Source organism: Hevea brasiliensis, chromosome 15, assembly GCF_030052815.1.
Source record: "Hevea brasiliensis isolate MT/VB/25A 57/8 chromosome 15, ASM3005281v1, whole genome shotgun sequence".
Classification (NCBI taxonomy): Eukaryota; Viridiplantae; Streptophyta; class Magnoliopsida; order Malpighiales; family Euphorbiaceae; genus Hevea; species Hevea brasiliensis.
Window position 1 is genome coordinate 72,073,423 of NC_079507.1, and position 126,652 is coordinate 72,200,074.

General features: G+C 34.7%; 11 protein-coding genes and 2 pseudogenes across 24 annotated transcripts; 3 read left to right on the forward strand and 10 right to left on the reverse strand.

Annotated features, from left to right (window-relative positions):
• Window positions 1-457: 457 nt before the first annotated feature.
• LOC110635428 (protein transport protein SEC23 G) lies at window positions 458-5,028 on the reverse strand. 3 transcript variants are annotated; one of them, XR_002491148.2, is made up of 4 exons: window positions 4,059-5,028; window positions 1,713-3,504; window positions 1,051-1,428; window positions 458-853 (listed from the first exon to the last, which is right to left on the reverse strand). XR_002491148.2 is itself a non-coding variant. In XM_021784751.2 (2 exons), exons 1-2 carry the CDS (start codon window positions 4,770-4,772, stop codon window positions 1,846-1,848), a joined length of 2,373 nt encoding a protein of 790 aa, XP_021640443.2. In that variant the 5' UTR covers window positions 4,773-5,028; the 3' UTR covers window positions 1,568-1,845. The 3 variants fall into 3 exon arrangements, 1 of the variants encoding a protein (XP_021640443.2); XR_002491149.2 differs by having other exon boundaries at window positions 1,051-1,491; XM_021784751.2 differs by lacking the exons at window positions 458-853; window positions 1,051-1,428 and having other exon boundaries at window positions 1,568-3,504.
• Window positions 5,029-20,256: 15,228 nt separating this feature from the next.
• LOC110635443 (receptor-like protein EIX2) lies at window positions 20,257-23,199 on the reverse strand (annotated as a pseudogene).
• Window positions 23,200-27,099: 3,900 nt separating this feature from the next.
• On the reverse strand, window positions 27,100-29,295 carry LOC110635451 (auxin-responsive protein IAA14). Its single transcript, XM_021784784.2, has 5 exons — window positions 28,840-29,295; window positions 28,523-28,746; window positions 27,906-28,041; window positions 27,546-27,607; window positions 27,100-27,416 (listed from the first exon to the last, which is right to left on the reverse strand). The coding sequence occupies exons 1-5, from the start codon at window positions 29,106-29,108 to the stop codon at window positions 27,379-27,381; spliced, it is 729 nt and encodes a 242-aa protein (XP_021640476.1). The 5' UTR covers window positions 29,109-29,295; the 3' UTR covers window positions 27,100-27,378.
• An 8,641-nt stretch (window positions 29,296-37,936) lies between these two features.
• LOC110635413 (auxin-induced protein 22B) lies at window positions 37,937-39,750 on the forward strand. The gene is made up of 4 exons (XM_021784726.2): window positions 37,937-38,384; window positions 38,489-38,694; window positions 39,065-39,164; window positions 39,253-39,750. The coding sequence occupies exons 1-4, from the start codon at window positions 38,173-38,175 to the stop codon at window positions 39,326-39,328; spliced, it is 594 nt and encodes a 197-aa protein (XP_021640418.2). The 5' UTR covers window positions 37,937-38,172; the 3' UTR covers window positions 39,329-39,750.
• An 8,623-nt stretch (window positions 39,751-48,373) lies between these two features.
• LOC110635409 (pentatricopeptide repeat-containing protein At2g45350, chloroplastic) lies at window positions 48,374-50,655 on the reverse strand. The gene has a single exon (XM_021784724.2). The coding sequence runs from the start codon at window positions 50,579-50,581 to the stop codon at window positions 48,617-48,619; it is 1,965 nt and encodes a 654-aa protein (XP_021640416.2). The 5' UTR covers window positions 50,582-50,655; the 3' UTR covers window positions 48,374-48,616.
• Window positions 50,656-50,939: 284 nt separating this feature from the next.
• LOC110635425 (alpha-mannosidase I MNS4-like) lies at window positions 50,940-64,867 on the reverse strand (annotated as a pseudogene).
• Window positions 64,868-65,015: 148 nt separating this feature from the next.
• Window positions 65,016-69,287, reverse strand: LOC110635424 (rRNA-processing protein EFG1). The gene is made up of 8 exons (XM_021784747.2): window positions 68,901-69,287; window positions 68,188-68,317; window positions 67,936-68,063; window positions 67,479-67,617; window positions 66,425-66,539; window positions 66,123-66,186; window positions 65,727-66,014; window positions 65,016-65,428 (listed from the first exon to the last, which is right to left on the reverse strand). The coding sequence occupies exons 1-8, from the start codon at window positions 69,051-69,053 to the stop codon at window positions 65,423-65,425; spliced, it is 1,023 nt and encodes a 340-aa protein (XP_021640439.2). The 5' UTR covers window positions 69,054-69,287; the 3' UTR covers window positions 65,016-65,422.
• Window positions 69,288-79,198: 9,911 nt separating this feature from the next.
• LOC110644619 (putative ion channel POLLUX-like 2) lies at window positions 79,199-91,393 on the reverse strand. Of its 6 annotated transcripts, none has more exons than XM_058136230.1 (24): window positions 91,089-91,393; window positions 90,435-90,511; window positions 89,171-89,289; window positions 88,578-88,840; window positions 87,805-87,876; window positions 87,356-87,431; window positions 87,140-87,238; window positions 86,911-87,065; window positions 86,713-86,817; window positions 85,854-85,943; window positions 84,823-84,907; window positions 84,581-84,728; window positions 83,724-83,800; window positions 83,496-83,576; window positions 82,799-82,984; window positions 82,537-82,650; window positions 81,285-81,359; window positions 81,025-81,151; window positions 80,855-80,931; window positions 80,647-80,694; window positions 80,477-80,546; window positions 80,318-80,391; window positions 79,587-79,697; window positions 79,199-79,513 (listed from the first exon to the last, which is right to left on the reverse strand). In XM_058136230.1, the coding sequence occupies exons 1-24, from the start codon at window positions 91,169-91,171 to the stop codon at window positions 79,406-79,408; spliced, it is 2,520 nt and encodes an 839-aa protein (XP_057992213.1). In that variant the 5' UTR covers window positions 91,172-91,393; the 3' UTR covers window positions 79,199-79,405. The 6 variants fall into 6 exon arrangements, with proteins under 6 accessions (XP_057992213.1, XP_057992212.1, XP_057992216.1 ...); XM_058136229.1 differs by having other exon boundaries at window positions 81,267-81,359; XM_058136233.1 differs by lacking the exon at window positions 91,089-91,393 and adding an exon at window positions 90,920-90,943 and having other exon boundaries at window positions 81,267-81,359.
• A 4,271-nt stretch (window positions 91,394-95,664) lies between these two features.
• On the reverse strand, window positions 95,665-99,123 carry LOC110644626 (serine/threonine receptor-like kinase NFP). The gene is made up of 2 exons (XM_021797503.2): window positions 97,909-99,123; window positions 95,665-96,710 (listed from the first exon to the last, which is right to left on the reverse strand). The coding sequence occupies exons 1-2, from the start codon at window positions 99,031-99,033 to the stop codon at window positions 95,976-95,978; spliced, it is 1,860 nt and encodes a 619-aa protein (XP_021653195.2). The 5' UTR covers window positions 99,034-99,123; the 3' UTR covers window positions 95,665-95,975.
• Window positions 99,124-102,561: 3,438 nt separating this feature from the next.
• On the reverse strand, window positions 102,562-103,918 carry LOC110644613 (photosynthetic NDH subunit of subcomplex B 5, chloroplastic). Its single transcript, XM_021797482.2, has 5 exons — window positions 103,640-103,918; window positions 103,485-103,545; window positions 103,251-103,313; window positions 103,088-103,146; window positions 102,562-102,980 (listed from the first exon to the last, which is right to left on the reverse strand). Exons 1-5 carry the CDS (start codon window positions 103,868-103,870, stop codon window positions 102,750-102,752), a joined length of 645 nt encoding a protein of 214 aa, XP_021653174.2. The 5' UTR covers window positions 103,871-103,918; the 3' UTR covers window positions 102,562-102,749.
• A 1,269-nt stretch (window positions 103,919-105,187) lies between these two features.
• On the forward strand, window positions 105,188-119,041 carry LOC110644620 (acylamino-acid-releasing enzyme). 7 transcript variants are annotated; one of them, XM_021797497.2, is made up of 18 exons: window positions 105,188-105,282; window positions 106,257-106,409; window positions 106,490-106,811; window positions 107,049-107,273; window positions 107,380-107,598; window positions 107,723-107,797; window positions 108,150-108,288; window positions 109,655-109,806; window positions 109,915-109,997; window positions 110,093-110,214; window positions 110,305-110,383; window positions 115,878-116,052; window positions 116,923-116,983; window positions 117,343-117,465; window positions 117,600-117,797; window positions 118,325-118,393; window positions 118,585-118,661; window positions 118,761-119,041. In XM_021797497.2, exons 1-18 carry the CDS (start codon window positions 105,273-105,275, stop codon window positions 118,822-118,824), a joined length of 2,346 nt encoding a protein of 781 aa, XP_021653189.2. In that variant the 5' UTR covers window positions 105,188-105,272; the 3' UTR covers window positions 118,825-119,041. The 7 variants fall into 7 exon arrangements, with proteins under 7 accessions (XP_021653189.2, XP_021653184.2, XP_021653185.2 ...); XM_021797492.2 differs by lacking the exon at window positions 105,188-105,282 and adding an exon at window positions 105,293-105,436; XM_021797493.2 differs by lacking the exon at window positions 105,188-105,282 and adding an exon at window positions 105,293-105,436 and having other exon boundaries at window positions 106,502-106,811.
• A 1,345-nt stretch (window positions 119,042-120,386) lies between these two features.
• On the forward strand, window positions 120,387-123,309 carry LOC110644614 (pentatricopeptide repeat-containing protein At3g23020). Its single transcript, XM_021797483.2, has one exon. The coding sequence runs from the start codon at window positions 120,543-120,545 to the stop codon at window positions 123,096-123,098; it is 2,556 nt and encodes an 851-aa protein (XP_021653175.2). The 5' UTR covers window positions 120,387-120,542; the 3' UTR covers window positions 123,099-123,309.
• A 76-nt stretch (window positions 123,310-123,385) lies between these two features.
• On the reverse strand, window positions 123,386-125,020 carry LOC110644615 (CBL-interacting serine/threonine-protein kinase 4). The gene has a single exon (XM_058135913.1). The coding sequence runs from the start codon at window positions 124,903-124,905 to the stop codon at window positions 123,604-123,606; it is 1,302 nt and encodes a 433-aa protein (XP_057991896.1). The 5' UTR covers window positions 124,906-125,020; the 3' UTR covers window positions 123,386-123,603.
• Between the last annotated feature and the right edge of the window lie 1,632 nt (window positions 125,021-126,652).

Genomic DNA, 126,652 nt, shown 5'->3' on the forward strand with positions numbered 1-126,652 from the left:
ACTCTCGCCGCTTAAATTCTTGAATTTGAGCCCAAATAGACCTTAGAGTTGGGTTGAGGAATAATTAAGTTTACTACGAACCTCGAGGGCTTTAGATTGGCTCAGGTCCTAATGCCGATCTGACCCATAACTTGAGTCGTGACAGTAATTTTTTATTATAAGAAATTAAGTATATAATTTTTTAATTTTTTTAATTATGATAAACAATAACAAGGTAGGTTTATTTTATATAATTTATAACTATGACTATTAATTTTTTTAATATTAATTAAATTATAACTATTATCATAATTTTTATTATTATTAATATGACTCTTAGTTTTTCTATTATTAATCAAATTATAATTAATATCATAAATTTTTATTATTATTAAATGTCTTATAGTCTATCATTAATTAATGTTGTAAATTTGTTAAGAACAATAAGGGCAAAATGTATAAATATGAAAAAAAAAAATTTAATGGAATGCCATTTGTCATTAAAGTTTATTTTCAGATCAGATTTATTATATTTATTTATATAGATATAAATATAGATATTTATTGTTCCAGAAACTTGGAGCTCTTTACGGATAATTCTGTAGAAATGCTGAGCAGAGAGTTGACGAAGCCTGGATGAGTACTTGTCATAGCCTGTATTATCATTGCCATAGCAAATTTCAGATGACCTCTTTCTAGCTTATTTTTACCCATAGAAGTGATTGAAGGCAGAGAGCTTCTACTTGTCAACCCAGCTTCTACTTGTCAACCCATACTGCGGGGAAACTCATATTCGGGTGTCCATTGTCGCCACTAATTCAGAAATTTAAACATTCAACAGGTGCTAGATACTGTAGTTGGTAAAGATCACTTGCTGTGAAAGGAAAACCAGAGTTAGTAACTATGGTCTGTGGTAATGAAAGCAAACATATAAACACTCATTGAGGAGAAATTGCTCAAAACGCAATGTAAAACTATGATGGACTCGGTTCATACTTCATAAAAAGGAAAAAACACTCATAACGTTCATTAGAAATCATCTAGTATTGGACCAAAGAATATAAAACTAACCCATTTTGGCATCGGTGGATACATAAATGATTGCAAGATAAAAGGTCCAGTTATTTGTTGAAACGACTTGAGACTCGTAATACTCTCCATTAGAATATCATTGTTCAAATCAAGAGATGAGGAAGCAGTCTTTATGTGTTTCCTTGATCTTTTGCCAGGATGATGATCATTTGAGTACATAATGCGCTTCATCTTCGCCGCCACTGCCCCTTGCGGAAGTCGGACTCCATGAGGGTACAGAGCATCGACAAAGGTTGAATTGGGGAAATAAGATCTGTTTCGATGAGTTCTGTCATTGAGTGAGAATGAAATTTTATTCCCTTTTGGAGTTGATAAACACACGGGTCGATCTTTCCGCGCCAAAAAATTGAGCCCAACCTGTTGTCGAAGGCGAAATCCATTTGAGTTTTGTCTGTTCTTTAGCTAGAAAATAAAGCAAAACTATTGACTGCCCAAGTGAGTTTGATCCGTTTCACACCAGAACGCCAGATCAATGAACACACTGTACTAAGATATATGTAGAAAATAAAAGATGCTCATTTCATAATATCATGATCACTTTGATGCTGTCAACTCAAACAAGATGGACAAAGAAAGCCGATTAAGGAAAGAGGGGAAAGTCAAACTAACTCTAGTTACAAAAATAAAAGAAAACAATATACCTCACACCCAACATGTATGTATGCACCTGTTCTTGGTACAACAACCAGACGCCTTAAGCAATATACAGAGACCAAGCGAAGGAAAAGCCAAAAGAACTAGAACGGGAGAAAATCTGTACAACTCTCCTATTCATTAAGCCTTCACTGCCAGGGTTTGCAGGTGATCTATAAAATCTTGCAAGCTCAAATCATCAGTGAGTATGATTTCTGATCCTTCTGTGTATGTTGAGTTCTGAGTAACAGATGGATTCAACTTAGCAAGAAGAAACCTAGCCTGACTACTGTGTTGGTCACATTTTATCAATTTAGGCGCAGGAACTCGTTCTGCCACCAATTGCTCTGCATCAATTTCAGGAGCTTCCAACAGCTTTCTCAAATTCTCATGGTTTGGATCTTTGTGATAGCCAAGTTTCCTCCACTGAACAATTTTGGACCCATAATGAATCACTACATGGAAGTAAGAATCAAACAGTAAAATAACATCAGGTAAGATGGATTGAACATCTAGGAGGACTGGAATTGGGGGACCATTGAAAGAATACTGAAAAAGTGTAGGTTGTATCATGACAAGAGAACCCACAACTCCTTCACGGTTCAACATCAGGTGGAAAAATGCAGTTTCATCAGGAGTACTATTGAAAACATCTATAAATTGGGACCTCCTCAAATAATACATGAACTGGGGGTAAAGAGAGAAGTTTGTTGACAAGCGGAAGGTAGATGGATCTTCCTCGATATAATCTCCAAACTTGGAAGCAAAACAGATAAGGTTGTCATCCAGCCATCTGACAACATCTCGAGCATAGCATGTTTCTGTCCGGTGAATTGCAAGTCTGGCCATGACTGAAGCTGCTGCTTCCTGATCAAAACCGGAAGTGATTTCTGCAGACTTGTTTCCAACCCATCTTCTTGCAGCTGTGGTAACCCTTTTCCGGATTCCCATGTTTCCATGTCGGTAACGCGTTATAAACTGTATAAAGAAGGCAGACCCCGGATGTGCCTTCTGTTCATCACCCACTTCAAAGAAGAAAGTTATGCATGTTTTATTAGTTAGTGTGCCCAACTTCCACGCAAAAGTGCCACCCTCCCCAGTCTCACGGTCGCTCACTAAACCATTTTTTTTCCGAAGAGAAACACAAGGCCCAAGTGCTCCACAGATTTTTACATCTTTTGTGGTGATCACCTCAATAGTAGCATCAAAATACATCTTCAAACTCCCCTCTTCATCACGACCAAAAATATGCCGCAAGCACTTTCTGAATTGATCTGACTCAAATAAATCTCCTAACATCATGAATCCACCAGACCTCTCAACAGGAGCTTTTAGCTCTGCTGCTCCTACTTGATCAAGGGAACAAGCAAATAAATCAAGAACAACAGATGCATCAGATAATCTTTGAGACAACCGACTATAGAAGCTGCAAGATTTTCTATGGTAAGAAGTATGACCATTGATGAGGTCTCTATGAGTTCTGATGGCATTACTAAGGTCTGAGTCCACAATCATCCCTGGGCCCAAAGTTGCAGGTCCAGAAGTGAAGACCATAATCCGGGAGCCTGTATGCACTGAACATCCTTCAAGAAGTCCAAGTGCAACTGATATTGCTGCTCCAGTGCACCTTTGAGGGCGATGACCTGGCATGATTACTGCTAAGGAACAAATTTCTTCAATTTCTTTAGTGATATTGAATTCACATTCAGATATAGGCAGCAAAAATCCCTGATTCTGAACAAATGGGTTTTTTCCAAGTTGCAGCAATTTGGTGCAATGTATACCCATAAATTGTTGTATCTGAGGGATAAAAAGAAGAGCAAAAGGCAAATACCATCATTTTGTTTTCCAGATAGATAACAGACGTTAAAGCTTTGGCTACATCCAAGCACACTTTGCAGATATCATCATATAACAGACATTTTTGTGATATGAATGTAATACACAGGACATGCTCTTATTTGACATTCTGATGTCTATGAAAGAAAAGCAGAAATGTGATGGAAGTGAAGTAACCCAAAAAATCATAGGTGACAGCTGACACAAAAAGATGAACGCCTTGTTAATTTTCTATCTGTGCAATGAGGTGCAGATCATGAAAGCACCAAAGAAGTGAAATTTAGACAACCAGTTGATGAGCGAAGTGTCAGTCATTTCACCACAAAATTCAATACCATAACAAATTTATTCCTCATAAAATTCCGGTACCATGTCAAGCATCGCAATATTTTGCAGGACATCGCTAAAAACATAACCTTAAATAGAATAGAAGAATCACTGCAACAAGGAAATAGATAAGTAATCTAAAGTTCAGAATTGTTTCCTAACTAGAATTTAAAGATATAGCTATCTACCTGGTCTGAAGAAACTTCACGTTCACCATGAAAAACCACCACCCTCGAGCACTCTGAGAATCCCAGTTCATAAACCCTAACCATTGAATCAAACGAAACCAAGCCCACCAGCGCATTTTCTGGCAACTGCTCAATGACCAACAAGAGCTCATTTTTAACCGCCCTCAGCTCCTCCTCCTCCGTACAAGCATCCACCACAAACACAAACGCAGGTCCAATCCCCTTCAACTCCCCACCAGCGCCTACACCAGCTGACATTCTCGGAGTCCCCAATGATGCCATTGACGACAAAGACGTATTAGATGAAGACATCCCGTTTGCCCAACTATAACCCAAATGCGAACTGGAAGCAAATTTGACATCGATCTTATCGATTTTGTATTCTACGGTGCTATAAGTAGGGAAAAGCTCAGCTGGAAGATTAGCTTCGCCAATACCCGAATAAGATATTGGAAAAGAATTTTTCTGGTAACAGAAGGGACAGCCCCAAATGCGAGACTGGTAATCCACGCGAGCGTAAGGGTTTAAGACAGCACCGCACCGAGTACAGGTAAGGGGTTCGTAGGGGAGAATTGGGAGCTCCGAAGATTGCATCAGTGGCGTGCACATGATGCTAAGTGGAATTATGAGGGACGTTACTTCTTTTCTTGTCGTGGGCCATGCGTTCCAGGACCAACGCAGTCCCTCGATCGCCTCCAGCTCCACGAAATCCATAGTGGGTTCGGATTTGATCTGGGTGCGTTAGTTCTTTTAGGGAGGTTTCATGGTGCTTTTTCTTTCAATGGAAAGGGGTTTATATGGTCGAAGAGGCGACTGGCGTGTGAGTGTATAGAAAGGAAGGGAATCTTTAGGTGCTGTGAAAATAAAGTAACCTGACCTGAAAGAGATGATCAAGTTGTTTGGTTGCGGGGAAAGTGAGGCAAAAACTAGCCCCCGCGGAATTGTGGGTTTTAGGGTCTATTTGGAAATGTGTGAGAGTGGGGTATACAAAGATGAGCGGTAAGTAATTATTTTATTTTTATTTTAAAAGAGATAAATTAATGAAAGATGAAAATAAGGATGAGTAAATTTTTTTTTATATTTTAAATTTTAAATTTTTTTATATTTTAAATTGAGGTGTAAAGAAAAATAAAAATTATGAATATTTTTATTTATTTATTCTCTTAAATTTTTTTCTCTCTTCACTTCTTTCTAGATATAAAAAATATATGTTATCTATCTTTAATTTTTTATTAATTCACCCCTTTTTAAATATGAGATCTTTTTTATTATGACTCTCTTTATTCTTCTCTTTTCTTACCTTTTCTATCCTTTCATTACTTACACTTCTGTTACAACTCAAAATTTTTAAATTATAAATAAAATAAAAAAGAAATATTATGTTATTAATATTACAGGATTTATTTGAATTGATTTTAAAATAAAGAAAGATAATAATAATAAATAAATTAATAATAAATAATTTAATTAAAATTAATTTATTAAATGAGAATAAAATAATTAAATTTTTCTATATTATATTTATTTTATCATTACTAGAATTTTATTAAAATTTAACATAATAAAATAATTTTGGACCTAATTGTAAACCTCTAAGAAGTTGAAGGACTAATAGTAAAATTAGAAGTTAAAAAAAAAATAGAAACTCAAAACGCAGTGCACGGGCCCCCCCTCCCCATCTTTCTTTCTCTCTCCCCGATTCCATCGTTCTCCCTCCCTTCTCCTTTGCTTCCGGCCACCACCCACGCCAACCATCGCTGGCCAGCGTTTCCAACCACCACTCCCAACACCAGTGACCTTCGGCGATGCCCCGATGGCGAGTTCCGACCGTAAAAACGCGAGAAAGGATGAGAGAGAGAAGTCGCGCGCCATTGGAGCTTTGGGCCTCGATTCCCAGCGTTTCCGACACTAAATGGTTGTAGTCCCACCGGCGTTCACCTCCTCATGACTTGGTGCACTTTTCCCGACTGGTGGTGCTTCAAACCGTCCAGCAACAGTAGTCCAATGAGAGAAAAAGAAGAGAGAGAAAGTTTTGGGTAGTGGGCTTTCTGGCAAGTTTTCGGTCGATCCGACCATCAGATTGGAAATCCGAGACCACCGATGGACTCAGGACGACGAGATCTTTGAGATAGGACCAGTCCCGCTCCGATCGAACATCGTTTGAAAAAGGCGATAATCGGACGGTCTAGATCGCTTGGTGAGATTTTCGTACTTTTTGGATTTCAACAATTTAAAAATAATTTTATGATAATTATTAACACAATTTGGACTTAACTTAGGTGCAATCGAATCGAGAATAGCTCACTGGCGTCGGGAGTGCATTTCGGCCAGATCCGGCTGTCTGGCTGCTAATCTCATAATGTGATCAATATTATAGTCAATCCTAACATTTTCAGACGTTCTGGACACGTTTCAGGTGTCAGATTTGGCATAGGTAAATCCAAACTCTATATTGCTCAATTTTTGCCTTGTACTGGGTTAGAATAAAATTCATAAAATATTCATGGGTGATTAGAAAATTGTAATTCCTTTTGCGTTACCTCTATAATATTGCTAAGGACCGCGGGGCAAAATTTTAGAATTTTTAGAGCTTGTTGGAGTGAATTTTTATGAAATGTCAATTATAGAGACTAAAACGTAATTTTTCAAGTTTATGACTATTGTCTGATTTGGAGGGCCCAGGAGGGGACATATGATATTGATGAGATGTGATTGTGGAAATTGAGAATTAAGAAGTATTATTTGAATCTTTGTGCAGATTGGGTAGGTCCTAGGTATAGAGAAAACTCTGCCAGATTTCCAGCATGAATTAGGTTGTCTGTTATCTGTTTAGAGTTTTATTTTGACTTAGTACTAATAAATTTATAATATAATTATTTAGGTGATCGAGGTTAATTATTTTCCTCCATCCAGCAGCCACAATAGTCCTTGGTGTATTGTGAGTAAAATATTAATTTTAATTATAATTTCAATATTATTATATGTTCAGGTATGCCTATGCATCACTTATAAGTATGTATCTATGTAGTTAAACACTAGGCACATTTTATATTGCATTCTTAATTGATAAATTGCCATGGATGTTGTTTGTGTTAATTTGGAGTGTGCGTGTGTTGGCGTGCATGTGATATGGTATTGGATATGGATAGGACGGGTAGACACGGCTTGAGAGACAGTCGCTGGGACCCGGTCCTTTATGGATAAATCGGGATAGACACGATGTGACACCCTTTACCATTCTATAGTGTAACAGAGCAAGATATGCCACACAGTGTGCCGAAGCACTATATCTTATTCCATTACAATTTACCCTTCATAATTCATTTATTTATTAGTCATTAAGTGTAAAGTTTTACCAATTATACCATTTATTTACAATTTTGATTAATGTGAATTTTCCGCAAATTTTATAGAAAATCCGACAGAGTGCTGGCTGTAAATTGAAAAAATAGTTCTTCTGAAACTGTTAAAGAAAAATACTTCCAATATGATTTTCAGATCCAGCACTCCAATATACATATATATCAACTCAATCTCCAAATCTCAACACAATTTTCAAAAATTTGTTCATATCACAATTCGAATCAATTTCATGAATAACTCCCCAACATTTTATTTTTCAACAAAATATACTGATAATTATAGTAACATGTAATTTCATATATTTACATTATCATATGATTTCCTGAGTTTGTAATTACAATAACGAACTAGTACAAAATGCAAAATACAAAATACAATCCGAAATCCTAATATCCTGCCAAGTGCACTGCAGATAAGAGGTGAGTCTGGACTCTGCACAGATCTGGTTAATCACCCGGTCTGAGGTCTGCTGGGCTCCCCAGCTATGTCTCCAGTATCTGTGTGTGGCAAAAGCGATGCGTTAAGCAATACTGCTTAGTGGTGCTAATATAAAATAAAATAGCTAAAATAAAATAGATGTGCAGAATGTATGCTGACATTTTATGTAAACTAATTTTCTATCAATTATTGTAGTATTATTTGATTAAAATTTGGTAAGATTTATTTTGATTACCCAAGTAACCTATACTAGTCGACTGGATTGGATAAACGGGTAAACTGGCACTAGGTACCAAGTACCTCGGGCCATCACACCATTGGTCACATTGTGTCTTCCGGTGTGCAACAGAACAACTAATAAGCTGTAATATTTATTAGGCATGAAATCCAAGTATAGTAAACTCAATCAAAATAGCCAAAGACTATTATATCACAGAATGGCACGTAAGGCCATAAAACACAAAATGGCATAAAGTCATATGCAGTACTGCTAATAGAACCCTATTGGCATACCAACCTATCCAAACAAATCATTCTAGTCATACTAGGGCATTTTACACAGTTAATGATTTAATTATTTATTTTTGTAATGTAGAGGTCACTATTCACTTGACTATTTCCACTCAAAGGTTGACTTTTTAATTTATAATAGATTTGTTGAACCTAAGTTCACCAAGATACCATATTTTGGTTCACAAAAATGTTGGCATTACTTGTCAATCAATACTTAAAACCAATAAGAAATAAATCAAAAATTTCAGTTTTGGGTGTTAGAGTTCACTGTTCCATTAGGCAATTCTAAAATGAGAATTTTGCCGAATATTCTTAATCAAAGTTGTTACTTTATGTTTCTTCTTTAATTCTCTTTTTGAATCACTCAATTTAGAGTTTTCTAGCTCAAGTTATGCTACTTTCCTTAGGACTGGCCAGATTGGCATCTATCCAGAATTTCTGGACAGAAATGGTTCTGGCAGTTTTGATACCCTGACTTTGGTTAGCAATTCAAATGGGTTATGGTTAGAATTTAGTTTGGTGTTCTTCATGAAAGTTGTTCTAAATTGTCTAAGCTTTTCATTGATATAAATTTTAGGTCAATTGGACTTTTCTAAACAAACACTGTTCATTTGGTCATTTTCCAGGGACAACATTTTTATCAGCGGGATTAGGGTAGTTTTTAGATCAACTTGGGTTAGTTTTATGGGCAGGGTTTATTCATCAAAGTTGTGTCATTATGTGTCTAGTTTCATGTACAATTAGCTCTGCACCAATTGAACCTACACATCTCCAGTTATAGCTATCCAAATCTGCTGGACTCACACCCAGTCTTTCAGGTCACCAAGGGTAGCATACCTAACTTCAATTCCCATGAAACAAATCACTTCATTTCCTAATCACACATAGCCAAATGGTCACTAATTGACTATTAAAACTTCTTTTCACCAATACATAAACAAAATCTCAAATTTGTGCCCAAACCCTAACTCTACCATTTCAATTCATGCATTAAATTATATTTCATTATCCTAATCATGAGATTAGTGTTAAGGGTAGCTATGATGCCATTTTAATTCAAAGAAATCTTTAAAACCCTACCAAGTCCAAGGCTGCCAAAATATGGGGGGAGGTATACACATGATTTTTATTCAATTTTCTTGTAAATTTTCACTCAATTCCACTCCCTCAACATGGATTTAAAGAGAAAGGAAGAGTTTAATCACTAACCTTAATTGAGAGATTTTTTCCCACTTCAATTCCTTCACTTTCTTCAAATTTCTTGGCAGCTAAACACTTTAGCTAGAGTCTAGGGCAATTTTTAATATTGCAAGTTAGGGGAAATATGGTGAGGAGAGTGAGAGAATTAAGGTAGATAAAGAGAATTTGAGGGAGTGCTTTAATGGAAGCAATTCAGCCAGCTAAACAAAATGAAGAATACAACAGAAATTTGGGTCAATTTTGTCTCTTTTTAATAGTTTAATAAGTGTTTATCTAAATATAATTGGTGGGTGACTTTAAATGACATCATTATGATGTCCAAATTCTCATTAATTTTCATTTCACTTTGTTTTCTTATTTTCATTTCTTATTTTTAATTAAACTTCTAATAATATTTATTCATATTTCATGTCATATATCTCACTTACTTGAATGGACAAGTTGATCAAAAATCATCTCTGGAGGCGAAATGACCAAAATGCTCTCCATTTAGCTTAACGAGCTAAAACTGTGTGTACCGATTGATTTAATTTTCCTTGGCTTTTCTTAGTAATTTATTGTCATCGAACCCTCAATAACCCTTTACTGGAGTCCTAAAAATTATTTCACAGAATTCCCCTAGGGTTTAGGGTTGCTATCTATCTTCATAGCAATTTCCCATTAGGGTCATTTATTGCTGGGGCTACAGCTCATTTAACCTTAGTGCATTTCATTTCTAAAAATTTTCCTTAATTTTTCTTGTCATTATTTGATTTATTTATAACTCATCACTCTAGTCTAATTATAATTCCAGATATTCTAGCTGCCCAGACTAACATTGGTCACCAGAACAATAGAACGTACAGACTAGCTAAAGTAAGGATGTTACACACGGTTTGAGAGACACTCGCTGGGACCACACTCGCTGGCAGAGGTTGGATTAAGAGGGCTGTATAGGGAATCAGCTCCCATATATGTATTGCTTGACATTGTTGGGTGTGTGAGTGCTCTAAATTGCCTTTTTGCTGTTATGATGTGATGTATATGAAAATTTTGATTGTGTTGCATTCCACTCTTTAGGATGCATTAGTTTTAGATAGATATAAAAATTACACTTAAAATTGGTATTTTACTCTCTGAGTCGAACGCTCACTCTTGTTCATCATATTTTTCCAGGCTACAAGAGGAGACCTTTTTCAGAATAACCTGTTCCTTTCCTCGCAGGTTATGAAAAAAATTACTTAACTGTATTATTATTATATAAATTTGTAATGCAGAACTCCGCATGTACTAATAGTAGCATTAATCCTGTCAGGGACTGCATGAATTTAAGTTTTGGTATTAACAAATGAAAAATTTTTATGAGTTTTAAATAGTTTGTAAATGATGTAACAGGGTTGAACTAAGCTTTCCTAATTTTAGTTTTTGATAATTACTGGGTTAAGTTGGCCCGAAATAAAATTATAACAGTTTAATTTAAATTATTTTATATGCATATTGGGCCTAAATTATGGGCCTGGTCATGGGTTTGAGAATAATAAGACTTACTACGGGCCTCAGGGGCTTTATGCCGGCTCAGGTCCTAGTGTCAGTTCGGCCCATAGGTTGGGTCGTGACAAGAGTGGTATCAGAGCTTAGGCTCTAGATTTATGGGAAATAATATACTTAGGAGTGTAAAAGGAGTCTTGCTAGGATGTTACATGCAGAGTATATGATTCTGTTTCATCTTTTTCTGTAATTCTTTGTTTTTAGATTCTGCATTATACCTCGAGTAATATAAGAGTGCCTCAGTTGGTGTCTTGATTTTCGTGAAGTACAAAAAAATGTGAAATAAAGTTAGCAGACATGTTGAGGCCTGCCATGATGATATGTACTCCAAGAAATGTTATGTTTTTGGTCAGTATGGGTTTAAGTGGTGTGCCTATCTAGTGCAAGGCACGAGTACATAAAGGTGAGTTATAAGGGTGAGGATACCACTACTGGCAGTCGTCAGTGGGTGACCCAGTCAGAGTAAGTTTATGATAATAGTAGATTCGAGAGAGATAAGAAATTAGGAGACCTAGTCTGTCAGGACGTATCGTAGTAACTATGCAATGTTTTCGATGTCTGCTCTGTAAGCTGCATATTACAGTTCTGACATGAGATTATTGTGTAGAGCTGCGTGCATCCCTGTGGTGCTTCATAATGAGGGTGTTTGTGGATGGCCTCTGTTTTTGTACAGTTATGCCAGAACAGATTTCTATATCTGTAGAGGAGTTGGGAACTCCTGGTTAGGGATCTAGAGCTAGAGTTACATCAAGAGTTGCCATCAGACCAGAGGTTGCGGATTAGTTGCAAAGTAAAGGTGGCATCTATAGAGTGAGACCATCTGGTCTTCGATATGGAATTTTGGATGGTTTTTGCAGTACAACAGACGTTTTGCTTAGAGCTTAGTGAGAATAGTATACCTTGTGTGTATCAGCAAGGTGTAAAGTACAACTCTATTACCTAGAGAAGGTCGAAACTGTGAATTGATGATTTACAAAGCTATGATATGACAAGAGAGTCATTAATTTGACATGGTTTTAGCAAGGTGGTAAATGTAGTACCTTTATTGCAGTAAGTTAGGGTGTAGTCCTATCTTTTCAGAAGGGATCAAAGGTTATTACTGATAATGATGACTTATGGAATAGTGTCCCAGATGAGACTGTTGCGTGAGATAGAGAGTTGTTAGCTCAGGTGTTCTGGGGAGGGTACAAGTTTCATGTAGGAATATAAGATGTAAGATCAAGATGTATGTAAGCCTTTAAATTAAATGACGGGTTTGGATACCTAGTATTTTAAGTTTCAGCTAATTAAATGGATATGAGAAATTAGAGTTGCTACAGATCCCTTCCCTAAGGTAGTAGGGGGTAGTATGTAGTCCAAAAGGGTAAGAACAGAGATCATGCAGGAGAAGTATGACTGCTATTCCCTAAGTTCATCCTTAGCTTCTTAATGCTTAAGACAAAAGTATACTCCAAAAAAACGTAAAAGAAAAATGACAAAAGTTAGCATCGATAAATCGTAGAATATGTGTATATATATATAGTACGGTTCAAATGCAGTAGGAGAGATAGCCTGAATGCTAGTAGAAGTTTAGCTAGGGTAGTTAGAGGATCAATTCTGAGTAACATTGAGGTATAGATGACGTGGTAGAGATAGTGTAAAGGTATAAGTTTCTGACATGACAATCAAGTTCAAAAAGAAAATAGAGCTAAAGAATGGAAGAGTGAAAGTTTAGATTTGGGTAAGATAAAAAAAAAAAAAAAATTGGCTAAAGAATAAACTGGAAAAACATATTAGGATAAGATTAGGAAGAATAGAGCCAAGATACCGAGGAGGTGAATGCGGTTCTAGGAAGGGTAAACGAGATAAACAAAAAAGTAAGGATAGATAGCGTAGAAAATGATGGCATTAGGAAGGACATTGTCAAGTTATGGAACCCATAAGTACAGGACTTAGAGTAGGTCATAATTGATGTAGTGTTAGGAGCCTGAACCTAGAGCTTAGAGTTACAGGATCTGGATTAGACCTTATCTGTTTTCTACCCCCAAGGTAGGATAATGGGGCAATGACATAAGAACCCTTTTAGTTGTTAACAATATAATGGAAATTAGGTGAGGTATGCAACCAAAGTAGGTGGTAGCTGTTGAGCGTGCTATGGTAACTTGAATTGTATTGTCAGATAAAGAAGCAAGATTAGTAGGAGTAAGTTGGACAAAAGTCAACATAAGGGATATAAATATGCAAGAAGAGGGATAATGTCACAGAGGCTTGATGTTAAAATTTAGAGTGACGAGACCTAGAGTAAAAAATTGGAGTTAGACAGATATTTTCAGTGTGATCGATAGGAAAAAAAGAGTAATAATAAATAAATAAATAAATAAATAATAGTATAATAATATGTAGCAGAATGCTAGTAAAGGTCAGAATAGGACAAGATAGGTATAGGTGTAATTATAAAATATTTAGAAGTACATGGATTATATGAGTGATTATTGGTAAGATTGGAGTAGATCTGAAAGAATTTGTGAGTGCTTTTATTTTCTAGAATATAAGCAAGTGTAAGGAGTATTAGACAAATAATTATAAATATGGAAGATAAATGGAGAGTAAAAAGGAAATAGCAAATTCTAAGATGATATGTCAGGTAGGACAACAGTATAACAAATGGTAGATACAACTGATATCTTGTAATAAAACACAATAATTACAAAGAAATAATGAAACTAAAAAGGGAGACTGAGGGGTATGAGCTAAATCTTGTTCATCAAACAATGGTATATCATAAATGGTGGGAGAACATTTCTCCTTCTTTTCAAATTAGCTCATGTTTTGATTCTAGTAGATTATGTTAAGAAGAGAGGTCATGTCAAAGTGACCTAATTAATTGAAAATTTGATGGGCGTTAGCACACATCCAATCTTTTGAGGCGAAAATGACGATAATGGTGTACCGAATGTTAAATACAAAAGAATGATCACAGATGTGACAGGAGTTAAATCAAGCTAGTTACTAGGGCTTACAACCCTTGTGAACTATAAGTGGGAGGAAGTACTATTTGCTAATGAGTTACAGTAAATTGAATTGTTGCTAATGGGAAAAGTTGAGGCTGAAGTTTGGAAAGCTATGGGCAGTATATGTGATTATATTAAGGAGAATGAACACGTGAAGTATCTTGTTTGGAATTAAGGCATGGCACACATTTTCCACAGCCATGTTAGTTCAAATGGAACTTATAGTTTATGGGGTTCCTATCCATCCAGGATGAGCAATTTCCTACTAAGGCTGGTAGGGAATAATAATGTTCTAATAGTTAAGTTGGAAAAGGGGATACAAAAATAATTTTCTATGGTTAATTACAAGTGTTACATAAGGTGAAGAATGTGCTGGTAGTAGTAAATCGTAAGATTGGAATTCCGAAAGTAATGAAACTAGTAATCAAGATAAGACTAAGAAATAAAATGAAAGTTAAAGTTGATGATGGGATGGACATCCTTGAAGGAAAAGGTGTAAGGGTGAAATAGGACTAAGATTAAGGAATAAGTACAGCAGGTTGAAAAGATATCAACAATAACAGAAATAGGAAAAGGAAATGGATAAGATCCAAAGGACAACAAAAAAAGCTTAGTAAAGCTAGTTATAATGATGAGGATAAGAAGTAATATGTATGCTAGGAACACACTAAGAGATGTTTAAAACAAGTTATTTTGAGATGATAGATTAAAGGAGCAGTGGAGCCTTGATCTAAGTGCAATGTATCAGAAGTAGGCCACATAATAAGAAGCTTTATGAAGAAGTCAGGATATTCTCATTCTAGAGGAGGAGTGAGAATCGATAAAGTCACATGGACTGGGTAGTCAGGGAATATGAACACTTTTGTCATATAAGAGAAGAGACCCAGTTTGCTTTCCAATGTTGATAAATGGTACACTTAGCCCTTGGAGGGAACTCTACCTAACTAGTTACATAAGATGGACAGAGGTTGGTCTAAGTACCTTAGTAATGACACAAATAGATTGGAAATTTGAAGTATCATGAAAGTGAGAAGATGTACAGATGCCAACCATTGAGGTCAAAGGACAAGTAAAGATTTAAAATAAGATGCCTATGATAGGTGTTACAGAAAACATCTTATAAAACATTATAGGATGAAGAACATAAGTCCTGTCCTTAGAAAGCAGAAAGTTAAGGGGTAAGCGCCAAGGTTAATTGAAGTTATGAGACATCAAGTCGAGTACAGAGAGGTATAGTGAATACTTGAGATGTCAGAAAAATAGTCAATGAATAGCCAAGAGATAAGAGCATCTCTAAGAAGAGACGATGACAGTTAGGACACTATAGTAGAATAAGAAAGCAGTAGAATGTCATCTATAATATATGAAGAGCTTGAAGAATAAATGTTTTACCAATCTCTGGATAGCTGGAGGAGTAATGATTATACTTGTTCTAATAATCTTCTTTTCCTTATTTATTGTTTATTCAAAAATTCGAGGACGAATTTTTCTTAAGGGGAGAAGAATTTAATAACCCAAAATTTTTAAATTATAAATAAAATAGAAAGGAAATATTATGTTATTAATATTATAGGATTTATTTAAATTGATTTTAAAATAAAGGAAGATAATAATAATAAATAAATTAATAATAAATAATTTAATTAAAGTTAATTTATTAAATGAGAATAAAATAATTAAATTTTCCTATATTATATTTATTTTATCATTACTGTAATTTTATTAAATTTAACATAATAAAATAATGTTGGACCTAATTTTAAACCTCTAAGAAGTTGAGGGACTAATAGTATAATTAGAAGTTAAAAAAAAAAAAAAAAATCCCAAAACGCAGTGCATAGGCCCCCCCTCCCCACCTTTCTTTCTCTCTCCCCGATTCCATCGTTCTCCCTCCCTTCTCCTTTGCTTCCGGCCACCAACCCCGCCACCCATCGCCGGCTAGTGTTTCCAACCACCACCCCCGACACCAATGACCTCCAGCGATGCCCCGATGGCTAGCTCCGGCCTTAAAAACGCGAGGAAGGATGAGAGAGAGAAGTCGCGCACCGTAGGAGCTTTGGGCCTCGATTCCCAGCGTTTCCGACACTGGATGGCTGTAGTCCCACCGGCGTTCACCTCTTCATGGCTTGGTGCACTTTTCCCGACTGGTGGTGCTTCAAACCGTTGCCGGCAGCCATAGTTCCAAGGAGAGAGAAAGAAGAGAGAGAAAGTTTTGGGCAGTGGGCTTTCCGGCAAGTTTCCGCTCTACCCGACCTTCGGATTGAAAATCCGAGACCACCGATGGACTCGGGACGACGAAATCTTCGAAATAGGACCGGTCCCGCTCTGATCAAACATCGTTTAAAAAATGCGATAATCAAATGGTCTAGATCGCTTGGTGATATTTTCGCACTTTTTCGATTTCCAAAATTTAAAAATATTTTTATAATAATGATTAAAAAAATTTGGACTTAATTTAGGTGCAATCGGATTGAGGATAGCTTTTCGGAGTCGGGATTGCATTTCAACCAGATCCAGCTGCTCGGCCGCCTATCTCAGAATGTGATAGATATTATAGTCAATCCTAGCATTTTCAGACGTTTTGGACACGTTTCAGGTATCAGATTTGGCATAGGTAAACCTGAACTCTACATTGCTCAATTTTTGCCTTGTATTGGGTTAGAATAAAATTTATAAAATATTCATTGGTGATTGGAAAATTGTAATTTCTTTTGCGTTAGCTCTATAATATTGCTAAGGACCGCAGGGCAAAATTTTAGAATTTTTAGAGCTTGTCGAAGTGAATTTTTATGAAATGTCAATTATAGGGACTAAAACGTAATTTTTCAATTTTATGACTATTGTCTGATTTGGAGGGCCCAGGAGGGGCCATATGATGTTGATGAGATGTGATTGTGAAAATTGAGAATTTATAAGTGTTATTTGAATCTTTGTGCAGATTAGATAAGTCCTAGGTATGGAGGAAACTCTGCTGGATTTCTGGCATGAATTAGGTTGTTTATTGTCTCTTTAGAGTTTTATTTTGACTTAGTACTAATCAATGTATAATATAATTATTTAGGTGATCAAGGTCAACTATTTTCTCTATCCAGCAGCCACAATAGTCCTAGGTGTACTGTGAGTAAAATATTAATTTTAATTATAATTTTAATATTATTATATATTCAAGTATGCCCATACATCACTTATAAGTATGTATCTATGTAGTTAAACACTAGGCACGTTTTATATTGCATTCTTAATTGATGAATTGCCATGGATGTTTGTGGTAATTTGGAGCAGTGTGCGTGCGTTGGTTTGTGTGTGATATGGTATTGGATATGGACAGGATGGGTAGACACGGCTTGAGAGACACTCACTGGGACTCGATTCTTTATGGATAAGTCAGGGTAGACATGGCTTGAGAGACACTCGCTGGGACCCTGCATTTAGTTTATTAAGTGAAAGTCCGGCTTGAGAGACACTCGCTGGCAGAGGTTGGATTAAGAGGGCTGTATAGGGGATCAGCTCCCATATATGTATTGCTTGACATTGTTGGGTGTGTGAGTGCTCCAAATTACCTTTTTGTTGTTATGATGTGATGCGTATGAAAATTTTGATAGTGTTGCATTCCACTCTTTAGGATGCATTAGCTTTAGATAGATATATAAATTATACTTAAAATTTGTATTTTACTCTCTGAGTCGAACGCTCACTCCTGTTCACCATATTTTTTTAGGTTACAGGAGGAGACCTTTTTCAGAATAACCTGTTCCTTTCCTTGCAGGTCATGAAAAAAATTACTTAACTGTATTATTATTATCTAAATTTGTAATTTAAAACTCTGCATGTATTAGTAGTAGCATTAATCCTGTCAGGGATTGCATGAATTTATGTTTTTGCATTAATAAATGAAAATTTTTTATGAATTTTAAATAGTTTATAAATGATATAACAGGGTTGAGTTGGGCTCCCCTAATTTTAGTTTCTGATAATTATTGGGTTAAGTTGGCCCGAAATAAAATTAAAACAATTTAATTTAAATTATTTTATATGCATATTGAGCCTAAATTGTGGGCCTGGTCATGAAGTTGAGAACAGTAAGGTTTACTACGGGTCTTGGGGGCTTTATACCGGCCCAAGTCCTAGTGCCGGTCTGGCTCATAGGTTGGGTCGTGACAACTTCTCTCACCCCCGAAGACGGTAGCTAGTTGATTGATTTGATCCGAAGATCGGAGATGGCTGGGCGATTTACAAAATTGTTCACTTTGATTTGTAGTAATTTTTGCTTAATGATAAAGAGAAGGAAAAAAAATTATTTTTCTCTTTTATTTTATAGTGAAATAAGCAAAAAAATATATTTCAACAAGCACAAATATATTTTATTATAATTTTTTTTTAACTGCAGTAAATACGCTTAGTTTTACACACCAATACTGGTTGGGGTGTGGTGTATGCCCTTGAGTTAAAAACTAACAAATTGTACATGTAATAAACTAGATTTTATTTGAAAAGACAACCTTTGCGAATTTTCAAGCTGTCCTACAGTTTTTATAGGGAGAGGTGAGCCAAGGTCACTTTGGCTGAGAAGTCCCCTTCAATTGTCCTAGTGCCCAAAAGAGAGAAATAAACTCCAAATTGAGAAGATGGAGCTGGAGATCAAGGGCTGAAGTCACGGAGTTGGACAATGCCAAGGAAAAGAAGCAAAAGTTGAGAGTTTAATTAGCTATTGAACAAGAACATTGCCAATGGACCCATCTCTTCTACTATATATCGATACACGGCTGAGAAATCTCATTGCACGTTTCATTTTATAATTGGCAGAGGAGGATTCCCAGAAGCAAGGAGAGAAGATGTTCATGCAATAGCATTGTTAAAAGCTTGCCGTGAAATGAACTAGCTAGCAAACCAAACTTCTGATATAGATATAAACTTGTGAATTTGACAATTTAACAATTTATTTCATTGATAAGATTGGAGCATTCCGTATAATAATGCCTATGGGGCTTTAGAATGAATTTCTGATTACATTGTCACTTGATTTTGGCACCTTTTGCCTCTTTCACTGGGGAAATTTTCTGCTTGTTCCGTGTAGTGACTTTCAGAATTCCTATCTCCATTGAAGGGCATTGATTAGTTTACTAATACTATCTCCATGGAAATGTACGATATGATAAATCATGTGATAACACAAAAGGAATTTGGCCTTTCCTCGCTTTTCATATGTTTTCATATTAGAGAGAGAGAGTTGCTTTCGATTGTCTAAATTCATTTGATTTTTCAGAAATCAATTGTTTTAAGGGTTAATAATTTTGTAAAAGGGGACCCTTGAAAATCTGCTGAATCCAGGAGCACATTAAAATTGATGAAATTTATCTTCTGTTGCTACATTATTGTAATACTAACTTGCAAAGCTCAGAAGAGAGAGAGAGAGAGATTCTCAAATTTGCTCTCAGAAATTTTCTCCATGGAACTTCCTCAGCAATTCATTTGCGCTTACTGCAACTATTACCCAAAGCTTATTATAAATCCTGTCAACTGATTGAAAGTAGGCATACTAATTAAGTATTTATATAAATAAGTTCGGGTAACGGATACTCAACATGTAAATCCAAATCTACTCCAAACCTATCATATGTACTATTTTTTAAATTTAAACTGATTATATATTATCTAAACTCGTCCTATTAAGGTTCGATCGAATCAAGTAAGGGTAAAAAATTCAACTCATTGCCATATCTATATTTATTCACTTTTATTTGTCATTTAATGTTTTTTATAATAATTAAAAAAATATTTAAATCACTTAAATCAATATAAAATATTTCTTAATTTAACTAAATTACCTTTTATCTTAATTGATTAAGAGATTATATTTAATAAAAAAAAATAAAATAAAAAATAATTAATATTTTTTGATTTTTTTAAAATAATAAGATAAAATAATTTCTATAAAATGACTAATAAAAATATACAAAAGCAAGAAGTATTATTAGGATAAAATTAAAGCATGTATTACAAAAAATTATATAATTAATTTAATTTAGAGGTTTTTATATAAAATTAAAAAAATAATTAAATAGCATCATTTTTATAAAAAAAATTTAATAATTGATTATATTGTAAGAATATAAAAAAGTATTAAGAATAGGTAAATATGTTTAGAATAATAATAGGTAAGGGTAAAGTTAAAAATAATAATTAATATTTTTTAATTTTTTAAAATAATAAATAAATAAGACAGATTGAGACGGAAAGAATCTCCACGAATCCTTGAAATAAAATGTGCTACAAACTCCCACAAACCCAACTAAGAAGCCCATTGCCAATCCACAATAGAACCAAAGTATTTCAAACTCAATCTTGGTCATTTTCTCAATTCGTTCATGACCTTTAGGCAGTTCATCTCCGGGGCAACTCTTTAGTGGAGGCCCACAGAGTCCCTTGTTGCCAATATAGATGGATTTATCATCTATAGTCTTGAGTTGATTCCCCTATGGAATACGGCCAGATAAATTATTGAAAGACAAGTTCAGGTAACTGAGAAAGTTCAAATTAGAGATACCAGAAGGAATTGATCCAGAAAGCTCATTTACAGACAAATCAAGAGATTCCAGCAATTTTAAGTTGCCAACTTTGAAGGTATATGCCCCTTCAAATAGTTTCTAGATAAATTCAAGTTCCTCAATCGCGTAAGAAGTGTCAACTCTTGTGGAATCTCCCCGACAAAATTATTTCCTGAAAGGTCAATGGAAAAGAGAAATCGAATTGTTTTCGTATATTCTAGCTGTCTTCCTTTCACATAAGCCGCAGCATGCTCATCATAGTCCATGACGTCATAGGAAGGATATAATTCCCAAATATCATCAAACTCCAACTCAGAGAAAGCCATTGCAGTAAATTGCCAAAACAAGGAGGAATGCTTCCTATCATCTTATTGTCTGCTAGGTTCAATATGCAAAGAACTTCAAGGACACAAAGCTCTGGTGGAATCTCACCACCAAACATATTTGAATGGACATCAATTATCCTAAGTGAAGATATATTTTCACCTATCCAAGATGGAATAGGACCTGTAAGTGCATTCCCACTGAGATCAAGAGTCCACACATGCAGCCGTTTTAACGATGTGGGGATGCTTCCTTGCAAATTATTGTTCTCCAAATGCAAAGACACAAGTCGTCCGAGAGAACCCATAGATTTTGGAATATAACCACTCAGATTGTTATGTGCTAGATCTATCACATACAAACTTGGTAACTTCTGCCAACATTGAGGAAGTTTTCCTGAGAGTTGATTTTTTGAAAAATTCAAGAAAAATTAAAGACTTAATTTGGCATAAAGACTTTGGAATGCTACCATTCAAATGATTGTTGGAAAGAGAGAAAAACCGCATTTCTGGCATAATATCCCCAACTGTTTTGTGAATATGACCCTGAAGCAAATTTTTGGAGAGATCTAATACACTCACATCTGAAGGAAAATCAATTAAAGGGCCATCAAAGTTGTTGTAATCCAAGTATATTCTCTTATTTGAATCAGCTTGGGCAAGTTCCCTGTAATTTGATTATGAGATAAATCCAGCACTTGGATACTGAAGGAAATGTTTTCAAACCAAGCTGGAATGCTTTCAGAAATGCCTGCATTAGACATCTTTAAATCTGAAATATTCTTCTGTGTCCGGAGCCATTGAGGAAATTAGGGGCCTACTTTGCAAGATGACAACTCAATAGTTTGAAGCTGAAAAGGAGGCACCCAAGTGGAGCCAACATCAAAAACTAGAGAGTTCCCATCCATTATCAAGTAAGTCAAGCTCGTGAGTTCTGAGAAGTGAAGTTCAGAAACTACACCATCCAGTGAATTGTTATGGATATCTAAATATTTTAGGTTGGAAAGTTGTCCAATGAATGTTGGGATTGGACCTTGAAAGGAGTTAGAAGAAAGATCAAGATATTCTAGATGCTTAAACTGTCCCAAGTTACCCGGGAGACTGCCACTAAAATTATTAGATTCAAGAATCAAAGTCTTTAAATTACTTTGGATGCAACCAGATGAGCTACCAAAAGATCCAGAAATATCACCACGGAATTTGTTATCAGCCAAGTTTAGCTCAATCAAACTGCACAGATTCCTTAATGTTCCAGGGATTTCACCCTCAAGCTCATTCTCAGATAGGTCAAGGAAAGAAAGATAATTATAATTACCCATCTGACTGGATATGGAGCCTTGGAAAACATTTTCACTTAAATCAAGATACTTGAAGTTGCTAATATTAAACAACCACAGGGGAATGGTGGAGTTCAAGTTATTGCCTTGGATATCAAAAACATCAAGAGACGTAAAATTAATATGAGGAAGAGAAGGGATGTTAGAAAGGTGACAAATGGATAAACGCAACTCTACTAGAGCAGGAAGCATGTTTATAGAGTGTAGCCAATTAGCTGCACCAGAGAGGTCAACATTAGAAAGATCCAAGTATTTCAATGAAGAAAGAGATGATAAAAAGTGGAGGTTGTCAGCTGTGAAATAATTCCAACTGAGATCAAGATACTGCAAGTATGAAAGGTTGCCAAAATGATGGGGAACCTTTCCGCTGAATTGCGCCGAAGACAGGTCTAGATATTTCAATTTTTGCAAGGAAAAAAGAAAACTTGGAAATTCAACACTTGAGAAATCGTTCCCACTTAGGTCTACATAATTGAGATGCCTCAAATTGAGTAGGGAATGGTTTATCTCACCTCCCAGCCGAGATTGCTCGAATTTCCACGAACCTTCTGTAAATGAACTTGGAACAGAAATATGAAGGTCAAGCTTTATGACATGGCCAGTTAGGTTGTTGCAGCTAACTCCCTTCCATGTGCAGCAATCTTCTCCAATCCATGACATCAAACGGTTTGAAGGATCTACGAGGTCATGCTTGAACTTGAGAAGGGCCTCTCTCTCATTCATGATACAGCTTCCACTTGAATTAGCACCAATGCAGCTGAAGAAAAGATTTTCAATTAAAGTAAGGACAAGAAGCATCTCAACAGCAGTGACAGATGCTCCCATGACTTCTCCAATTCAAGGAAAAAGATTTCAAGATTATGTTTTAAAACTTGAAAAATAATAGGAACCATATATAATTTTACTTTTCTTTCTCATCATGCATTCAATTCTCTTGTTCGGTAATTTTTTTCCTCTCACAATTTAATAGTCAAAGTCACCCCCCCCGTCCCCCACGTCTAGAATGGAAACTTCTCTTCATTGTTTTAGCACTGCGTCGCTGAAACGCAGACAAATCAATGCAAACCTCTGGTCGTACAACCATCAACCAACCCCAGATTCCGTAATGACCCCGCTAAACTGACAGCGAGAGCACTGATTCATGTTGATTTCAGATTCAAATGTTGCTGCAAATCCACGAGTAAACGCCTTCATACCGACTGATATCGGACATTACACTCCCAATCAAAATTGAGCCAGTATTAAATATCCATTGCGAAAAGGATAGAAAGATATGATGAAAAAACAAGGAAAAAAAAATATTTCTTTTATTTAATTATTTTGTGAAAAACTACATTAACCCATTGTTTGGATGATAGTTTCCTATTGTTTCCTAATTAATGGTATGATAATACTACTCATTTGTGAATATCGTTCCTGTAGAATGATGATTTTATATAATTTCTTAATCATAATATTAGATAGTTTAAAATTTGTGCATTTTAATTTCATATTTTATAAAATTTTAATTATACCCTATTCTTTTTACGTATAAATGTTCCTTATTTCTCATTTTCAGCTCTCCCTTTAACCAAAAACCTTTTTTTTCTCACATGTGCTAGTCCTCCATGCCTCTCCTATCACAGGTCCTCCATAATCCCTTCTCAATATTTGATAAGTTTGCAATTACACTTCAATACCCCTCTTCTAGCCATCAATTTCAGGTGTGAGTATAGTCTAAATTTATCACAAGTATGAGTTTTTATTGATAATTATCCTTTTTCGTTTTTGTTTGATTGTTGGATATGATTTTTTTATTCTTTTATTACCTGACTCACTCGAGAATTTATTTTCTTGTTTGTTGATGAGTGATTTCATTTTGAATATCTAAATTATTTCACCTATTTTATCAATTGGTAATCAACACTGAATTTTTAACTCTGAGAAAAATTCATCATTTTTCAAACCGATGCAAACAAAGTTTTAAAACAATTTTTTATATATTTAAAATAACAATAAAGGTATTTTAGTAATCTTTATATTTATTATTCTATACCATCTAATCAAAAAAGAAAATATTATTAAACTATTTTATACTATACTATTTTTTTTAAACATATTAAAATAAAAATCATAAAATATAATATAATATAGTACGATATAATATATTAATAAATTATAACTGCATTCAATCCAAACACAGTGCAAATGTAAGAAACAGTCAATAGATCATGAACAAGGCAAGGCTATCAACTATAAGTAGAGGATAATTAATTGACAATGATATTTTTTTTTTATATAAAATATCTTTAGATTGTATATATTTTAATTTGCCACAGTAGGATAAGCTTTTTATGCTAATTGTTGAAAGAAAATATTGAAAAATTAAGATAATTTATTATATTATAAAAACTGATTTATGGGTGATAATATTTAACTAATTTATCTGTCTGAATATATTTTTTGCTAAAAAATAATATATTTGTGACTGACAATAAAATTTTTTATCCTACAAAATATAGTATATTTATATGTAAAAATAAATACAATAATCTTAAAAAAGAGAGAATATTAAAAAAATATATATCATTTTTAAAGAGCCATTAATTTAATACATATTCGTTAATTTATAAATATATTATATAAATAAAATAGAGGGAAACATTATAAAGAAAATATTTTTAAAGAATTTTTATTTTATTTTGAAACTGAATAAATTATATTAAAATGCCCCATAGATATTAAAGAAATTTTATTTAATGTAGATTCTTTAGCTTTTATATACATTACTGTAATATTTTTTTTTATCGAAACCAAAAGCAAATATCTTGCAACAAACTTGGTAAGTGGCAGCACCAGTCAATAAGCTCAAAAACAATAATCCCGCCCACTAACAAAAAGATGAGTAATATTTTGAGCAGATGGGCCTCAAGACGTGACCCTGTAAGAGGGAGAGGAAGTACATGGGCTCGCTGCAGGGAAAAGGTTGGACTTGCTTATGTTCCTCTTCTAAAATCTCTGTGCTCTTCATGACGTTAACTCAATCTGCTCTGAAGACAACAATACCTGTTTTTATTACAATTTCATTTCCTTTTACCCTTAATGCCCTTGATCTTCAGCTACATTAATTAAAGTTAAAACCCGACTCTCAATATCAAATTCAAATCCTACTTTATTAAACAGAACAGACTTCTTTCTTTCAAATCCGTCAACCATTTTTTAGATTTATTATGCAAACAAGCACTCAAACATTCAAAAGGAACAACAAAGTTTGAATGCAAAAGACGATTTTTTTTTTTTTTTTTGATATTTGAATAACTACAGTCGATTGATATGGGTTTTGAGCACAATTTTGTGAAGATTCAAAGAACAGACATAATTATAGAGTTCGCGATTATAATTAGAAGTGGAATAAAATTGTTATGCTAAATACTTAACGCTTTGAACCAAACCTTTCAAGTCATTGCTTCCCAATTCAAGGCAGTCTCTGATAATCCACCATCCACCACCTCTCTCTGCACCGTATCCGCCACATCCTTCAAAGCTTCCGATCGATTAAACACTTGGAGAAACCTTTCTAACACCAACTTAGCAATTCTTACAACATTACTACAGTTTCTCGCAACGCAAAAGGCTCTTTCCACCTTCGATTCTGCTGGAGTTAAATGGTCCAAAAACCTAGCCAACTCGTTTAAGTCAGAAACGACGCCGTACAGCTCCGTTTAATCCAATTCCCTCGATGCGTAGTTTATCGCGCAATCCCACCCCACCGACCTCCCCCTTTTCTCCAACTATAAATGTACTATATTTATTTACTTAGTGTTAGATTTACCCATTATGAATTGCAACTAATTAATTTATAAGGATCCTGTATTACAGTTTATTATATTTAATAATATTATTATTTTCACGATTATAATTTGACGAACTAAATTCAGCTAATCCAATTTTCAAAGCCAGATATGAAAGAAATATAAGTATAAACATGTTGTTAAAGATGCATGTGTGTACATTAAGTGAAGGGATGAAGAGCACATCCCATGAATCGACACTTTCAGAAAGGAGAGAAAGCAAAGGTTGCGCAATTACGGGCCTTTGGTTGAAGACTAAAGAGACATTTTGCTGCTTGTGCGCCTTCATTCGGTTGCATACTTTGAGGATGGAACAAGTAAACATGTCAAAATTATTTTCATTAAAGATACTGAGCCATTCTGCCATAATTAGTGCCAGATCCAAGAAAACTTAATTTATTGATTAATTAAAATGTGAGCAGACTGCTGAGGGAGAGAGATTAGTGATCCCATAACAATCAACTAATAATCATTAATAAAACACGAGCATAATATGTGCAATGCTGCTATTAACCACCATCACTATCCCCACCCCCACCCACATTATTATGGAATGCCAACCGCATTCACTCACCAGTCGTCTGCAGCAGCTGCAGCTAGCTAGCCTACACATTCACCAATCAAATCCACATCTTGCTTATCCCAGAACTTATAATAAACAAACACACACATATATATATATGCACAGCATATAAAATTAATGGCCATAATTGAAAGCCCCATCAACATGCACATGGCCTTGTTCCCCCTCCCTCCTCGCTTGCCTCCTCTTCAATTTAATAACCTCAATTCGTTCTCAGTAATAAAAATAATAATAATATTAATAATAATGCATTGATGAATAAAAAAGAGACACATATCGGATTGGGAATCTTTCTGATGAAGAAAAAAAAAATAATTATATATATAAGTAGCATTAAAATTTGAAGGAATAAAACATTTAACAACTATGACAGCCATGACAACAGCAAACAATAGCCAAAATAAGGGGGGAATTATTAATAAGCAAGCTATTAGTAATAAACAAGCCAGACAATAGGGGTTAAGTTTATTGCTTCTTGTCCATTACAAATGTCTAGATCTTTGATATCTATATACCATCAAATTAAAATACAAACACATCCAAAGAAACACCATTTTTTTTTGGCTTGCACAAGTGCCTAGTTTTCTACCTAGCCTTCTTGGACATAAAGACCAAATATAGAGGCAGCTAGCACCGCAGATGGCAAGCTGATTTAAGTTTGGTTCTTCATTTCAGGTTCTGCTCTTGCATTTCTCCATAGCTCTTGGTGCTGGAATTTTGAACAAAATTTGGGTTAATTATCCATATATTATTTATCACTTAATAAAAAAAATGAAATTAAGAACAAGAAAAATAAAAGTAAAATTATTATTGATCAATAGAATTAAGGTTTGCATACCAAGTCCAATAGCTTCAGATCCTTTCATAATGCGCAAGCGCTTGCATGAATCAACAAACATCCTGCATGAGATATTCCCATGTTAATAAGCGATAAATTGCGCTTAATTAGCCTGTTGTTTTCATTGACTTAAATTTTTTCTGCATATATATATATGCTATGCCATGACTACAATAAAAACAAAGCTTATTCAATCAATTTGATGAATGATGAAGTTCTATTTATTATACATAAACTGTCATCTTTTTATTATTTATTTTATTTTATATATATATATATATATATATATATATATATATATATATATAATTAAAAGCATGCTTAACTTATAGGAATTTGAGGGAAATAATAAGAACTTACTCCCACGGAACGTCGCCCACGAGCATCCAGTCACCATCCTTATCTTCATAGGTTGGCACATACTCAGAGCTGTTGAGAAGATCCATCAACTTGCTTTCATTCATAAAGTCTATCATTCCTTGGGCTCCATAATTACCTTCATAATTAATCAAGTTGACAAAATCATTTTAGCTAAAATCGCTTCTCCGTATAATATATAATCTATGTAGCATTTACACTAAACCTATAATACCATGAACCAGATCTAAACAAGTTAGGATACAAAGAAATATAGAGTTTCTTTAAAGTTCTAGTTAAGAGATCTCATAAATGCTATCGGCTATCTCTAGCTAGCTATACATCTAGTTTCCTCATGCTGGTTGCTTTCTTCAGCAAGCAAAAAGATAAGAACTTGCAGTTTTTGTCTGTCCTTTAACCTCAAAAATTAACATATGCAATTATTTTGCTATAGAATTTTGCTCTGAAATTTAATTTTTCAGAACTGTTTTCTACTTGCAGAATCTTTGTTGGCCATGAATTGATCTATTAAATTCATTGTCCTTAAATAAATTTTAATTTTTCTTGAACTTTTTATGACTTGCTTCCAATAGTCAATGGATATTATACTATATACTTACCCATGGTGAAAGAGCTGAACATTTTGGCCAAGGCATCAGATAGCTCTTGGTAGCTTTTGTACATCTTCAGGTCTACCTTACGAAGATAAGGTGCACCATCCATGCAAACCTTCACAAATGCTGCACTATTGCCGCTTGCTTTCTCACCTTCCTCGCTGGTGTTCTTCTGAGCCATAATGTTCTTCCTGTAAGATCTAACCGGTGGCCAACCCACAACTTGTGCCCTGAAATCCAACAACATTTTAATAACAAAAGTGCTACAATTACCTTTAAATTAAGGACTTTACAGAGAAAAAAAAAAAAAAAAAAAGACTTACTTGGCTGGTGGCTTGGCCGGGTCCTTGATGGTAGCAGCAGGAAGGAGGTTCTTGTCCTTAGAAGCATTCTTGATATTATCATTCAGATCCATGACACAATCCTTTGCCTGGAGATTAAGCTTCAAATCAACAGTCTCAGCAAATCCTCTTTTCCCAGTTGCCTTTGATGTGGTCTCCATCTCAGTTTTTCCACCACCGGGCAATCCAAGACACAGCTCAGTCTCCTTGTAGTTAAAATCTCGGTCAGCGACTCCTAGTACGCTCGCCATTCTCAGCCACCTCTGAGCAGTGATTCAATTTTTTTGGTCCTTGTACTATTACTTCTTTTCCTTCTTGTTGTAGCGGTCGATGGCTTTGCTCCTTCCTTGTAGTGTCCTCTTCTCTGTTTTGCAAGCCAGCGAGAGAGAGACCCCAATAATATAACTGGGTTGGGTGGAGGGGTTGTGTGTATGGTATAGTTGCATGTGTATGTCATATCAAGTTTTTGATCCATGGTTTCTAGACACGTGGACACTCCTGCCTCGTTGATCTTCGATGAGGTAGCCGACTACTTACGGATCCATTGAGATTTGCCTTAATTACAGGTCAAACCCATCACATGCAAAGTGATTTACCAAAATTTGAGCATCATTTAGGAATAATTATATTGAATATGGGATCCTCAATTACATTTGAAGTCCTTTCTGAAATAATAATAATAATAATAATAATAATAATTACGATTGAAGTTACAAGCACATCAAATTATATAAAAAAAAAAAGATTAAACTCATGAAATCATTTAGTTGAAGAATCTAATCATCATGTCAGTGTATTTAATTTAATCAATGATCTTTTTCTTTTTAGAATGCAATGATTATCGTATTCTCCCATCAATTTCAACAAAAAATTAAAAAAAGGCATTATTTTCTCATCATTTTCTTAGGTCCTTTTCAAATTCAATTCTCCTCATCTTCTCCGGCCATAAAGCAAGGCTTGTTGGCACGACCAGAAGAACTTACAGCAAAATGGGTGCATTTGCCATGTTTCAGCTTCTAGCTTCTTTCTCATGAAATTCATGGGGATCCGTTTCGCAGAGAACAAACACGACTGGGTCGTATGCTATTTTTATCTTTAAAAATTGTATGTACACATTGTTAGTTTATGGTAAGATTCTTCTAGGAACGTTCTATTTGTGCATCTACTCACATGAATCAATAATTCATGCATTTCCCAATGCCAATTTGATTATATTAATATATTTAACCAATTTCTCCTCCTTTTCTTTTAGTTTAACCAAAAGACGTTTATTTATGTAAAATGAACAATGAAAAGGAGTGCAAAACAAGTTCATGTTCACACAGTGGCAGCAATTCTCCTGTAGAACACAGGAGAACACCATCAATCAATAGCAGTTATCAACGTCATTAATTCTATTGAAGGGCATGGTGGTGACTTGGAGACAGGTCACATCCCTTCGAGATGTAAACATCCCTAACCCAAGCTGTGCCCTTGCCCCATCAACGTCTCCCAACCCCATTCTTGCTTGTTTCTTTTCTGAACTACCTCTATTGATAATTATCCCATGATCTTAGCCACTCCCAACCACATATTTCACCATAACACACTCCAATAAACTCAAGAAAACACACCCTTTTTCATCTTTTGGATTTGGGGTAGAGTCAAAATCATATGAGAATGCGAGAATATCTAAATTTCAATACCCAAACAACTCCTTATCCAGTAAAGAAAGTGACTCCCAACCCAGAAAACTTTTTGGGGGAAATCCTTATTTCAGCCTTTTTGCGTTCTTGATATATTTGGGTTGCTGGAAATATGATTTTTTTTTTTTTAATTATTCATCGGTCATCTTGAAATAGCCTGGAATTTTAAGAGACAAGTCACCAAATTGACATCTTTCTAAATTTGAGATGTTGTTACCATCCGTCAATGCATCATTGACACATATGAGATTAAATCATAAAAGAAAATATATCTTCTTTTGAAAATGTTAAAATGGGTTTATTTTTTATTTTATATATAGAGTTTTGAAACTTATAGTTAAACTTCTTGTTTTCAGCTGAATCATATATGCAAAAGCTTATAATTTGTGGTACCATAGAGCTACATTGCCAAAAAAGTATCATGTCCATATAAGGTGGTCCTGTGGTCATTTTTAAGCCACCAAATTCCAGATATAAACACAGTACTAGATATCCTTTTGTTTTTTGCTTAGTATAGGTTCTAAACTTCCCAATTTCATACCTTTTTCTACTAGGTAAAGTCTTTCGATATCAATCTTCCTCTTTTTCTTGTTCGTGGGCCTGATGACAGGTATCCCTCTGATAATATACACAAGATTATGATGATAACTACATTCTTCCAACCTTTAGAATGAAATTTCTCATCTTACAGCAGTGATATTTTTTACAGGTTACATCTACATATGTTCACACACCTAGAGAGTTTGGCCATAATTAAAGTTATGCCATGCCATCCCACACACTCCCTCTATGTCCGCAGATCAAAGGGTCAGATCCCGTGGTGATCCCAAGTTGATCACCATCGCAAGGGAGAAAGCCAATTAGATATTAATTAAGTAATTAATAGTGCATATTAGTTATTAATCAAACGAAATTATGGGTAGTTTAATAAGGCCGATGGTCCTACCAATGCAATATATGAGAATCTTCGGCCACAATAATATTATTCCAAATGTTGGAAGAACCTGAGACATAAGATACCATGGTGGGGGCTGACCAGGGCACTCATCCTTGGAATGTCTAGTTTTAAAAATAGCCTGACCAGCCTGCCCATTTTGCTTGATTAGCTTGGATCTTTTGCCCCAACTAACGCGTTTTAAAGTTAATGAATAATGAATATATAATTTGATATCCTTGATGAAAAAAAAAAAATAATAATAATAATAATAATAATAATAATAATAATGAAGTCAATAAAAACTTGTCTTTTGGGCAACTTCAAGACATTCAGGAGATAGTTTATAATCAAGGAATGATTATGGAAATATTATGGTGAACGAATTACATCTGTTTAGCTAAAATCGAATAGGATATACCAAATCCTCTAGTGGCTGACAACAGGATCACAGACCTTTTTTAAAGGAGATCATATGCAACATGAATCAAATTTCTTTGTTTGCACTACCTAAACGGATCAAACTTTCTACTTTTTCTTCTTATTTAATTTTTTTTCTAATTTAATTTTTACAGTTAATATTATCGTTTTTGTTCTTTAAGTAGAAAGAAAGAAAGAACTAAATATAATGATATAATGAAAGAATCTCTGCATTTTCTTGCCCAAACTTCCTCTAATTAGCGAAATCAAAAAAAAAAAAAAATAGAAGAAAAAGAAGAAGAAAGGAGATGTGTAGGGGCGTGCTTTTATGTTTGTTTAATGTATAGCAAGTATCAAAGATAGAGAGCACACACATATATATAGTAAGTTAGTAACAGACATAAATGGCACCAACTATGTACATTGGTGTCTCTTCTTCAGTTCCTTTTTCAACCCTAGCAGATATTGATAACGGTTTAGAATCATTGAATCTACTGCAGTTCAATGAGGTGAGATCGTTTACTATCAACAGCAGAAGAAGAAAGAGCATGACGTCCCCCTAGCGATATTAAAAGGATAAAAATGACATGGCCCAAATTTGGCCTTTCAAGCTTCAACTAATGGTGGCTAATTGTTTTAAGGCCCAGATCAATGGACCCATGTCACCTAACAATCTACACTGCCATTTAAATCCAATCTTCTGCTGCGTCCTAAATTTTGTCCTTTCATTCGGAGTTAGCTGATCTTGTGAGTTAAATTTTACGGCTAATCTTTTAATTATTCCGACTTCCCAATCTCAACCAATCCATATATGATCATGAAGGATCCATCAATGACATCTTCAAGCTCGAGACGCTGTTTTACTATAATCTTTTACTTGAACCTGGTTTGGAACATTTCACAAGGAATGGCATTTACAGTAATGAGCTGAGACCTACTTCTGAATAACACTGACAGCCCATCTGCTCATCAAAAATCAATCGTGTTACCCTCAAAATTCTTATTCCTATTGATGAAACACAAGGATCGATCGGTTCATATAATAGGTCGAATGCATGAAGGCATTCTCATGAATGGTCTTTGATTCACAGACGTGGCCTGGCCAACTTCAAGTAAATTATAATCAATCAACAGGATAGGTCAGTCGCATTTGCAGTATATGTGCATTGCACGCACAATCCATTAATGGTTGCAGTACAGAGATACGCTGCAGGCAAGATTCATCGACTGTACAGCATTTTTCAAGTTGGGCAAGCAAAATTATTTTGTGTCAGATCCTGACAACCAAGCAGCTTTCTTCTTCTTCCTTTTCTCCTTTTCATCCCTGATCCCACACACGTGTAACTGCTCACGAAATTGGTGTTACTCGGTGTTTGAAACCCCTCCTCCCAAACGCGCTTTCGTTAAGACATTGGGAGATTTTGGATTCCCTCATCTTTAATTGCCCTACCCGACCATTTATTAAGACCCACCTGGCATTTGGCCCCTTCATTGACTCAATGAGTCCAGTCACTTTCAATTAATCAACGCTAATACATGCCTGTTTTTGGTTTAATATATGCACAAGTATTATAAAAAAATAAAAAATTTTGCAATTGAGCGTCTGAATTTTATTTATTATATAGTTTTAAATGATAATTTCATTCAAATTAATTATTATTATTATTATTATTATTATTAGAAGTAGACCCATTAGGGCAACTGTGGTCCTAAGCTCCCGAGAGAAATTAATAAGGGGAAAGCCCACGGATTTAATGCAGAGAAAGGTGCCCTACAATTTGTGACAGCCATATATATTTTGTCTTAGTGCTCCTGCCTTTTGGGGTGGACTAGGGGATTCTTAACTTCATGTGATGAGTTGGATTTCTTTCTTTTATCTGCTGGCTTTGTTTGGGACCACTATACTGGGCTAAGTTGTATATTTGTCATTTTGTCTACGTTCAAGGCTATACCAGAAGCAAGAAAGCAATCAGTTCTCTCCATGGTTTGCTTATATTCTTAAGCATTTTATATATAATACAGACCTTAATGTCTGTTCATCTTTCTTATGCTTAGTTGTTTGATCTATGTGATGTCGTTGAATTTGAGTTAAAATCTTCAATCAAATCGTATCAGCAGTTGAGCACCGACTTGGTTTAAAGAAGCCTAAACCAAGCAATCTTCCAGGTTCCAGCCCTTGCCTTTCTGTATAGGGGTCTCCATGTCTGTTTTATTGTGATCACAAGACATAAAACCATGGCTATGACAGTATAAGGAGAGCATTTGTGTCTTGTTTCTGGTACCATTTTGAAACTGAAAAAATCTTTATTACTTATATGAGTATGATTAACAAGTATGCAATATTCTTTCAACATATATGGACATACTAGCTGGGCTTTCTGACTATATCTCTCTAATTAATTGAAAAAAAAATTTAATAGAATCAATCTCATTAATTTAAATTTTTCTCCACAATCTTCTAGTTAATTTGACTAATTTGTATTGGTAGGTGTTAGAATTTTATATGGACTGTAGTATAGAATCATATTCAATTTACATATTTTATCAAATTAAGTTTGATGGACATTACTTCTTGTTAAAATGACCCCAGAAATTTAAAATTTATGGGCACCATCTTTATAAATTTATTTCTTTTTTATTACCCACCGATGTGGGACTCTTTATGTTCCAATACTCTCCCTCTCCTTAAGTGTAAGTCTACCAGTCTTTTTGAGCTGAACTTGTCACTTGCAACGTACCATGAATTTTTCAGTTTAATTGTACCTTTCTTCCAACTTTAGCATTTTTTTTAAGTTCGGCTTTCAGTTTAAGCAGCTTCCTCCCAATGGGTTCTTAGGATCTTTTTTTGGGCTATTAAGTCATGTGGCTTTGATATCACTTGATGTAAAAAAGAACATTTTTTTAAAAGAAAACAAAGAAATATCTGAAAATTTTTTTGAAAGAAAGATCTAATTGTCATTACTAGCTTTAATATATTTATACAACAAGTTAAACTAAAGTTTGTTTATCAAACTTTCATGATTTAGGAAAGTTTGTCTTCCAAACTTGAGCTCAAAATAAACTCATTCATACCTTTATAACAACAACTTAATTAAGATATGAAATATAAGAAAATATCCTAAGCAGTTGCATCTAGCAGTAGGCATAAATCCATATAGTAGACTCTGAGTTTGATGCAACTTCCCAACTATCATGATGAATTGACAGTGCAGTTTTCTTTACAATCACTCATTTTTAGATAATTTTATGAATAAAAAATTACAAATAATAAGTTTTATATATAATGTACAAATGATTCTAAATCTAATAAGTAAGTGTAAGTACGACTAGTCGTACCATCTCTTCAATTAATAATTTAAAATCATATAAAACGTGAAACAATGTAGATAGGCGAAAATTTTTCTTGCCAAAATTCACTCATGCTGTCCAAGTACTCGACTTGCAATAAATTCTCAAGCCTTGTAGATAGCCATTGAAGAACCAAAAACTCAGCCAGATAAAAAACATTAAAAATATGCCTTTGAAAATAAATCTGATGAGCTATCGCTATTCGCTACCACACGTCTAGTGTGTTATGTGTAGCAAGGGCATGAATCAGAAACTCGGTGCATCACCGAAGGTGGAGGGTCCCTGTCACATGCAAGTACTCCGTCAAAAGTCTTTGGAGACCTGGCTTGCCAACTAGACAATTTCGAATCCATCGATGAGTCATATCAAATATATACATACATGTGTCCAAGCTAGAAGTTTTAGTGGATCAAAGACCATAAAATAATAGACCCAAATCTGACTCATTTAGTGTGCATCACAATCTTGTTGCTGGTGTTGATTTGAGCCGATGCCAAATTCAAGAAGCTCATAGATTAGTCTATAGGTGTACCGCTAACAAACAGCTTTTATCGATTTGGTCATATTCATAGGTCTTCTTGCACTTGCACCACAGAATTTAGCAAGCCCTTGTAGGATCATTAATTCTTTGCTCCAGCAATAATCAGTAATGACACACACACCACCCTCCTAGGCCAATCTGCATATACCCAAACGCTAAGAATATTATATGTGCTCAACCATTATTAATTAGTAGTTAATTCTTGATTTAATTAATTACTTTATCAATAAATTAAAACGTTTTTGGTATTAAAAGTTCATTTAGAATAATTTAATAATCAAGAAGGTATCTTGAGGTTAATTTTGAACTCCACAAAATATATTCCATTCTTAATATTATCCACCACAAATAAGTAAATTAATTAATAAAAAGTAATTAAGTTACAAAGATATAATTATTCAGTGTGAATCTCATAATTTGTGCTCTCTGTAATTTACTTTTAATCAAAAGATAAAGAATAGAAAAATAAAAGGATTGTTTTTCCTGATACTTTATTTTAATAAAATTTATGCTTATTAAAGAAAAAAAAAAAAAACAAGGATTCCTACAATCGTAATTGCACCCCACTATAAAATTCTGTTAGAGGAAGGCAAGTTTATGTAATTTTTTTCTTAATATGGATGAACTGCAAGTAAATATAAGAGTGTGGTTGGTGGCCTATGATTTAAGTCAATGACTCGTTTGAGTCAATGATTCATTTGAGGGAAAGAGTTAAGAATACAATATACCACCGTAAAGAACTGAGTAAAATAAGCATGCCTAATTTGTGATGTTGCTTCTAGTGTTTATAGGCTAACTTCTTTGTGATCGATATGTGGTTGGTCGCATGAATCTTGGGACAATTCTGAAATTCTTGGCGAGTATACCTATCATCAATTGTATGATCCTTGCTTGTTTGTTATCTGAGTCATTCTTGCTGAGTTATCCGAGTGAGGTGGACTGTTAATCTAATTTAAGTTATTGCTCGGCTGACTGTTGTCTAATTAATTGATCGAGTTATCTAATATTTTGACCATTCGATCAAACCATTTAATGAAACCACTTAACTACTTGATTGTTTTGAGCGAGCTATATACAATTATATGCCAATTGAAGGAGAGAAGAAGAAGAAGTTTATCGTATTTTATTCCTTAATAATTTCCTAGAAATGGGTGGAAATGAAGATGATGTAAAAGGGAGAAGAGAAAGAGCTTTAGAAGAAAGTTACATCAAATATAATTTGTTTTTTTGGAAATTACTTCAAATATAATTTGTTCATGTGAATGTACGTGAACCAAACACATGCAAGAAGATGATAATGGAAGAAGCTCTCGAAGGCGCACGGGTGGGTTGCTGAGCGCAGCAGGAAATGGACCCTTGATGTTGATAATCAATGGGTTGGGCATCCTATGCTCATTGCCAGACCAATTAACACTCGGTGGGTCTCACACACATGCAACAACTAATCTACGTTGGGTTTTTCCAACCAAATTTCTAAGACAATTTACTAATTAAGCACTAAATTTTTATTTTTAATCCTTAATAATGACTTCAAATTTTTAAAATTTTCTTAAATTAAAAAGAGGCTAATCCTTCCTAACTATCATGGTAAATTAATTATGGAATAATGGACACATCAAGTAATGATTATTAGGCATTGATAAGTAGATTAAATCCGATTAAATGACTCATTATTAAGCAGCGGAAAATTAAAAAAAAAATAATTGTCTTCAATTTTCTTATTAATTTCCTCCTGATATAATAACTAGAGAAAACAATAGGTTAATATATTTACTTGGTCAAGAATGAGAAAAATAACAAAGTCAGGGGGCTGACCATGTACATACATGTTATCCCACATGCGATGTACCCATTAACAAAAAATTTTCAAGGCTCACAGCCAAATGCTAGACCCCACATGGCCATGCTATGCCGATACCCAACACCCAAGTGGACCCCATCACCCACATGGGGATGTTTCCTTATCTTTTTCCCTCTTCTAAGCAATCGACGATCCTGATTTCCCTCCCACACCCTCCCAAAACTCATCTCGACCGTCTCCACTTAAAACTCCCTCTAAAAAGTCTTCCATATGGGTGGCTGTGCTTGTCCCACTCTTGTCCCCTAAATGCATATACAAATTGCCCCAAACCTGCTGCTATTCCTAGTTGCTACCGACAGCTTAGCTTGCCTTTGTCCACAATTCATGCATTCTTAGAATTCCAATCCCATTTTCATCGCCAATCGTCCCTTCTTTTATCCACTTTTTCATATACTCTATAAAATACTCGAATTCTTTTATTCCCATTCACACAGCAAACTCAAATCTCTCTCTGCAACAAACGAAATTCATCACAGCGACCAACAATATTTCATTTGGCTGGTTTTGATCAAAGATTGTTTCAAAAATGGAAGGTGGTGTTGTATATGAGAATGATCTCAACCTCAAGGCTACTGAGCTCAGACTTGGGTTGCCAGGAACGGAAAGAAATGAGGAACAACCAGTTTCTTGTACTAGAAATAACAAGAGGCCGTTGCCGGAGACCAGAGATCAGGATGGTGGAACAAAAGCCAAATATGATGCTCCACATGCTGACCCTGACACACCCCATGCGCCTAAGTAAGTAATAGTAATTTTTTGTGTCTGAAGTCTTTATATTAGATCCTCGTAGATGTTATGTATGAAAAGTTAATATTGATTTGATTTGCTCATGTGACTTGCAGAGCACAGATGGTGGGGTGGCCGCCAATACGATCCTACAGGAAAAATAGCTTGCAACAGCCTAAGCAGACTGAGGCTGAGTCTGCTGGCATGTACGTGAAAGTAAGCATGGACGGAGCACCATACCTTAGAAAGATTGACCTCAAGGTTTACAAAGGGTATCCAGAGCTCCTCAAGGCCTTAGAGAACATGTTCAAGTTGACCATAGGTAAATTTTTATCATATATATATATATATATGTATGACTTGCATACATGTGGAGTTTATATACTTATTTTTTTCATGTAATATTCTATATATTTCTGGTGATCAATAATTACTGATTTTTTTTTTTTGGTAACTTCATGAACAAATTGTGAGCAAAAAATTTGCAAACTCTCTTATATAGAAGAAGAGCTTATATACAACCTAAGCTAGCTAACAAACTTTCTCCAACTCATTCAAACTAACTGACCAATAGGAATGCTCTGTAACTAAGAAACTAATTACAGATTTAGCTAATTAACCACATTATTAGCAAACTAATATCTGAACTGCAAATCTAACTAACTAATAAATAAATATTTACACTTCTCCAGGTGAGTATTCAGAGAGAGAAGGCTACAAAGGATCAGAATATGCACCTACTTATGAAGACAAAGATGGTGACTGGATGCTGGTTGGAGATGTTCCATGGGAGTAAGTTTCTTTTTTTCTTATCTTTCTCTTAAGATAATTTTGATCTGTGTTTCTGGGAACTAAACAAGGTTATTTACTGTTACTGCAGTATGTTCATGTCATCTTGCAAGAGGATGAGAGTCATGAAAGGATCGGAAGCAAGAGGCTTGGGCTATGAAGCATGAAAAGCCCTACAAGCCGCAGCCGCAACCCAAAGGAGCAGGAAGAAAAGACGAAGATTTTGTCTCCTACGAAGAGAAAAAAAAATCTTTACAGTTTGGGTTCTCCAAGAAGAAATTCAATCTGAATCTCTGGGTCGCTCTATTGATAGATCCTGTGAAGCTGGACAGGATACAGAAAAAAAAAAATATCACAGTGAAGTTAACAGTTTCTTTCCTAGGATGAGGAAGCAAGATATTTGGTGGCTTGGACATCTATGGTGTCATTTTGTAGGTCCTTGTATTCTTATCAAACCAAAACTGAATGCGATTTGTGTAAATGGAAAAGTTTTCTTTGAAAAAATGGGAAATTGAAGATAGGTCCATCCGAGTCTTGGTTCTGTAACACTGTATACGAATACTCTAAAGTTATATTACTTCGTTGTTAACTGCAAGATTTTTATTTGTTTCTGTTTCTGATTAGACACTTTCGATATTTTATCATGAGTTAAAATTTGCGGTTCTTGTTTTGTGTTCTTAATTCTTGACTATAGAAGATATTTAAACTTCTAATGAAGCATTCATATGTGGCTACCATACCAGTTGAGCTGTTCATAGGTTCATTATACGCATGAGAAACATGTCATCTTGTCAGTGCGATTTGGTTGTTCCAGAAATAAGTAGTAAGATCCATTATCATCGTCTCCCCAATTATTCATTGTCTAGAATTGATTGAAAGCTTCTTTCTTTTCATTCACTCAACATATATATAATTCAAAGGGTGCTAATTTAGTAATTTCATCATATAATCACATACACATCATGATGAAGAGATTTAAAACCCATTTTCACTGTCATATGTAGGACAATTATATGCTCGTGCAAATGAATATTTTCATATACTAATAAAATAGATTTTCTTCAGAAAGAAAACATAGCAATAATGGAAAGAGTTGACAAAAAAGTGAAATAGAAAAAATTAAGGAAAGAAAAATTTTAAGAAATTAAGATAGAAGATAAAATTCCTTAGCTAATTCTTATATTTAAAGTAATAAGATATTAGAAAATAATTTATTGATTAAAAAAAGTTATTTTTAAGAAAAAAATTATTTTTTTTTTATTTTGACACACATATATATATATATATATATATATATATATATATAAACACGTATATTTTGTATTTTTAATTTGCTAGCATACTTTTTTTCAAATGATTTTTTTTTTTCTAAATTTTCTTCTCCATTTTTGAAGGAGAACGAAATTTTCAATCAGTACAATTTTATTTTAAAAAAAAAAAAATTCTAACTTCTTCCCTTTTTTTTTTTATTTTTTTTCCCTTTCTTCATCAAAGAACTTTGGAAGAATAAGATCCTCCACCTCCTTTCTTCTTTTCCCTATTTTTTTCCCCACAAAAAATAGAGCATCAATGGAGGGAAGAGAGAGAGAGAGAGAGAGAGATTTCAAACAGTTAGATCTAAGCACCCAAAGCGAAAAACTGCTAAGTCAATCTCTGACAACTGAGTTGCTGCAATTATGAATTCAGAGACTGAATTATATGATTGCACCTATGGAGTATTGTGCATAATATTTGAGCAAAGAACAGAATTAGAATAGCTAAAACCTCATTATGCATCCCGTCTTTTATTAATCAAAAGTTAACCCAGAAAGTATTCAAAGAAATTCTCACTTCCAAAGAGAACTTGGATACAGAAATGGTCATAACTTAAGCAGCACTCCATGGTATTCAGAGCAGATCCAGAGTCCTTTGGGGACTAGGGTTTCAGGACCTGCGTGTGAAACAAGAGGAAAAAGGGTGTGCTTAATATCCTCAAAAAAAGAAAAGAAAAAGGTAGTTGAAGTTGAACTTCTTTAAGAAAAGAAAGACTCACATCTTTTATCACTTTCAGTTGTTTTCTAGGGCATAGCATATTGACAAGAAAAGTGATGTTGGGAATAGTGAAGACAAAAAGAGCTGCACATGACACACGATATCATGATGAACTACTCTAATGGTGTGAGAGAGAGAGAGAGAGAGAATGGTCATGGATCATGGTCATGATCAGTGGTCAGAACTCAAGTAATTAATAAGCAACAGTGGCTGGTCTTGAAATTAAGAGGCATTCACCACTAAATTAGATTCCTCTCCGAGATGGACATCTATAAAATTCAAAGTGAAAATCTTTCTTTCTGAAAATTCTTTATTGTAAAGTTTCACCGCAAGTAAAAATGTTGGTGTTTTTAGACACAGGTAGAAAGCCAGTCCAAAGGAATTGCTCTGCTTTGGAAGACAAATTTTCTTTAATTATTATAGTTTTCTTGTCCTTTCTTAAAGAAGTTGCTTTTTAGGATATGGCTATTGGCTACCTAAAAAATCTGTCATGACTAAACATGGAGTTAATTACCATTAATTAATACTTTGGTTAAGGAAATCTTATCGAGCAAGGAGAAGATTTTTGGGGTTTTGTAAACATTGTTCTGTCTGATAGTCTTTTGGCAAAAGGATGATCAGTTGGGAACCACATGCCATCAAGCAAATGCATGTTTACTCTTTTTTTTTTTTCTTTTTTTCTCCAGTTTATAAGATTAAAATCATTTAAAGATTTAAAATTGTCTTGCAACATATGCAATGCATTTTTGCTTTCTATAATATTTAAATTGATTCTACACTATTGGCCTGAAACAAAACTCTGGATGCAGTATTCCACACAACTTACAATGTACCTATTCATTGAATTACAATCAATAAAATATAAGATTACCAGGCAACAAGACTGCTGCAACTTGCTGCTTCTAACTGTTGTAGCAGTCCTGTTGCAGGTTTAGACGATAGATTATTATCCTTAAGCATCAACATTATCATTTTTTTTTTATCTCCCTCTAAATAAAGCATAATGGTTTCCAGAAAACAAGATCTAACATAATTCCAGGGCTTGACTCTGGTGATCTCTAAGTTGATATGGTTGTCGTTTGTGGTTTAGAATCCACAGAAGAAAATGAGAACAACAATTCACCTATGTATTATGAAAGACTCAAAGATAAAGTAGATGATATAAATTCAACTCGTACTAAGTACTGGTCAGTATTTCACATACTAGAAAGCCAGTCCTCAGCGAGAACATGTAAATGTAATGCAGTTAGTTAATTTTAGGCTAGAAAGATTAGGCCATCTCAAAGAGTTCTAGACCAGAAAGCAGGTAGCAAACAGCCCACATGACATGTGTTATGGCTCATGTTGCTCAAACCTTGTGTCACCCAGAAGAAGAAAAAAAAAATCTGCTTGCCGCTCGGGTACCTTTATTGCTCATGAGTAATGTAATACAGGTGTTTTCTTCACTTGCTACAACAGCTATAGGCCAATTTAGGGATTCATCAACTTCATTTAAAATCCTTTGGCAAAGATCGACTTCTGAGCACAAATCCTGAAAAACTCTGGCGTAACTAGGTCATGATCTCAAAACAAAGGTGAATATAGCTACAGGTATGATGTTATTTCTACTTCCCTAACAAAACTAATGCCTTAATTTTAATTATTTGCTTCCCTTTAGAGAATGCAACAATAATTTTGAATAAATCTCAAAATATTTCCAACTAAGCCTCGAACCAATAATGGTGAGCATAACAAATCCATTTTAATCAATCAAAAAATAATGTTTAAGCATGTTTAACATGTATGGATAGGCATTAGCAAAGATTCCTTTGGGCCTAGTCCTCATATTAGGAAACCTAAGCATAGGCGTCACCTACCCTCATTTGGATAACATCACCTACCCACAATTGGCTTAAATGTCCATAAACAATATTGGGAACATCAATTAACCTATCAACATTTCCATCTCAATTGTAAAATGAGCTTAAGTTTTTGTGTTTTTCCTTTTTAAATCAGTTGATTTAACCTTAACAGATGATCTATAACCACATGGGGCAATATAGACATAAAAATACGAACATTTAATAAGCTCCAACTATTTTTAGACCAAAATGGGATCCAAGAGGATGTTTCCTGCCACTTCTACTGACCTTACCTCATCTTATTACCTTATGTAAATTCTATGGCATGGAAAGTAATTTTGCTTAATAAAATATTAAAAGCAATTAGTTTAAATGGTTCAACTGCACATAACAGTTTTGTCACTTTAGTCTTTTTTTTAGGACCAACTTCAGTCAAAAGGAAAAACAACACAGGCCTTTTAAGAAAGAAATTAAATCACCTCAACACTTCTTTTGGAAACTAATTTCAGAGCGTGCCTAACATCCATGCAGTGGCACTTGTACCACTCACCAAATATTGGAAGCTGTACCTTACTACTAAAGATTTGAAGCACAAAAATAAAATCAAAGATGTGAAAGTTTTAATGAAAAAAAAAAATGCTTTGAATGAATACATCATAAACCTCAGTGCTGATGCTTTGAACTAAGATTCCTTGAGACCTCAACACTTGAATGGGTTCAACCAGCGAAAAGTAGATTGAAGAATAATATGACATCCATTTCATAAGCTGCTTCTTCTTGAAGCTGAAAATCAAATGAAAGTTAAACCCCTCCTTGTCCAACTACCATTTATGCGAATTGTGCATGTGAATCTCGGCAATAAAAGATGTTGGATTAGATGAATGCAGTGTTCAGTGTTCACTGATACACTTGAATTGTATAGATGTTTTTAAACACTTTTGTATACTATCTCTAGGGGAGAGTAGTTTTCGGTTTAAACCGAAAAATCGAACCGAACCGATTAATTCGGTTCAATCAGTTCGGTTTTAAAATTTAATCGGTTCGGTTCGATTTATAATTTTGATAATTTTGGTTAATCGATTTGGTTCGGTTATTTTCATAAAAAAATTAAAAAAACCGAACAGAACCGAAATTATTAATATATATAGGAAATCAAAAAAAATCGAATCAAATTGAATCGAACCGAATAGAACCAAACAGAAATCAAAGAAAACCGAACTGAACTTTAAGATTTTTGAGTTTTGATTTCTAATTTTTTTTGTTTTTATGTTTTTATTATTTAGATTTAATGTTAAAAATATGAAATTTTATAAATTTCGGTTTAATCGGTTTAAAATCGAACCGAACCAATATTTATCGGTTCGATTCGGATCGATTTTCTATTATTAATCAGTTCGGTTCGGTTTTTAAAAATTTTAATTTTCGATTTTCGATTTTATCGGTTCGGTTCGGTTCGGTTCGGAACCGAACCGACCGTTTGCACACCCCTAACTATCTCATAGCATTTAGGCAAGTATTTTCATGCATAGTAGTTGATTCATTAGTTTTTGTAATTTCTATTGTCAAACCTGTCACGACCCAACTTATAGGCCGGACCGGCACTAAGACCTGGGCCAGCATAAAGCCCCCGAGGCCTGTAATAAGCCTTACTGTTCTCAAACCCATTACTAGGCCCACAATTTAGGCCCAATAAGCATATAAAATAATTTAAATTAAATTGTTATAATTGTATTTTGGGCCAACTTAACCCAGTAATTATCAAAAACTAAAATTAGGGGAGCCAGCTCAACCCTGTTACCTCATTTACAACTATCTAAAACTCATAAAAAAAAAATTTCATTTATTAATACGAAAACTTAAATTCATGCAGTCCCTGACAAGTTTAATGCTACTACTAGCACATGCGGAGTCCTAAATTATAAATTTGGAGAATAAAAATACAATTAAGTAATCTTTTCATAACCTGAGAGGAAAGGGACATGTTATTCTGAAAAAGGTCTTCTCCTGTAGCCTGGAAAAATATGATGAACAGGAGTGAGCGTTCAATTCAGAGAGTAAAATATCAATTTTAACCATAATCTCTATAACTATCTAAAGCTAATGCACCATGTAGAGTGAAATGCAACATCGACAATATTTTCACATCATAACAGCAAAAAGGTAATTTGAAGCACTCACACACCCGATATTGTCAAACAATACATATATGGGAGCTGATCCCCTATACAGCCCTCTTAATCCAAATTGTGCCAGCGAAGAACTCAAGCTCGGACTTACACTTAATAAACCAAATCGGGGTCCCAGCGAAGAACTCAAGCCGTGTCTATCCTGAAGGACCGGGTCCGAGCAAAGATCTCAAATCGTGTCTACCCGTCCTGTCCATAGCCAACACTATACCACACGCACGCCAACGCACGCACACTGCTCCAAATTACCACAATAACATCCATGGCACTTTAACAATTATGAATGTAACATAAAAATATGCCTAGTATTTAACTACATAAATACATATTTATAAGTGATGCATGGGCATGCTTGAACATATAATAATATCGAAATTACAATTAAAATTAATATTTTACTCACAGTACACCAATGACTATTGTGGCTGCTGGATGCAGAAAAATAGCTGATCTCGATCACCTAATAATTAAATTATAAATTTATTAGTACTAAGTCAAAATAAAACTCTAAAGAGATAACAGACAGCCTAATTCATGCTGAAAATCCGATAAAATTTCCTCTATACTTAGGACTTACCCAACCTGCAAAAAGATTCAAATAACACTTCTAAATTCTAAATTTCCACAATCACATCTTATCAACATCACATGGCCCCTCTTGGGTCCTCCAAATCAGACAATAGGCATAAACTTGAAAAATTACGTTTTAGTCCCTATAACTAGTCATTTTGCAAAAACTACACAAATGAGCTCTAAAAATTCTAAAATTTTGCCCCGCGGTCCTTAATCATATTATAAGGCTATTGCAAAAGGAATTATAATTTTTTGATCATCCACTAATATTTTATGAATTTTATTCTAAATTGATATTAGCAAAAAATAAGCAACTTAGAGTTCGGGTTTACCTATGCCAATTCTGACACCTAGAACGCGTCCAGAATGTCTGAAAATGCTAAGATTGACTGTAATATTGACCACGTTCTAAGACAGGCCGTCGGGCAGCCGGATCTGGCTGAAAATGCGGTCCCGACGCCAGTAAGCTATCCTCGATCCAATCGCACCTAAATTAAGTCCAAATTTTCTTAATAATTATCATAAAATTATTTTTAAATTTTAAAAATCGAAAAAGTTCGAAAATCTCACCAAGCAATCTAGACCGTCCGATTATTGCCTTTTTCAAACGGTGTTCGATCGGAGCGGGACCAGTCCTATCTCGAAGATCTCGTCCTCCTGAGTCCATCGGTGGCCTCAGATTTTCGATCCGAAGGTCGGATCGCCGGAAAAGTGGCCGAAAAGCCACTAACGTCACTTTCTCTCTCCTCTTTCTCTCTCTTCGTTTCTTGCTGGAAAACCCCATTAAAACCGGCAAGTCTTGGTCGGACAAGAAACCTAGTGCTGCCAGAAGCTCGCTGCTAGTGTCCCTCATCTTTCGGTCGTCGGAGATGGTCAGAAACGACTTTGGATGGTCCTCGCCGTCGCTCTCTCTCTCTCTTTGGTTCTCGTAGCCGCAGCCGTCTTCCATCATCGTTTCCCATCCCAGGTGGTCGTCCGGTCACGCTGAAGCCGCTAGGGTAGTCACCGGCAGCCGGTCCCTTACCGGCAAGAAGAAAATGGGAGGGAGGAGGGAGAGTCAGGGAGAAAGAGAAGGGAGCTGTGGGGGGGGGGGGGGGTCTGCAGCATTTTTGGGTTTTTGTCTTCTTTTTTTATTTTTTTAACTTCTAATTACCCTATTAGTCCCCCAACTTTTTAGGGTTTTACAATTAGGTCTAAAATTATATTTATTTATTTTTTATTATTATTTTTAAATTTTTGGGTTGTTACAAAACCCTTAATTTCATATTTTCTGCATAATTTCATATTTTCTGCATCGTTTCAGGTGTTTGGGTGAAGCCCCACAATATAGGAGTGCAAAAGAAAGCTTGGAGAGGTCAAGAGACTGAGTATTGCTGCTGATACAAAGTACACAGGTTGTGTAAACCAAGCCCCAAACCCATGTAACCTTCTACCAGAAGAAAGCCAGATAGCCAATGGAGAAACGAAAGTACACGGGCCGTGTAACTTGCCCCGTATAATTTTCTGGACCCTGTGTAACCTCTGGAGTGAAGAAAATGTGAAAAATGAAGTGGCAGAAATTTACACAGGGCGTGTATCACTACACGACCCATGTAAAGTTCCCTGACAGCAATTCTGATATAACTTTTCTTCGCTCCAACTCGACCCGGATGGACTCCTAATGCTTCTAGGAATCTGAAATTAGGGCTTTTACACTATATATAAATAGAATAAATCGGGAATTGAGGGAAAAAGAGTGAATTTACATCCAAAGAGGAGAATTAACATTCAAGAGCCGATTTACATTCAAGGAGGCACATCAACCTCAAGGGAAGCAAGGGAGAAACAAGATCTGCAAGATTGCTAGAATGGATTTTCAGCTGAAGTTCCAAAAGTCCAAGGCTGCAACTCTCTTTTTGGGTTCTTTCACTCTATTTTCTTCTCATGTCTTCTCTTTATCTTTTTATAAACTTGATTGTAAAGCTCACCATGGATGAGTAGGTTCTTTATTCTAGGGCTAGGGTGTAGCACTCAATTTCATTATGGATCTGGTTTGATTTTATTTAATACATTGGGTATTTTATTCTTTGATTCAATCTCTTGTAATCTTAAAGCATGCTATGTGTTGGTACCCACTTAGTATTGATTACAGATATTAATTGAAGGACTGAAAGGTAAAGATTAATATTAGAAAATCAGGATTTTGAACTTAAGAAATCTGACCTAGAGATAGGCTGATGACCTTTGTAGAGTTCCAAAATTAATCAAAGATCTTAAAGGGTTTAAATTAATTTAATCACCATGAAAGTATGATTTATATTAATTAAAATACACCTTTAGTGCCTTGAGAGATGACTTAAGATAACTTAGGATTAATTTTCATCAAAGTGATAATCTCTCATTTATTAAATGAATCAGATTGATTCTATAATTTATTGAAGTGTGAACCCCTAGTTCTAGAATGCTTTTATCCATTAGTATTTTATTTTAGTTAATTATTTAGATTTTATTTCTTTCAATTTATATATAATTATTATTTCTCTACAATTCGATCGCCTAGATAATTAAAATAATTATAGTTTAGTACTCAACACGGTCCTCGTGGGAACAATACTCTACTCATCACTTTATTATTTGTTAACGATCCGTGCACTTGCGGGGTTGTAAAACCAGGAAACATTCACCTTACAATACAAGGAAGTTGTTCATGTAGTTTTAATCAATGACCCTCATGTTACAATGAAGCAAACTCACAGCTTCTCCAAGGTTGACCCTTATTTGAATCTTCATCTATGCTGGTAGAAAAATTTTAATTGTTCCCTCTATTACATTTCAGTCTGGTCAACTATCTTGCAATCTGCTGTAGTAGTGGTGCCTCCTTTTTGGAGTCCATACTATATCCCAAAAGCTTCATATCTTTGCTGAGCAAGTCCAAGATAAAGTAAATGATTTCTGAATCAAAATGAGAATTATCTCCCATGAAAAACTCATGGACTACACATCCCAACTCAATCCAGCTGGAACCTCTATTCTTTTTAACTTGGTTCTCCCTAATCATTGTCCTCACTTTAGCAATATCGTCCCATCGTCCAGCATCAGAATATATATTACATAAAAGAACATAATTTCCAGAATTATGTGGCTCAATCTTGAACAGTTCAGCTGCTGCAACTTCAGCCAAAAGAACATTGTGATGAACCCTACAAGCTGCAAGCAAAGCACCCCATATGGCTGCACTAGGTACAATTGACATGCTGCATATGATACTATGTGCTTCTTCAAGGCACCCGGCACGACCAAGAATGTCAACAAAACAAGCATAGTGCTTCTCTGACGGTTGAATTCCATATTCATCAATCATTTGTTTGAAAAACCTCCTGCCCTCATAAATAAGGCCGCCATGGTTACAAGCAGTCAAAACCCCAAGAAAAGTCACTCCATCAGGTTTTATGTTTGCCTTTTGCATCTCACCAAACAAAGAAATGGCATCTTCACTTAATCCGTGATTTGCAAAGGCTGTTATCATTGTGCTGTAACAAAGCAAATCTTTATGGTCAACCATTTGAAACACTTTCACAGCCCTCTCAATGCTTCCACATTTTGCATACATGTCTATCAAACTGGTGAGTAGTTGCAGATTAGAAAAAAGAGGAGGTCCAATTAAGTCATGGATGACTGATTCAGCTGTACCTAGAACTCCTAACTGTGAACAAGCTGAGATTATTCCCAACATAAAAGTTTCATCTGGCTTAATGCTTTGTTTCTTGAAGGATATGTACAACTCCAAAGCACTACGAGGCTGCCCATTTTTGGCATAACCTCCAATCATGGTAGACCAAGCAACCAAGTTCTTTTCAGGCATCTGATCAAATAAACATCTAGCACCTTCCATATCTCCAACTTTAACATGCCCATCCATCATCATTACCCAAGATGCAACATTTCTTTCCTGCATCTTTTCAAAGAACACTTTTGCATCTTCTAAATCCCCTGCTTTACAGAACCCCGAAACCATCATATTCCACGTTCCAACATCATAAATTGGCATCACTTCAAAAAGATGTCGAGCAGCAACAAGATTTCCAGCACTCGTATACCCAGAAAGCATCACCTTCCATGATGCCAAGTCTTTTTCCGGCATCCTCTCAAAAAGAACCCTTGCCTCCACCATTTCCCCAGCCTTGACATATCCCTGAATTATACTAGTCCACGAGATCACATTCCTCTTTTCCATTCTATTAAAAAGCTCCCGTGCTATATCAACTAATCCATTATTTCCATAACCCAATATCATTGAATTCCACGAAACAATATCTCTTTCCTCCATCTCATCAAATATTCGTCTTGCGAAACCCACTTCCCCACACCTCATGAACAAATCAATTATCGAATTTTGAACTATCAAATCAAACCCAAACCCACATTTCAATGCAAACCCATATACCACCTCCGCATCTTTGACTCTCCCCAGCCTAGCCAAAGCCTTAAACACCGACGCAATAGTGAAATTCAAAGGCGCAACGGAGTCTCTATGCATATTGATAAAGAGTGAAAATGCATTTTCATACTGGTGACCTTCAGTGAACCCATGAATCAATGCTGTCCACAGAAATGTATTTGGTTCCGGGATTTCATCAAACAGTTTGTGAGCGTAAGAGATGGAACCAAATCGCGCATAGAGACGTAGAAGTTTGTTCAGAGCGAGGTCGGAGGAGGTGAGGGAGCCTGAGATGACGAGATGGGCATGGATAGATTTTAAGGTTTTGAGAGATTGGCACTTATTAAGAACGTTTAAGAGAGGGTGAGTCATTTCATGGCGCCAAAACACACAGGTTATTGTGTAAAGCTAGAGAAATTATATATACTCCGGTCTAAGCACGAAAGATTTCAAAGAATTTAATTTATTTTCATTTTTTTTAATTCATTTTTAAATAAATAAAATCAAATATTACTATATGAAAAATTAAATATTATTATATAAAAATTTAATTAAATATTTTTTCTTACAAATAATTTATTACAGATTATGAAACTCATTCATATAATTCATTTTTAAAATAAAGAGATTAATTAATTAATATGCTCAAAATCTAGGACAAAAATAGTTTTTTTTTAATAGATTAAAATAGTTAATTATCCATAAAGAAAGTGTGACAAATCAACAACAATTGAATTCTAAATTAGGCTATATCTCCACAAAACAATCTCCAAACTATATTTGTTCAAATGAGAATATCCTGAATCTAGACCATGGCAATCATAGTCCTAGAATGAGACAATTACCTCTGCCAACTGCCCACAGTTCAAAATGAATGAAGTAGATGGTCAAGTATCTCACAAACACTATAACTAATTAGTTATAATCAATACAGGAACTTTCTGAGCTCGCTCTAAGTACAATGTACACAAGGTTTTGTATATCATGTTAAGTTACAAACGCCTAAGGCGATCAATTATGGTTCCTGCCTCTGCATTCGGGCATGAAAATCTTGACAAAATGCTGCTTGAATTTCCTGCTAATATTTATACCCTAAAGCTCCAGAATCTATCAACAATTGCCGCTTAGAAAAGATCAACTAACAGCAGCAGTTCCAAGGAGAAACGTCAATCAATTTGTAGGCTTCAATTACAAACTGAGATCAGTTTAACTTGTCAGCAAATGCCTTCCATTATCTGTTGTTGTTTCTGATTTTTCAGTGACAGATAGCAGGACATGAAGAGCATCACGATTCTTTGGTTGCAACCCAACCAAACACTCGAACTGTAAAGAACTGATAAACACCTTGCCGGCCTTCCCCTTACTTGAGATGGATCACTCTGACGCACTCTCACTTGATTCCGAAGCAATGCCACCATGATCATTGTCATTAGAAAGAGAATTGCCAGCATTCTGGTCAGACAACCACCAGGGACTGGCTCTTAACCACATTCTCTCTTTGGTGGATGGACTTATCCTCAGTGGCTATATCAATCAAGTCCAGATATGATATGCCATATTTTTGTCCATGAGTTAATCCAGGACAAATCCCCTGCAAAACATAACCCCAAAAAAAAAACTCAGCATTAAAAGATTGTATCGCCTTCATCTCCAGAAAAAATGAAGAAATGGTAAAAAAAGGTTTTCAAAAGTGTATCATGTAGGATTATCACCGCTTCAATGGTGGGTGGGCAACATTAAAAAAAATGAAGGGATTAAGCGATGATAAAATACAAAAGAAGTCCAGAGCGGCATGCATAAAAGCTTAAAAGGAGAAGACAAAACAAAATGAAGAAACAAAGAAAGAAGAAAAATAAGGAGATTCCACAGCAACCTTCATCAACCCTGATGTAGCAGACAACTCTTAAAAAGAGGAATCCAATGGATATCCAGTGTGAACTTGACCTCCAAAGAATGTACTAGCATTAGTTTCTTGGGGATTCATTGAGATATCAGATTTGGGAGAATCATGTTCACTGTCGCCACTTTTACAGTAGGCACCAAAATATGAACAATGTTCCCTTACAAGAGATATTTGGGGGGCTGCAGGCAATAAATGCCCTTCAGTTGTAAAGATATACCTGTAAGTGAGTAGATATCGACAAAAGCAATAGTAAGGATATGAGTTCACCATTGAACCGCATTACACCTTACACGCTTAAAGCCTTACTTGTATGGCCCATTTTCTACAAGGTTATCTGGACCAGAAGCCAAATCAAAAAGAAGCCATAGATACTTGACCTAAGAAAGTTTTATCATAATTAATAAAATGCAATACAATATAATTAAGGCACACAAGAATGGAAATTCATGAAGCACAACTCAAGTGGAAGGTAAATACTGTTTCAGCAAGGAAAAAGCTCTCCATGCGGTCTTCCTTCTTATGAAACTCTATGTCTGTTATGTGACAATATCCACAAGGGCATCGAGCTCCATTTTGCAAGCTGGCAACCATGTCCCTCCCAGCATCAAGATATCTACAAAGAATAACTTTAAATACAGATTCAAATGTGAATCACAAATGCAGCAGTAATAAAAATTTTCCACATTAACTAAAGAAGAGTAAAGAAAATGTACCCAGTTTTGAATGAGAAAAAGGTAAACGAGAAACCTAATAGGAACAGAAAAACTATGATTGCCAAAGCAAATCAAATATGATAATAACACTCCAGATTTTCCTAAACAGAAAACTACAAATAAAGTTCCTATACATTTAAATTTACGAGAAGAAAGATAGAATTATAAAAAATTAATAATTACATACAAATAGTTCCCAAATTTTTCTTTGCTTGGCTGTATCAGGCAGTATGAAGTCAAAGGATATCCTCACCTGGGATCTCTAGTAGCTTTGTAAAGCCAATATGTGCTTTCTATTAACTCTGGACGGAGTGGGTAACTCTTCTGCCCATGCTATAAAACAAACATAGGAAAGTAAATTACACATATACGAGATAATGCAAAGACTAAGTTGTCTATTATCAAGTAAAACATAATCAACCAACAAATGCAGGACAGTGGATAGAAGCACAAGGTGTTGTGGGGATGTTTGGCCATTAGCCCAAGATTCTCCTCAAATGAACAGCTATATGTGAGTCCATAGAATGGCCTATCATTCAATGTCACAAAGCACGGTCAACTTTTTGACTCTTTCATTTTTTTTCTTTCTTACTAACCATACCATCTCCTTTTTCTTTTGGTGTGTGTGTCACTTTTGGAGTGGGGACCAAATAAATTATTTCAGCTCTCCAAATTCTTCATTAACAACATATGCACCATGACTGGTTTATCCTGATGGCCTACAAATTAATTCACCACACAAATAGAACAATTTAATTTGCCAAAACTTGTTGACTTCAAATTCTTTAGCTATGATAACATGATATCTAACAAAACTTGCATACCAGATCAGGAATATTTATGAATAATGAATTTCTTGTGCCTCCAATAATCATTCAAAAACCTGAACAGTTAGGGTAGCAAGATTAAAACCTTCTGGAGTGAAACCATATCTTCTCCAGACACTGAAGAACGCAGCATGTGTTCGAATGGCAGGATCAATATCTCTGCTAAAACCTTGCAAAAATGAATACAATCAATTTCCCTAATATCCCAATGCTATAAATATTATCAATCCACAATTATTTCACTGTTCAAAACCAGAAGAGAGAAAAGGTAAGAACCTGAAGGCCTGGCCAGAAGGCCTGCAGACTATTAAATAATAGCCAGACAATAGCAGCAGAATCCATATTTACCTCTACATACCTATAACATGTACAATTAACATTGACATTGCAGGATTTAAACCCCAGAGAAGAAAAGAAAGGAGAGAAACAAAATAGAAACTAACCAATAAACATTTGCAACAAATATATATTTACAAAGTTCATGATAGCAACAAGATTTTACCAAGGATCATTATAAAGATAGTGCATAGCAGCTGCTTAAGCTTCTTGGAAAATTTTCAAATACTCCTCATCTCCAAATAACAAATAAGCCTGAAAATTTAAGAAACCTTTCAATAACAAGCTAGATAAAACAAACAGAAATAGTATCAAGAGACTCCCATTTGTTTACTGAGATTAAGAAAATTATAATATTAGCTATAGCTATAAACATAATTTTAGAATGATCCTACATAATTGTGGTCTTTCTGCAAAGGTTTATCTGTCTGCTGATAGAGTGCCTTCCCTAAACTTTAACGGAACAATGGCTCTAGACAGGGCAGAATGGAAGAACATGATTCATGTAGACAGCCTTCAGTTAATATTTAATTGAATTAAGTATGTATTTGCCTCACAACATAAAGACGTATTAGACATCAATAATTAGGAAAAGATCAAACAACTGACTATTGTAACCCCAGGAAACATCTTTCTGCCGTCATGAAATTGTCATTGCATACCTTTAAGAGATACTCATAGAAAGAGTCAATACTTGTTCCTATTCCAGCATCCTGCAAAGCAGAAAAGAAATTTGAATGCAGTTGCATATTCAACTTATCAAAAGAAATGTATGTAGATATTGCAACTGTAGATATCAGGCAAAGGTAGTCTAAAAATAAAAAGGCTCTACATGATGTAAATATGTTTGTAGAAATGTTACCTTTTGTGTCCATTCACCTGTAAATACATTATTATGAGCACCAACTAAGTTCAGTCGTGAACGACGCGCCCATAATCCACGCACAGCATTCTTGGTAACTTGCTCAAAAACTGTATTCCACAAAAATGGGGAAAAAAAAAAATAAAACCTATGTCTGCAATGACAATGAGTTTGGGAAAAAGGACACTAAGAATAACAATTAAAACCAGTCAATAGCAAGTTACAAATTGTACAAGGTTTGGTGGATTTGAGTCTGAAACCATTTAAGCCAGGTACATCCACATGAAGGACAACACTTAAACATGCTTTATGTTCAATTCTGGAGATGTTTCCAACAATTTACCAACATGTTTTGACATATCCCTAAAAGATGGAAAAACAATGAATTTTCCTCCACTAGTGAATTCAGCTATCTCATTTCGCCAGAGGACAAAATTTAGAAACCAATTACAGTTACGTGCTAGTCTGATGGAAAGAAAATAATAATTTCAATACCCTACTGCAAACAGTATCAACACATACTAGGGTTGTTGGTCAACCGGCTAAGCACCCCAAATTCCAAGGTCAAAGTTCCCCCACCAGCAGTTGATGTTATCTAAACGAGCCAAAATTGGAAATTTAATAGATGCTCAAATTGTAACACGTATAGTTAGATGACTCAAATATAATTTGTAGTCTCTAAGGAAATTAACATATAACAATATTTAATTCACATGGAATATTGATCATAAATTGGTCATTAAAATTAATCAGATTGCAATTAAATTGATCTCAATTAACATGGGGCACTGATATACATTGCAAGTAACTGCTTGACAATTTGTACCCCTACAAGGGGTGAAATATACTAGCAACTCTCCCAAGAATATCAAAATATTCACTTCAGAAAAAAGATTATCAAAATTTTGCTTGTAAAGACAAGAGACAGCCTATACCTTGCTTTCATTTTCATCAACTACAAGTAAGAGATTGACTGACCCAAATGGAATTCCTGCAATCCGTCAACACTTAGATTGGAGAACACATTATTAAATTGGAAGACCAATATTTGAAATTTGTAATGTTTTGGCAATTAAAATGATTAGGTAAGGAATGCTCCAGAAAGCAAAGTCAGAACTACTAAATACTTTCCCTAATAAATTAAAGAAAAGACCAGGCAGGAGTTCTCTGTTAATCTATTTAAGAACTAATTCAAAATATGATAAAGCTTTTAAGGCGGTAACTTATGATCATTTCCTATAAAATCAAGTCTATTACTAAAACTACAAATATATGTTGCAATTTTCATATCTTTGCTTGAGGGTTACCAACCTATTTGATTGACAAAGATTACAAGGCATGTAGTGAAACAAAATTCAATAAACAGCAATAATACCTGTTGGAGTATCAAATGCAGGCAATATTCTCTGAGCAAGATCCTCTGCTAAGTCAAGCAATTGATTGTCATATGATGGAATTCTCATGCCCTACAACCAAAAGATGGAATCACGGAAAATGATTCTATTGCCAAATCCATAATGTCAAAGGGCACCAAAGATGTCAAAGGGTACAGTAGCATAATCACTTGCAATAAGATGAGCAGAGAGTAAACCTCCAAGGACCTGGATGGTAGTCTTAAAGACAGATACTCTTTTATTCTGCAAAAATTATACAAGGAAATCCAAAGCTTAGATTGAATAAAAACCTGTATCAACAAAAATAATGTCTAGACTTCAAATCAATAATCAATTTCTTGATTGACAAAATGATATCAAGTAAAATAATAAAGGACATAGATTAAGATCTAAATAAGGCATCCACATACTTGCACACAGGCCCACCCCGAGTAAAAGGTTTGGTTTCAGGAGGAAATGTGGAACATGAGTAAATAAAGCAAAATGAAGAACAAAATAAACTTTAAACCCAGTAGCGTGTCTACAAAATGAATTGGCTCATAACTCTATGCACATATTTTTTTTTTAGAAACAATTATTGTGAATGAAGCAATTCAAGCAGGCATCTAAAATAAATAAATCAATAAATTAGAAAAACTAAACCATCAATAATAGTAAGAACTAAGACCGTGACTTCCTATACACCTGTGTCAAGATGATCGGTGCCAGTCTTGGATACTATATGTGTAGATAGGTCCATTGAGAATTAATGGAGATTGCAAGGGATACTATATATGGGAAGGGACAGTCCTACATTGTACTAAATTATAAGATCAAATAGATAGCACAAGAAAACAATCTTCAAATTGGCAGATTGTTAGAATCCCTCAATTAGTGTAAATCCCTTAATCAGTGTAAATTAGCTGTAAATTAGAATATAATTACGAATCATTATATTTATTGGCTATTATTAGTTTCCTAGTTAGTTCTAGCCTTTGTATATAAATTAGGATGCTTGTAAATCATTTTAGTATGAAGAAATATAAAAGAAAAATTTTCAAATTCTCCGTTTTCTACATGGTATCAGAGCAGTGCCAAAATTTATTGGGGTGAATAGTGTAGTTCTGGGTAATTTTTTTTTTGGATCAAGCTTCTACGTCGTTCTAGGAAGGGAGATGACTGCACCACCCACTTGAGGAGGAAGGACACCAGCCGATCGGCCTACGCCCAGAGTCCCACAGCAGTCCGATAAAGTGCGTGAGCTCACGCGTCTCTAGAAGTCTCATGTCATTCTTCACGGGCCGGCGTGTGCACCCTTTTTTTTCGGTGATTTCTCCAACTGCGCCTCTTGCCGACGACCTTCCCTGTCCGACGCGCCTCTGACCAACGTGTTTTCACACCTGGTTTGCACATTTATTTTTTTTTTAGTATCTTCCGTTGGCCAATTTCTTGCTTTCTGTCTTAGTGCCTATTTCTTTAATTGAAAAATAACTGATGAAAAGAAGAAAATCTCTAAAACAAAGGCTGAATTTGTTGGTGATAATCCCTCTTTACAAATTAGTCCTGTAAAGTTGGATGGAACTAATTATTTGGCATGGTTTAGGTCTTGTCTACTGTTCACTCAGGCTAGAGGACTGCAGAGGAATATCACTGGAGAACTCTCTTGTAATGTTATCACGCGCCTTTGATAACAGTGGTACTAGTTCTACCTACAGCCAGTGGGAGTCCGAGAACTCTCTTGTAATGTCATGGCTCATCAATTCTATGCATCCTCATATAGCTCGTGGGTATTTACTATTGGACAATGCCGCTACCATTTGGAGTACTGTTTCTCAGACTTATTTTCAAGTTGGGAATGATGCACAAGTTTATGAGCTTAGGAACAAGGTTCATGGAATGAAACGAGCTGAGTTGACTGTTGCTCAGTATTATGCGGAACTGAGTGGTCTATGGCAAGAGTTTGATTTCTATCAGGACTTTCAGGCTTCATGTCCGACTGATGCAGTTAAGTTCTAGAAATTGGTTGAGAATGAGCGCATATATGATTTTCTTGCTGGGCTAAATGTGGAGTATAATCAGATTCGGGTCCAAGTGCTTGGTAAGGATCCTTTGCCCACCTTAAGGCAGACATACTCTTATGTTCAGCAGGAGGAGAGCAGAAGGAGTGTCATGATCAATTTTACAGCTGTTGATAAGGCTAAGCTGGCTACTAACTCCTTACGAGAACAGTCATATGGTCCATCAGATAAGGATCATTTGCATTGTGACTACTGTGGGAAATCTCGGTACACCAAAGAACAATGTTGGAAGCTGCACAGCCACTCAACTAAAGTACGTGGAGGAAAAAGAATGGGCTCTGCTAGATCACAAGCAAATGTATATGAGGCTGTGAGTGTTTCTGAAGATACTGCTATCACTGGGATATTTTCCAATGAAGAGGTACAGACTCTGAGACGATTCGATCACAGCTTGAATCACAATCCACTACAGTTGCCTCTTCTAACTTCGTCAACTCAGGTAATACTTTTCTTGCCAATCACAATAATTCATTTTGAGTTATAGATTCTGGAGCAAACAAACATATGACAAGCTCTTCGAATAAATTCATATTTTATTCTCCTTGTTCAGGCAAAGAAAAAGTCCGCATTGCAGATGGATCCTTATCTAATGTTTCTGGAACAGGTTCTATTAAATGCGCTCCTACTATAAGTCTTAGTTCTGCCTTACATGTGCCTAGCTTTCCTATTAACCTTTTATCTGTCAATTCTATCACTAAAGCTCTCAACTGCAAAATTGAATTTTTTCCCACACACTGTGTGTTTCAGGAGTTGATAATAGGAAGAACAATTAGCAATGGTAGACTGCAAGATGGGCTATATCTATTGAATAATTGTGTTGATCAGGCCATGTTGGGATAGTTTATGGGTGCTAAGGAAGAAATTATTCAGTGGCATAGGAGACTTGGATATCCTTCATTTACTATTTTAGAGAAACTTTATCCTCTTTTGTTTAAGCAATGCAAAACTGAATTGTTAGTATGTGATGCTTGTGAGTTTGCCAAACATACTAGACAATCTTATCCTGCAATAAATAATAAGACTTCAGTTTCTTTTATGACTATCCATTTTGATGTGTGGAAGCCTACTCAAACTGTGTCTTTATCATATTATAGATGGTTTGTAACCTTTATTGATTGTTACAGTAGGTTAACTTGGGTATATCTAATGAAAGGGAAAAATGATGTATTTTCATGTTTTCAGTAGTTTCACAAAATGATTAGTACCCAGTTTGATGCTCATGTTAAAATACTGAGAACTGATAATGGCATAGAGTATATGAATGGAGTGTTTTAGGAATATTTGAAGTCACATGGAATTTTGTATCAGACTAGTTGTGTTAACATTAGTATTCAAAATGAAGTATCTGAGAGAAAAAATAGACATTTACTTGAGGTTGCTAGGTCTCTTATGTTTACAATGAATATTTCCAAACCTTACTAGGAGGATGCAATTCTTTCTGCTGCATATCTTATTAACAGGATGCCACTTCGGACTATGGAGTTTAAGAGTCCTTTAGAGGTTTTGCAAGGTAAAAATTTATATACTATTCCTGCAAAGGTCTTTGGTTGTGTTTGCTTTGTTCATCAGCCTAATGAGAGAAGTTAGAACCCCGAACCTTCAAGTGTGTCTTTGTTGGTTATTCTAGTACTCAGAAGGAGTATAAGTGCTATCACCCTCCTACATGGAAATATTTTGTGAGCATGGATGTTACCTTTAGGGAATCTGAATCTTATTTCCATCCACCTCTTCAGGGGGAGCATAGGAAGGAAGAAGAGGTGTCTTTCCCTTTCCCTTCTTCTTTGTGCTCTCCCAACTTTCAACTTCAAAGGGAAAATCTGGGTCTAAAGCCTATACCTAATAATAATACTCAGGGGGAGTCATCTAAATCTCGAGGGAGACTGAATGGACCAAATTTGAGAATCTATACTCGGTGGAACAAGACAGATATAGCCATCGAGCAGGAGACTGCTGATCAACCGGAATCTCTGGATTCAATTCCTGAACATCCTGAAGTATGTGATGAGTCTCCTTTAGTTCCTGAAGAGTCTAATTTTAATTCTTAGTCTATTCTTCCTTCTTATAATAATGATCTTGATATTCCTATTGCTCTCAGAAAAAGTGTTAGAACCTGTACTAAACATCCCATCTCTAACTTCATTTCCTATGATTCTTTATCTCCATCCTATAGAGTCTTTCTATTGTCTGTTTCCTCTATTTCTATTCCACAGGATTGGAAAGAAGCATGTGTTGATAAAAAATGGAAGGCAGCCATAGTGGAGGAGATGAAAGCTCTAACAAAGAATGAGACATGGGAACTTGTTACTCTTCCACCGGAGAAAAAACCAGTTGGATGCAAGCGGGTGTTCACTGTGAAACATAGAGTAGATGGTTCAATTGAAAGGTATAAGGCTAGGCTGGTAGCAAAAGGCTTCACACAGACGTATGGGGTAGATTACCAGGAAACGTTTGCACGTGTTGCTAAAATGAAAACCATTAGAATTTTACTATCATGTGCAAAAAATCTTAAGTGGGATTTGCAGCAGTTTGATGTAAAAAATGTCTTTCTACATGGTGATTTGGAAGAAGAAGCATATATGGAAATCCCTCCAGGGTTTGAGAATGGAAGACCAAATGAAAAGTTTGCAGATTGAAGAAAGCACTGTATGGTTTAAAACAGTCACCTAGGACATGGTTTGATAGGTTTAGTAAGACTATGGTTTCTTTTGGATACAGCCAAAGCAATGCTGATCACACCTTGTTTATAAAACACTATAGGGGTAAGATCACTCTGCTTATTGTCTATGTGGATGATATTGTGGTAACTAGTGATGATAGGGAAGAAATGATTCATCTGAAGGAACAACTAGCATAGGAGTTTGAAATCAAAGATTTGAGAAGGATAAAGTACTTTCTTGAAATAGAGGTTGCCAGACCAGATAAAGGAATCTTTATTTCTCAAAGGAAGTACATACTAGATTTGTTGGAGGAAACAAGAATACTAGGTTGTAAACCAGCAGGCAGCAGAGTCTCCCATTGAGGCAAATCACAAATTGCAAGCTGGAGTTGGGGAATTCTTGTATATTGGGAGATATCAGAGGTTGGTTGGCAGACTGATTTACCTTTCACATATCAAATCAGATATAGCATATGCAGTGGGTCTAGTGAGTCAATATATGCATGATCCTCATGAATCTCATTTGGAGGCTACTTTTCGCATCTTGCGATACTTAAAATCTGCACCCAGGAAATGACTTCTTTTCTCAAAGCATGGCCATCTTCAGATTAAAGCCTTTACAGATGCAGATTGGGGTGGATCTATTGATGATAGGAGATCGACATCTAGTTACTGTACTTTTGTTGGTGGTAATCTAGTCACTTGGAGAAGCAAGAAGCAAAATGTGACAGCTAGATCTAGTGCAAAGGCTGAGTTTAGAGCAACGGCTCAAGGTATTTGTGAACTATTGTGGTTACAAAAGTTGATGGAGGAATTAAAATTGCTGGAAACTAGTAGTTTGTCCCTGTTCTGTAATAACAAAGCTGCCATCAGTATAATTCACAATCCAGTTCAGCATGATCGAACCAAACATATAGAGATTGACAGACACTTCATAAAAGAAAAAGTTGTCAATGGTTCCTTAAATATCTCTTACGTAGGGTCGAAAGACTAGTTAGTTGATGTGTTCACTAAGGGATTATGTTGTAAGGGGTTTCATATCCTAGTTTGCAAGTTGGGCATGTGCAACATACATGAACCAACTTGAGGAGGAGTGTTAGAATCCCTCAATTAGTGTAAATCCCTTAATCAGTGTAAATTAGCTGTAAATTAGAATATAATTAAGAATCATTATATTTATTGGCTATTATTAGTTTCCTAGTTAGTCCTAACCTTTGTATATAAATTAGAATGCTTGTAAATCATTTTAGTACGAAGAAATATAAAAGAAAATTTTCCAAATTCTCTGTTTTCTACACAGATATAGAAAATTTTAGACACATAAGGAAGCCTAGCTAATGAAAGAGAAGGTTAGGCTTTCAGATGTTGTTGAAGATGACATAAGATGCCTAACCAACCTACAACAGCACAAAAGTCAATTCACTGCTTCCAGTAACTGTTGATCCTTCAGAATCATCTTAACAAGTGAACTCAAAGCAAACAAGAAGGGAAGAAAAAATAAAATAAAAGCATACTCACTATATCAAACCGAAGGTTTTTACCAATCCATTCAACAGAGGAAGTGAAGTGCTCTCAGTCACCAAGTAGAGCCAGCGTATCCAGTGAGTCAATCTGTGAGAGAGTCTGGATTGTCATACCATGCCAAAGTTTGATACTATAACTCAGAAATTAAGAAACAGAAGCAACCATCTTAGCTGACCAGAGTCAAGGCATATCCACCTAGTGTATCTTCTCCCTCGCAAGATAGAGGTCTTAATTCATAAAGTGGAAAAGCATGTTCCATGTATCCATCAAAGGCAGGATAGAACATTTCACGAACCTACACCATCAAAATAAATATATTACCAAAGAATAACATGAGACAAGCTCAATGCCATACTTGGACATATCAATATATTTTTTTTTCCTTGAAAAGCTTGGTATTACCAAATTGCTTTTATGCTATGTTTGGTTTGAGGGATTTAATTTGGACTAAATACAATGTTGGGACATTCCAAATGAAAATGGATTTGAATTTGGTCTGAATACATGTATTCATGACAAGCTTGAAAAATAAAGATTTAAACTCATGACAAGCTTTTAAAAAATAAAGATTTAAAATAATATTTCAAATCCATAATGCTACATGGAAATTCCTTTTATTACGTAAACAACAAAAGATTTTTAAATTTATGAATTTCAAATTCTAAATTTTAAATGAAAAATTTCAAATCCAAATCTAGAATTCAAACGCAACCTTAATATAATTTAAAAATAAATTTTGCATTAACAGGAAAATGACTCCATCAACTGAAGTTATTTAGCATTTAAAGAGTAACAGCTTCATTCATCCAAGCAACTTAGAAACATCAAAAAGAATGCCAATAAACTGGCAGAGCTCGATCAGATATAAAGAAAGATTCTTTTATTGGTTTCTCCAGTGCCAAAAATCGTAAAAAAAAAAGCTGATAACAAGGAATTCTAAAACTGGAAATTCAAGGATAAAACCAGAATGGCGCATTTAGATTAACTAAAGGCAGATCCAGCGTATAAACAGACATTAGAAAAATAAAATGAAACAGACAAGACGATAAATGGCATATCATATAAAGGAATTTCATCGTAATTTAAGGGTCAAGGATTGATAAAAACATGAAAGATTTGAAGAGTTGGTTACCTCGTCCCGGAGAAGTTTGGCTTCCTGAGAAGATACGCCATCAGCGAGAGCTGTGTGCAGGAAGAATAGGCTGTGGTTAGCAAATAGTATTGAGAGTAGAAGCAGGAATCGAATCCATGGTTTCAAAGGTTTTTCCATAGTGTCCTGGCTCTGTGTTTCTCCCCGTCTGGCCGCTAACATCCGCTTCTTTTGTTTTAGCTTACACTTACTTCGGAGCTATCTTAGCTGGCCTGTTGTCTACACTTTCACCAGGAAAGCCGAAGGTAATTGCAACTCCGTCGAAACTCCTTTATGTAACATTACTGCATTATTTATTTAAAATATAATAAATAAAAAATTTATTAAACATTATTATCAAAAATCCATTTTATTAATTATTTATATCAATAAATTTAAATTATAAATATTTAATATATAAAATTTAAATTCAATATAAATATTATTTCTTAAATTTAAATTCATATATTATTTAAATCTATTCTAATATTATTTCAGACTATGATTCCAGATTAAATATTAAAAAATATTCGACTTCTTGCCACGTAGTAATAATAAAATTTCCAAAGACGCCAACTCCGTTGGATTTGTAAAGAATATAACTGATTATGGGCTCAAGATATGTTAGGCTCGGCCCAGTTGGATTCTGAAAAGGCAAAGGTAAAATTACAGGATTTGATAAAGAAATTTCACCCTTTAATTCGATTTTGACCTAATTCAACTAAATTTGAAATTCATAATTCTCTGGGTATCCCGCTATTACATGCATTCAAGCTATCAATAAAATTGCACCCAAAGATATAGTTATTTATGAAATCATACGAAATTTAAAAAAAAAAAAAAATTGAAACATTGTCATTTAAAAAGGCTATGAATCCTTCCATTCATGCTGGAAACAACAGTGTTCAATAATATAATTGTTTACCCTTTTAATCTGATTTAGCAATATCATTACTATTCTGCTTCTCCATGCCGACACCCGACTTTATATTTCTAACCTTTTAACCCCAACATTCAGATGGTTTCGTCGGGATATATTCACTGATGCTCAAAACTCCAGAAGCCACGCTTCAGAAATTAAGCCTCTTCCTTACAACTAGACAAACAATCCACAAGGATTAGAACTTCACGAACAAGCTTAAAGCTGCACTACAAGACGTGAAATGGACAATGAACCTTTTCGTGGACACATTCAATGCACATCAACTCCAACGTAAACAATGCCATCAGGTCACTCAGAACAATACGATCACTTCATTTTCTTTTTTCGCAAAGCTAAATTTCAGCCAGTGACAGCCAATCCTCAACACCCAAAATCCAGGTTCAAGCTCTAAATTCATTGCTTGATTAATAAGAAAATCAACATTTGCGTCTTGAGCTCAAAATGAAATAGAAAGGCTAGTCATTTGTCAATCACTAAGTTCATTTTTATCACAAAACAACATAATGAAATAATTATAACGGCAGATCCGAATGCTGGACTTTTTGGCCCTGAACAAAGTATTCTAACAGTGGCAGAAGTCTCAAAATTCATTCTGACAGAATACTAAATAAGAAGAAAATAACAACTCTAATAAGACTGACCTTATAAAAATCAACTGTTGAAAAGAATTCTCAAATAAACCTAGCACCTTGCAGCAATCAGTTGCGATGATCATTCCACAATTAAGTTCAGACTTCTGACTATCTACCCACAAAAAATGAAAATAATGACAGTTAAACAGAACCATAAAAGTTTTTCATTACTGTCTTGTCATATAATAGACTTCAATTGGTTATAGTGAAGTTGCATAAATGTTGTGTTCATCCAGTTCAAGCCTGCAAATGGACAAGAAAATAAATTATTATACAGCAAAATGTAAAATAGTACAGCAAAAAATACAAACTAAAATACAAATTCTGCAAAATTTTCAATAAGCAACATGCCATGATTAACTTTCCATTCACTACGCAAACAACATATTGAATAATGATCCATGGTGGCAGAAGCCATGCTTGTTGGAGATAGATTAGCATTCCAACATATATGCACGACACAAATAGCAAAAGTGCAATGGAAGGAAAAAGAATTAAATAAAAAAAAATGTAGGGGCACAATTAATGTAAAAAAACATACCTGTTGTTTTTTCTTCTTTGGCCTCCTCTTCCTTCGGGGTTTGTGTGCATCAGAATTTGAACTTAGATTACTACTATGGCCAGTTCTCGTATTTGAGGACCCCCCCGCTTTAAAAGAAGATCCACTTCTGCTACTTGATGTATTGCTGGAAGTAGAAATTTCAGATCTCTGCATCCATGAACTTTTGCTTGATGAAGCTCCAAACCTTGATTGGGCATGTACAGAATTTGAAAGAGAGTTGTTTGACGGCCGCGGAGGAGGCATTAGAGCTCTAGCAGACATCTGCCTCTGTATGAGACAATTGAAGTCAGAAAAAAGATTAAGAAAAACATAGAAACAGTTAATAGCTGTATAGGTCTTTGAATGAGGATGCCATATTCAGATCAGACACATGACCTGGTTTCTTTCGTCACTGGACATACCAGATGCTGCTTTGCCAGAAGTACTAGAAGCTTGTTCCCTGAAAAGTAAATGATAAAAATCAAACATGCATGTACAGGCACATAAACAAAGATAGCATTCCAACTGGCTAATGTACCATTACATGTTACCTAACTTTCTGATTCTTGAACTGTTTGACTTATTACATGTGATTATTGAAAACAAAGTGTGAGTGTGAATGCAGCCCCAACAATAAGAGGAAAAGAAAAAAGAAATTCTTGAAACCTCCATCTCCCACTCACAATTACTTGATATACCTTGTACTTTTATCAGTCCATTCATCGTCTGCATCTGCTTCATCACTTGAGGTTCCAGTTAAGAAGAAATCATCTTCACTCAAATCCAAAAGACCATCATCCTCACTCCCTGTCTCTGTAATGGGAAGTCCAAAAGAAGTTTGTTTGCAGTAACAACATTGTAACAAAATACGATGATGTATGACAATATGTTTAGCAGTGAAATAACATTGTGAAAAAGCATTATCCATCTATCTTATAAAGCCTTTCCTACTGTGGAAAGAATTATTTGGTGGTTGCTTTCTGCTGTTTCTTTCAGCCTATGATGCCAGTTTTATATAAAAATTCTAAGATTTAGCAAAGCCACTCCCAACACTAAGAGCACAACCCACAGAGCAGTTCCACATTAAGCTTTTCATCAAGGCGCCTCACTTTTAGCACAAGAAGTGCTGCAAGGAGGGAGAGAGACAGAGAGAGAGAGAGAGAGAGAGAGAGAGAGAGAGAGGTGCTGATTATGCTGACTTAAAAATGATAAGCATGTTTCTCATTAAAGTGCATAAACTTGACAGAGTACAAATAAAAAGTGCACTGGATGTTCTGAGGAAAAAAGAAAGCCACCAAGTTTGGAAAGGGTGGACATGCACGGTCCACCAAGTATATGAGGAAACAAAAAAGCAACAAGTCTATATTTCAGCCATGTAAGCATTTGTAAAGGGTTGACATGCAGAGTCCACCAAGTTTTATGTAATTCATCAAGCACAGGAAAACAACTACTCTCTAACAATTACAGTGCATTGCTTGCTGACTGCAGATGTATGTAAAGTATGTTATTTGTATCTTTGTCAAAATACTTGTTTGATTTCTTTAAGATAATTGATTATGACTCTCCCTCAAATAGGAAACACCTAAACACAGATTTCTGCAAAATCCACTAAATAGGAAACACCTAAACACAGATTTCTGCAAAATCCACTATTAAACACTTTGTATCAGCATGAACGCACGCTAGCAAAAGATAAGCGTTCACAAAATGTCAACCAGAAAGAGTGCGGCAGAAGTTGAGGAAAGAAGATACCTTCCAAATCCTTCCCACTAGCTGCAGCAGCAATCAAGTTGGCTTTAATCTGCTTGCGCAATCCATTTCTCCTATCAACTATGTCCGAATCATCACCTCCAGTAAATAAAGATAGATATTTCTCAGTCTTGGGGAAAAACTGCAAGTGGAAAATATTAAAAAAAAAAAAAAGTTAGCTGGCAGTATATTTTATAGTGACTTATTTATTCTCAACAAGCAATCTGAGGCTATGGTGCCTTGCACATTTACTTGCAGACTTCTATACAACTTTGGGTTCAAATGAAAAACGGTCAACATATAGTAAAGCTTTACCAATTAGTAAGACCATGCCTTCAATGTTAATTAGCCTTTGCACTCATGAAAATTTATAATTTCAAAACGTAATCTATTTAAAGGACTGCCATTACAAATTTCATTAACAGTGTAGTTGAAAAGAGAAAGAATGGCAAACATATACCCTAACATATTCAAGATCTTCTTTCAACTTAGAAAGCTGCTCAGTAATCTCTGCATCCTGTGCCTGACCAGATGAAGCACGTTGTAGTTTCTCCAGACGCCTAATTCTTCTTTCTATTTTTCTTCTTTCTGTACAAAGGAGGTTTTGCTTTCAAGCATGAAGCACAGCACATGTGCCCAAAGCAAATTGAATACTAAAGCTTACAACAAAGTATCCACATAACTTTATAAAAACACACACAAATAAACTTACCAAAAAATTTTATTTTCCTATCTCGCAGGAATATTTTGCGTTCCAAAGCCAGCCTTGAATGAATCTCCTGTTGCTTCTTAAGCCCTTCTAACTTTTTTTCTTGAGCCTCTCTGACTTCAGGAGGAAGTTCCTAGAGGGAATTAATACTTGCATTTAAGCATTTACATTGAAACACAATACAATGAACCCAACCCTCTGATCACCAGTACACCACCCACTCTTTGCCCACAAAGAAAAATAAGCAAATGGAACAACAATTTTCCAGCATAAGCATTACAAAATCAAAGCACAGACTTTTAATCCAATCATCATATATCTATCCTTTCTGTCGGATGACCTACCTTATCGTGGACTAATACTGTCATCCCCAATATATATATAAAATACACATTCATCAAGTTAAATGTAAAACTCGTTTCAATTGAGACATCAAGTTAAACTATGCAGGGATTTTTCTCTCCAATGATATCAAACAGATGCAATAGTAAGTAAATTCCACTAATTGACAAAAATAATATATTTTGTTTCACCAAAAAAAAAAGTCGATTAAGCACTCCAAACCCTAAATCTAGCATAAAGAAACTTTTCATTTTTCTTTTTCCTGGGTTTATACGAGTGCTGAAAATGAAAAGCAGCAAGAGATTTTTTTTTTTTATTTTGGGGGGGAGGGGGGGGAGGGAGAGGAAGAGAGGGAATGGATTACTGCAGTGTACCTTGCGGAGCATGCGCTCTGTGGAGCGAATCTGGTTCTTAAGAGAAACGGACTTGGGCTTTGGCTTCTTCTCTACGCCTATTCCCTTGGATCGCCGCCCCACGTGAGGCTTCCGTTCGGCGACCCTGCGCTTCCCGCAGCCACCATGGGCCATCGGCTTTCCTCAATTCACTATTAGCTGCTTTCCGTAGCTTAGCACCAGATAGAGATAAAAAAGATATGTAAAGACACTGTTTTGATGCTACGCCCAAGCCTGGTTGGTGGTAATATAAGGGCTCGTGGAGGTAAAATTTGAGCTCCGCTTGACAGTGATGGCTTCCCTAATTTTTCTCTCTCCGTTCTTATTCTGCCGTTTAATTTCTTGGGATACTTTTCTTCAGAACCGCATTGTTGATACAAATATTAAAAAATTGTGCCCAAAATAAAATTTTGAAAAAAAAAATTATTAGTGATCATTGCACCAACAAGAAAAAAAAAAAATTATTACTCAAAAGATAATCAAATATTCATATTCAGCCGCTGCACTCTTGCACTATATTTTTTTAATAGATATTCTATGATGCTATAATTAAATTTTCGTAATAAATTTTAAATGATAAATTTTATTTAAATTTAATTATTTTAGATAATTGAAAGATAAAGATAAAATGAATGCATTTTTATTTTTAAGAAAATAAATATAATTTGAGGAAGAACATTTCAAGTTTTTTGTAACACCCCTGATTTTATATATTATTATTGGGCTTCGTGTAGGTAATAAGTGAAAATTTGACAGTTGTCCGGATCTGTGAATTTCCGGCCAGACAGACTAGCTACCGGAAAAGTCTCCGAATTGGATCGAGGTTTTGGCTACCCCACCATTGTCAGGCATCCCGAGCGCGTTCCCGAAGTCGGAATCGGCAAAAGTAAACCCGAACCTTGTTTTTACGTAATTTTCTAGTGCTTAAATAGGATTAAAAATCCGTAAAATATTCGTGGTAGCTTAGAAAATTATGATTCTTTTTGCAATAGCTTAGTAATATTGCTAAGGACCGCGGGGCAAAGTTTTAGAATTTTTAGAGCTTATTTGGGCAGTTTTTGCAAAAATGATCAATTATAAGGACTAAATTGAAACATTACATACTGTGATGGATGATTGATTTGATGGGCCCAGGAGGGGCTGTGTGATATGATTGAGCTGTGGATATATGGATTGTAAATATAGAAGTGTGTTTTGAGCCATTTTGAAGGTTGGGTAGCTCCTAGGTATAGGGAGACTCACGGATTTTCGCACGACTTAGGACGTATTGGTCTTTTTCTTTGTTTGTATTGAGTCAAATTTATTAAATGATTGTAATAAAATTGTCAGTGAGCCGATGCCTTTCTTCCTCCGCCCTCCTCGGTGACCATCGTCAAGTCTGTGAGTAAAATATTAATTTTAATTGTAATTTCGATATTATTATATGTTCACATGCCCATGCATCACTTATATGCATATATTTATGTAGTTAAACTCTAGGCACGATTTATGATGCATGATAAGCTGTTAAAGTGCCATGATGTTGTTGTGGTAATTTGGAGGCGGTGTGCGTGCGTTGGCGTGCGTGTGATGTGGTGTGGACTATGGATAGGGGCGGGGTAGTCACGGCTTGAGTAATTGTTGGGACCCGATCCTTCGAGGGTAGTCACGGCTTGAGTAATTGGGACCCTCGATTTGGTTATTAAGTGGAAGTCCGAGCTTGAGTAATTCGGCACCAGTTGGATTTAAGAGAGTCGTATAGGATCGGCCCATATGTTATGATTGATACTACGAGGTGTGTGAGTGCTCCAAATTACCTTTTGATGTTATGATGTGAAAATGATGTTGATGTTGCATTTCACTCTACAGTGCATTAGTTTTAGATAGTTATAGAGATTATGGTTAAAATTGATATTTTACTCTCTGAGTCGAACGCTCACTCTGTTCAAAAATTTTTACAGCCACAGGAGGATACTTTTTGAGGTTAACTCGCTTTCTCCTCGCAGTCAATTATTCTTGTTTGTATAAACTTGTTAAATCTTAGAATTTCCGCATGTGTTAGGAATGTTTATTTGATTTGGGTCTGTAAACTAAATTATTATTTTTGGACCTGTAAACTTAATATTCTATGCATGTTGGATGGATTGGATGAGGGAGCTGAGCTCCCATTTATTTTATCTTTGATGAATATGTGGAGGGTGGTGAGCTCCTCAATTGAGTATTTATTGTGTTTACAGGTCGGGTGAGTCGAAAACTCCCCGTTGGAAAGTCCATTTTATGTCCGGACTCTGTCCGTTTGTTTTCTTGAAATTGGGCCCAAATGGGCCTTAGAATTGGGTAAATGAACAGTTAGGCTTACTACGGGCCTCGGGGGCTTTAGGCTGGCCCAGGTCCTAGTGCCGGTCCGGCCCATAGGTTGGGTCGTGACAGATGTGGTATCAGAGCTTAGGCTCCAGATTCATAGGGAAAAATTATCTAAGTGTTGGGAAGAGTCTACTAGGAGTCACATGCGGAGTATAGGATTCTGTTTCGTCTTTTCCTGTAATTCTTTGTTTCTAGATTCTACGTTATATCTCGGGAAATATAAGATTACCTCAGTTAGTGTCTTGATTTTCGTGGAGTACACAGAAATGTGAAATAGAGTTAGTAGACATGTGAGGTCTATCATGAGGATACGTACTCCAAGAAATGTTATATTTTTGTCTGTATGGGTTTAAATGGTGTGCCCATTTCGTGTAAGACACGAGTACATAAAAGTGAGTCTTAAAAGTACAGTTGCCCTAGATAAGGATGAGGATACCACTACTGGCAGTCATCAGTAGATGACCCAGTCAGAATAAGTTTGTGATAATAGAAGATTCAGGAGAGATAAGAAATTAGGAGACCTAGTGCAGGGGCGTATCGTAGTAACTATACAATGTTCTCGATGTCTGCTCTGTAAGCTGCAGATTACAGTACCGACATGAGATTATTGTGTAGAGCTGCGTACTTCCCTGTAGTGCTTATGATGAGGATGTTGCAGGCAGTCTCTGTTTTGGTACAGTAATACCAGAACAGAGTTTTATATCTGCAGAGGAGTTGGGAACTCCTGGTTAAGAGCCTAGAGCTAGAATATCGAAAGGTCACAGTTGGGTGGTAACTAGAGTCAGTGACTGATTACCTAGCATGAGCTAGAGTTACAGTAAGAGTTGCCATCAGACCAGAGGTTTCGGACTAGTTGCAAAGTAAAGGTGACACCTATAGAGTGAGAATAGTATACTTTGTGTGTATCAGTATGGAATAAAGTACAACCCTACTACCTAGGGAAGGTCGAAACTATGAATTGATGATTTACGGAGCTATGATATAATAAATGAGACATTAATTTGACATGGTTTTGGGCAAGGTGGTAAATGTAGTACCTTTGTTGCAGCAAGTTATGGTATAGTCCTATCTTTTCAGAAGGGATCGAAAGTTATTACTAATAATGGTGACCAATAAAATAGTGTCCTGGATGGGACTGTAGAGTGTGGTAGAGAGTAGTTGGCTCGGGTATCCTGGAGAGGATACAAGTTCCATTATAGGAATCATATATAATCAGATCATGATGGATGTAAATCCTTTGAATTGGATGACAGGTTTGGGTGCCCGGAATCTTAAGTTTTGGGCTAGTTGAGTAAACATGGAAAATAATAATAATAATAATAATAATAATAATAATAATAATAATAATAATAATAATAATAAAATTACTGCAAAATTAGTTCTCGAGGTAGTAAGGGTATTATGTAAGCTAAAGGATAAGAATAGAGATCATACAATAAAAGTATGACTGTAATTTGCTGAGTTCCTTTCTAATTTCAAATTATTCAAAACAATAGTATAATCTAATTATAATAGTGTTAAGAGTAATAAATTAGCAAAGATAAATTATAGAAGGCCAATGGATAGAGAAAGTGCAGAATGAAAGTTTGGACAAGTGATTGTAGATACAATATAATCTAAATGCTAGTGGAAGTACTAGCTAGAGTGGTCAAAGGACCAAATCTGAGTAGCACAGATATGTGATAACGCGGTAGAGACTCTGAAAGATATAGTTAGCAGGTACAGCTGTCATGTTAGGAAGAAGAATGGAACCAGGAATAGAATAGTTAAGTTCTATTTTGGGTAAGACAAAAGAAATAAATGAAAGGACAATCTGAATGGCGCATAATAGAAGGAACAAAGTTAAGATATAGGGTAGGCTAAGTGTTATTCTTGGCAAGGTGAATGACAAGGATGGAGAACCCAAAATGGGACCATATTAGCAAGAATAGTGATGGAGGTATGGAATACAATAATAATGAGTAAATGTTAGAAGGTGTGCGATGGTATTGCGGACTACCTAAATAGGTAGAGAAAGAGAAGTTAGTAAGCAGTAAGTTGAATAAAAGTCAGTCTAAGGGATCAAATAGGTATGATGAGAGGAAAAGAATGATAGATAATGACACATAGGTTTTAGGTTAGACTTTTGAGATAGTGAGAAGGTAGTTAGAGGTTCGTTATGAATGTCAGGCAAACATTTTTAGTGTGATCAACAGAATCACTTTGTAGTGAAGCAATAATGACAGGACAATAGTAGGGGTAGAACGAAAAGTGACAAGTCTGGATGGTTATAAATCACTAGAAAGTTCAAGGATCAAATTAATGACCCTAGATAAGGGTGGAATTAGTGTTGGAAGAATTTATTAGTGAGAGAAATCTTTCAGGAATCAACAAAAGTTAAGGGCACAATAAAAACGATGATAGATATGAATCATAAGTCGAGTATAAGTAAAGTTAATAAATTATAAAATATTATGTCAAGAAGAAAAATGGTACGGTAAAGGGTTCATGCAGATGATACCTTATAGGTAGAGCATAATTGTGCTAGGAGATGATGAAATTTGAAGAGAAAGACTAAGAAACATAGGTTAAACATTATTATATGGACAATCGGGCGTAGTTGAATATAAGAGGATATTTTCTTTCTTTTCAAGTTTAGCTTGTGCTTTTGGTTCTAGAAGGTTATATAAGGAACAGAAACTGAGACAAGGATAGCTAGTTATTGAGAGTTTGGTAGGCACAAATTCATACATAATTTCCTGATATGAGAATGACAGTAAGTGCATACCTAGTGTTAAGTATGAAAGGACGATCAGAGTAATGACAGGAGTTAAATTGAGTTAGCTACTAAGGCTTGCATTTAAACTATGAGCTAGATGAAGTACTATTTATGGATGAGTTTCAATAGATGAAATTGTTGCTGATGGGTAATTTTAGGTTGAAGTTTAGAAAGCTATGGGCAGTATATATGATTATATTAAGGAGAATGAACACGTGAAGTATCTTGTTTGGAATTAAGGCATGACACATATTTCCTACAAAGTGTTAGTTCGGATGGAACTTATAGTTTATGGGGCTCATATTCATCCAGATAAGCAATTTCCTACTAAGGTGGTAGGGAATGATAATGTTACGATAGTTAAGTTGGAAAAAGGTGATACAAGAAAAATTTTCTATGGGTAATTATAAGTGTTACATAAGGTGAAGAATGTCTGGTAGGAGTAAATCATAGGGTTAGAATTCTTGAAGTAATGAAACTAGTAATCAAGATAAGACTAAGAAATAAAAGAAAAGTTAAAGTTGATGATGGGATAGACATCTTTGAAGGAAAAGGTGTAAGGATGAGATAGGACTAAAATTAAGGAATAAGTACAATGAGTTGAAAAGATACCAACAATACCAAAAATAGGAAAAGGGAAGTGGATAAGATGCAAAGGACAGGAAGAGAGCTCGATAGAGTCAGTTATAATGATGAGGATAAGGAGTGTCTAACCACGCCTGTGTTGGCACTACTGTGAGTGGTGAAGGATACACCGTGTATTGTGACGCCTCGAGTTGGCCTTGGGTGTGTTTTGATGCAGAATGGAAAGGTAGTGGCTTATGCTTCAAGCGGTGAAGAGGCATGAGCGAACTACCCCACCCATGATTTGGAAATGGCGGTGTAGTCTTTGCTGAAAATCTGGAGACACTATCTGTATGGTGAAGTGTGCGAGATATACACCAACCATAAGAGTTTAAAGTACATCTTCCAACAGAGGAATTTAAACTTGAGACAGAGGAGATGGATGGAGCTTTTGAAAGACTATGATTGCACCATCGGTACCACCACAGGAAGGCCAATGTTGTAGCAGATGCTTTGAGCAGAAATCTTACGCGGTTTGGCGCACATTTGTGAGAGAAGAGACCGTTGATTCAGAAGTACATGAGTTGATGGATCAAGGTTTAATCCTAGATCTTTCGGATGAGGGGTATTGTTGGCTCACTTTTCGGTGAGGCCGGACTTGAGACGAGTTAGAGTTTCCCAACACGAGACCAACAATTGATGAAGATCATAGAAAGAGTACAAGGTGAAGGTGGTGAGTTTGGATTTGCCAATGATGGCGCCCTAGTGCATGGTTCTAGGATATGTGTGCCCGATGTGGACAACCTCGGGAATGAAATCATGCGAGAGGCACACTACACACTTTACGATGTCCACCTGAGTTCCACCAAAATGTATCATGATGTGAAAGATAGCTCTTGGTGGAATGGCATGAAGAGAGACATAGCAAACTTTGTGTCCAAGTGTTTGACTTGTCGAGAAGGTGAAGTTTGAACACGAGACCGTCGGAAGCTGCAAGAGCTCCCTATCCCGAATGGAAGTGGGAAATGATTACTATGGATTTTGTGGTAGGTTGCCTCGTACCACGCGAGGATATGATTCGATATGGGTAATTGTAGACCGCTTAACTAAATCGACTCACTTCTTGCCGGTGAAGATCACATATTACATTGCAAGATATACGACTCTACACTCAAGAAATAGTCGATTGCATGGAGTTCTGCTTCCATAATATCGGCGAGAGGGCTGATTCACTTCTCGGTTTTGGAGAAAGTTGCAGGAGGCACTTGGCACCTGATTGAACTTGATGCGGCTTTCCACCTCGCAGGCAGACGGTCAGATTGAAGGACAATCCAAACATGGAAGACATGCTTCGCATGAGTGTTTTGGATTTTGGAGGTCAATGGGATGAGCAGCTAGCTTTGGTGGAGTTTGCCTACAACAACAGTTATCACTCCAGCATAGGGATGCCACCCTATGAGGCACTATATGGAAGAAAGTGTAGGTCTCCTCTGTGTTGGACGGAAATGGGGGAAGCGAAGGTGCATGATGTAGACCTAGTGCAGTACACTTCAGAGGTAGTTCCTTTAATCGAGGAGCAGTGAAAACAACTTTCGATGGCGAGAAGAGTTATACGGACCCAGACGGAGGGATGTGGAGTTTGCAGTGGGCGACTATGTATTCCTGAAGGTTTCTCCAATGAAGGGAGTCGTGAGATTTGGAAAGAATGGCAAGTTGGCAGCTCGGTATATTGGACCTTTTGAGGTTACTGATAGAGTTGGAGCAGTTGCCTACCGGTTGGAGCTACCACCCAACCTTTCTCACGTTCATCCCATGTTTCACATCTCTATGCTCAAGAAATACATTCCTGATCCTTATAATGTGCTACAGCCGCGTATAATAGAGCTGAAAGAAAACCTGACATTTGAGGAGCAACCTGTAGCCATAGTTTACTACCAAGTGAGTCAGCTAAGATCAAAACAGATCCTTATGGTTAAGGTTTTTTGGAGGAGCGATCGGTGGAAGAGTGCACACAGAGTCGAGCGGGACATGCGTAGCAAGTACCCTTATCATTCAATGTGCAATCATGTACTTTATTACGCCTTGTGTAAAATTCGAGGACGAATTTTACGTAAGAGGGAGAATGTAACACCCACGATTTTATATATTATTATTGGGCTTCGTGTAGGTATCCTCAATTCGCGAAAATTTGTGATTGTCGGATGTGAATTTCCGGCCAGACAGACTAGCTACCGGAAAAGTCTCCGAATTGGATCGAGGTTTTGGCTACCTCACCATTGTCAGGCATCCCGAGCGCGTTCCCTAAGTCGGAATCGGCAAAGGTAAACCCGAACCTTGTTTTTACGTAATTTTCTAGTGCTTAAATAGGATTAAAAATTCGTAAAATATTCGTGGTAGCTTAGAAAATTATGATTCTTTTTGCAATAGCTTAGTAATATTGCTAAGGACCGCGGGGCAAAGTTTTAGAATTTTTAGAGCTGATTTGGGCAATTTTTGCAAAAATGGTCAATTATAAGGACTAAATTGAAATATTACATCTTGTGATGGATGATTGATTTGATGGGCGGGAGGGCTGTGTGATATGATTGAGCTGTGGATATATGGATTGTAAATATAGAAGTGTGTTTTGAGCCATTTTGCGGGTTGGGTAGGTCCTAGGTATAGGGAGACTGTACGGATTTTACGACTTAGGACGTATTGGTCTTTTCTTTGTTTGTATTGAGTCAAATTTATTAAATGATTGTAATAAAATTGTCGGTGAGCCGGAATGACCTTCTTCCTCCGACCTCCTCGGTGACCATCGTCAAGTGCGTGAGTAAAATATTAATTTTAATTGTAATTTCGATATTATTATATGTTCGATGCCCATGCATCACTTATATGCATATATTTATGTAGTTAAACTCTAGGCACGATTTATGATGCATGATAACTGTTAAAGTGCCATGATGTTGTTGTGGTAATTTGGAGCAGTGTGCGTGCGTTGGCGTGCATGTGATGTGGTGTGGACTATGGATAGGGCCGGGGTAGTCACGGCTTGAGTAATTATGGGACCCGATCCTTCGAGGGTAGTCACGGCTTGAGTAATTATTTGGGACCCTCGATTTGGTTATTAAGTGGAAGTCCGAGCTTGAGTAATTCGGCACGAGGTTGGATTTAAGAGAGGCTGTATAGGGATCGGCTCCCATATGTTATGATTGATACTACAGTGTGTGAGTGCTCCAAATTACCTTTTGATGTTATGATGTGAAAATGATGTTGATGTTGCATTTCACTCTACAGTGCATTAGTTTTAGATAGTTATAGAGATTATGGTTAAAATTGATATTTTACTCTGAGTCGAACGCTCACTCTGTTCAAAAATTTTCTGAGCCACGGAGGATACTTTTTTGAGGTTAACTCGCTTTCTCCCTCGCAGGTCAATTATTACTGTTTGTATAAACTTGTTAAATCTTAGAATTTCCGCATGTGTTAGGAATGTTTATTTGATTTGGGTCTGTAAACTAAATTATTATTTTTGGACCTGTAAACTTAATATTCTATGCATGTTGGATGGATTGGATGAGGAGTGAGCTCCCATTTATTTTATCTTTGATGAGTATGTGGAGGGTGGTGAGCTCCCCAATTGAGTATTTATTGTGTTTCTGGTCGGGTGAGTCGAAAACTCCCGTTGGAAAGTCCTTTTTATGGCTGGACTCTGTCCGTTTGTTTTCTTGAAATTGGGCCCAATTGGGCCTTAGAATTGGGTAAATGAACAGATAGGCTTACTACGGGCCTCGGGGCTTTAGTGGCAGTCTAGTCTTGGTCCGGCCCATAGGTTGGGTCGTGACATTTTTAATAAGAGAAAAAAATAAATTTATATAATCTTTTCTTAAATAATTTATTTTTTAGTTAAAATAATTAAACTGTAGCAATTTTAAAATCTTCAAATACATTTGTAAAACACACGAAATGTTGCATATCACAAAGAAAAATGATATTTTTGTATTTATTTTTCATAAATTTTTAGTATATCAAATTTTATGTAATTATGAATTTAAATTTCAAGATTTGTTTATTTCGTAGAAAACATTTTTTTAAAACTATTTTTATATTTTTAATATTTAATATATTAAAAAATAATTAATAAAAAATGCTTTTTTAATAAAAGAGAAAAGTTAAATTATTTTTAGGAAAAAATTTAAATAATTTAAAAATAATTTTTTTAAATTTTAACAGTGAAAACACTTATTACTAATTTAATATTATAATTAAATAATAAAAAAATTTCAATAAAAAAATAAAAAAATATAATTTTTATGAAAAATATTTTTAAAAAATTATTCTAAAAATTATATTTTAAGTCTCAAGGATTTAGATGTAATTTATCTCACTCTAGTAATCGTGACAACCACAAGCCACAAGCTATAAATTTTCTTGCAAGTTGGATAACTCTCATTTTTATTTTTACTTTTATTTTATTTTATTTTCAAAAGGATAACTCTTATTACAGGAGAAGATAAAAAAAGGAGATAATGCAGACAAAATTTTCAACTGTCATGAACCACCGTGTGCTAAAATGGCGCCATGAAAATTTGTCCCAGTGTCTACCTTGTGAACTGTGAAGACAATAAAATTTGCAAAATTACTCAAGTTAATCATTATTTTGGGGCTACTAAACAATCCATTGTTCGATGTCTTGTGATTGTGCGTGGATGTTCATATTATATCAGCTGTAGTTCCTCTGGTGAGAAATCTACAAATCTCAAAACTACCATGACTTGGTTTTAGAGAACTGTTGTTCAGTCAAAACTTTCGACAAACGGTAGATGATGACTGAAGTTTACACTTCATAAACGATAGGTTGTTCTCCTTCAAGCTCAGATATAACAATTAATTTGTCTGTCATTCCAAGTGAGAGGGGTTTGGACTTGGGAATCGGATTAATAACCTGCAAAAGTGAGGCTCGAATAAGATGTCTGTAACAAATTTGTGTAATTAATCAAATCTAGATGCTGATATACCTTTTTGTTATCTTTGACATAGCCTATAGCAACCTCTCGCCGTAAAAATGCCCTTTCAGAAAGCTCGAAGAATGAAGGAGTCTCCCCTTCCTTCATATAGAGGCTAATATCCTGCCAGAGAAACACATACAAGTGACTTGGTGTAAAACAGGTTGGTTAATAAATTACCAGCGCTCATTGGAGGGTCCTCGTTACAGCCGGATACTCTATGTTCAATTTGGTTTCTATGCTTGATTTTGTTATTCTCCAATAATGACAGCAAAGACATACAATACCAGTTATACAAGTATTTTCAAGGAATGCCAATGCCATTCTCTATTCATTCACCATTGGCACTTTGGCAGCATGGCCAATTTATCATATTTAAAAAAAAAAGAATAGCCATGCTTCATTCTCCTTTTAGTATACCAAAGTTTCCTAGGTTAATCTCTTCTCCTTGTTTGCTTTCATCTACTTAGACATTGGACAAAATGCCAGATCACCATCAGAAAGAATGAATAAAACAAATTAACCTAGAAAATTCAGTTTTCCTATGAATTGATAGCAGCACAATCTTTGCAGCATTAAAACCAAATTACGACAAATTTAAGAAAAGGTTCCCTAAGTGCCTATAACAACACTTGCCGGTGAATGTGCCTGCGGAATGTGGATAATTAATTATTTACCACCAAATTATCCTCAGGCTGAAGAATATTAAAAGTCAATACTCCATCTTAGATAAAAGAGTTTACCTTAATGTATATTTCATCCCCCTCTGCATTCAGAATGTCTTTCCACACTTCATTCAGTTCACTGTTCTCTGCCACTGTCATCAAAACAGATAATTTATCTAAAAATTTAACGCTGCAATACTAAAAATGCTATGATAGCAAGTATGGTACATTGATTACCTTGAGCTGTGACCAGGCTCATTATTTCCTCTGCTGCAATATAAGTCAGCGATGGCTTGATTCTTGTAATCTGAAGGGATCGCTCAAGTTTTTAGATATACATGTAAAATCACGATGTTCTCATCAAAGAGAACTGATCAAGTCCGTTGAGGGGAGGAGGGGGGGTTTACCTGTTTGCCTAATTTTGAGTCAACAATCTCTGCAACTAGATTTTGTACCTGAAAAACGGTCATTTATTTTCTTGATTATCTTTTCATCCAGAACACTAAAATTTATTATCACTGACATTCTTGGATTAGCCGAGATTGAAAGCTAATCTTCAGAATTTGAAAGCAAGGAACATATTGATCAAGTCTATTTTAGCAGCATAATATTCACCTGCACTCCAAGTTTATTGCAGATGTTTTCAGCAAGAAGAAGACAGAATACGGATTGCTTATCTGCTCTGGATGAATCTGAAGAGAGGATAATAAATCCAATGTTACCTTCAATCTGATAAAATATCAAATATCGTTACCTCCAAGGAGCCATTCATCAAGCATTGTTACCTCCAAGAAGCCATTCTCTATCTGTTAATACAGCGATTGACAAGGGAATGTCTTCACCTTTCTTGTAAGAATTTTCAATGTTGATAATGGTTTCCTTTAAGGTATCATAATCCATGGGATTTCCAATCTGCAGCATTGATAAGGCCACGAAGGATCAGAAGGAAGGGAAAGTCTTTGAAGAAACAGAAAAATAAAGAAAATGCAGGAAGGTCTATTCTTTGGTTGACTGAATCAGACAGTACCCTATGAGAAACTTTTACATTTTTGAGTTTGCCTTGACCAGCACTGTGGCTTGCCCTTTTCCTGTCAGCTAATGGTACATCTGATAAAATTTCCTGCATTTATATACATAGAGATGCTGATTCTTAACAATATACCAATGTATATGATCTAGAAAGTTAAAGCATGTGATACATGAAAACAATGTAGGTTTCCATCAAGTTCCAAAAATAAATACATTAATTTATTGGTGATGAGAGAATAAAATACCCTAAAAATGTCCTTATTCTAATTGCGAGGCAAATAAAAAAATAAAATATAAAAAATATAAAAAAAAAAAAAGATGAAGAAAGAAAGAAACTAAGTGCAGAAAATTAAGGTTTGAAGTTTCCAAGTGGATTGGAAATGAACAATTTTAGTCATATTCAGCAAGGAATAATAACAGTGCAGTGATTCCATTTTGGTATCAACGGGGAAAGCCCCCGCCGATTGGGGGAAAACCAGGATGATTTTGCATTATAGGTTGAATCAACACCACCTATGATAAACTGAACCAAGGTCAGTGTACTGTAGTGCAAAATTTCTTATGAGGAAAAGTGAACTTCCATTTTATGGTTATTAAGGGCAATGTCTGTATTTAAACAGAATAAAGGAAAATGGCAGTAAAAGAACATAACAAGAATGAGCATGATTGACTTACCATATCAGACTTTACAAAATTCTAACAATGACAAAGGGTTAGTTCTACTTTGTCAGTCGTAGCTTTTTAATTTTGAAATCCCAATTAAAAAGCCTACTACATCAAAAATCTAAAAAGAATGACCTGGACTAAAGTTATGGCACTCAAAAAAGGGGGAGGAGGGGAAGGAGGGAGAAAATTGGTAAATACAGTCACACAGGGACAAATTCCAGCATAGAGCATATATATTTAGATTCTTTTCCCAGATCTAAATGCCAATGGGGCCTAAAGGTACCCCTTCTTAACAAATCTTATGGGAAGCTGCATAAAAATAAATTGCATTGCAGGCATTCATGAGGAAGACAATATGTAGACACGTTTTTAATTCTTAAGCAAAGCACAACCTAGAGAAATAATAATAATAACAATAAGTTTTTGGAAGAGGAGAACTTTTTACAACCATTGCAATCCATCAACTGAAAATTTCTGATTACCGTAATTGATAAGCAGTTATAATTAAATTAAAAAGTATGAAGATCAATATGAATAAATTTTAGGAGCAAGTATGATCTGAATTAAGAAATATGAAAATTCCAAAGAATATAAGAGCACACCAATATGCTTCCAGGTCCAAGATAATTATCATATTCTTCAATCATTTCTACAACATCTGGGCGCCATCCAAGTAAAAGTATGCACTCTTTTGGTCCAAGAGATAAATCTGATGCCTGTACTAACAAATAAAACAATCATACATATACACTCTTTTGGTCCAAGAGATAAATCTGATGCCTGTACTGACAAATAAAACAATCATACATGCTAAGACATAATCCCAAGCATATCATTCAAGAAATTCTTGCTCCAAATAGATACCTTTGACCCTGATTTTTTGGGACGTTTTACAATATTTTCTAGTCGTGTTTTTCTCAATTCTATGGCGTAATTTATATCTTCGTTATCATCTTCAACTTTCAGATTTTGCAAAGAAGTTCCCTCTTTCAAAATAATAGAACATACGATTTCAGGTGTCCCTCGATAAACAGGTCCAATGAACAAAATCTGCATGAGGAAATTGAAATCAAAGAACACAAAATAAGATGACGAAGGGAAAGTAATCAACCCAAAAATTTTAGTGAATCAGCATACTTCAAGAAATATATTGACAAGCAATCATATCTTTCCTTTTAAAGAAGTAGCCATCTACAATTAATATAATAAAGATAAAAATGATAATCAATTGCAGTAACTTAAGACAACATGATGCCAAAACTTTTTACAGTCATATTAATAATATCATTTCCAAGTTGAACTGATTTTGGATCACAGTTTTCAAAAATTTGGCATGAAAACTTTAATCCATAGTTGTAGGGAGAAAACAAAGCATCAGTATCTTTTAATCCAGGTTCAACCAAAAGGTTGAACTAGTCAAAATTGTAGAATCTAATCAATTGTTTCCTGCTAGCTATTCTAATTACAAGTCTAACTAGATTGCATCTAAAAGTTATGGTCCTATATTTGAAATTAATAGGAACAAGGATGAAATTTCACAAGATCCATAGCATATACACACTTTATCACTTTTCTGCAGGATTTCATCATCATTTGGGTGGAAATATATCTTTTCGTTCCGGTAAAGACCACAAACAACTACCTGAAAAGACATCCATTTGGGTAAATAAATAAATAAATATATATATATATATATATATATATATATATATATATATATATATATATATATATCAGATTGCATGGAATTTTTCTTCTAACAGAAATTTTTTTCAGCAGAGAGCTTTACCCCTTGAAATCCATGTCTCAGTTGCCTGTACTTAATTCCTGTCATATCAGGGAAACTGCGAAGATTAAATACATTTTCTGCAATAAGTAAACATGATATCAGTTAGTGTTTTGGTACAAATTATAGCATTGGGTGATGGAAAAGAATCTTAGCCATGGAAGAATAAAAAGATGACGGAGAAGAAAAATGTAAAGTATATTATTTTGCATCAGCAAAAATATAACAGATCTGACAACAAATGCAGATGCAATTTTTGGGTGTTAAAATTGGATGTTTCTTACAAGCGCAAAAGCTAACTCATCTCATCAACAACCATCATAGTTTAAACCGACCAAAAAGTGTACATGGGTCCACCAGTTCAAGTGCTGGCTTGTTGTTACTACTTTGTTTTGAGAAGGCAGAACACATTAAAATAAAACTGTAATAATAAGTGCAAGACATGTTGACAAGTGAAACTGTAATAAATAGAACATAATAAGTGCGCAACTTATTCGGGAGAAGTAACATAAAAACACCATAGATCTGAAAGGGAAGCAGCATTATGAAGCAAAAAACCAATTCAAGATCAAATCTAAATGTTACTGGGTTAAGAAATTATAGTACAAGTCCTTTGGCATGTGTTATTATTTTAAATCAAGTAAAGCCCAATGCAAAATCAACTCTTTCTGTGTGTCTATGTGTTTATGACATTAAAATTAAGCAAGGCCACATAAAAGGAATTCTCTCTCTCAGCCTTTAAGTGGCATCTGAAGGAAAAGTTGTACACAAATCTCTTTCTCTCTCACTGTCTCCCTCAAAAACATAAAGGAGCAAGCAATACTGGCAATCATAATTCAAAAGGAAAATTCATACAGTACTTCGATAATTAAGCAAATGTCTGTAGATTTTTATCAGCCCCTTTTGCCGAGAGCACTGAACAAATAATTTGGATGCAACATTTTCCACTGGTTCTACTTTCACTCCAGAAATTGACTTTAAGAGCTCACATGTATTGGAGTTTGAGATCTGTATTTCAAAACTGATGTCATATCCAACTTGAGATCATGCACAACAAAAATCATTATATAATTTTGTGCAGGAACATGACTAGTTTATGTACCTCAACAATGGTAGGGACAGATTCCATCTTTGTAATAGGTTGAAGAGCTAACACAGATAGAAATGCATTGGTATCAACTTCATACCTAATCAATTAAAGATCAGAAATCAATATCCCTTTAACCTAGGTATAGATTAAATATATTTTCAATTGCTCCAGTATTGCTAAAATTTTATTCCATCCTTCTTCTTGCCCCTTACCCTAAAATAGACTCTAGTGAGGCCAAACAAAGCAATGCTGTAGCATAGAAAATATTTTTTCAGGCCAATATAAATGAAAATCAATGATACTATTAGTAAGCCCATGAAGGATAAAAATAAAGACTACTGGATAAGACAATGAAAAACAATTAAGGAAACCTATACTTACAAAATTGCATCAAATTTTGCGTAATTGATCACAGGACTAGTTCATGAATCAATCACATTATGATAATGATAATGATGAGATCCAAACCAATAATGATTTTAATCTATAAAATGTTGGAAAACTCTGCCAAATGCAGCTCATATAGTAAACTTCACGAGCTGCTGATGACTATTATTTGTGAGAATCTTACTCGATCAATAAAATTGGGTTAAAGAAATATGTTGTGCGTCTAATATATTGAAAACAAAGGGTTGATATTCATCAACAACATAAGCTTGAAAAAGTAACTCCATATTAATCCAGTGTGGTAGAGAAACTTAATCCCTGCAGTAAGGGCCAAGCATCAATATGCAACTTGTATCAAAATACTTAGTGATAATCCCCCTTTTTCAGTCAATGTAGTTGAGGATTCCTGCCTCATCACTGCCAGTTTTCTCCACAATTCATCAATCAAATCTATAATCATAATATTCACAGATTAACATTGAGCATGATCCTCTAATCATTTTCTATCATGACAAAGAAACTATGGCATTCTTGTAACTACCACAAGCTGATTCTCAGAATAAGACATAAGCAGTTTCAAAAATTTTATAGTGATGTATAAATAAATAAATAAATAATGATAGAACATCCTTCAAATTTTTCTCCCTAGTTCTTACCGACTCCCCTTTGTTGTCGGCAATATAATTATGGCACGTGCCTTATTGGCTGCAGCTCTTTCAAATGATTTTGTTAGGCTAAGGCTGCAACTGTAAAAATGAAGCTCAAAATGTAAGAAATGCAGGCAAACAAATGCTGAATAAAATATGAAATTGAATTACAGTTCATGTATTCTGATAAAACTGATAGGTGATCCATGGAATGGCACAAGCAATAAAATATTGACACAGAAATAAATATCTGCTGACAATAGAAAACCTCATCTTCAGAGCAATTTGGTTGCTGAGTATAAATACTGACAAAGTAGTTACTGAAGTAGAAAACATAAAACAAGTTACCATTCAGTCTATATTCTATAGAATCAGTCAAAAACAGTAGGCATTATCTCACATGCATTAGCATTAATCTGAACTTTTTGCAATACACACTATGACGCTTGGGGCTTAGTTGTTGAAGATGGCACAGAAAGGACATGGAATTGACATATTTGTCCCTAATTATTACAAAATATACAGCAAGTGAGTCCGCAAAAGAAAAGGGAAATAATTTCTAGTTGAGTACAACACCAATATTGGATCATTTTGTATCTAGGAACTTCTATTCAGGTGACAACATGGTACTAAACTAGAAGAGGAGAGAAGCCACTCTTCCAGAAAGGAGAAAGCAACTCCTATTTAATGATGCTCCTATCCAAATTGCAAAGCAATTAGACTGTAGCCTAAGTAGGTAAGCATCACCTAAACCAAATGACAATGCTGATCAATGAAGAATAATATATGTGTGTGAAAGTCTTGGGCTGAAAAAGTAAGTCCTATTAGATTCTACTGCAATTTCCAGAAAAAGAATTAATACACACACCTCTTAGTGAGGACATCAACGTGGTTAAGATCTTTGGCACAATTGTCAGCTATCTTGTCTATCTGCTTCCTTGGAAGATCAGACATAAGAAGAATTCTCTGCTTCCTTTAAAGACAAACACATGATAAATCAAAGGAACAGAATATGAGCACACAATACAGACATAGAACAAGTGATGTAAGCATAAGTGCCAATTACCTAGCTGTAGCAGTACCTAAGCGAACAGCAAACTCATGATACTTATTTAGCTGCTTTAGTATGAAATTCAGTTTACTGTTTGCTCCACAAATAATGATATGATCTGCCTCAAGTACTTGCATTTGTGCGCCTTCCCTGAGCCTTTGCATGTTAGTCTGTCCAAGTGAAAGTCCTAAGAATACCATTTAAATACAAGATTTAGTGGATAGTTCTTGTTCCAGTAGTTTACCCTGAACTGCTCTGTCATTGTACTCAATAACCGAGTGTAGAATAGTATGCCCCAGATGGCAAGAAGAAAGCCAATAACACGTTCAATGCGTGTTTTTTGCTGCAGTTCCATATTAAATGAAGTTCTTTAGCACAACTAACATAATTTAGCAATTATGGAACTGGAAGAAACATTTCAAGTTAACAGAATTATGATATTCATAAGACATCAGTACACCTTTAGATGAGAAGATGATGAACATAGACATGCCCAAGCTTCCCAAAAGCAGTCCTCCAGAGAATGTGCACTTCCTCTGTGTCATTGAATGTAGCACTTATCCAGATCAGCAAACAAGCAAGAGAACATATGAATCAAAAGATAAAAAGAACCAAATAACCACCGAAAGGGATGAAGAGTTTCAACTTAAAGTATACTAGCTTTTATATCTGCCTAATGATGTTTATTGACATTTGAGAGAACTCTTTCTCATATGAGATTTTGCACATTTCTTCCTACTTTGCAGACAACATATAATGGAGTAAACAAGAAATGGGATGTGAGTGATTGGTGCACACACATGCAAACACACACAATTATAGACACATGCACACCTGCAATTCCCCGTATGAGTAGTAAAAGTGCCGCTACGTTATAGTATTTTCCAGAAAAGGCAATAGGTAGATTACCTAAGCTTGAAAAATAGTAAACCACCAATGACAACAAAGGAGAAGCAAGCCCCAAGGAGCACTACAAAGAACCTACAAAACATTTATAACCAATCAACAATTTAATGTGGAGATTTTGTGCAGATATTCATTAAATTCATGAAAGACAAACAAGCTAGTGTAGCAACAGCATTTATTATGTGCTGACAACCAAAAGTTCCTAGTATAAACTATAAAGTGAACCAAAATCTTCAATACCTTTTATAGTTTTTTGGAATTTAGACTAACAAGAATTATAATAGATAATTTAAGTATACTCTATAAGTTTTTTCCTCAGAGGCTTTGTACAAGTACTTTAGGTTTATATGTACATAGGTTTTTAACCTCAACGATCAAGAATGAACTTACGTACAAAGCTAAAGTACACAGTCAAACCCAAAAGCCTTTGACATATTAATCTAGGCCATCAACTATTACATGATAATCATAACACAAAAAATTTCCATTGATTCCAATGCAGCCAAGTTTTCCACAAATTATCAACAATAGGACTTTAATGATATTATGACAGAATATTAAAAATATATGGCATACAAGGACATGGGAAGCCCAGATTTTCAAATAATAATTAGAATATATGCTCTTAGGTTTCTATGCAAGGAAAGAAATACATATTTCATATTTCATTTAAGTTTTAACTGTAGTTACATCAAGAATTCGTTTTATCTTCTTATCAACCAGCAGACTAGAAGATGCAGTCATGAATCAATGAATAAAGTAATTGCTTCACTTACGCTGCCACATTTCTTTCAAGTTGGATGTTAAACAAATAGAGTAAACGTGCTAAGCTCCACCGAATATCTTGAAAGGAAGGTATGGATTTATTCAAGGAATTAGATATACAAGCAAAAGATGAGCTTGTAACTCTAAAAGTCAAATCCAAAGAGGGCAATGAATCTTGAACCATCTTTATCAATGGATTTACAAAATTCGGCTGCATTAATCTGAATATGCAATAGGATGAAATAGATCCAATCATGAGTTTAGCTTCATAATCCTGCACATAAAATGAAATCAACTTTTTCTTATAAACTACAACTAAAAATTCACAATTATCCATGATCAATTTAAGCAACAGAAGTATGCTTGAATACGAATTCTGGTCATTTTTTTTTTTGGGGGTAGAACTCCAGAGTACCATCTAGAACAAAAATCAACACAACCAAACCATTATCAATTTTCTTATGGGAATACATCATCCTGGAAGAGGAAGCTTATTACAAATCCCACTTCTTGTATTCAGGTAAAAGAACAATAATCAAGGCAGCACATTCTGAGGAAACATCCATATTTTAACTTTATCAGGTTATTTTCACTTAATTCTCACCTGGGAACTACCATTTTTCCTCATTCTAAACAACCTGAGATTCGAATCATTTGAATTATCCAAGTGAGCAGCACAATTCATCTTATCCCCCAACCTCGGAGAACTGGCTTTCCAATTCCCTGTAAAAATATCATCAGAAGCTCTTTTTTTTTTCTGCGAGCACCAAATGAAAAAAGACCAATGCTAATGCATAATAACCATTGTGATGTAAATGCAACCATACAATCATACACCCCCAATAAAAAAAACAAAGAGAATGACTCCATCTCTAGCACCCCAACCCCATTCCTTTTCATTCATGGTCAACTACCACCTGAAAACAGCCAACCAAATATAAATATTTAAGTCTATGGGGCCAAATAATAAGAACAGTTACCAAATTTAACAACATTAGGCACCATATCTCAGCACTAGAAGTATAGCTATCTGCACAGTGCTTTTGAGATATACCCACCACTACCAGGTTGGATTAAGCACAGAAATAATAGACAACATAACATAAGAAGGCTACCACAGAAACAGGCAAGAAAATACAGGCATGATATGGGTCATGGTGCCTTGGCACATGTTAAATCGTCCAGTGAACCTATGTTAACAAGGGCTTTTCGGAAAGGTCTTTGCAAACCATGACCTGAATGACCCAATTCATAGCATGCATTGATACACATGCACAGGTCATCTATCATCTAGAATAATGAAAGTAACAAGTATCAAGAATTTAATTGTACAATTATATAAAACACCAACTAAACATATCTAATCAAAACATCCAAGAAGCTCAATGGGGAACAAACAGATGAACAATTAATACAATTTGCTAAGAATGAAAACTAACTTAAAAGCTTACAGAAGTACCTATAATAATGTGGACCTATTTAACAGGAAATTCCCTGAACCTATATGTGCTTCTTGAAAAAACTCATGAAAGAGGGTTCACTCACAGTACCAATCACAAGTCTGACATGTTGATCAATGCCAAACCTAATCAAAAGTAGCTCCAAACCACCATTGTCAATCTCAGAGCTAATGAAATTTCATTTAGTTGACTTTAGTTGGCTTTTAAAGATAAATTTCCTATTTACAATTGCTTTGCTGTTGTAATTCCTAATCTTCCCTGCCTGGAATCTATATAGAGCATAATGAAATGCACATCATGAAATAAGACCCCCTTTATTTTTGGAGCCAACATGAGTTCTCCATCTTCATTATTCAAGGGGAAAAAAAAAACTACCATTATCAATCCCGTATACTGCTTCTAACTCACCACCAAAGTCTATTCTGAAATTATGTGCATGTAAAGCAGAAGACTTGATCCACCACAATTGGCTTGGCATTGATTTCCTGTTGAACTATTACATCAGCATGAAACTTAACAGCTGCCATTGTTATATAAACACAAGCACTGACAAAATAACTCAACATAATACTTCCCTTCTATTACATTCTACACTATGTATAAATATGACTGACAGTAATAATATTTAAGTTATTCCCATATGCAAAAACAGAATATAATATATCAATTTACTACTTGGAACGGTTGAATTCATGATTTCTTGAAAAAATTATAAACACAAAGAAGGATAAGAAGCACGAACACAGAGCTCACCTAGTAGTCTATGTGTCATATTATGATTAACATTTATGACTTACAAACGATTGCACAGCGCTTATTATGAAAAAGTTATTCCATAATGAAATTGTTTTCAGAAACGATTCAAGTGCTGCTCAGAAAACTATGATTCTTACTAGCAATAGCACCATTTCAGAGGAGGAAATGCCCAGTTTTCAAAAAAAAAAAAAAAATGAATAGTAATTCAAAGTCCATGCAACTTCATAAATAGTTGATGCATAGAATTTATTCGAGTAAATGCTTTGCACTAACAATGATAGTCAATGAACATGAAAAAGGAATTACCTGTTCATCGAAGGAGGAGAAATACGATTTAGTCCTGGGACTGGAGGCGGTAAAACTAAAATCCATGGGTGGGACCTCTGCATGGCGGTAAGAAGCAGAAATACTGAGAGGAAAAATGAGAGGAGCAGGAAGAAGAAGAAATACTAATTAATATTTTGGTGCCTCCCTTGGATAAAGAAACAGAGCTGAAAGGGATGGAAAGAGAAAGGAAAGGGAAAAGGAAGTGTCCTTTCAGTTGAATCAGCCTGAACGATCACAGATAAGTTCGTCCGGGGAACCACAAAGCCTTCGTTTTTTTTATTATTCATCTCTTGCACGAGAAAAGCGCCCTCTAGTCATTAATACAATAAAAAATAATTTTTTTTAATTCTCTAATTATTTTTCTATAAAATTTGTCTAATAAAAAATTGATAATTTTATTAATTAATTTTATAAAATGGGTAATTTTTTTAGCAGGTAAATTTTATAGTTACTTAATTTTTACAAAAAAAATTATAATTTTATGCAATATAAAATAATAATTATTTGTGCATAAAATAGTTATTTTTAGAATAATACCATTTATTATTATTATTGATAATATTTATTCTATAAAATGTCGTTACTTTTTTATTAATTTAATATATTTTTATGAGATAATTATTTTACGTTTAAAATTTTTAGCAAAATAATATTACTTTATTTTAATCGTAATTATCATTAAATTAACAATTTTTTTTTATTAAATTTATATATATACTTTTAAATCAGACTTTATTTTAATGTTTATTAATTTTTAAAATAATTTAAATATATTTGAGGAAAAAATATATTTTTAATATTATTAATTTCTTTAATTAAAAAAAAAATCCCCTACCCGCCTCGCTTGTGCCTGTTTAATGTCGCCGGTGGCTCGCTGAGTGCACTTTCATCGGGTCAACCAGCAACGGACCAATGGTCTCTTCACACTCACCCAGTCACCCATTCTTTTTACGCTCTACAATAAGGAGAAATTACTATATTATAAATTGTTTCTTAAAAAATAATTAAATTTAATTCACAAATTTTTTAGAATAATTTTAATTTTAAAAAATATAAAAATTTTATTTTTGAGTTGATTGTTTAAATAAGATAACTATAATTATTATATTTAATTATTTTAATATATAAAAAATAATAATAATTTTATTAATAATAATAAAAAATGTGGTGTTTACGTTTATTATGAACGGGATATTACTTACAAACTTTTGTCAATAATCATATAGAAATAGAAGTGAAATTTTCATTTGGTTGAGACTAGAGCCGTGGAGGCCAGGGCTTTGTCCATGAACCAGGACCACGAAGGACGGCTGTCAAGCAGAAACTAGACCTGCCAATTTGTTTGTATTCTGTGTATGATTAATAGTCGTATGGATCACATGAGAGATTACTGAGTGTACTCATTTGCACATGTATAATTTTTTATAATTATATAAAATTTATTAATTTATTTTTTTATTATAAAGAATATTTATTTTTTTATAAAAAAATATTATTATTTTTATAAACACTGAAAATATTTTATAATCATTATGATCCACCACATACAACATTGAAATTAATACAACTTCGGGCACAAAAACTTTGGGCAAAATGTTCAATAAATTGCATTTATTGAAAATGTTTTACTTAATTTTTTCAGTTTTTTATATAAATTAATTTAAAATTTTGAGTTTAAGTTTAATTTAATTTAAAAATTAAAATTTATAGATTAATTTATTATATTTTTATTTAAATCAAAGACTAAAAAATTTATTTTTTATTTTTTATTAAATTTCTTAATTTTTTAATTTAAAAAAATAAAAAGTTAATTTCTTAATTTTCTTATTTTTAAATTAAATTAAATTTAAATTTAAATTTTTGAATTAATTTAAATTAAAATTAAAAATAAATTAAATTAAATTTATCCAAATAAAATTTATTAATTTCATGTTCTACTTTTGCATTTCTGGTAAAATTTTGAATTTATTAATTTTGATAATTCAGTATAAATTATAAACACGGAATATTTTATGAGATTCGCATTTATATATCATTACATTACGACATTTGATAAATTATATTGAAAATAATTTTTTTAATTATAATTTTATTAAAAAAATTCAAGAAAAACTTAACATGTGAGGTTCAACCTAAATTCAAACCAGCAGCCTATCAAATACACTTAATTTATAATTCAAAATATTAAGTGAAAAAAAATCTAAAAGAACATCAGACAAAAAATTATTATATAAAGAGTTGGGAGACTCAGACTAAAAAGTGAGACTAATATAAAACGTAAATACTCTAGTCAAAGAATGAACTGCTACATTAGCTTATCGTCTAATTCAAGTCAATATTCTATAAAATCCTTGAAATAAGAGTTATTTATAATCACAAATTATTTGTCCAAACTCAGATTAATCATCGTAAATAGAATTAATAGTATCCACCACAACTTTAATATCTACCTCAATATCAACACTACCAATATTGTTACTTTTCAACTAAAAAAGAGCTTCTCTAAGAGTAAGAGTTTCAGCTAAACTTGGTAAAAAAATAGTATCTTGAAATTCTGTTAAACCAAAGAAACCATTTGAAAATAAATTTATGTTTTACTAAACTATACAATTAGATAGACTTACTATTATTAACTTCCAAATAACATTTGGCACGGTGTTATTATGCTAATTTTATAAAGTTTTCATTCAGTACTCTTTAACTTAAATGACAGATCTTCTCTCTCAATCTTTTAACATTTATTTATATTTTTGAGAGTGATTTCAATTATATCAAAATTTATTTATGATTATGTGAGTGTGAGAACACACTTGTGAGAGATTTTTATGTATCTAGTAAAATTTGTGGATCATTTGTGAGAAGCAAAAAATTATAAAGGTTTCAAGTACTTGGGAAGTTTGCTCAGATTGTAAAGACTTTGAATCTTGTCCGTTGAAAAAAATGATCAAATAGTGAAGTGACTCTCAAAGTGAGACTTTGAGAAGAGTTGATATAAGCTAAGAAAGCTGAATCTTTATAAATATTGTGTTTGATGATTTTCTTCTCTTCAACTCTTTAAATTCTAGCACTTCATTACCTTGTTATATCTTAAATGTATTGATAATTTATTTTATTGAGTTAATATTGAGGTTGAACAATTAAACTTGCATATATTTGAGTTAGATGTAAAAGGAAATATTTAATATAAACTTATTATCTTGCGATTGAGCTGTTGCTTGTGCATGGCTTGTTTGGTCATTTATATTACACTTTTGAAAACATAGTTATCCACATACTTAGAAGTGCCTTTAGCAACTCCATAACCATCTTACCATCCGCAAGGTTCCCAGAGAGCTACAGCAAGAATATCAAGTGGAGCTTGAGGAGAAGATAATGGCATTGTTGGCACCAAGGGAAGATCTAAATAATAACTCTGAAAGATTTTTTTGACAATGGCTGCAAGATCCGAGGCACAATGCTAAAAAAGTCACCATATTTCACTTCTTCCAAGTTCCAACTTTCCCATAGAGTAAGGCAGATGTTAAAGTGCCAAATTAAGGCATCTACACAACCTTAAGGGGCGTAAGAAATCGCAAGGATGGCCATAGAATAACCTTTAGACTAAATCCGATTTCCATTACAGATTCTTATGATCAATCAAATTAGTAACACAATTAACATTTAAAGGGCAGTTCTCAGCCCTATAAACTCTGGAATGATTGATGGAGGGGATTCACGGGTCAGACCAAATTAATGTAGATGAGTCATCTCCTATATTGATGTGAACTCATTTCTTAAGCTCGTCTCTTTCGACTAACAATTCTTTGCCAGATGCATGAATAACGCTTGCTTCCATTGGATTTCCAAAAGAAGGAACGAGGAAAGTAGAGCCCTTTTAGAATTTTAGCCCAAAAACTGTTTCGATTATGAATTAAACGCTAACCTTGTTTGGCTACTAAAATAACAAAACACTACCTATGATATTTTTTTCTCAAAAGTACTCTGTTGATCTTTCAAACACAATGCCAAGCTATAAAGCAGCCCGTGACAATAATTGAACAAGCTCGGAGCGGGCATCATTTTGTGACAAGTAATTAATGCGAGGATAACAAGACAAAGAGACCACGTCGCACCGATTGTCTGTTGTTCCGTGCCAATTACAGATCACACCCGCTGAATATGAGAGGTAAGCCTGCAAGTTCAATGTGTGAAGCCTGTCACAGTCTCGTAGAGTTGCAAGGATTTTACAAGTCTACTAAAAGTAGTTCTGACAAAACTTGTGGCCCCCCCGGTCTGTTTCTACACATAATCGCACATGTGCTTCATTCATTTTTTTTTCCATCAATTTGACAACAACATTTTGAGCATTTCATTTGTTTTTGTTATTGAAAGTAAATTTATGCCCTGATGGCCCATAATTCTACATAACCCAGGTGGGTTATACTGATGGGCTAATACTAAGGCAGTCCAGTAACGTCGTAGGAAGCCAATGGACACGTTCCCAGAACAATGGGTTTGAGGCCCCAACCTTCTTTGCAGCAAAGTCTAATATACATTGCATCCATAAGCCATCTACTGGTAGAAATATAAGTACAATAAGAGATTAAAAGGGATCAAATACACATTGTAGTCATCTAATGCTAGTGAAATAACATGTCACCTCCTGGCTGATAACTTCTCATGCACTACAAATAGCATAACACCTCGCTCGTTTCCTTATATGCCTTAAACTCCATTTTATTAGTACTACTATTTCTTGGGGGATTTTATAAGATCTTGAAAACAAAATTTCTAATGCTCATATACAGCCTCATTACTATATATATATATATATATATATATATATATATATCACGAAACTATATATTTGAACTACCAAAAGTCAACTTATCTTGCCGTCACCTGAGGTTCTGATAATCCATCTTCCGAGATGTCAAAAAACAAATCATCGTTCTTACACAAAGCATAAACAATGTCCACCATGCTAGGCCTCTTTGAAGGATCTCTATGGAGACAAGCAGCTGCAACACTCATTACATTCATTACACTCTCCATTGAGCATGATTCTTCTGAAAGAACATCATCCATCCACTCCTTCGACCTTTTCTCCTTCTTCTCCACACTTCCATCCCAAACCGTATTGGCTTTTACCCACAAAAGCTTACCCTCTTCATCAATAGCTTCCTTGCCAGATATGAGCTCAAGCAGAACCACACCGAAGGAGAAAACATCCATCTTTGTTGAAACCACACCATCGGTTAGATATTCAGGTGCAATGTAGCCTTGAGTACCAACAATGTGCATTGTTATGGCATTGCAGCCTGATTTTGCTAGTCCAAAGTTGGCAATTTTGGCTCTCATGTTTGTATCTAAAAGAATGTTGCTACTTTTGATGTCTTTGTGCACAACCCTTGGCCTAGTGTGCTCATGGATGTATTGGAGACCATTGGCAACGTCAACAGCAATGCGTAATCTTGTCTTCCAGTTCAACTTTTCATTCCTGTTGCCGTGTAACCATGAATGAAGAGAGCCATTTTCTATGTACTCGTAGATTAGGTAGCAACCTGCATCCTCAGTGTCTATACAAAAGCCCTCTAGCTTCACCAAATTGCCATGGTTTACCTTCATTAGACGAAAGATCATCTGTCATGAAACATGAACTATTTGCAAGGAAAACAATTAAGCTCCAACATTATGAATAATTATTGAAATTACAAGGACAAGGGAGGACAAGCCTTTGTGTGTGCTAGACGCATCATCATCACTATGCGATACAGGCTAAATTTACTCATTCTTGCTCTCTATGATAACAAAAACCTCTTTTAATAATTTCCAAAGGATATCCAGTCTGTAACAAATGAGTTAAACCTCAACAGTATTTACCTGTGGCCCTAAACATGGGATCGATAAGCTAGCCCAGTTTTGGTTTTGAGGCAACTTGGGCTACTCTTTCAGTGTTTTTGTAACGATACCTACACAAGTTAGAATCTTTTTGGCAAAGTTCCCTGAACCTAATTGGAACTGTTCCGCTAATATTAATCTCTAAATATTTTTCTAATCAACCAAAGATGGCTTCAAAATTTCACAAACCCCAATAATCATAATATAAATTGTTCCGGCACCATGGACAATAATAAACAGTACCGTTTCTATGTGAGCATTCACAGGCTTTATTATTTGTTCTGTTTTGACTTTTGACTTTTGACTGCTTTAGAAAGGAAGAAAACAAGAAATGCATTTGAGTATTGTTTTGCAATGGTGATGCCGTGATGGCGAGCAATCCAAAAAAATACATTTCAAAGAATTGGGGCCTGGCTGACGCAATACATGAACTCATTTCCTTCTCAATTATTTGACACATGAGCTGTACGTATAAATTTAAAGCCTTCAAACCAGGTAAGCATAGTATAATACTCCAATTTGAATTAAAAAAAACCTACAAAATGGACAGGTCATTTACCTGACCAAATAAATTTTTAACTTATAAAATTCAAACCACTACAAATCTGAATGGAAGTTATAGACTGGTGTCCTTGTCTACTAGGGTGTTTGGTTTTTGATCCCCATGTTTTTCTGCATTTCTAATTATTACCCCTGCAATCAGGTTTAGTTTACATTTTCTCCCCACAAAAATGATATCTTGTGATCCTAATTATTTTTATTGCCATTTGGTATAGCTAGTTTTGTGTTATCACCTGTCAGTGCGCAATCCTGTCTGAAATTAGAGGTTACAGAGGATATTGCGCCCCTGATCCGATGATGGGAATCAAGAAAAAGTGAAAGCTACAACGTGTGTGAAAGAGGAATTTTAGTATTTTACCTTCTGTAAGATCTTAAGCTCCTCGTAAGCATTCCAATTCATCTTCTTAATGGCGTAGTCCTCCCCGTTAATGGACCCTTTATACACAGACCCTTGAATCAAGAAATTTTCATTGAACCCATCAGTGGCTTCTCTCAATTCATCAATCTTAAAGACCCTGTACTTGTCCAAGCAACCTGAAACATCTGCCAGCAAACTTGTTTCCATGTCCTTCAAACCTTTCTCTTTTCCATAGTAGTTCATCCTCCGCTTCTCTTCATCCCCTTCTCTCTCTCTCTTCAACTTACCCTCTCTATAAACCCAAATCCCACTTATCAAAATCAACAAAACCCCGGTAACTCCAAGCCCGACTCCCAATCCTGTGATTAAACCTTTCCTCTCTCTCCTCCCAGATGCCACAGAAGGAGCAACTGTAGGCTGTGACAATATTGGAAGTCGATTGACTGGAATGAAGATGGTATTAAAAGGCTGCAGACTGTTGCCATTAACATCTACAATCGACTGTGTGTCTACTCCAAACCTTGAAGCAACCAGTGATAAGTTATCAGAAGGTTGAAACACATAAGATATCAGATAATTCACCTGGTTTTGCAATTGGGTTTGATTAGGACACTTGCAAAATATTGGAAAGATCACGTTTTGGCCTATATCGAGTAGGGTGGGGATGAGCGTGGGATTCACAACCTCAACAGCCTGGTAAGTAGTGAGGTTTAGGAAGCTATAAGTAGAAAGCAGGTAGAAAGTGTCACCTGCCTTAATAGTGTATGAAATGTTTGCATAAGAGTAATTGACACCAGTGGTAACATTGACAGTATTGCAAGAACATGACAAGGGGACAAAGAGAGATTGGCCAGGGATGAGAGGTGAAGATGGAGAGGAGATGTTGCTTGGTTTTGATATCATTAGACGGCTAACAGAGAAAAGGTCACCAATGGAACCCAGATCCAGGTAGTTGGGCGCCGTGGCCTGGTAGAAGGCGTAGGTTTGGCATGGGTTGCTAGTCTGGTTCACCGTGCAGGTGAATCCTTGGGTGCTTGGCTCTGGCTGAGCTTGCAAAAGGTTAAGAACATAATTAAAACAAAGAAAGAAGAGGAAAGAAGAGACTAACTGGTTTGGGGTTCTCATTTCTGGTTGTGTTTTTCCTCACACTGTTTTTTGTTGATTTATTTTCCAGGGAAGAATTGTTAACGGAACAAGCTTTGTAGAGTGAATTCTATTTATAGTCAACATGCTTGGTTGATCCGCTTTCTCCATCAATTAAAATTTTATTTTTTTTAAATAAAAATTAGATGAAATTCGAATTATATTAATCAATTTCAGTTTAGTTTAAAAATAATTTTAATTTAATTTAATTTAATTATAAATTACAATTTAATTTAAAAGTTAAGTCTGTAGTTTAATTCTTATAGTTTTAAATTAAGTAATTTAGTTATTAATATTTTAATAAATTTATTAGTTAGTTCTGATTGTTAGAATTATTATTAATTTTTTATTAAATTTAATAAAAATAATAAAAATATATTTAATTATTATATATTCAGTGAAACTCTTGAGATTTTATCTTATTAATAATTTAATTCTTATATTTTTAAAATTTATATCCCATTAAATTAGAAAATTTTAAAATTATAATTATTAAAATTATGAATTAATTACTTTAAGTTACTTAAAAATTTTAATTAATTATAAAATCATCCACATATTTTATAAATTAATTATTAAATATTATAATTATTTACAAATAAACTTTTATAATTTTATAAAATTCTAATTAAATAATTATATATATTTACCTATATATAATATTTTTATATATTATATTATATTATGTTATGTATAAATAAAAAATAAAATACGAATTTAAATGCAAATCATTAATAAAATACAACTTTAAAAATTATTTTCAGAATAAAAATAAAGTTAGAGGTATTTTGATCATTTTAATAATTTGAATAGAAATTAAAAGTTATTGAGAATGATTAATTTGTAAGTTTATTAAAATATTAATAATTAAATTATATAGGCTATATTATAGGTTTAATTAAATTATTTTTAAATTAAAAAAATAAAATTAATGAAATTTTACTATTTTTTATTGATTTAATGGCAATTTAATTAGGTTCTAATAGCAAGAATTAATTTATATAATTATTAAAAATTTAAACAATAAATTATTTAATTTTAAAATTATAAAAATTAAATTGTAAATTTTATTATATTAATATTTAATTGTAATTTATTTATAATTTAATTTTAATTTTAAATGCAAAGGAAAAGAATTTTGAACATGCGTGGAAGGGAACTCTGAGGTGGCTGATATTCATCGGATCAAGTGACATGTGTTGTGGCAGAAATTTACTGGTCAGACTTCAATCCTGAGATGAGCAAGACTTTGGGCGCCAAGGGTTGGAAAATGGAGGATATGCCGTTTGGAAATAGAATACGGCAGCTGGTGAAAAATTAAAACCAGACCTTCACTGAGAGGGGCAACAGTAGAAGCTTCTCAAATGAAAGGCCGATTTTTGCCTAATCGATTTATAATATATATATATATATATTTTTTTACAAAAATTTCAAATTAGTATCTTCCTATTTATTACAAGTAGAAATATCTAAATCTGAGCAAAGTTATTTTCTAATCGCTGTTGTCACAAGATCAAATGAGCAGTGGCAAGCACTTACCATTGGCATACATGTTGGAATCCCATTGGTGTCAGTTTGCCAAGTCAAACAACCAATAGCAAGCAGTTGCCTCTGCGTATGTTACGAAACCGCTCTACAGAGAAGTCAATTTAAAGACCCATCATTATTGTATTAACAAAATGGCAATGGACTTCCACTCCATTGGTTCCCAGTCCTACACTTTTATGATATAGGTCCGGCTTGCAGACAGCCATTGTAGAAGCTGTACAGCATGAAATCCGTGATTGACAAACTCTATGAGTTCTAACTTGAGAGTTGGTGCGCCGATGTGGGGACATTAGATTAGACGTCACAAGTAGAGGAGCGCGCTTCCATTGTCAATTCAATTTTATTTGTTAATTAGAAAAAAAAATTATATTTGTTATTTTGGAGAAAAAAAGTATATTTTTTAATAATATAAATTATAATTACTTTTTTTATTAATTATATTAAATCTTGAATTATTTTAATAATATATATCTTTTTATTATTAATTTATAAATTAATATCAAATAATATATAAATCAAAACTGTCTATTGATTTAATTAAATTAAATAATCGAATCACAATTCAACTATCTCTAGTTTTCATTATATTTTAATTTAACTTAATTTAATTAATATTTTAAAAATATTAAAAAATGTAATTAATAAAAAATTTAATTTGATTAATTTAATCAATCTTTTTACTTCTAAATTTTTTACATGGGCCAAGCAACTCTGTAATTCAATGAAATTAATATATTAATATTCTGTTTAATTCAATTCTATAGCAAAATTCATTTTATTTATAAATAAATTTTATAATAAAATTCATTTATAAATAATTTTTTTTATTTTATATATTTTATATTAAATATAAAATTTATTTCATTATTTATAATAAATAAAATAAAATAAAATGACATATGATAAGATGATAATTTTATCATTTAAAATACACATAATTTTAAATTTAGAATTCATTCACAAATTTTATTAATTTTAATGAGATTTATTTTAGTTATAATTAATTTCATAAAATTAATTATTAAAAATTACAAATAAATTTTCACTTAAATAAAATACAAAAATTTTATATTTACAAATAAATTTTATAAAATTCGTTTATGCCAAATGTTACCTATACCCAGATATGCCCAATTCTTATAGCTTTCGGAAACTCTAATTTGGCGCACAATGATTGGATTAATAAAAAAAATTTTAAAAAATAGTTTTCTAGCGCACCATGAAACAAAGGATGGAAGAAAATCCTCTCAAGTTAAGATAGCTATGATTTTTAGTTTTGAAAATCCACACCCACTCAGTTCGAAAATGCTACTTCTTAATTCGTTGAAAAACTAGTGGGAAATAGTCTGCAGTATTTTATTAAACGGCAAATCATTAATAAAAAGGAGAACAAAAACAGGCAGTAACCCCTCCAATGCAGAGATAGCAGTAAGTCTTGCAACACTATCCGGACACCAAAAGCATCACTAGTGCCATCCCATCTGAAGACTTGGTGCAAAACTTAGTCATAACCCCAGAGTAGGTGGAATAAGATTTAAACAAACAGGGAGAACCTTTCTAGTCTCTGTACTGTCTTTTATGCCTCTCTCCTCTTTTTGAGAAAAGATAAAATTGGGGGATCATAATCAACAACTCATTTGAAAAATTTTCAAGAAACTTGACTCAATAAAAGCAGCCCATGGACTTCTTTAACTACCATAATTAATGTTCCTAGCATGCAACTGAAAGAAATGAGTTCCAAAACAGCCTAGACAGATGCCCTCCCTTCCAGGATGACCAAAAGCAGAGTGATCCCCGGGTAGTTGGCCAATTACAAATATAAAATCACGATCATAAAGGTTTGCAAATTGGTGAAAACATAGCTAGAGTTGGATACACCTAAGTAGCTCCTCTTTGACTTCCTGTTGTTCTCCTGCATAAAATGCTAGAGATCATCAAAACTACTAAGAATTCTAACTCCTGTTATACACACACAACAAAAACACATCACCCTGAATTTTACTCACCACTTGAACTTAACAAAATAAGGTATGTATATAAGAAAAGAGGGAAGGAATGAGACAAGCAAAAATTGGCAAATATGAGCTATACTTCTCAACAATGTTACTTAAAAAACGGTAACAAGTACAGTTGTCTTCACCAAAAAGGAATTATCTCTTTGTTATGTCATCCTTCTTTATGGTGAAATCCCAAAGGTCACCATACTTCTCATTGAAGTCCCAAATGCTCATTGTGTTGTAATCATTTATTAACTTGTCACGAGCTCCCCTCTCCATGTTGTATATCTGCGGTTCGAAGTTGTGAGGCTTATCGGGCTTATCCATCTCTATTATGCAAAATATTAATATAAATAAGCCTGCTCCAATGAACAGATACTCCCCCTAAAACACAAAAGATCACATAAAAACTCTCACAATCATATCAATTAGCAAATATAATTTGCTATTTATTAAATCATGTATTAAAGTTTACTCTGATTTAAAATTACCGGAACATTGAAAAACATCCCAGCTGCAACTGCTGGAAGAAAGAGCCATGAAATAAATCCTGCAAATCAATAATTAAAAATCAAACCTGAAAATTTTATCACTTGTAATCTACATGATCTATATCATTGAAAACGTTTGTGATACTTAGTTAGTTATTTATACCCTGAAAACCTGTTGGCGGCTCTACTGCATTAATATCTTCTGCAATTAATTCCCAAAATGTTCCTGAAAAACTCAAGAAAAATTATTAAATACTTATGAATATTGCAATGTTAATCGGCCTATTAAAAATACTATGCTAACCCGGCTAATTCTGAAAATGGGCATAGCGATGAAAGGAAACAGCCAAACTGCAGAATTTAATAAAGAAGCGACAATAATCTGAGAAAAACCTACTCTTTTCCTGGCCTTCGAAATAGGTATGATGCTCATCATACTCTCCATACTTAAAATCTTCCTGAATTCAGCAGTACACAGAAGCAATTATCTTTGTAAGCAAGACCCACTCACACACACATATGGTCGATCTATAAGATGAAAGAAAAACTTACAGGGTCAATACCGGGAGTGGCCCAACGGTCAATCGGATCTTCGTTGAGATCAGGCTCAATCTCAGACAATCCAGCTGCATTTAGTCTCGTTGAGCTATATCTACCACCCAACCTCTCGTAAAACTTGAGGGTTTTCTTGTTCAAAACTCCAATTCTGGTTTCGAAATGGGAGGAGCGGAATTGGGGCACTGGATTTGCCACGAGAACTGAGAGCGAGGAACGAACCGCCATCTTTTTTGCCTTATCTTTCTATCAGTTGAACCTCTAAATGCCCGCCTTATTATTTTTCCCCGTTAAATGTTTAGGTCACAGCGCTTTATAGAAGGACCCGCGCGAACCCTAATATCCTCGTACCACGTGTTCAATAGTTTTCTCTGGGAAAACGTGGCAATGTCTGATTGGTATTCGAAATGAAATTTCATCTGTTGCCTGTCAGTTTTATTGTACGGATAATACAAAAAATAATATTTCATCTCTCGTGAAAAAGTGAATTCCCTCAATAATATATTAAATAAATTTTACATAATTATGAAAAATCACCCGATAACTTATCGGAAAACAGCTCTTATTTGCTTCACAGTTTCACATGAAAATCTATTACGGGAAAATAACACCCTTTTAATTAGGTATTTTTGGGTTAATTATTAAATATATTGAGAGTGTCAAAAAATAGTGCTTTATCTTTCACATAAAAATAAATTTTTTAGAGTGATTCTCACATAATTATGAGAGATGATATATATACATTAAGTATGCTTAATAATTTTTTATATTTTTATAATTTTAATAGTTATTTTATGCAAAATAAATAAATAAATATACAGCAAAATTTCTGTTCCATGAATCAAATGCAGCGGATGTATGGCAATAATTATTTAGAATATAAATTTATAGAACATATATTCTCAAATATTTAAAGTGGTAGTTGAAAGGTTATATATATATATATATATCACATTTTAAATGATATTAAAAAATATTTTAATTTTTAAAAATTTTTATGATTAAAATTTATCAAAATTTAAATTAATATTTAATTTTATTTAATTAATATATTTAAAAATGTATTTTTTTAAATAAATTTTCATTATTTATCTCTAACATTTGCCTATTAATTCACCGTCTAAGAGAAAACGCGCAAAGTATAATCGTACAGTTTTTTTTTTTTTACAAATTATTATATATTCAAATTTTTTATCTACAAAGTGACGCAATTTATTCGGACTTTAATTAGGATAAATTACTGCTTTTATCATGGAATAATTAATATTTGAGTCCTTATATTTTAAAAAATAAATAAATACATTTTTAAATTTTAGTAATATCATACACTTTTTTTTTTCAATTTTTATCAATTAATTAAAAATTATCAATGAGAGATTAAATTTTAAAATATAATATATAATAGTTGTATTATGGTCATTTGATATGGTAGATTTTATGATTTTTTTTATATAATTATTAACTCTTTCTTAATTGATGAACAATTTGTACTGCGATTTGATATATTTGCGTATATATTTCCAGTAATGTTTCAATATCTATTTTCAGTATATAAAATAATTCTTTAATAATTTACTGTGCTTCGTCAAGCTGGCAAGAAAATTAATCAGCAAAGGGAAGTGATAATGGCATGTTATGCGGTAAGCGTTTTTTAGAAAATAAGCTCAAATATGTTATCAAGTGGAATGTTTAAATAAATATGAGTTGATGTTCATGGGCTGGATATGAGTTGATGTTCATGGGTTGAATATGGGTTAATGTTTCTATTCCCCAATCTTCGTATCGTCACCCAGCGTTCGTAAATGTGTTATCTTCACCTTCAATTGCTTGAAGATTTGGTGCGGCATATGATTTACTTTTTAAGATGATGAAGTTGATTTGTTGTATTTTTAAGTTTTTGTTTTTCGTTGAATTTCCAATTCAACTTTTATTTTTTAATTTAATTAAAATAATAAATTATTATTATTATTCGCTCTCTTTTTATCTTCTCCCTCTCACTGTCTAGCTTAGACCTCAGATTCCTTTCTCCGCTTAAGCAATCCATTTCTTTCTCTTCATTACATTGCGTTCAATCTGTTCGCAGAAATTTGTTTCTGTTTCCTGCTAAGAAGATAATTGATGGGTAACTCTCTATTTTAATATCTTTTCTTCGCCAGTTATTCATCGTTGACTTGCTTTTGTTTCGTTTATTGGATTTCGTTATGAATATTGGAAAAGAATTTCTAATGCGATCTTAATGGAGAGTAGAATTTAATATCTTATTATTGAGATTGAAATAATTTGCTTTGAGCCACTCTGATTAGATATGAAAGCTGCGAACCAGGATGAAAGTTTCCAAATCCAATTTGTTAATTTCAAGCTGCCTGTTGCTTGCCGGAGCTGTAAATTATTAGAATCGGGTTTAGTTTCATATACAAGAAAGATTCATAAAAGTTGCTCGGACTGTATTGAAAGTGTTTGTTCTTATATGATTCTGTTACACTTTCTTTCTTGCAAATTGATGGTTCTGTTTCTGTTTGGGAAACACGTCTCCGTTCTCAACGTGGCCAACCAGTTGAGTGCTGGTTATTTTATGTTCTGTCCAGTCAATTTTCCTTTGTTTTTGCCATTTCAGCCATGGATGCTTCAAAGGATGCCTCGCCAAAGGAATTGCCACTTGGGTTTGACGCAAGTACTGAGGAAGAGTATGCTTCCCAGTCCAAGCTGCTTCAAGAGTTCACAAGTATCCCCTGCATTGACAACGCATGGACTTTTAAGTCTAACAGCAGTATGACTTCTGATTTTTTAACTTCTCATTTTTCTCCTCTGTTCCATTCTTTTTCTGTCGTCAATTATTTGGACCCAAAGCATTTGGCGCAGGAATGGGCTCCCAGGCAATGTTTTCAATTAGCCAGGCAAATCTTTTGGCTAACAAGAGGAGGAAATACATTCTATCTGCGAGCATTTCAAAAGAAAGTAGCAGTTCAGTTAACTTTCAGTGGGCCCCGTTTCCCATTGAGATGTCAGGGGTGTCTACGATAGTTCCATCGCCATCAGGTTCAAAGCTTCTCGTAGTTAGGAATCCTGAAAATGAATCTCCCACTCATTTTGAAATCTGGAGCCAAGGTCAGGTAGAAAAGGAATTCCACATCCCACAATCTGTTCATGGTTCAGTATATATTGATGGATGGTGAGTTATTATGCGAATCTAATTTTTCCATCTGTGACTTAATTGAGTATTTAGTTCTAGGCTGGTGTACTTTTCCTTTTTTATATACATGTCTTTAAGTTGTAGAAGCCGTTCACTTTTAAGTTCTGTAAGTGTAACTGCTAACAGCATCGGCAGTGGTTGTAGGAGTACTTGGTTAATGTATTTTCACATGTAATCTTTGGAATGGAGCCGCTGAAATGCTTTGCTATCGTATAGGTTTGAGGGAATATCTTGGAACTGTGATGAAACTCTCATTGCTTATATTGCTGAGGAACCATCTGCCGCCAAGCCTACTTTCTGTGGTCTAGGCTACAGAAAAGGCAGTGCTACTACAGATAAGGACAGTTGTAGCTGGAAAGGTCAAGGAGAATGGGAGGAGGATTGGGGAGAGACCTATGCAGGAAAAAGGCAGCCTGCGCTTTTTGTCATTAACACCAGCAGGTGTTGTACTTCTGGCCTTTGTTGTCCTTTGTACTATGATAAGGTAAAATATCGTTTTTCTTGGGATGTACAATCCATAATTTGAACTTGTTTTATCTTGCAACAGTGGAGAGGTACAACCTGTTAAAGGAATTGCCAAGTCTTTGAGTGTTGGCCAAGTTGTGTGGGCTCCATCAACTGATGGCTCGAATCAGTATTTAGTTTTTGTGGGTTGGTCATCAGATCCTAGAAAGCTGGGCATAAAATACTGCAGCAATAGGCCCTGTGCATTGTATGCAGTTCAAGCACCATTTTATAAATCAGAGGCCAATTATTTTGAATTCAAGTGGGTTTCTTGTTTTTCTAGAGCTTATGCAGTTTATCGTGTCCTTTCTGCTTGTGAATAGTCTCATTTGGAGATATTCTAACTGCTGTATGTGTATAATCTCTTGTTTGTTATAATTTTCCAGAGGTAGTCCTATTGAAGGTTCACCTGTACTCAAACTAACTCAAAGTATAAATAGTGCCTTCTTTCCATTGTTCAGGTATGCCACTCAGATGCTTGATTTTGGGGCTTCACTATAGAATACAAATATGTAGCGTGTCATAAGTTCATAACCCACGCATAGAGCTAGTTCAAGCGTTGAAAAAATTTTCAGAATATCTGTAGCTACAGCAAATATATTTTTCTTGGAAAATTGAATTTCTCCTCAAGTTACTGGATTTTATTTTTCTGGTTCCTATTCACCCATTTGTTTTATTGCTTTCCTGTGTGTTTGTTTGCAAGAAGTTCAGACACTTTCAGCATCAGATTCACTTAATAAAATTTATACTATTTAACCAGAACCCTTCAAGCTGATTACATGGCTATTATGCTTATGTTTTTTTCACATCCAGTCCAGATGGAAGGTTCCTTGTGTTTTTGTCTGCAAAAAGTTCTGTAGATTCTGGGGCACATTCAGCAACCAATTCACTTCACAAAATTGATTGGCCAGTTAATGAACAGTTGAGCTTGCCTGCAAAAGTTGTTGATGTGGTGAGCTCTTCTTGTGTTATCTGTTAATCTAAATTTAGTCAATTCTGTTGAGCTAGTTTAAATCTCTAAATTCTAGTGTAACTAATTGGTTTCTTATACATATATTAGAAAGTTACAAACTTCGATTTTTTTGTGAGTGTTTAGTTAAGAACATTGATGGGATTGGCAGCTGTAGGAGCTAAAAAATAATCAGATAATTTTCTCTGCCTTGTGCTTCTATTTTTTAGAAATTAGGCTGGGATAAGATTGGGTTATATTTCTGAGACGCTAAATATGCTATAACTGGCAATTTACTTATGGTGATAATTGATTTCATATTTTTTGATCAATGGTGATGCATTCCTTCTTATTCTGGAGAGTAGCATGCTGCATCTGACATCTTAGCTTGTCAGCATTAGGAAACTTATTAATTCTTTATTTCTCTTTTTAGGGAAAAAAGATTTTAAGGTTTTGATGCAAGATTATCTCCTATTTACAGAGATTTTAGGACTACCTATTTTAGGAAGAAATATAGAAAATAGTCTTTTACTATTTAAGAATTTTGATTTGAGATTCCTAGTTAGGGTTTGATTTGTAATTTCCTAATTAAGTTTCCAAATCCTAATGGTAGTAGGATTAAAAAGTCTAATATATATACCTGTGACTTCTAGGTATTTTGGTAGATTATTTGATGATTGATAATCGTGCACGATAAAAATTGAGAATTTGTTTCTTAATTGAGAATTTTTTCTTACCCTTTGTTCCCCGTTACCCTATTGGTCAGTGGTGGATCTAGAAAAAAAATTTTCCAAAGTCAATATATGAACAAATTATGTAATATATTTGGTGCACTAAAAAATAGTGCACTTAAAACTCATATAAAGTAATTGAGTTTTAAATTTAGTAAGATAAGATGCATGCCTTTTGTGGTTAAGTGTGTACTACACCCATAAACACATAATAATTTGCTCAAGGCCAACTGACATTCTTCATTGAAAAAAAGGGTTCAATACTTAAATTTATGAGGGGTCAATTTAAACAAATATATAAACGTATATGAGTACTCTATGAAGAAAGAGGGTCAATTGACCCCTCTTTTATTGCAGTGGATCCGCCATTGCTATTGGTTCTACATCAATTTGATATTAGAGCTTGTTCTACATCAATGGGACTCACCCATTTTCGTAAAAATGTCACTTAAATCTCCCAAATAATGAGAGGTGGCAGTGTATAGTTTCTGGAGGTCCTATCATCATTGAACTAGTTAGGACACTTGCTATGCTTCTAAGGATAGAATGAAATCATGCAATGAAGAATTTATTTATAGATGGGAAAGACATATTACTCAAGAGTTTCTTTTTTTTTTTTTTTTCTATAATCCTTGCAGATTCCTGTTGTGCAGTGTTCAGAGGATGGTTGTTTCCCTGGGCTCTATTGTTCTGGGTTTCTTAGAAATCCATGGCTTTCTGATGGATGCACTATGATGTTATCTTCAGTATGGGGCAGCAGTCAAGTTTTACTTTCTGTGAATGTGATAAGGTAAATTCTAAGAGTCATCTGCCTTTTCTAATGTGCATGATCTTTTATAGACTTGCATCTTTTATAAACTTGTTCTATAATTGATTCATGATATAATCCAAATTACAGTGGTGATGTAAAACGCATTACTCCTACTGATTCAAAATTTTCATGGAACATTCTTGCTCTAGACAGGGACAACATTATTGCTGGTAAAACCCAATGCTGATTTTTATTAGTAATCTATCATTTTAAAGTGAATAGAATTGAAATAAAGATTTCTTCTTCATCCTTCTTTTTGTGTCAGTGTCTAGCAGTCCAGTAGATGTGCCTAAGATTAGGTATGGTTGTCTTGTTGAGAAAGCAACTAAAAATGCCACATGGAGTTGGTTAGATGTATCAAGCCCAATAGTTAGTTGCTCTAAGATGGTATGCATTATTAGCTTTCCTATTATATGCTATAAATTGCTTGTAATATGTAGATGATTTTTTTGATTACAGAGCCTCTTCTTGTTACAGGTGAGATCCTTGCTCTCATCTCGTCAGTTTGATATATTGAAGATCCCAGTCAAGGATGTTTCCAGCTGCCTAACAAAAGGTATTTTTTGCAATATGAGTTGGCACGAGACAAGTATCACATTTCTGATGCATCCTAATCACAGACTAATTTCTACGCTTTTGACTATAATAAGTGTTCTATGATGTTAGCACTTAGTATCTATATGCTTTTGCCTTTCAGTAATTAAAAATTTTCTGAAAAGTTGAATTGTTTGGATAAAACCGCTAATGAAGAAGACATAAAGATATTGCTTTGAGTATACACATCCATTGATTTTCTTCCTTTGGCATTGTAGAAAGAGATGTAGAAAGAGATGATTCTCATTCATTTCAATTAATCTGTACATGGGTATTTATATACAATTGATTCCTATAATTGTGTTATACTAATTAGGAAGAAATCATAAATAAGAAATCCTAAATAGGAATACAGAATACAGAATATACACAGAAATAATATAATGATTGACTTTCCATAACACTCCCCCTCAAGTTGGAGCATAGATGTTAATCATGCCCAACTTGTTACAAATGTAGTCAATCCTAGCTCCATTCAGAGCTTTTGTAAAAATATCTCCTAACTGCTCTCCAGTTTTGATATGTCCTGTTGAGATGATCTGTTGTTGAATCTTTTCACGAACAAAGTGACAATCAATCTCAATATGTTTGGTCCGCTCATGAAATACCGGATTAGAAGCAATATGGAGAGCAGCTTGATTATCACACCACAATTTCGCAGGCAGGGGGGTCTTAAAACCTGTCTCATCTAGTAATTGAAATATCCACATTACCTCACATACTGATTGTGCCATGGCTCTGTATTCGGATTCAGCACTAGATCGAGAAACTACACTCTGCTTCTTGCTTTTCCAAGACACCAAATTTCCTCCAACAAAAACGCAATATCCAGTAGTTGACCTCCTATCAACTTTAGATCCAGCCCAGTCGGCATCTGAAAAACATTCAACATTCAAATGCCCATGATTACCATATAACAAACCTCTTCCTGGAGCTCCCTTCAGATAGCACAAGATTTGTCCCAAGGCTTCCCAATGAGCAACAGTTGGGGAAGACATAAACTGACTTACCACACTAACGGCATAAGCAATATCAGGACGAGTGACAGTAAGGTAGTTCAATTTTCCTACCAATCTCCTGTATCTCTCTGGATCTTCAAACAACTCACTATCACCTGCTAACAGTTGTAAATTTGGAGTCATTGGTACACTACAAGGCTTAGCACCTAATTTTCCTGTCTCTGTCAATAGATCGATGACATATTTTCTTTGAGACAAGAAAATACCCTTCTTACTTCTCATAACTTCAATACCCAAAAAATACTTTAATAATCCCAAGTCTTTGGTCTGAAACTGGGTTTGGAGGAAGGTTTTAAGAGATGAAATACCTGCAGAGTCACTCCCAGTGATGATAATGTCATCTACATAGACTACCAGGAGAATTAGACCAGCCTCAGATTGCTTATAAAATACTGAGTGATCACACTTACTCTTTTGCATACCAAATTCCTGTACTGCTTCACTGAATCTCCCAAACCAAGCCCTAGGACTTTGTTTCAAGCCATAAAGAGACTTTCGAAGCCTACAAACTTTACCCAACTCCCCCTGAGCAACAAACCCAGGTGGTTGCTCCATATACACCTCCTCCTGAAGATCACCATGAAGGAAAGCATTCTTGATATCCAATTGGTGCAGGGGCCAATCATATGTAGCTGCTAAAGAGATAAACAAGCGAACAGAAGTAAGTTTAGCTACAGGAGAAAAAGTGTCAGAGTAATCAACCCCATATGTCTGAGCATATCCTTTTGCTACAAGGCGTGCTTTTAACCTAGCCACAGAACCATCAGGATTTACCTTTACTGTAAATACCCATTTGCAACCAATAGCTTTCTTACCAGTGGGCAAAGGCAACAGTTCCCATGTACCATTAGCATCTAAAGCCTCCATTTCTTCTTTCATAGCAGCACACCAGCCAGGATGAGACAGTGCCTCACCAACAGTATTAGGGATAGGAACAGAGTCTAAAGAAGTAACAAAACACCGAGAACAAGAAGACAATTGATTATAAGAAACAAAAGAAGAGATAGGGTAAGTACATGAACGTTTACCTTTACGAAGAGCAATGGGTAAATCTAGATCAGAATCATGATCAGTATGAGGTATAGGATCTCCCAACGAAGTAGCTGGTGGAGGATCTGAGTCAGTAATCTCCAATCTCCTGGAATAAACATGAACAACGGGAGGCCGAGTAGGTCTAGAGACAGAAGAAACAGGCTGTGAGAGAGGACTAGACATTGATTGGGCAGTATATATTAAGATATCATCCTCCTCCCCCTGACTCTCATACACAGATGATTGAGAAAAAAATGGAGTGGACTCAAAAAATGTGACATCTGCAGAAACAAGATAATGATTAAGAGTAGAAGAGAAATAGCGGTACCCTTTTTGAATCCGGGAGTACCCAAGGAAGACACATTTGAGAGACTTTGGATCCAATTTAGTAACCTGCGGACGAACATCACGTACAAAACAAGTACAACAAAAAATGTGTCTTCAACAAGAAACAAAGATTTTGTAGGGAACAAAGCGGTATAAGGAATATCCCTATTAAGGATGTAAGACGGCATACGATTGATCAAAAATATGCCGTAGAAAGCGCATCCGCCCAAAAGTGTTTAGGAACTTTCATCCGAAAAGAAGAGCACGAGTTACCTCAAGAAGATGCCGATTTTTCTTTCGCCACGCCATTTTGGGATGGGGTATCCACACAGGAAGACTGATGAAGAATGCCATTTTGTGTCATGTAAGACTGAAATTGTGCTGAAAAATATTCTTTAGCATTGTCACTTCTTAATATGCGCACAGAAATATTAAATTGAGTTTTGATTTCATTACAAAAGGCACAAAAGATAGAAAATAACTCAGAACGATTCTTCATTAAATATAACCAGGTAACACGAGAGTAATCATCAACAAAAGTAACAAAATAACGAAATCCAGTTTTAGAAGTAACAGAACAAGGACCCCAAACATCAGAATGAACTAACTCAAAAGGGGATGAAGCCCGTTTATTGACTCTAGACACAGAAGGCAAACGATGATGTTTTGCAAATTGACACGACTCACATTCTAGTACTGATAAAGACTGAAACTGAGGACACAACTTCTTCATGGTAGACAAAGAAGGATGACCCAATCTACAATGAGCTTCAAGAGGTGTTACGGTACTGGAGCAAACAAGTGACCGCGGTACATGATTTTCCAGAATGTAGAGACCACCTGACTCACGTCCTCTACCAATAATCTGCTTCGTCGTAAGATCCTGAAACAAACACTGATCAGAAAAAAAGGAAATAGAACAATTTAAGGTACGAGTAAATTTACTAACAGAAAGTAGATTAAAAGAGAAATTTGGTAGACACAAAACATATGACAAAGAAATTGACGAAGTCGGATTCGCAGTTCCAGAACCCATGACACAAGAAGTAGAACCATCAGCTAAAGTAACAGTAGAGGAAGTGGGATTAGACTGAAAAGCAGATAGAAGACTAGAATTATCTGTCATGTGATCTGTTGCACCAGAATCAATAACCCATTTGGATGAGGAAGACACAAGGCATGTAGTGGATTTACCTGACTCAGCGATCGCAGTGATAGGAGAACTGGTAGGCTTTAGAGATGCCTGATACTGGGAAAACTGTGCAAAATCCTCTGCAGATACCAAAACAGTTTTCTCAGAGGAAGATACCGTAGAATCCTCTGCTGCCATATTTGCCATCTGTGATCGCTGATTTTTCCTCTGAAGTTGCGGACAATTATATTTTGTATGGCCAGGCTCATGACAATAATAACAAATGACTCCTCTTGAGTCCTGATTAGAACTAGCCTCTCCATTACGCTGATTACTTCTGTTGCCTGTAATTCCTCCTCTACTTCCTCTTCTATTACCCTGTTGTCCATTTGGATTACGGCTAATAAGAGCACTACTGGCAGGCTGTGAAGATTGGGTACTCTCTGTACGAAGGACCCGTGTGAATGTTTCATGCAAAGAGGAAATCTCGAATCGAAAGAATCGAGATTTATGATCTCATACTCTGAAGGAAGGCCTGCAAGAAAACTCATAACAGCCAATTGCTCCCGTTGGGCCTGCTGAACTTTCACATCAGAACTAAAAGGCAACAATACATTAAGTTCCTCATATACTCGTTTAAAATCCATAAAATAAGCCGTGAGAGACTTATTCTCTTTCTCAGCACGGTAGAATGCCTTACAAACATCATAAATATGGGAGATATTCCCTTTACCAGAATACAGAAAATCTAAGTAATCCATCAATTCTTTAACAAATTCACAGTGATTAATTAAACTAATTACCTCACTGTGAATCGAGTTCCGAAGCTGCAAAAACAACCGAGCGTCCTCCCTTAGCCAAGTTTGTTGTGTATCATCAGTAGGTGGATCTTTAGTAAGGTGATCATCCTTATCAATGCTACGCAAATAGACCCTAACAGTCTTACTCCACTCCAGGTAATTTGAACCATTAAGTTTGTGTTCCGTGATCTTAGTCATCATCGGAATCACATCAGAAATAACATTCTTATTGTCTGCCATTTGTTGAGACAAAGAAACTAACCGAAACGCTAATCCAAAGTGCTGACAGCAACAAAATAATTCAAAATCACAAATCAAGTAAATACCGAAATAGGATCTGAGAGCCAAACCTCAGAAGTCCTTTAATGGTGTACTGGATCAGGCAACAGCACACAGTGGTGGAATGAGAGGATTGAGGCGACGCTGGCAATGTTGATCGGAATCGAAACGGCCGGTCGGCGGCCAAGGTCTCTCCTGAGCTGGGTGGTGAGAACAAATAGTCACCCTAGATGGCCTGCTCTGATACCATGTAGAAAGAGATGTAGAAAGAGATGATTCTCATTCATTTCAATTAATCTGTACATGGGTATTTATATACAATTGATTCCTATAATTGTGTTATACTAATTAGGAAGAAATCATAAATAAGAAATCCTAAATAGGAATACAGAATACAGAATATACACAGAAATAATATAATGATTGACTTTCCATAACAGGCATGTGAAGTGGTAAATTTTTATAGGATTTGTTTTGTAAGAAAGCAATTTAGGTACTAAAATGTATGGGTATTGTTGTCATTTAATCTCTGAAAATTGTTTTGAGGAAGAACTAAGGTGAATTTTGTCAAATTCATGATTTGTTCAACAGAAAGAAAAGATAATGGTGTTTCTGCAAGTGGGTTGATTTGATATTAAACACAAAACTGAATGTCTTCCTTCATATTGTATATCTGCTTCTGAGATTCTAGCATTTTCTTCAAGCATGGTCTGGCCAGCACCAAATTTTATTGACAGGTTTTACCAGTGAAATTTTAAATTATAAATACTATGTGAGGATATATTATATACATCCTATGTTGCTATGATATCTCATCTTCTGCGTTTTTAAAATGGACTGTACAACTCTCTGTGTTTAACTTTTCAGGAGCTGGCAAACCTTTTGAAGCTATATTCGTGTTCAATTCCAAGGAGAATGGCGCTTGTGATCCACTAATAGTATTGCTTCATGGAGGGCCAAATGACGTCTCAGTGTCAAGTTTCTCAACGTCTTCGGCATTTCTCTCTTCAATAGGTTACAGCTTGTTGATTGTAAATTACAGGTTAGAGAAACTTGTGAACTTCTCCTTTTTAGGTTTAATAAGCACTATCTTTAAGCTGAAGTATTTGGTACTATGCTGACTCACATTCCATCGTGCTCCTGCAGAGGCTGTTTTACCTGTGGAAATGAAATTTTGGTATAGGTGTGTTAACCCACTAAAAATTAAATTAAATAAACAAAACCTTTTTTCTCCTGTCAAGTGGCATTCCATCGCTTTTTTCATGTCAACTGATGAGACTATTGCAATGCGACACGCCAAAACCTAACTGCAGAAAAAAGAAAGGAACTAAAGATAATCTGGAACAGAATATGACATATATTGTTCATAATATCTCAAGTAGCCAACATTTTGTTTCAAATTACAGGACTTCCAGAAGAATTCTGTAAACTTGAAATCTTTGCATATTAATGTTATAATGAGGATGAAAGAAGATGAAGCCATAACAAAAATACTTATGAATAAAAATTTTGTTTGATAAGGATTCCCTTGTACTGTTCTTACGTGTACAGCCATACACTGGTATAGTTTGTCAAATGGTGAGTTTAAGGTGCAAAGACCAAATGTTTCCTTTTTCTTCTTGTGCTTCTGTTTCATGTTCGAGAATTTGATGTTTTTGCTGGATCACATTTTCTTCCCATAAGTCTTTTTTTTATTTTTTTTGTAATTTTGCTCTTACAATATGTGTGATCAAGGTACTATTGACTTGCTGATTGCTGTTTCATTTCAAGATAGGCACTGTAAAGTTCATTCACGGCCCTGCTTATTTTCACTGTTGCATTCTTAAGAAATCATTGTTTTAAATATGAACTCATATCAACATATGCCTGTCATTGATCTTCTTTCAAGCATTTTCTAACACTGTAATCTCAGAGGTTCATTAGGATTTGGCGAGGAAGCATTACAATCTCTTCTGGGGAAAGCTGGGTCCCAGGTACTTGCCCTGGATCCATGCATGCTTAATAATGTGATTTGATTTTGTTCAACTGGAGGTTCACTTTGCACCATATTAGGTTTTATTTCCTTAAAGAGTTCTTTTTGTTTATTTGGGGGGATACTTGTGTGGTTTCTCCACTTTCTTCTGTTTTATCCTTTCTTTTCTCTTTTTTTCTTTCTTCCACTGTTCTTAATCCCGTACAAGGGGTATCATCAGGATATAACAACTGCATTCCTGCTACTCTTTGTTCCCATTTTTATTCCTCAGTAAAGTCCATGCTACGCATTTAAATGATATTAACATGGTTTGAAGTTCAGCATTTCATGTGAACCATAACCTTAGCTTATTTTCCACAGGATGTCAATGATGTACTTACAGCTATAGATCATGTCATTGACAGGGGTCTTGCTAGCCCCTCTAGCATAGCTGTGCTTGGTATTTCCCATGGTGGCTTTCTCACCACACACTTAATTGGCCAGGTACACCGTTTTCTAACATAATATTTCCAATGTGTCCTAATGATGGTCAATTGTCCTTAGTAGACTGAATGACGGGTTTGTGATATTACATGGATGTTTTCTGAAGGGGAGATATTTCTTTATAACTTCTGCAGGCACCTGATAAGTTTGCAGCAGCAGCTGCGAGAAATCCTGTTTGTAATCTAGCATCAATGGTTGGTACAACAGATATTCCTGATTGGTGCTATGTGCAAGTATATGGGACCAAGGGGAAAAATAAATTTACAGAAGCAGCTTCAACTGAGGACCTGGCTCTCTTTCACAGCAAGTCTCCTATATCACATGTTTCAAAGGTAATCTGGGCCAGTTTTCTAATATACTGTTCATAGCTGATCCTGGGTCTTCTGATGGAAGGACTAAGTTTAAAATAAAAACGCACAGAGTAATCTAAATAAAATGAACGGCAAAAGGCCTTAGCAAACTGGTATGGCTGCATTTCAACTGTGAAAATGATTTATGTAAATATGGTTTTCAATGCTGCTGGACCACTAGAGAGGCTATTCTAGCTAGATTTACAATGATGCTTGTGCATCCTACTTGCTTGTGGGCAGTTGTTATAATTGGCAGCTATGGATATGCATCGATGCCATTAATACAAGAGGTTGCATGAATGCTTCTATGGCTATGCCATGAGGAGAGAAAAGTTGTACTTTTGGTACATGACATTGGAACAAAATACTGTTAAGGAAAACATAAAGGTCAAGAATTTATGAGGTTTTTTAGCATTGAAAATCAAATTTCTTTGGTTATTAATAACGTATAAGACCTGTGCATGCTATGAAGACACTATCGAACCTTGTTGTTTTGGCGATTTGTGCAGGTCAAAGCACCGACAATCTTTCTTTTAAGTGCTGAGGATCTTCGTGTTCCGATGTCTAATGGCTTCCAAGTAAGATACTTGCCTTCTTCAAGTATGTATGATCTATGGCAAACAATTTATTTTAGTTCTACAGTTGATAACTGTTTTCAGACCTTGGATAGTTATTCCAGTTGGCACGGCTGAAAATCATAAACATGGATTAGTGAGAATTTTGTGGATGTAATGTTGTCATAATATGATGACATTTTGGGAATGTGCAGTATGCACGGTCATTGAAAGAGAAAGGAGTAGAGGTCAAAATCTTCATGTTTCCAAATGATGTTCATGCAATCAAGAGGTGAAATCAGTACCTTGATGCTTTTTATTCATACTAGTGAATAGGGTAAAAGATAAAGCTCCAAAATTAATTCGTGTTGATGCATGGTCCTTCCTGCAGACCGCAGTCTGACTTCGAAAGCTTCCTTAACATTGGGGTGTGGTTCAAGAAATACTGCAAATGAACATTTCGGATTGGGGATCATGCCGGTGGATTATTAATCATTACAGAAATTTCAATATAAATTCCGCTTGTAAACTATTTCCTTAGCTTGATCAAGCCCGTCCTTTATGCCACTCTCCTCCTCACTGAGGAAGATTGTCATTCTTAATATTGATCATGATTATTTTTTAGAGCCAATTATATTAAAAAAAAAAATGAAAGGATCTATTTTCTGATTATTATTATTATTGTTTTTTATAGAAGGTTATTATTAATTAATCATTTGTTCAAGTGCGCTACACATTATACTATTACAGCAAACACTTTTATTGTTACTAAGAACAGTAAAAGTGTTTGTTCTTATCATTTTGCCCTTTAGCTCTTACACTTGATTTGTAATCTGTCAGCCAGAAATCTCTTGAGAGAGTAACAGAATTATTATTATACTTATAAATTAATTAAAAATATTATGTCATTAAATAAATAAAAGATTATTAATTTAAAAATATCAATAATTAGAATGTTATAAATTTCATTATTAAAAGTTGCTCTCATTAATTAAAAGAAAAATGAATTACGAAAGAAAAAAATATAGTTGTACTAAAATCAAATATTTATGAGTAGAAAAATATATATATATATATATACATGTTCAATTCATAAGGGATATCTTTATCAAATTAAAAACTTATTAAACTAATTATTTAAAAAAAATAATATAATACAATTAATAATTAAATTTAATTTGCTTTTAAATTTTAATATCATTATAATATATTTAATTTATTTTTTAATAGCTAAAAAATATTTAAAATTATGTGCATATACATTGTTTTTATATGCTAAGCCCATTTCCATAAGAATAGTGTTAGGTTTTTCTAGATGGATTAATTAATTTTTTTTAACCAGCACCACTATTATCTTTTTTATAACTATATTATCTAATTAAATGTTTTAAAAAATTATTTTTTATTCATTATATTATAATAAGTAAATAATAAATTTTTTACTATCAATATTAGTTGGTCTTAAGCTAAATTATACATACATAAAAAATATATAATATAATGAATGATTAAAATTTTACGTCAATTGAATTGGTTAAATGATTTCAATAATTATTGATATAGTGTTTCTTTTTATAAGATATAAATATAATATTTTATATTATCATAAAATAGAATTGGATACTTTTTCAATATAAACATTTTTTTATTTATAAATTATATTAATATGGTAAATAAAAAAAAATTGCAGCTGCGCGTGAGTATTTAAAGCTTCTGATATCTAATTCTTTTAACAACGGAATGTTTTATATTAATTAAAATTAATTATATAAGCTGAATTTTAATAACATGTTTAAATTTTTTAACATTTCAATTATGAAATTTAAAGTTTTAATTCAGCTTCTGTAAAATGATTTGGATGATTAAATTATGAACAAAATATTGTAATAATATATAACAAATATTATTGAAAATATGTAAATTATTAATTTATTGTTATTATTATTATTATTAAATTTATAAATAATTTTTAAAAATTATTAAATACACATGAACAATAGCCTTAAAATCTTTGTCAGAAGAGTTTCAAGATAAAGCCAAACAGTCAAACGCTAAAAAGTGTGATACCATTGCATGACCGGTGAATCCCAATTGCCGCGAACTTACTTGAAAGTTGGAACTAATTTTCTTGAAGTCTCACTAATCTCTAGAATTTAAGCACATCACATTCCCAATGTATGTGAAGCTTCAGTTAAATACCAATAGTTTCCACATATTCAGCTCCACCAGGGCCTCACCAAATGTAGGAGTTTCTGTTTCTCCGCTAGAAAAAGTTGAACCCATCAGGAAATTAAGAGAACGAACACTCCTTGAGACATCCACTGGAAAAGAGAAGCGGTTCAATGTAATTTACAAAAAGTATCGGGTTTTGGAGAAGAACTCTGATAGGGAGCTCAAAAATACCACAAGGGATGCTGCTAAAGTTTCAAGCAAGAAGAGTTTTGGGGCTAAACTAAATGGGTTGAACGGCAATGGCTCTGTCAACAAATTGCACACCAAGTGTTCGACGAAATGGGGAAATTATGGCGGTTGTATTCCAGCAATTTTGCATGCTTTGGATACAATTAAAGACTTGGACGAGGCATTCAGACCATGGGAAGATACACTTAGTAACAAAGAAAGAAGCATAATTTTGAAGGAGCAGTATAGTTGGGAGAGAGCCATGGAGATCTTTGAGTGGTTTAAAAGAAAGGGTTGTTATGAGCTGAATATTATTCATTATAACATCATGATTAGGATTCTTGGCAAAGAGCAGCAATGGAGCCACCTTGAATGTTTGTGCAAGGAAATGAATATTAGAAAGATTTCGCCTATCAATTCTACATATGGTACATTGATTGATGTTTATACCAAGGGTGGCCTTAAGGGAGAGGCACTTCTGTGGCTTGAGAAGATGAATGAGCGAGGAATGGAACCTGATGAGGTAACAATGGGGATTGTTGTGCAAATGTACAAGAAGGCAGGGGAGTTTCAAAAAGCCGAGGAGTTTTTCAAGAAGTGGTCGTTGGGTGAATCTTTGAAGCATGGAGGAATCAGTAAAGCTAGTTCTAGACTGGAGAATGATACACGAGCAAATCTTTTTTTGAGCTCATACACGTATAATACGTTGATAGACACCTACGGCAAAGCTGGGCAGCTTAAAGAAGCATCTGAGATTTTTGCAGAGATGCTTAGGAAAGGGATTGTGCCAACAACAGTAACTTTCAATACGATGATTCATATTTGTGGTAATCATGGCCAGCTTGAAGAAGTGGCTTTACTTATGCAGAAGATGGAGGAGCTTCGATGCCCGCCTGATACAAGGACATATAATATTCTCATTTCCCTGCATACTAAGCACAATGATATAAACATGGCAGCTAGCTTCTTTAAAAGGATGAAGGAAGATCAGTTGCAGCCAGACCTTGTGAGTTACCGCACCCTCCTATATGCATTCTCAATAAGACAAATGGTAAATGATGCAGAAGATTTGGTTTCAGAGATGGATGAAAAGGGTTTAGAGATTGATGAGTATACACAGTCAGCTCTGACTAGAATGTACATAGAAGCTGGGATGCTTGAGAAGTCATGGTTATGGTTCAGGAGGTTTCATCTTGCTGGAAATATGACTTCTGAGTGTTATTCTGCCAACATTGATGCATATGGGGAGCGTGGACATATTTTGGAAGCTGCTAAAGTTTTTAGATGCTGCCAAGAACAGAACAAGCTTACCGTCCTTGAGTTCAATGTGATGATCAAAGCATATGGTTTAGGAAAGAATTATGATAAAGCATGTGTCTTGTTTGATAGCATGGAGAGTTATGGTGTAGTTCCAGATATATTTAGCTATAGTTCTCTCATACAGATTTTGGCTAGTGCTGACTTACCAGACAAAGCAAAATACTATCTGAAGAAGATGCAAGAGGCAGGACTGGTTAGTGATTGCATTCAATATTGTGCTGTAATCTCAAGCTTCGTGAAATTAGGTAGACTGGAAATGGCAGAGGAGCTATATAAGGAGATGATTAGCTTTGATGTGAAGCCGGATGTTATAGTTTATGGCGTGTTGATAAATGCTTTTGCTGATGCTGGAAGTGTCAAAAAAGCCATCACTTATGTTGATGCAATGAAAAGAGCAGGTTTGCCTGGAAATACAGTCGTATACAATTCCTTGATCAAGCTCTATACCAAAGTTGGCTACTTGAGAGAAGCACAAGAAACATACAAACTGCTTCAATCATCAGATGTGGGTCCTGATGCATATTCTTCAAATTGTATGATAGATCTCTACAGTGAGCATTCTATGGTCAAACAAGCAGAAGAGATTTTTGTGAGCATGAAGAGAAATGGGGATGCAAATGAATTTACTTTTGCAATGATGTTATGCATGTACAAAAGGCTTGGGAGGTTTGAAGAAGCCATTCAAATTGCAAAACAAATGAGAGAACTGGGCCTTTTGACTGATTTGTTGAGCTTCAATAATGTGCTTGGGCTGTACGTGTTGGATGGCAGATTAAAAGAGGCGGTGGGAACTTTCAAGGAAATGGTAGAAGCTGCTATACAACCTGATGACTGGACGTTCAAATCTCTTGGAATTGTCTTAGTGAAATGTGGAATATCAAAGCGGGCCATTGGAAAGCTGGAAGCAACAAGAGAGAAGGATCCTAAGAGTGGTTTGCAGGCATGGTTAATGGCTCTCTCAACCATAGTTGAGATAGGTGGTGATGATGATGATACTTGTGACCTGTAACTAACGTATCAGCAAAACATCAGTAGAGAAAGTAGGCGGTATTTTTTGGGTTGGGGGGGGCGCGCGTCCTCTACTGTAATTGCCTTTGATGAATCTTTTTCATTATTGTCTTGATAAAATATGTAATTGCCTCAATAGATCATTTAATTTCAGACTTTGAGGTCCATTAGTTGATTGTATCTATCAATTGAACATCAAAATTTACAGTGGATGTCAACTGAGCATAATTTTGCAGCCATGTATATAAGTTGTGATTTCATGTCATGCCAAATCGAAGAACACAAACAAAATCAAATCTCAATCAAACTAAATTAAGTCGGCATGTACAAACTTAAATAGGAAGGATCGTGATCCATGCCTAGCTAATACAACTAAATGCTAAAGATATAGGCTGAAACTGCAGAATTGTCCAATATACAAAGACCAGCCAGTGTTCTGCGTCCATGTTCCATTAGATCGAGCTTATCTCCCCACATGCTTTCAGGAAAATACATACATCCTCTTTTCACATAGAATCATTATGCCATTGAAAAACAACATCTTGAAGCCCATCCTTCAACTCCCCCCACTGAAATTCCTCAAACTCCGCCCCATCACCCCCCACCACCCTCACTTCCACCACCAATAACTTTTCCGCTATTTCCAACACCTCCAACACCAGAACCACCCTTCCTTTGCCCAACCCAATTGCCCTACCCTTTCCTTCCTCAACCCTATATCCTAATTTCCCACCAACCTCTCTCACTCTTTCCGCAATTCTCTCCACCGTCTCCCTTGAAGTAAATCTCTTCTCTCTTCTACTTTTAACCTCAAGGAGGCCGGATAGATCCAACCCCGAAGATAAAGATATTATATGAAATGCATTACCAGCTGAAGTATCAAATTTACAATGTTTTGTATATTCTAATTCAAACATGCTACTTTGAGTTGGAAATTCATAATTCTTCAGGAACCAAGAATGACTCATTAGTTCTTGTATGCTCATTCTTGTAGTCGGATTTGGGTCAAGAAGCCGAGTTATAATCGATTTAGCTGGTTTTGAGATAGGAGAAGGCATTTGATATTCTCTTCGATGAATTTTCTTGTACATGGCTGCAAGATTCGTATCGTCGAAGGGTAACCGTGCTGATAGAAGAAAGAAGAGAATGACCCCGCAAGACCACGCGTCCACTTTCGCACCGTCGTAGCCCAGCCGTGCCATCACCTCCGGCGCGGTGAAAGCTGGGGTCCCACATGCCGTCTGCAGGACACCGCCATTCTGCGCCTCGGCCAAGGCCGATAGACCGAAATCGGATACTTTTAGACTACCATTCTCGTCGAGGAGGAGATTCTGAGGCTTGACGTCGCGGTGAGCGACTCCGTTCTGGTGGCAGAAGTGGAGGGCAGATACAAGCTGTTGAAAGTATCGACGGGCCGTAGATTCCTTAAGTTTACCACGCTGGAGAACCTTGGAGAAGAGCTCGCCACCCAAGGCAAGCTCCACAACTAGGTAGATTTTGGTCTTAGTGGCCATGACTTCATGGATTTTAAGAATATTGGGATGGTGCTGGAGGCGGCGCATGGCAGAGATCTCGCATATTATCCGGGGCTCCATGGCAGCGTCCACCGTGCGTGTTTTGTCAATAATCTTTATAGCAACGGGTTTGTTGTCCATCAGAGAGCGAGCAGCGTAAACCTTAGCGAAGCTGCCGCGGCCCAGTAACCGACCAAGCTCGTACCTGTTGAGAAGGGTGGTAGGGATGTTGGAGGAGGTTGTTCTCAACGGAAGTGGCGAAGGTGAAGGAGGTGTGTGAGCCCGTGGTTCCATGGCCACAGGGCGGACCAGGGGTTGCGAAAGGGGCAAAGAGCGGCCACAAACCCAAGAGACTGCACGGGACAGGGTTTTGGCTTTGAGGGTTGGGTTTATATGTAAGAAGGGCAATGTTTTGTCGCATTCTGGAATAATTTTTTGTGTTGCCCAAATTACCCATTTTAGTTTTTGATTGTGCTAGAATCTTTAAGGAATCGACGAATCATTAGCTGTTTTTATGCTTTTCAATGAGGGATGATGTAACCGTTGTATCATATATATATATATATATATATATATTTATTATCAAATTTAACTCAAAATAAGGTAAACTTTTATATTTTTAAGAACTCCTTTCATTCATTTTAACTGAATTTTAAAGTTTTGAATAGTAACTACAGAGATAATTATATAATTTTATTTTTATAAAAAAAAATAATTAATTAAAATATTTTTATATTCTCTCCATCTCTTTTTTAAATGTTTTTTAAATTTTTTATAAAATATTTTTATACTTCTTTGTCTCATTTTAAGTTTTTTTTTTTAATTTTTACATAATAATTAAAAAAATATTAAATAATTTATTTTTTTATAAAAATAATTATAATAATTGATTAAAGCGCTTTTATATTTAATTAAGATAAAGACATATAGTAAAAATGATATAAATGTATTGGGATAACAATATACAATGCTAAAGTTGTAAGAAAATAATTAATACTTTTTTAATTTTTTAAAAAAGCAAATAAAGTGATAATTTTTTTAAATATTATTTAAAATGGAATGAAAAGAGTATTTAATTAAATAAAGAAAAATGATAAAGAAGGAGATAAATGTCTTGAAAATAATAACAAATAAGAGTAAGTTATAAAAAAAAAATAATTAATACTTTCTTAATTTTTCGAAATAAAAAAATAAAGTGAATTTTTTGTTCAACATCACTTAAAATGAGATTGGGGAATAATTGATTTTTTTATATATAATGCAATATTTTATATTTTTTTATTATAATTAAAAATTAATTCAATAAATAAACTTTAACTCAATAGAATTGGATTTTAAATTTCCTTCAAAGTTATAAAATTTTGAGTTTAAATTTTAATTAAATTAATTGTATAAAAAATTAATTTTATATATTTATATTAATATTAAAAATATAAATCAAAATTATTAACCTGTATAAAAATTGACAGTAGAACAATAATGAAGACAGATACAAAAGATATTTCGTTCAAAACCTCCATAAATCAATCTTTAAAATACCATGATTAACCTCTTTATCTTTAAAAGTTGGAAATAATCAAGTTGGGAAATAGAAAAGATTGCCACTGATTGATACAACTATCTCCCCAAATCACAAATAATGATTCATAATTACCATGATGCCAAAATGGACAAAAATTATACAAAATCAAGTTGCCTAATCACTGTACGTTCACCTGCCAAGATATTTAAAAAAAAAAAATAATTGTGATTAACTTTACTTTCGCTTTTCTCTTTGTTGTAATAAAAAAGAAGACCACTTTCTTTCTTCCTATCTTTTAGTCGTCAATAAACCTAACTGGCCATCACTAGCAATCTGATGGTTACACGATTCTGAAGAACCCAAATCCCCCGTTCCAAGCAGCCGCCAAGAAAAACCCGCTTGAAATTTTCCAGGAAACTTGCACGAGGACTGCACAACTACACTGACGGCTGCAGTGAAGAGTGGTGCGGATTGCGTCTCAAACATGTTCGGTTAGTGGCGTGAGCTACAAGGTCGCAT

Bases quoted from the DNA above. Each gene is read 5' to 3' on its own strand.
- LOC110635428 (XM_021784751.2), bottom strand. From the start codon at position 4,772: ATGGATTTCGTGGAGCTGGAGGCGATCGAGGGACTGCGTTGGTCCTGG. The intron at 3,505-4,058 runs GTAGATAGCTAT...TTTATCCCTCAG, and splicing joins GTGAAGTTTCTTCAGACCAG to ATACAACAATTTATGGGTAT.
- LOC110635451 (XM_021784784.2), bottom strand. From the start codon at position 29,108: ATGGCGAGCGTACTAGGAGTCGCTGACCGAGATTTTAACTACAAGGAG. The intron at 27,608-27,905 runs GTAAGTTCTTAT...TATCTCATGCAG, and splicing joins GTGGGCGACGTTCCGTGGGA to GATGTTTGTTGATTCATGCA. The intron at 27,417-27,545 runs GTATGCAAACCT...TCAAAATTCCAG, and splicing joins ATCTGAAGCTATTGGACTTG to CACCAAGAGCTATGGAGAAA.
- LOC110635413 (XM_021784726.2), top strand. From the start codon at position 38,173: ATGGAAGGTGGTGTTGTATATGAGAATGATCTCAACCTCAAGGCTACT. The intron at 38,385-38,488 runs GTAAGTAATAGT...TGTGACTTGCAG, and splicing joins GACACACCCCATGCGCCTAA to AGCACAGATGGTGGGGTGGC. The intron at 39,165-39,252 runs GTAAGTTTCTTT...CTGTTACTGCAG, and splicing joins GTTGGAGATGTTCCATGGGA to TATGTTCATGTCATCTTGCA.
- LOC110635409 (XM_021784724.2), bottom strand. From the start codon at position 50,581: ATGACTCACCCTCTCTTAAACGTTCTTAATAAGTGCCAATCTCTCAAA.
- LOC110635424 (XM_021784747.2), bottom strand. From the start codon at position 69,053: ATGGCCCATGGTGGCTGCGGGAAGCGCAGGGTCGCCGAACGGAAGCCT. The intron at 68,064-68,187 runs GTAAGTTTATTT...TCCTTTGTACAG, and splicing joins TAGGAAAATAAAATTTTTTG to AAAGAAGAAAAATAGAAAGA. The intron at 66,187-66,424 runs GTATATCAAGTA...TTTACTTTTCAG, and splicing joins TGGACTGATAAAAGTACAAG to GGAACAAGCTTCTAGTACTT.
- LOC110644619 (XM_058136229.1), bottom strand. From the start codon at position 91,171: ATGCAGAGGTCCCACCCATGGATTTTAGTTTTACCGCCTCCAGTCCCA. The intron at 84,729-84,822 runs GTACATAAACTA...TTTGAAATACAG, and splicing joins CTGTCCCTACCATTGTTGAG to ATCTCAAACTCCAATACATG. The intron at 79,514-79,586 runs GTATATCAGCAT...TCACTTTTGCAG, and splicing joins ATGTCAAAGATAACAAAAAG to GTTATTAATCCGATTCCCAA.
- LOC110644626 (XM_021797503.2), bottom strand. From the start codon at position 99,033: ATGAGAACCCCAAACCAGTTAGTCTCTTCTTTCCTCTTCTTTCTTTGT. The intron at 96,711-97,908 runs GTAAAATACTAA...CGTCTAATGAAG, and splicing joins AGCTTAAGATCTTACAGAAG to GTAAACCATGGCAATTTGGT.
- LOC110644613 (XM_021797482.2), bottom strand. From the start codon at position 103,870: ATGGCGGTTCGTTCCTCGCTCTCAGTTCTCGTGGCAAATCCAGTGCCC. The intron at 103,546-103,639 runs GTAAGTTTTTCT...TGCTGAATTCAG, and splicing joins CCACTCCCGGTATTGACCCT to GAAGATTTTAAGTATGGAGA. The intron at 102,981-103,087 runs GTAATTTTAAAT...TTTGTGTTTTAG, and splicing joins GGATGTTTTTCAATGTTCCG to GGGGAGTATCTGTTCATTGG.
- LOC110644620 (XM_021797492.2), top strand. From the start codon at position 105,400: ATGTTTCTATTCCCCAATCTTCGTATCGTCACCCAGC. The intron at 118,394-118,584 runs GTAAGATACTTG...GGGAATGTGCAG, and splicing joins CGATGTCTAATGGCTTCCAA to TATGCACGGTCATTGAAAGA. The intron at 118,662-118,760 runs GTGAAATCAGTA...TCCTTCCTGCAG, and splicing joins GATGTTCATGCAATCAAGAG to ACCGCAGTCTGACTTCGAAA.
- LOC110644614 (XM_021797483.2), top strand. From the start codon at position 120,543: ATGTATGTGAAGCTTCAGTTAAATACCAATAGTTTCCACATATTCAGC.
- LOC110644615 (XM_058135913.1), bottom strand. From the start codon at position 124,905: ATGGAACCACGGGCTCACACACCTCCTTCACCTTCGCCACTTCCGTTG.